This window comes from Hypomesus nipponensis, chromosome 7 (assembly GCF_054491055.1).
Source record: "Hypomesus nipponensis isolate SF chromosome 7, ASM5449105v1, whole genome shotgun sequence".
Taxonomy (NCBI): domain Eukaryota; kingdom Metazoa; phylum Chordata; class Actinopteri; order Osmeriformes; family Osmeridae; genus Hypomesus; species Hypomesus nipponensis.
This window is the reverse complement of record NC_140367.1, coordinates 15,538,398-15,656,094: the sequence shown is the minus strand read 5'-3', so window position 1 is coordinate 15,656,094 and position 117,697 is coordinate 15,538,398. Positions and strand designations below refer to the sequence as shown.

Genomic DNA, 117,697 nt, shown 5'->3' with positions numbered 1-117,697 from the left:
ACAAGTACAGAGTCGATTTAAGAGCAGGCCGGCGTAGAAAAGACTGCAGGAACTGAGGTTGCTGCGAGGTACTGCTTAGCCAGGACACTATGCTTCTTGTAGCGCCAAATGAAATGAAAGGAGACTCGCAGCAGAACGCATGCGTAGCCTACCTTTTTTGATGGTTTTCATAATTTCTAACGTCACAGCTATTAGAATTCACAACGCGACGGTTTTACATAAAAAATGTTTTTTAATTAAACTACGCTCATAAGTATTCAAAAAAAGTATTCGAATACTAACTTACTTTAGGATATCCGGGTATTCGATTAACCACGCCCATCCCTACACTGCATGGTGTAATTTTTGATTGAAGACACTGCCACAATTGTAGATCTGCTGGAGACCGGTTTATTTCCCCCTGTACATGAAGAGACAGTACAGTTAGCTCTTCCGTGTACCTCGCTCCTAGCTCTAGGCCACCTGAGTGAGCACATGGGAACCTCATCAACTGCCGTCCCCACAAGTCACAACAGGCACCCTAGTCAACGAACTCCGTAATATTTACACTGTATTACTGTACATATCCTCTTGGTTACCAAACATGAAAATGAACCCAACATTTCACCATAGCTCTCTAATGTTCAGACCCCAACACAACGTACCTCACTAGCTGGATGTCAAGTCGAAAAGAACAGCAGAACTTCCGGAACACAGTAACCCGCGATGGGTTAAACCAAAACACACATACATCTTAGAAAAACATACATTGTTTACACAGACGTAAACATAGATATGTCTGTACACCAAAAATTTGATTTGCATCTGTAATACTTTTTTTTAATACATTAAAATTTGACCTTGACATCAGATGGTCAACCTCCCCCTCCCAATTTGACCCACTTGACCTAGGGCCTCATTTATCAAGCGTGCGTAGAAATTGTTCTTACGTGGAGGTTTGGAATATTCCCACAAACAGTTGAAGGTGCGATTTATCAAACATTTGTACGAACGCCGTAGAAACACTTCTAGGAGATTGAGTGAGTCAGATGGCTGAGCGGTGAGGGAATCAGGCTAATTATCAGAAGGTTGCTGGATTGATTCCCCGCCGTGCCAATTGATGTTGTGTCCTTGGGCAAGGCACTTCACACTACTTGCCTCAGGGGGAATGTCCCTGTACTTACTGTAAGTCGCTCTGGATAAAAGCATCTACTCAATGACTAAATGTAAATGTAAATTATCCTTGATAAATCTCACCTGTTCTTAGTCTATAAACTTGTGCACAAACACAAGCATTTGCATACGAAACACCCCATATTATCTAAATTAGTTGAATCACCACCAATAAAAAGGGAGCTAACAAGTTCAACTAGAAATTGGTCATGAAAATGGAGCAAGAAAGGAAAGAAAAAGAATTTTTTGCTAAATGAAATTGAGGTTTTAGTGTCGGAGGTTGAGTGCAACCACAGTTTTATTTGGAACACTTAGCGGTGTTTTGACAAAAAATAAAATAAATATGCTCAATGAAAAGGTAGCGATTACTTATAACGCAGCATCTTCTCAGATGCACTCATTGGCAGATATAAAAAAAGTGGTTTGATTTAAAATCAAGTGCAAAATAGGCCGTGGCCGCACACAGGCGAGACATTGCTGCAACTGGAGGTGGACAAGTTGAGACGAGCGATCCTCGCATAATTACACTAAAAAGGGTTTTGGGAAACGATATCTACTAATGAGCCACTCATTACTTTCTGCAAAGAAGTCATAGCTGTCTCTGAAAATGCGCTGTCTGCGAAATGCGGCGTGTGCTAAATCTTCCAACACAGCTAGATCTGCCATCTTCTCTTAGATATTCCGTATTAATTGACTGTCTTTTATAGTGGTCCACAAGCATATTGTAACATTACACGACATTACATCAATTCGCCAATATTAACAACTCCCATTTTGGTGTTCAATTAGGCTATATCATTATCATATTTCATGATTTTTAAATTTTATTTTATGGAAATTCTTGCCAAATGGTTTCATTATTGATTTCAATCTTATAGGCCTACATAGAGTTCCCGTGATTACGACGCAATTGCCTAGTTTCACCACTTGGAATTGTTTGTACTCAGCTACGCATAGTATTGACCATTCTTGGATTTACGCACACTTCCAAGAAATCTCTTGGCATGATAAATCGCAACTTTTGCGTGGATTCATTTGTACGCACGGTTTAGGCACATTTTAGTGCGTACGAATGGTTGATAAATGAGGCCCCTGGTCCTTGTGTACAATCCAGTGTGTAATCTAGGGCAGTGGTTCTCAATCCTGGTCCTCGGGACCCCCTGCCCTGCATGTTTTAGACATTTCCCTGCTCCAACACACCTGATTAAAATAAATGGGCCATTCATTTGAATCAGGTGTGTTGGAGCAGGGAAATGTCTAAAACATGCAGGGCAGGGGGGTCCCGAGGACCAGGATTGAGAACCACTGATGTAGGGGAACAACATAACATTGCTACACACACAGTGCTGGCAGTGGCTTTGACAGGTGATGACTATAATAAAGACAGTGGGCCATAGTGGTGTCAAAGTGATGTTTGTTTCAATAGTGAAACATTACTCAAACCATGTTCATCCCTCTTTCTACTAGGATCATGGCTATGTATTGCCTGCTTCTCCTACCGCTCTTAAGACCAGACTCTATGAAGCCTTGGCAAGAGTGGAAAGTCTGGAACGAGAGAAGAAGAATTCCATGGCCAGAGAAAAGAGGGCGAAGACCACATTGAAGAGTCTTTTGGGGGATTTGAGGGAAAATAACCTCATTAATGAAGAGCTCAAAGAGAAGCTTGAATACTACTCCAGTAAGACAAAATTAGCACTTTGAAATTAATGTACATGTTATTCTTATTCTCTTTATCTGAAGAGGACTTATTCATTTTAAATCATAACATTTCGGATCTTCAGATAGACCTCATGGCAAAGCAGGGCCATGAGTACACAAAGGACTACAGAGAGTTTGCGCTCACGCTCCATCTCCATGGTCCAAAGGCATACAAATACCTCAGAGAGACTCAACAGTTTCTCCTCCCACATCCACAAACATTACAAAGGTAGGCTTAATGTTGTCCAATTTAATTTTTGGAAATTACTGATGCAAACACGTTATATAGCTTCCTCTAAAAAATTGTACAGGTGGCTGCTTTCGGTGGATGCCAAGCCTGGCCAGAACAAGATGATGCTGGATATGCTGGAGAGAAGATGCCAGGCAGACCAGGATAAATATAACATGTTTCCCTGATGTTGGATGCCATGTCCATCAGAAAACATGTCCAGTACATTCCACATACCCAGTAAATGTCTGGTTTTGTAGACTTGGGGGATGGAAACAATGAGACCGATGTTGCTACAGAGGCTCTTGTTTTCATGGTTGTCGGTCTACAAGGACATTGGAAAGCTCCAATAGCTTATTTCCTGACCAAGTCTCTCTCTCCAGAGACACAAAGGGTCCCTCTGACTCATGCTTTGGAGGAGTTGCATGCACGGGGCATTCGGGTGGTTAGTGTTACTATGGATGGGCATGCCTCCAACATAAGTATGTGCAATCAACTTGGGTGTGAGCTGAAAGGGGACCCAAGAGAGCCACTCCAAACCAGTTTCTCACATCCGGTGACTGGCGAGAAAGTATTTGTGATAATGGACGCTTGCCACATGCTCAAGTTGACACGTAATATGTTGCAGGTAAATGATGATTGTTGTAGACCTATTTGTAGAAGTTATGCCTCTGCTTCTAAACGTTATATCGAAATATTGTTGTCTGTCCATTTGAACAGTTATGGCTGGACGTCATGATCAACATTTTGCTGTTTGTACTTGTTTAAGCAGTGACTAATTCTTACTCTGTAGGCATACAGTCCAATTGCAACGAGCACCGGACAGATCAATTGGAGGTGCATCAATCATCTCAATGATGTGCAAAAAAAAGATGGATTGCATGCTGCCAATAAAGTTACAGACAAACATGTCTACTTTGAGAACCACAAGATGAGGGTGTCCCTGGCTGCACAGACACGGAGTCGCTCCGTGTCAGTGGCTCTCCGCACAATGAGGGATCTTGGGTACTCTCAGTTTAAGGACTGTGAGGCAACGGCAGAATTCATTGAGATAATAAAAATTGTGATTTAGAACCAAGTACATGTTTTTATTTTTTATAATTTATTGGAATGGTAAAGCTCTGAAATTTGCTGTAGTACAAAGTATACCTATGGAAAGAAGGAAGTCAAGCAAATACTTGCATGTTTACTCGTTGACCATACGGTTTAGAAATAATCAATATGTATTGTGTTCATATTGATTATTTTGATTAGATGATTTTTTGATTTCAACTATGTGATACCTAATGAAACCCTGTTATGATAGTGATTTTAGATGCCGATATTTCTTTATAGATTATTGACAGGCTGTTTGATACAATGAATGGACGCAATCCTCGTGCCAAAGGATTCAAAGCTTCCTTGGGTGCTTTGAATTGGCTGGAGAGGAAAGCATTTTTGTCAAGAGCCAGGCAGTACTTGCCACTTTGGTGACAAAAGATGGAACACCCCTTCACCGATCTAAAAGGTCTATTAAAATAGTGCTTGTTAAGTTGATGAAATTAGTTCAAGGACAGTCTGTTCCCTTATGCATCGAGTTCCCTAAGATGTTCCGTTGTTCCCTTATGCATCGAGTTCCTCAGGTGCTCTGTTGTTTTGTTGTTTTGCCATGATCAGAGTAATAAAACGTTTTTCTTTTGCAGGTACTTGTCGGTCATCGGATTTGTCATCAATATCGACACGTTGATGCTGATGATTCCTGAACTGCTCCAAGTTCAGCGGTATGTGCTCACCTACAGGTTCAGCCAGGATCACTTGGAGCTCCTATTTAACTCAGAGCGTCAGGTAGGGTTGGTGTTCTTTTGATTACAATAAATTCTGAAAATATACCTAATGAATTTCTTTATTATGTCTTGTGATTAATGTATATATTGTGTGTCTGTTTTCCATAAGGCGGCTGGAATAACAATCCATCGGCACGCCAGTTCCAGGCCATCTTCCGCCGTCTGATGGTTCGGTGTTGTGTCTCACCTAGTGAGACAGGCAATGTGGCAGCCCAAGATAACACTGTGTCCCTGTCTGCTGTGGAGATGTCCTCTGCTGAAACTGCTGAAGAGCACCCATCTCCATTCGCCAACATGTCAGACCTTGTATGTGACCACAGTTATCTCCCCACTCGGTTTGGTGGTCTGGTGGAAAATGCTCTGGTATACATAGCAGGGTTTGTAGTCAAGCAGATTCTACGAAAGCTGTCCTGTGACGTGTGCCGTGCAAGCTTGGTCAGAGATGCAGTACCATCTTCATTTGACAAAAGCTATCACCTCCTAGCCCTGAAAAATAACGGCGGTCTAGTGATTCCATCACAAGGCACAGTGAAGGTTTGATATTTTATTATCTTGTTAAAAAAAAAATCTTTGTATATTAAGGGTGCTTTGTTCTTATTTTCTCTGTTCTATAAAGTGTCTTTGACCTCTGTGTAAAGCTCTATATAAATATAATGTATTTTATTATTAAAAGGTGCTGAGAGCTGCAGAAAGGGTGATCCGCCGAGCTTCAACAGTGCAAGCTCCTAAGGTGTCGACAGTCACACACATCGTCCGTGAGGAGATTGGAATGGAGGATGTTTTTCCGCTTGGGGAACACACTGTGGAGACACAGTTTGGCATCGACAACCATCATTCTGACTTGTCATTGGTTGTGTCTGTGTTTCTCAAAATAAGGCTGCACCACATTGCCAAACTCACCTCTCTTGAACTGTAGAAAGGGAGCACAAGAAACAAGTTCTGCAAAACAGTCCTCTTTCAGGGGTTTTAGCACATGCAAAGCATGTGTGTGTGTGTGTTGGGAGGGGGGCTGCTAAATGTCAAGGGCTGGGAGGAGATGGATGCAGAAGAAAGTGGTAGTACAGTGTGTGTGTGTAAAAAGTTAAAAATGCACTTAAGAATTTGTCATTCCATTTTGTATATGTGAATTATATTTCATGGAATTATTGTACATAGTATTATTTTTCATAATTTATTTAACGCGCAAGTGTTCCAAACTGCACTGTACTTTGTATGTATTGTAAGAATGTGTATGGAACTAGTAAATTTTGTAATGCCGAGGGAAGCTGTGGTGCAAGAGAAAAAGGACATTTGTTGTTCCATTGTCTTTTACAGGAGCGAAGTAAATGACAAAACCCACTGAGTTGTGCCTGTCCATGCCTGTAACTCATCTGTTACATGTGTGACAGACAAAGATGAATATAAAAAGCTTCAAGTAGACTTTTATATAATATTATAATGATAATATTATTTCTAACTGGTATAGGTGATTTCAGGCAGCCATTTTTATACAAAAACTTCTCCATCCACCATACCTCATCAGACAACTTAATTTTTAACCACTTTAATGACAAGATGGAGAAATACCTTGAGTAGGTGGAATATCCACAAATCGGTGGGCAATGTAGAACAGAAGACAGATTAGAAATATCATATTTTGATTGAAAGGTATGACCATTCTAGTGACTAGTTGAAACATGGGGGAAAGCGTAATTTCCCTCCCCCTAAAGTAGCATGTTTGTTGAAAACATGCGCTATGGCTGGATACTCCTCGATAACTACAAAACGTTGGACTGTCTTCCACAATCGACCGAATTGGCCAAACAAGGCACATACGTTTAGCTTATAGTTTATAAAATCTAGCTAGTTCATGTTTTTCCAAATTTCACAGAAATTTTCAGCTATGACTGTTTTCAATTTCTGTGAAATTTGGAAAAACAACATGAACTAGCTAGATTTTATAAACTATAAGGTAAACGTATGTGCCTTGTTTGGCCAATTCGGCTATCAAAATTCGGCTGCCTATCTAAATCGGCCAAGCCAGACACATAATTATTTGCTCAAATAACTCACGTCACTCCCACAAACAAATTATTCGTAAGTAATAAGTTTAGACTTTTAATCGACAATATTGACAACACATATTAAGAAACGTGTCTTTACTCATAATATCGTCTCTGATTTCAATTCGAAGCTGTAAATCTAACACAGTACGCAATCTCCCATGGTCTCCGCTCCGGCCCCGCCTCGGAAAACAATAGGTGCATTCGACATGGACTGCGGCTGCATGAAACGACCGGCAAGAGTAGCCGCTTGCAGTCGGGGAGGAGTTGAAAACGGCTCTGTGAAGTCGGACATTCCAGATTCTCGTGGTGCTGCGTTGATGTCAGTCATGGCCGATCAAGCGCTGTTTGCTTACTTTACTCTATAATTAAACTTAGTCTTTCCGTTAGTGAAGAGGCTGACTAAAACCCTTTCTTCAACACATTTTTAATTCAATTAAACTTTTTAGAGCGTTGGCGAAACTGAGGGTGTCCTAATATTACCAAACACGCGTCAACGTTGCCTTGAGAAAATGCACTCGGCTACACAGCCGGCAGTTCTCGTATCGATCCAAGCCCCCACCCTTCGCCCCTCGGCTTGAAGCAACGGCCCCGGTGGATGTAGGTGGTATTGCATTACGGTTAGGTTTCCGACTCTTCCGGTCGTTTTTATTCTATTAACTCCAGTCAACATTTACAAAACTATCTCCCCCAATAATTTTTGTTGGATTCTCGAACCTGGCTCATACTACTAGCTTTTTCATAGAAAATGTTTTCCCGATTTTTGCTAAGTTTGAGACCAATCCGAAATGGGTAAACTAGCACCCCATTTATTTGTTTACATCAATAAAAGTTGCCTGCAAATGTGCTTGCGGTTACTAACAGGGCACGAGCACAAAAGTTCACATTGGTCGATAGCCGATTTACATGGCGCTGAATGAGCCATAGACTTACATTGAATGAGCACAGGGAGAAATGGCTTGAGTAGCCTGCCTTGTTGTAGCAAGTTTAGCAAATCGTTGTCACACATGCATGAAATGTTGTTAATAGGCTATAGTTTATTCCCGTTATTTTAAAACGGATTTGATTTTTCGTAAACGTTCATGACATAATGGCAAATATAGGATGACATATATTATGTTAAGCGCGAGCATAGATTGTTGACATATATCTGGAGCAAAGACGAAGATTAATACTTTAACTGTTAACCACAATAGGAAATGATATATATTTAAATAATATTAGTCTTGCCTTCAGAAGCTTTTGTTAAACACACCCATTATTCTTTTTTTGATCGTGCCAGACTGCTTTTGTGGGACAAGGTCCTCAGTGATATATGTTTCACCCCCACTTACATCTGATGGTAACGTATTGTAGCCTATGGTTCTATGAGTATGCCCCTTTCAAAGGCAAATGTTCAAACAAGTATATTTTAGACACACTTCTCAAGCTTTTATTTATTACATTATTAACACGTCTTGTTAGATCACGTTATATCCATTAACAGACGTTCGGTTTTCTAGGTTGAACATATAAAACACAGGTCGCATTTCGACACTGATGTGAAATTGAAGGCAGTGTGAATTTCGTGGCATTTCGTTTGAATATAAAGTTGACAGTAAGCTATGGTAAATCTGCATTATGGAAGATTTCGGTTACCAAAATAACTCATTTCTTTGCCTGGCGAGAACAACGACGGAGCTGTTCATGTTAACAGTTTATTTCATCCGATACAATGCGTTGGAAATCATACTCGTATCACGAAGAAAAAAAGCAACATATGTGATGAGTTCCATCTAGAATAGCCCTATATTTAGCCCTAGAGCCCATTTCTAAAAAACAAGTAGAAGGAATACTATACAGTGACAGAATACATTTCCGTTAAGTTTGCATCATGTCTCTGATTCTTATCGGACTTTCTGCCCATAGATTCTGCCTTAGCTCACACGCTCGTAACCATATAAATCTATGATCGCGACTGGTTGTCGCAAAGTATGACGTGTACAGCTAGTTGCAAGCGTGCACGAGGTCTCGGAGCTAGGGAAAAAAAGAGCCACTGTTTAAAGCTAGACCGGAAGACACGGAAGTGGAAATATGGCCGCGCCCGGTCTCGCGCTCTCGCTTGCCTCACTGCGCCACTGAGCACTTTTCATAGAAATGAATGGGGACGCCATCTTGGAAGACAAAAGTAGCTTACTCTAGTTATATTAACTCTATGTATCGATCTCACAGTACTTTGATGGCGACGTCACAGTGACGTACCCTTGGCACCGTCTCAAGTCAAAAAGTCAAGACAAAAAGTCCATACAGACAATAGATTTATTTCCCCCTCCCAGTAAGCCCTAACCAATGACATGGACTTGAGATTAAATTATCATGAGTATCTGGCAGTTTTCAGAAATAAAATCAGTGATTGGACGGCAAAGATATTAACGCGGGAACCATGGGCATTTTAATGCCCATATTTGAATGGTCCGGCAGGAAAGGGTTTAAAGGAAAGGCCCACTATGAATATTAAATACGCCGAACATGTGGCCTGTATCATAGCTACATGTATGACCTTTGCAGCAAAAAAAAACGTGTGAAAATCCGTTCGGTATTCAGTGTGGTATGATTAATTAAATGCGCTGACAGCTCATTGCTCCAACCAAAAAGATTACTCTGAGTTGAGCGATTGGACCTTTCCAAGACGGCGGCCCCACGTCTAGTCAGCGCCAATAAGAAGTAGCGTTCGATGCGGCGTCTACTCTTTATTATGTCTATGGTTTAAACGATGATGGACAGATGATCACAGTAACGTAATCAACAACGTCATAAAGAGCACTTGGGTTGAATTAGTTTTCAACAAACAACATATTACGTTGCTGATTGGTTGTTGGTCTATCCAATTGAGCGAAGAGGCATTTGTTTTACGAGTTCGGTTGAAACACGCCCCATAGTCACAGCCCAACGGAGAGTTTTCAGACTCATATTCTGACTAGAATTATGAGTATGACAACGTCAGGCTATTGCCACTCCCTTTTAAGCCCCATAGTACCGCATTTGTCTGCAGTTCCACCAAAGTTCACTGGGGGTGATCACAAGCGAGTGCATGTTGAATTGGAGTCTATCGAGCTAAACGGCTAAATTTGTCTCTCGCCTGATTGTCGTTGAGAAATCTCCAATTTGATTGTAGTTTATGCATGTTCAACATGGATTATAGCAGATACTGTCTAATATAGAGAGAGCTGCCACTCTCGGGAAACTTCCGGGTTCTGAACTGGTTGAAGTTCCATGTGAGGGCGCTAACGAGCGAGTGCAGAATAAATGGAGGTCTATGGAGCGGTACCTCTTAAAATCCACTTTTCTCAGAATATAATTTTTTGGCTAGTAATTTGAATTCTGAATTTGAAAGGGGAGGCACAAAAATACACACTGCTGGCTGTTAGATTGTTTTAAAGTCGCCTTTCTGTTCTAAAAAGCTTTTGAAAATGTAATTGACGTTATACACATCGTACAATCAGAGCTACTGCTTTACGGCAAGCTCTGGTCACTTACTTTTTTCTCTCAGGGCATCGACAACACAGCTGACAGGTTAGGCTCTCCCTGTCAATACACATGCTAAAAAGAGTTTTGGCTTGCTAATGTTGTTGCTAATGTTGCTAATGCTCTGACATTCTGATTCCGCTTTGGATGCCATCAAGCAGGAGCTCTGGTCGTATCAGTCCTTCAAAAACCAATCAGCATTCATTAGCAGAATTTTGCGTGTTATGGGCACCAACGACTCACCCTGTAAGAAATCAAAAGGACATGAGTACTCGTTCATTCAACTTTTGACCTATAATCCATGTTGAACATGCAAAAACTACAATCAAATCGGAGATTTCTCAACGACAATAAGGCGAGGGTCAAATTTAGCCTTTAGCTCCATAGACTCCCATTCAACATGCACTTGCTCGCGATCACCCCCAGTGGAACTCTGGTGGAACTGCAGCCAAATTCGGTACAACAGGGCTTAATAGGGAGTGGTAAGGCTCTCCTTAAACAGACTCTGATTATATGTCAAAAGTTGAATGAACAAGTACTTATGTCTTTTTGATTTCTTACAGGGTGAGTCGTTGTTGCCCATAACACGCTAGCATTCTGCTAATGAATGCTGATTGGTTAGTGAAGGACTGATACAACCAGAGCTCCTGCTTGATGGCATCCAAAGCGGAATCAGAATGTCAGAGCATTAGCAACATTAGCTCAACATTAGCAAGCTTGCCGTGAAGCAGTAGCTCTGGTCGTACGATGTGTATGATGTCAATGACATTTTCATAGGCTTTTTAGAACAGAAAGGCGACTTTAAAACAATCTAACAGCCAGCAGTGTGTATTTTTTGGCCTCCCCTTTCGAATTCAACATTCAAATTACTTGACAAAAAAAAATATCTTGAGAAAAGTGGATTTTGAGGGGTATAGCTCCATAGACCTCCATTCATTCTGCACTGGACCGTTAGCGCCCTCATATGGAACTTGGGTAGTTTCCCGAGAGTGGCAGTTCTTCCCCTCTGGTATGTACGGTGGCCCTGAAACTCCCCCCAAATCGGATGACTTGTTCACCTCCCCCCAATACATAAACACGCTCCCCCAAATGGAAAACGACATATCAATACAGTACAAAATGCAATAGCTTGACACATGAGTTGTGTGCACCAGGACATTTATTTGGGTATCGAAGCATGTAGCATAGGCTAGTATGCAAAAGCATAAATTGCGTGTTAAATGTAAACATCGATAACCAAACAACTAGTCCACGTAACTCTGTCATTATCATGAACTTGATAGTTTTGGTTGGAAGGAAAGAGGAAACATTAATGTTTACAATTCAGTCATGACACTACTCTTTATTTTAATTAGGGTAATTCCTATGAAATAATCTCAGATATGCAGTTAACGTTTCACAATATAAGTAGCCTATGCGCACGCTAAAAACGCAGTTGAAGGAAGCAGGACTTTTTAGAAGAAAAAACTAATAGTCCACTACAGAAGAACGAAATGCCACAATGACAGAGTAATGTGGACCAGGATAGTTGTTTGGCTATCAATTTTTACATTTAACACAAAATACTTTTGCCTAAGTAGCCTATAATTGCTATTCTTCGATAGCCAATCAAATGTTCCGGTGCACGCAACTCTGCCACTTCTGTCGATCAATTTCATATTTCTTGTTAGTTAGCCAACTGCATCCAATCAGCGTGTAGTACCTACCCTTTCCGTTCAGAGTTAATGTAATGTGTTTTTGAGTTAATGTGTAATAATTCCAAAGAACACTTCTGAGATGCAATAATTATCAGGGACGGTCTAGAACACGGGTGATTTATTGACTGCTCATTCCAGTTTCCATGTGTCGTTTTTCTAACCAAAAACCCACCTGCCCAATCAAGCTCGATAACCTAACATAATTCCAATTAGCGCCACCTAGTGGCTCCTGTAGATAATAATTTGCCTAAACCACATTATCACATTCCTCCCCCCTTAAGACATCACTATGGACTTCCCATTTTAACATGTGGTGAAACCATAACCAATAGGCCTATATAAAACTCTAAACTAATATAACACATGTCTACGTAATATTGTAGTACCATGGTATCTTGAGTTAACACTAGTAACAACCTCCCAAGGATTTCCTGTCTCAGGGTCTACAATTCAAAGTCTCTTAACCGGCTAGGAAGGTTGCTCTTTCTCTGTGACCGGCGAACCTCAGCCGTGTGCATTTCCAAAGGTGTAGCCAGCCCTTGCTGTTCACGAGCTTGGCTAAAGGGGTTTGACTGTGTTGCTACTTCCTGAAAAAGAGTTTCTGCTGGAACAGTCTCTGTTTCTGGGCGTTGAACCCCAGACACTGTTGGCTCACTGGAGCTTAGTCTGTCCTCTTCAGCCTCCATTTGCCTCTCCTCTGTACATTCCTGACTCCGGTTAAGTATTTGATCCACATGTCTCCTGACCACTGCACCATTGCCTACCCTGACCTTAAAGGAGACAGGACCAGTCACTGAGTCTATAAATCCTGGGATCCACTTAGGTCCCTGACTAAAGTTTCGGGTAAGGACCAGGTCCCCCTCTGCAAAGCCTCTGTCCTTGGCATGTTTGTCATGGTCCTCTTTTTGCTTGTTTCGTTTACCTTCCACCTTCCTTTTTAGATCTGGATGAACCAAGTCCAGAGTGGAGCGTAGCCTACGACCCACTAACATTTCAGCTGGTGAAAGTCCTGTTGTCGATTGAGGTGTTATTCTGTAGGCTGTAAGATTCTGTAAGATGAGTCGGCATCGAGTAATAGTATCTGGCCCACTACCTGTTAGGGGGACTGACGAGATCTACAGCAGGCTTGTCTCTCTCAACCGCTGGTTGGCTCGCTTTTGCTCAGAACAGGGTTTAGGATTTGTAGATAATTGGTCTCGTTTCTGGGCCAAACCTGGCTTGTTGAAAAGTGACGGGCTCCATCCTAGCTGGAGAGGTGCTTTTCTTTTGTCTAGGAATATTGAAGCTATTTTAGAGCAGGCCTGACACTCACTAGAACAAGCCGGGCCACAGTCTCTTAGAGAGTCTGATAGATATGTTGATAGGCATGTTGTGAGCTGTTGGGGGCCCGATAGCTCAGCTTGTAGTGTAGCCAGCGTGGATGCTGATGTTGTTTCTCCCATTGAGACGGTGTCTGTCCCCCGCCATTTTTCCAAATTCCGGCCCTCAATTATTAGGAATTATACCAATTTGATATGTATTCAGCCTTGCTCCCCCGTTGCTCTTCCTACTAAGTTCTCTGATAGCAGTGCCACCTTTTCAGAAGGATTACCTACTTCTAAAGCTGCCAAAAACCCATACTGGAATGTTGGGCTCCTAAACATCAGATCTCTATCCCCAAAGGCCGTTTTGATTAATGATCTGATGTCTGAATGCAACCTGGACCTGATTGGACTCACCGAAACCTGGTTAAAACCTGAAGAATATTCCTCCCTGAATGAAGCATCGCCTCCAGATTTTGCGTACTCGCACATCCCTCGTGTCTCAAAGAAAGGTGGCGGTGTTGCTATGATATATAAAGCTAGCTTTAACCTTAGCCTTAAATCCGTAAATACCTTTAAATCATTTGAGATAATTTGCATGAAACCACCAACTACTCTAAAAAGGACTAATTCTTCTACTATTGCCCCCCCTCCCTCATTTAGTTTAGTTACTCTATACCGGCCCCCCGGCCCGTATTCCCTCTTCCTAGAGGAATTTGCAGATTTTAGTGCTGATCTTGTGACATATACTGATAATGTCTTAATTATGGGTGATTTTAACATCCATGTGGATGACCCAAAAGATCCTCTAAGTAAGGCCTTTACTGCTCTATTGGATTCCACAGGTCTCACTCAGGTGGTTTCTAAACCTACCCATCTTCACTCGCATACATTGGATTTAGTTCTCACACGGGGAATCAAGATTAGTGACATAATTGTCCACCCCCACAATCCTATATTATCAGACCACTGCCTGGTTACCTTTAAAATGGATCTCTGCCAGAGCCTTGGAGGCACCCAGAATATTTCTACTAGCCGCTGCATAACCCCAAACACAGCTATGGAACTGGCTAATATTCTACCTGCTGCACTAGAAGCACTGGACGTCCCAAATAAATCATTAAATGCTAAAACAAGGGATCTGAATTTGGTTCTTCAGTTATCCCTAGATTCTGTTGCCCCACTCAAACCAAGGAAAAGAAAAGACAAGAAAATGGCTCCATGGTATTCAGAGGAAAGCCGCACTCTCAAGAGGTCCACTCGAAAATTAGAGCATAAGTGGCGTACCACTAAATTGGAGGTTTTCCGCCTTGCCTGGAAGGACAGCCAAATTGAGTACAAGCAAGTCCTCATCAGGTCCAGATCAGAATATTTCTCGAAATTGATTAGTAAGAACAAACACAACACAAAGTTCCTATTTGATACTGTTGCAAAACTCACTAAGAAAAGTACACTCTGCGTTATTTCAGATCTCTCTCCCAATGATTTCTTAGATTTCTTTGACCAAAAAATCTATGCAATAAGGGACAAACTACAGACTAGGCCTGGAGGAGTGGCCATCAACACAGAATTTGACTCTATACCCAGCATGCTGCATGTTGAGGCTCTTACCCACTTTAACCCTATTTCTATGGAAGCGTTCATCGAGCTGGTAGATTCCTCGAAACCCATCAGCTGCCTTCTTGATCCCCTCCCTGCCAAACTTTGTAGGGAACTTCTCCCTATTATTGGACCTTCCATGCTTAGTATTATTAATTAATCTATTGTAACTGGACAAATCCCTGACAATTTCAAACAAGCTATTATTAAGCCCCTTCTTAAAAAACCAAACCTGGATCCAGGTTGTATTAGCAACTATAGGCCAATTTCAAATTTGCCATTTCTCTCCAAAATTTTAGAAAAAGCTGTGGCACAACAGCTAACTGAGCACCTCTCCTCAAATCAGCTTTATGAACCTCTCCAGTCTGGATTTCGTCTTCACCACAGCACTGAAACTGCATTAGCTAAGGTAGTCAATGATCTATTATTAGCCTCTGACGCGGGCTCTATCTCTGTTCTGGTTCTTCTAGACCTTAGTGCAGCATTTGACACTGTGGATCATGAGATTCTCCTGGAGCGTATGGAGAACTATGCTGGGATCTCTGGTACTTCACTTCAGTGGTTTAGATCGTATCTATCTGATAGATCACAATATGTCCACTATGATGGTTGCTCATCCAGGAGCACTACTGTAAAATACGGAGTACCACAGGGTTCAGTTCTAGGCCCTCTGTTATTTTCACTCTATATGTTGCCTTTAGGAAACATAATTAGAAGCTCTGGGGTAAATTTTCACTGTTATGCAGATGATACTCAGCTATACATGTCCATAAAGCCTGGAGAATATCCACATGCTATGGAAAAATGTGTTTCCGCGTTGAGAACTTGGATGACAGCAAATTTCCTTCTTCTTAATTCGGATAAAACCGAGGTTCAAATTTTCGGCCCTAAAAAATACAGAAATAATGTATCCAATCTGACCTTAAACATAGATGGTGTCAAAGTATCTCAAAGCCAGTTGGTAAAAAATTTAGGAGTCACATTGGACCCAGACCTTTCGTTTGAGTACCATATTAAACAAATCACCAGAACTGCATTTTTCCATCTACGTAATATTGCCAAAATACGAAAATTCCTCTCAAAGGATGATGCTGAAAAACTAATACATGCTTTTGTTACGTCCCGATTGGACTACTGCAATGTGTTGTTCTCTGGCCTCCCAATTACCTACTTGAAAAATTTACAGCGGGTACAAAATGCTGCTGCTAGACTATTGACAAAAACAAGAAAGTTTGATCATATAACATCTACTCTTATCTCTTTACACTGGCTCCCTATCCAAGCCAGAGCTGATTTCAAAGTTTTACTACTAACTTACAAATCTCTACATGGATTGGCACCACTGTACCTCTCCGGTCTCCTTGCACCCTATTGCCCCGCAAGGACTCTAAGATCTCAAGATGCCGGCTATCTGGTAATACCCAAAATTAAGAAAAAAACTGCTGGAGGTAGGGCGTTCTCATATAGAGCACCTCTTCTCTGGAACAAATTACCTGTCTCAATTAGGGAGGCTGATACTGTTTCGACATTTAAAACTAGATTAAAAACGTTCCTGTTTAGTCAATCCTATGATTGTTAAATGTGTGTACTTTCTATGTAAACCTGGGGTGTGCGTTTGCCTATGTGTGTATCACATGTAACTTTTAAATTGTAATTTTAGCTTATGTTCACACTGCCCATTTAAATGTTACAAATAAAGTAAACCTGTTATTGTATATTGTTACTGTAATAGTTCCGTTGCTGTATATTTTAATTGTTATAGTTTACTAGTTGGAGACAACGGGGGGCTGGTTGTTTTCATCCTTATTCGTATAAATATAACCTATTTTAGAGTTGTTTCCCCTGGAACAGATTTCATGTTCCAACCAAGGGGGGCTGTCGCTGTCTTGGTGTGTGGGGCTGCATCACATACCCTCTTAGCTTTGTTAAATTGCTGCACTAGTCCACACTTGACCGGTGGGGATCTCATTCTATTACGACTGAAACTGTTAGCTGCTCCTGGCATTCTCTAATCCCTGTTCTCCTCTCTGTCCCCCCCACACATCCCTTGTGGTGTGGGGGGTCTGAGCTGTCAGGACCTGCCTGGTCGTCGGTCTACCAACGCTGGACCAGGTCGTCAACCGGAAACCAGCCTCCATGACGGCCAACAGCGAGTTTCCAGGTCCCATCCAACGTCTATAAAGCCGAACAATGGATTTTTGGTGTTTCAAAACCCATTGACACTGTATGACTATGTTTAGCTTGTGTTCTGCTCCTCTCTCTTGCCAACCGTCTCTGGAGGAGGGGATCCCTCTCTGAATTGCTCCTCCCAAGGTTTCTTCCATTTTTTCTCCCGTTGGGAGTTTTTCTGGGAGTTTTTCCTTGTCTTCCTTGAGGGTTTAGGTTGGTTGAGGGGCAGTTCTATGGGCGTATGTGAAGCCCTCTGTGACATGCTTGCGTGTAAAAAGGGCTATACAAATAAATTTGATTTGATTTGATTTGATTTAAAGTTTCGGGTAAGGACCAGGTCCCCCTCTGCAAAGCCTCTGTCCTTGGCATGTTTGTCATGGTCCTCTTTTTGCTTGTTTCGTTTACCTTCCACCTTCCTTTTTAGATCTGGATGAACCAAGTCCAGAGTGGAGCGTAGCCTACGACCCACTAACATTTCAGCTGGTGAAAGTCCTGTTGTCGATTGAGGTGTTATTCTGTAGACAAACAATGCCCTGGACACCCTTGCCGATATACTCCCCCCTGCACTTTTTTCATCATCTTCTTGAATGTCTGTACGGCTCGTTCCGCCAATCCATTTGATGAAGGATGATATGGGGCTGAGGTAACATGCACTATCCCGTTATTTCTAAAGAAGTCTTGTGTTTCAGTGCTTACAAAACAAGTTGCATTGTCGCTCACTACCATCTCTGGTATCCCTTGGTTACAAAAACTCTGTCTTAGGCAATCCATAGTAGTGATAGACGAAGCAGAATTCACTGGGTACACATCCATCCATTTTGAATGTGCATCGATGATGATCAAGAACATCTTCCCAAGAAATGGGCCTGCATAATCCATGTGCAATCTCCTCCAGGGCTTCTCGGGAAACTCCCATGGGAGCAGTGGAGCCGCTGCTGGAGCTTTCCTGTGTTCCTGACAGACGGTACAGGTCCTAACCAGACTCTCAATCTCTTCATCCATTTTTGGCCACCACACATAACTCCTTGCCAATGCTTTCATTCTTGAGACCCCCGGGTGACTCTGTTGTAGTTGCTGTAATGTAACTTTACATGCTGGCTGTGGCAAAACCACGCATGCTCCCCACAACACACAACCATCTTGCGCGCTCAACTCTGTTTTCCTGACTGCGTATGGTGCAAATTCAGCTCCCTCTGTCTGTGCTGGCCAACCGCTGACCACATGTTCTCTGACCCTAGACATACTGGATCTTTACCTGTCCAAGTGCTTACTTGTTCTGATGTCACTAATCCCAGGTCTGTGTCATCAAACATCAGAACTCGGTCCTCTTGAGCTTTGATGCTGGGTGTAAACGGCAACGGAAGACGGCTCAAAGCATCCGCGTTCCCATGGTACTTTCCTGCCTTGTATATGATCTCGTACTCATACCCCCTCAGAGTCACGGCCCATCTCTGGATTCTTGGAGAACCCATCTGTGGCACTGCCTTCATTTCATTAAAAAGAGCCAGTAACGGTTTGTGATCTGTGCATATGGTAAACTTCCTGCCATATATGTATTTGTGGAACCTTTGTACTCCAAACATTACAGCTAACCCCTCTTTGTCCAGCTGAGAGTAGTTCTTTTCTGCTGCATTCAGTGTCCTGGACATAAACCCTATCGGTCTTTCTGTCCCGTCCAACATACGGTGTGACAGCACTGCCCCCACACCGTAGGGCAATGCGTCACAAGAGAGAATGAGGTCTTTCCCTGCATCATAGTGAACCAACACCTCTGATGACTGCATTAGTTCCTTTGAGTGGGTAAATGATGCCTGCTGCTTCTCCCCCCACTGCCATTTTGTCTCCTTTCTCAGTAGTGTGTGAAGAGGAGCTAACACTGTAGACAGGTTTGGCAAAAACCTGTTATAATAGTTGAGTAGTCCCAAATAAGCCTTTAGCTCAGTCACATTAGTAGGAGCTGGTGCATCTCGAATGGCTTGTACCTTGTCGTTCAGGGGATGGATGCCTGTTGCATCCACTCTATGTCCTAAGAACACGGCCTCGTTCCCCATGAAGGTACACTTACTCCGCTTCAGACGCAAGCCTGCAGTCTCCAACTTCTGCAGCACCTCAGTTAGTGCTCTCAGGTGCTCTTGATCAGTCCTCCCTGTCACCAGGATGTCATCCAGGTAAATGGCCACATGTGGAATTCCTTGGAGAACCCCCTCAATTGTTCTCTGAAAAATAGCAGGGCTGCTAGAGACACCAAAAGATAAACGTTTATACATAAACAAACCCTTGTGTGTGTTTACTGAACAGTATGTCTTTGAGTCCTCGTCCAATGTGATAATTCCAAAGAACACTTCTGAGATGCAATAATTATTAGGGACGGTCTAGAACACGGGTGATTTATTGACTGCTCATTCCAGTTTCCATGTGTCGTTTTTCTAACCAAAAACCCACCTACCCAAGCAAGCTCAATAACCTTACATAATTCCTATTAGCGCCACTTAGTGGCTCCTGTAGATAATGATTTGCCTAAACCACATTATCACATAATGTAATGTCGTTTTCCATTTGGGGGAGCGTGTTTTTTATTGGGGGGAGGTGAACAAGTCATCCGATTAGGGGGGAGTTGACTCGTATTCGGGGGGAGTGTTTTCATTTGGGGCATGTACTCATATTAGGGGGGGGGGGGGTGATTTGCACTTCAGGGCCACCGTACGTAGGTATGTCCAAATTGTAGTGTTGCGACTGATGTTTTCCCAGCCCGCCATGAATGCGGTGACGTGAAAAAAGTTGATCCCGAAAATCTATCCTGCATACATTTTTCTTTCTTTTGTCGGAATACAGAATGGAAAACCCAACATGTTCACACAAATAATAATGATCTCCATATAAAATGTATTAAGCCTGCGATAAACTCATAGGCACTGATTGATTGCATTTATCCAATAAACAATTCTGGCATCAAATGTCTGCATCCTTACTTGTCGTGTTCCACTAACTGTGAAATGTTTATGTCATGAAGGTTTATTTTGATGTTTTTGACAACACGGAGGTAGATGATGCCTTAAATTTCATTTACATGATGAAATACCCCAGTCACAAAGCCTAACGCCTAAATACAAATAGTATTTGCCTCCGATTAACGTATAATTATTATAATATATTATAATAATTACTATTATTATCACTTCAAAAAATCTTCACCAATAAAAAGCTTTGATAACATCCCGTGTTCTATTTTTTTTTCTAGGCCTATAAATTGTAAATATTTGTATTTCGTTTTCTTTCTGTATCCCCACACTTGTTCTTGGTATTTCTTCAATGTTTGTACTTTTTCTATTGCAAAATAAATCTGCTTATAAAAAGACGTTGAACCATAAAAAAAGAAAAGAAAAAAAGAAAAATGTTGCATTTATCCGCCCTCGACTGCAACGTCGTGGCTTCCGCCTGCTTGTGAGTCATGCGCGTCTAAAATGAGCTATGCGAATGTTATGCACATTGTTCGCCCGAAGAAGCTGTGCATTCTAATCATCTTTGGGACGCGTGCAGTTCATGCAAATGAATAGCCTGCATTCACAACAAATATTCTGTAGGTTAGCAAGCGATATAGCTTATATAGTGATCACCTCCGGCTGTTTGTAGCGGGGTCACAATCTCCAATATCTTTTGTCAGATATAAACATTTGAAGGTGGGCTGGGCAGCTAGCCATCATTGACTCTGGAGCAGGACCCGGAGGTAAGCTATAATAATTCATACATACACTGCACGTTTTTAAGACTCCGAAATCGGTCAAACTAATGTATCTGTTTGTAATGCACAATGAAATGCGAAATAACCTCTCTGAAACGACAATCTGCTAGTACTGATCTGTCATCACGATGCACTGACAGCTTGCAGATAACAGGGATAAGTGGAAATATTGTAGGCCAGCCTACAATTCCAATGCCTTAAAACTATAGCACAGGACACAATATAAATATGAATTTAAATCTATGCAATATATAGCCTAACAGGTTAAGTTCAGAAAGATCTACAGTCAATTCTGCACTGAGCTAAAAATGATATATTTCCAGTGGCGTCTTTGGCACTGAATTCCAGGTGGGGCACAATAAACTCTGTATTGGCATCATCCAAATCCTCAATGAAACTAGAAACTACCTACTTGCTCAATGATTCCGAACACAAACGCACCACAATAAATCACAAATGCACTAACCTAACGCAGAGAGAGGGATATAACTAGGGATGGGTACCAAAACCAGGTATCGAACTGGCCCCGGTGCTAAATTGAGAAATAACGTTATCAATAAGCTGTGACGCTATCAGTTCTGTTTTTGGTACTGGAGAAATAAAGAAATATATTTCCTATTATTATTGTTAAATAAATGTTGTCTTCCACATGTTATCTCACCAACCATTTCTAATTTGCAGACATTCTCTGTATTTTTGTTATTCACAACAGGCCCGGTTCTATCCCACTTTTGTAGACATTTTGGGGGGGCACATCGTTTTTTTAAAGCTTCAATTTGGTGCAATCTGGTTGTAACAAAACATGGAGTGTTTGAACTGGGGCGGTTGTCGGAGCTTTCTCTGAGATAACTGGGCTGCGGAAAGGCGCGTGCTTATGTGACGGGTATGTAACAGCTGTAGCCACGCTCCGTCACGACAAGGCTTGTTCACTACTCACTGGGCTCGAATGCACAACCTCCGACTTGCCAAGCTAGCTATTTGTTGACGCGGGTGGCCTGTTACATACTTGAGGAGTGAGTTTTACAGATTCACACCCGTTACATTCACCCCTCTGAAATTCACTCCGGCGGTTAGCTGACGCTAACCTCATGAATCCGGGTCACGGCACCAATGTGACTGGTATGTAACAACTGCAGCCACGCTCCGTCACAACAAGGCTCGTTCGCCACTCACTGGGCTCAAACACAAGACCTCCGACTTGCCAGGCGTGACCACTACCAACTACGCCAAAGAAAAGCTAGCTATTCGTTGACATGGCTGGCCTGTTACATACCTGAGGAGTGAGTTTAACAGGTTCACACTTGTTACACTTAGTCGCCTGCGAGTGCGACATCAGTGAAAAGTCAAATGCAAAAACTAAAATCTCCTTGTTTTGCTCAAAGACTAAACACAATGTAGCCAGCTAACCACTAGATGTGACAAAAGGCTGTCAACTATCCAGAAACGCAGTGCACCTCTGTCGCTGCTGTCCTCAAATTTTATACCACCCAACTAACCTAACAGCATTTTGTAACAAAAATATTTTTTGTAATAAAAAATTATTATTTTTAACAAGACATTTGGATTGTCTGAGCCAAAATAGACAAAATACAGTGGGAAACAAAGGAAACCATATTCGATTTTTTCCCCTTCATTTTCGTAGGGGGGGCACAAGAAATTTGTTTGCGCAGTGTACAGCCCTCCCTCAAAACACACAGCTCAACACAGCCGGCCCAGCCTCCAATTGCTTATAAGCTTTAACCCTTCCGATAAAAAAACAGCAGAAAATTGTATTGTTCTAGGTTTTATTGGCAGCTTTCCGGCCAATTATGCGTATTAATTACAGGATCCGTACAGATTCTGTATATTGAATTTCCAGGACTTTTCAAGCACTGTTTTGGGGGTTTTCAAGGCCTACAATCAGAGATCTAATGTATCAAATATATACTTTATTTAATTTAAATTAATCCTACAAATGTTATTAATCAAGAGCAGCGAGTGATTACATCTTTTTCTTTTGTTCTTTGATCAACATTAATGAGACGGACAGCAGTGGGTTTATTAGACGGCTGTCTTTTTAAGTAAGTAAGACTTTATTTATATAGCACATTTCATACAGGAATTGCAGCTCAAGGTGCTTTACATAAAATCAACAAAAACAATAATACAAGTGATAGAAGTAATAGATCTAAAACATATAACAAACCAGACTAGCTCTATCTGCGGTCTCTCGAAACTGTCTTAGACCCGAGCTGCCACTTGCAGCTTCCACACACATAACAGCCCAGACGAGCCGCACTCTATCTGCGGTCTCTCGAATCCGTCTTGGATCCGAGCTGCCTCGTGCAGTTTCCAAATATATAACAAACCAGACAAGCCGCACTCTATCTGCGGTCTCTCAAATCCGTCTTGGATCCGAGCTGCCACTTGCAGTTTCCACGCATAAAACACCCAGACGAGCCGCACACTATCTGCGGTCTCTCGAACCCGTCTTAAGTCATCAACTTATGGTGATAAACTTGACTGCTTACTGTTCAAGTAATCTAGCCTGACAGTGAGCATAGGGGGTTTAGCTAACCAGGTGAAACAATAATCTTACCGATTTGGGTAATTGTTTTGTTGGTCTTATTTTTTGTTATTAATTATTGTCAAGTATTGAAAGTTAGTTGTTGAAAGCATTGTATGTCTCTAGTTTTGTTACTTTGTTTACAGAAAGTTTTATCTTCTCATGATTCTATTGGAAATGCCATTCCTTGCAGAATAGGTGTGTGTGTGTTTGTATGTTGGGCATTTGTTTGCTAGCTGAAACTAGATTAGGTTAAAGGTTAACACGGGATGCTGCCACTGAACTATCCAGCACACAAGACATTTCTCACAGGGACAAAAACGTTTATGTCCCACAGTCTGTAGTTGTTGGCTCGGTTTCTTCTGAAATATGTGGAAAATCTAGACACAACACTTTTATTTACATTTAAAGATGTATACTTTATCCTGTCTAACTTTATTTCACTGTCGAAATGTCCCTAACAACACCCCTTGCTTGTAGATATAGTTTAAACTGGAACCTGGAACTGCAAAACTAGTAGGCTATAAATTACCATAGTGATAACAATCTGGTGTGATCTTGGTAGACACCCAACAAACAAGATATCATTAAAGTTATGAGTGTCATATTTGTCATTATATGTGGACAGCCCTTAACCCATATTTATTTTTTAACAACAGGATAGTATGGCCATGACGGGAGGGACGGCAGCTACCCTTCCCATGAGCAACCACACCCGAGAGAGGGTAACTGTGGCCAAGCTGACACTTGAGAACTTCTACAGCACTCTGTTAACCCAACATGAGGAACGTGAGATGAGGTAAGTGGCAATATGTGATATCGTTATTTGCTTTTGTCATGTTGATATTATGTGTGTAAGCAATTAATATGATTACAAAAGCAGCTTTAATAATATAGCTGCAAGCAGCAATGAGGTGGCAAAGCAGTCAAATGACCCATAAAACACATTAGAAATCCTCAGAACAGGGTTCTGAGTGTATTCAGCAAGTTTGGTGTGAATCTGTTTGCTGGCTTAATGGCACATTTTGATTGGCTGTACCAGGCAAACTATTCTGAAAATCACAAAATCATGTGATGGCCTTTGTGAGGCTTGGTCTGAAGATAATCTCTGGCAAATTTGGTTCAGATTGGACACACTTTGTTGGAGAAGTAGAGAAAAAACGTTTTTCAATGCATTCAAAATGGCGGCCGTATCAATTCGGCTATTATCACAGATTATCATGAGTCACACACAAAATGTCCCAAGATATCATGAAACAAAGGAATCACTTAATAAAAGCAAACAAATCAATAGTTATTGGCCAAAACACATTTTTGCTTCCTGCGGCCACGCCCAATGATCAAATGACACCAAATTCTGTGGACATCCTCAGACGAGGGTTTCGAGTCATCACACCAAGTTTGGTGTTGATATCTCAAAGATTTGCTGAGATATGACCCAACTTCCTGTTTGGTTGCTTTGTTGACGAATTTGATTGGCTGGTTTTGAAAATCAAAAATAGTTTGATCACTTCTGTGAGGGTTGCTCTGACGAGGATGTCTGCCAATTTGGGGGAAGATTTGACAAAAATTGTGTTGTTGAAGCAGTTGAAGCGATTTTTCTTAAAATAAAAAATGGCGGAAAATCTATATAAATTGACGTCATAGGGTGTGTTGAACTCATCTTGACCCAGGGAATCCAATGTTACCTCCTTTTTGAAAATTGGTCATACGGTTCAAAAGTTACGTGTGTAAACACAAGTTCAAATTTGACCCATTGGTGGCGCTAGAGTGCCAAAGTATGGGACATGAAACTTTGTGAATTGGACCAGGGGATCCCTAATGAGTGTGCCAAATTTCAAAACTTTCGACCAAGCACTAATAGACACCCATGGCGGAAGAATAATACTAATAAATATAGCTGCAAGCAGCGATGCGGGTTCCTCCGCAAAATGGCAAAATATTATAAAAATTTACATTGTAGAAGAGTTGGACAACAAGAGAGCAAAACTACTTCATTTTGGGCCAACTACAATAGGCTGAATGGGGATTTAAACTTGTGACGATATGGTTACAAGGCAGCCTCTCTATCCTCTCTGTTACACGCCAACTGTTGAAATGTAAGAGTAGAAAGGGCAAAGTTTTAGCTTTGGTCAGCTTTGGGACAAAGGTTAAGAAGCGGTTGACATTTCAAAGTGGAATTAAGTGAAATTGCTCATGGTATTTCATAATGATGTCATCCTGTTTAACTAAACACATATTCAAATTTAAGACAGGCTAAAAGACTGTGGCTGGATTCAAACCTACAACCTTATACTGTGCAGGTCGCTGTCCCTGTCTATTGAGTTATTCTCAGTGTTGAATATTGTCATGTTCAGTTACTGTATAAAAAAGTAAGCTGTTTCTTCTGTGGTAAGAGTTGTTAGATTCAGCCAAAGTTTAAACTACTCAAATTCAATCATATTTTGACATACCAAGGTGAAATTGTTGATGGTACTTCAGAGTGATGTCATCTTGAACCCAATAAGGTTTGAAAACTCTCAGTCAAAATTATATTTGATTTATTGACACAAAGATATTGAGGCAATGTGGACATTTACATAAATACACCCATTTCAGACATTTTGTATTACATTTCTCATTCCATTTCACCCTATATAAAAACCCACCTGCCCGCACACTATCCCAATCCATGCCGTTTACCTTCCTCACAGCGCAAGTCACGCCAAAGCAGAAATTCTGTAGCGGACGCATGAGGTTTAGATGACGACCAAAAATTGCCTCTCACAGTCAAAACACTTTGCTCTCAACACCGTTTCCAAAATTTCTCAAAGATGGCTTGAAGACCGTTTTCCAGAACCATAGTCAACTTACGATCAAGAATAGCCTCATTGGCAAAAGGTTTATGGCACAGCCCATAATCAAGTCCTTGCGGACATTGATGTACAATGGCCGACTCTCACTTCCCATTAAACCACACAACATGCACTCTCAGAGTGACCAACAAGATTATTTTAACTAACAAACAACAATATTAAAAAAACATCTAACTGAACGAACGCAACAACTGAAAACCCTTGCATAGCTGTTGTAACCAAACTATTTTCCACAAGTTTTGGCATTTTTTGACATGCCACACTGCATGCTGGGTACCCAAGAGTGCTGACGCTGATGATCTAGCTGTGCTCCGACTGCGTGATATGACGAGATGCTAGTGACGCGCTAAGCTCTCTGAGTCTCTTGAAATGGAACGCGTCTTTCTGCCTTGAAGCTGCGTGCGCATCATCATCAAGACCCCATGTATATGTCAAGATAACATCCAAGCTAACAATTTTGCCAAATCTGACTGCAGCTTTGTATACCATATGTACTGTGTTATGGTTGTTTGAGTTAAACAACTTGCATAATGAATTCAATGGCTGTTAAATGTCAAATCCAACTATAAATGTATAAAAGAGCGAGTTCCAAATCTGAATTCAAACTAGAGGTTTAAAAGACAACCTTTGCCTAAACTGACATGCACCAACTCAGAGAACTGAGTTTCAACTTTCATTTCCACATTTAGTCTCTATTTTTTACTCTACTCTTAAGGCATAACTATGTTTAACTTAATGTTTGCGCCTCTCTGTCACCAACTGTCTCTGGAGTGGGGGCTTCACAGGGTTTCTACAGGTGTAAACAAGTTAAATTTAAGACTTTTTAAGACCTTTTAATACCCCTTACAATTGAAATTAAAGACCAAATTTACGATGGAAATACAGATCAAAAGTAGAAATATACAGTAATCTTCACAAACACTGATGTCTGTTCAATATGAACAGTATGGTAAAATGACAACAATCGGTTGAGTTTAAGAACATTGACTAAATGTGTGTAATGCGAAAGGATAACACAAAAATGTAATTGCTGTCCTAAATTATATTTTTTATTACACAATGGTGGAGCAGAAACTAGCAATTCCATGAATCCCATGGAAACAAAGGCAAATGTGTGAGAAGTACTGATGTGGAGCACAAATCATCCAAGAAGCAGTACTTCTCTTGAGTGGTTTTTATTCAGATGACTTATCCTTGGATTCAGGTCAAAAGTCTACAACTTGAACTGGTTTCATTACTTAAGACACTAAAAGTCAGCAGCTTGGCATGTTGGGTTCTGGAAAGGATTAAACATTTAGACTTTCATCAAAGTAAAAAATGCTGGTTTGTCCTTTTTCATCAATGTCCTCAAAAAAGCAGTCTGCAGAGCTACTGTGTCTGTGGGGTGTCTGTCTCTGGAGGGGCAAGCAGGGCCTGCAGGCAGGCAGTCGGGGCAGGCCAGCTGGATGAAGCTGTCCTGGGGTCAGGGCTGAAGAGAAGCTGTCCTGATTCAGTGAAACAAGCCTGGCTAATGTAGGTAGCTTTCTCAGGAAAATGACAAATGAAATAGGCTTGTTTTGAAAGATCCTATATACTGTCTATCTTCAGTAGACTCTTGTCTACAAAAAGCAGCCCTCCCTGGCGTTTTAGGACTAGAATTTAGTGAATTACGATATAGTTTACACACTGCCAGTGAGTGAGCGAGCCGAGTCTGTCATTGAGGCTAAGTCAAAACAATGTACCCTCGGGACACAGTCTCACTCCACTTGCAAGTTTTCCACAAATCACAAGAATCATCGGAGCATCTGGTTACAAGCACAATTCCTACATCTCCAAAAGGCTTCCCTCCTTGAGCTTTGGTAACAAACACATTTTTGGTGTCGACCGAACTGTAAAATGGTGAACTTATGAACATGACGCGACCAAAACATGGCTGCTGCCTAAGCCTATGCGGTCTCCCTGGCGCATAGGCTTATTACAAAGACTTTCTCGACCCGAATCAAAATTCTGAGCTGACAGGTCTGTGGGGAATTGCTTGTTCTCCTAATATCTGCCCTCCTCTACCGTTTTGATGAATTCACCAAGATGCTACATGATTCAGTAATTACACAGAGGGAAAAAGCTAGCTACTTTGAGTTCGGTTTTCCGTCACTTCAAACTCACGATCTAAAGGTCTCAAAGTTCTCAAACCTTCCCCATTATTCAAGAGTAGTGTACTTTCACGAACCCAATCATTGATCCTAGCTTAAAATGTGTAAAAATAGGACTTACCGAACGTGGCTGCCTCCAACAAGGCTTTCAGGTGATTCCAGTTGAAAACAACAATGGCCGCCAAAAAATAATTCATATTCGTAACGGCGAGCTGCGATTGGAAGCTAAATGAAACAGGAGCTAAAGACCAAGGGTGGGGGCTTGGTCAGCACACCATTTCCAGAGAGAATGTGTGTGCGTCTCGCCAAGCTCGTGCGTGTGTCAAGTAGTGTGATCACCTGTCCCTCTTTGCACTGTATTGCACATCATTTTCAATATGCAACGTGCGGAACAAGGGGTGAAAATGCTGTGCAACACAAAGCAAAGCGAGACAGGTGGTCACCCTAGTGTCAAGGGGTAGGATGAGTCTGTGAGAATTTGGAGCGCACGCTGTGGAGCAATTCAATTGAATTCAATCATATATAGACATACCAAGGTGAAATTGTTCATGGTACTTCAGAGTGATGTCATCTTGAACCCTATTAGCTTTGAAAAACCATGATTCCAAATTATATTAGATTTATTGACACAAAGATATTGAGGCAATGTGGACATTTACATAAATACACCCCTTTCAGCCATTTTGTATTGCATTTCTTACTCAATTTGACCCTTTATAAAACATGTATTCTACACATCTGGAACAAATTTCAAGTCGATTGGGTCTATGGTTTATGAGTAGAAGGGTTTTGAAGGTTGTACCAAATTTGGAAAGTACAAGAAAATTAATAAGTCTGACAATATGGGTCCTTGAGGCTTTTTTGTTCCCCATTCTGTTTACCCATTTTCAGGCATTTGAGTATTGGGGCGCTGGGGAAATCACGTAGACTTTGGGCATGTTTTATAGCGCCACCTATGGGCGCACATGGGCCACTAGCCGTCTGGGAGTAATGAGTGACCTGTTGTATCATTGGGCCAAATTGGAAAAAATCGGGTCCAGGACTTTTTGAGCTATTGGGCCATTTGCGGAGAAATATAATAATAATAATAATAATAAGAAGAAGAAGAATACTAACAAAAACAATAGGTTTCCTCCTACCGGAGGAACCCTAATAAGAATACTAACAAAAACAATAGGTTTCCTCCTACCGGAGGAACCCTAATTACAGCTTCGCTGCTTGGCCCCTAATAAGAACTAGAGAGGGTACAATTTCTGGGGAAATTGTAGGGTGTGCTTGCTTGCTTCAGATGCAGGTTGGTCTGTTTTCCCTTCTAGTGATATTTTCAAGCATTTACCCTACTCATATTGCATAATTCATTAAGAACACCCTTTGAAACAAGGAACCCCCTTTGAAACAAGCTATTGTAACAATTGTCACTGGCAGTATTTCAGATGGAATTGCGATTTAAATAGTACCGTCTGCTAACTGAAAATAAGCCCCCCAAAACGTAAATAAGTTCGATATTAATTTAGGGGGACATGGCTAATTCAAAAGCAGTTTGCTAGAGGCAAGCTGGCTGCTGTTGCTATCCACACTCCACTGATTGTTTGAAAGCGCAGGAAATTAGAATGTTTCTTTTGTAAGGGATAATTAAGCAATAAGCCCCAAGAGGCCGTGGTTTGCGCTGATTTTAGATCAGGTAAGAGGAGTTGTTAGGCATGACGCAAAGCAGAGTTTTACGCCAGTTTTGTTTCGCCATGAAGGGGCTTATTTCCCCGATAATGACCGGCGTTCTATACATTATCCCGCTTATTACACGGCTACTTGCCAACTAAAATAACTTAACACAGTGTGTCGCTTTCTCTTCAAAGCCAAATGGTTGTGATTTTTTGGGGGTGGTATTTTTCACTCGTAATCCAAGCTCCAATTTGCGTGCTAGAAAGTCTATCACGTTGTATCCATGCGTCATTGCTAACGTGTGTTGACGTGGTGACGTAGCTAGCACAGGTTACCCTTCGTCGACAAAAGGCACTTTGTCCCCACAAAAACGTTGTAACCTCCTAAACTGTGCAACGGAACGTAAATCCAAATAGAAGCAACGCAATCGAGACCAAGACAAACCTTTTGACATCGACGCTGTCTATGTAGTCCAAATATTGACTGAGCCTTAGGGGCGCGAAAATAAACAATAATAATCAATTTGCCGCTTTGCGGCTTGGCCACCAATAAGAAAAGGTAGAAACCCTCTAGGTGGCTTCGCAGCTTGGCCACCAATCATCTTCTTCCGCCATTGGAGTCTATGGCAGCCCCTAGAACCGTACGGTAAAGAGTTGTAAAATTTGGCACACTCATTAAGCACAGTCCCTTCTTTATATTCACCAAGTTTCATGTCTCCCATTGGAGGACTCTAGCGCCACCAACGGGTCAAAGTTGGACTTGTGTTTACACACGCAACTTTTGAACCGAATTACGTTGAAAATTTGTCCTACAAAGTGCAAGGTCACAGGTTCAAATCCAGGCACAGTCTTTTGGCCTGTCAAAGTTTGTATTACTTGTTTAGTTAAACAGGTAGACATCCTTCTGAATACCATGCGCAATTTCATGCAATTTCACCTTGAAATGTCAACCGTTTGTGGTCTGAAGATAATCTGTGCCAAATTAGGTGAATATTTGATATTTACCAGTAACGATTCATTCATTCAAAATGGCGGCCACATCAATTCAGCTGGTGTAACAATTTAACTTGTATCAGACACAGGATCGCCCCCTAGCGGTTAGATGACACAAACTTTTGTGGACCTCTTTGGAACAAGGTCCCGAACACCTGTACCAAGTTTGATGTTGATTCAGCAAAATTTCCTGAGATATGATCTCACTTCCTGTTTTGGCGGCTTCATCGCCGAATTTGATCAGCTTTACCAAAAGGTGAAAAGGTTTGTGAGGCTTGATCTGAAGATAAATGGTGCCAAATTTTTGGTTATTGCAGCGCCACCTAGAGGTGAAATGGCATGACCTATTTTGGACCTCTTTAGAACAGTGTCCCTATACCAAATTTGGTGTCAATACAGTAAAGAGGTGCTGACATATGACCTCACTTCTTTTATGGTGGCTTGGTTGACGACTTTGATTGGCTGCCACTTTGATTGGCTGTTCCAGTCAATAGGTTTAGATAATCAAAAGGGGCTTGGTCTGAAGATGATCTGTGCCAAATTTGGTGAAGATTGGACAAACCTCATAGGAGAGGTAGCGAAAAAATTGTATATTCAAAATGGCGGCCACATCATTTCAGCCACATCAATTTGATGTGGCTGTAACTAACAAACGGTTGCGAAAATCAAAGCTCCAGGGGATAACTTTTGTGAGGCTTGGTCTGAAGATCATCTGTGGCAATTTTGAAGAGGATTCGACAAGAAATGTAGGAGGAGTAGCAAAAAAACGCTTTTCCTTTACATTCAAAATGGCGGAGAATCAATAGGATTGGGTATGATGTCATAGAGTGCGTTGAACTCGTCTTGATCCAGGGAATCCAACAATACCTCATTTTGGACAATGGGGCATATGGTTCAAAAGTAACATGTGTAAACACACCTTCAACTTTGACCCATTGGTGGCGCTAGATGGTTGGAATGGGAGACGTGAAACTTGGTGACATTGATGAGGGGACTGGTCCCAAAGAGTGTGCCAAATTTCAAAACTTTCGACCATGCGCTTATGGGGGCTGCCATAGACACCCAGTCCTAAGAAGAATAATAATAAATATAACTGCAAGCAGTAATGGCGGATTCCTCCAAACATTGTGAACCATTGAATTTTTTTTATTCTTGACAAATTGTAACTGTATAGAAAAATCAATGCTGCTGACTTACCAAGGGGATACCAAATCTGACCAATTCCAAATATAGCTGCAAGCAGCAATGAGGTGGCCAAGCAGTCAAATAACCCAGAAAACATTTTACACATCCTCAGAAGAGGGTAACAAGTACACGCAGCAAGTTTGGTGTGAATCCATCAAAGATTTGCTGAGATACAACCCAACTTCCTGTTTGCTGGCTTAACGGCACATTTTGATTGCCTGTACCGGAAAAACGGTTTCGAAAATCAGAAAACCATGTGTTAGCTTTTGTGGGGCTTGGTCTGAAGATAATCTCTGCTAAATTTGGTGAAGATTTGACAACATGTGTAGGAGGAGTACAGAAAAAACGTTTTTCATTGAATTCAAAATGGCGGCCGCATAAATTCGGCTATTATCACAAATTATTAGTCACACACAGGATGTCCCAAGATATCATCAGACAAAGGAATCACTCAATAAAGGCAAACAAATCAATAGTTATTGGCCAAAACACATTTTTGCTTCCTGCGGCCACGCCCAGTGATCACATGACACCAAATTGTGTAGATATCCTCAGAAGAGGGTTCCGAGTCATCATACCAAGTTTGGTGTTGATATCTTGAAGATTTGCTGAGATATGACTTCACTTCCTGTTTGGCTGCTTTTCTGCTGAATTTGATTGGCTGTACCGGACAAACGGTTGTGAGGATCACAATTCTAATCGATAACTTTTGTGAGGCTTGGTCTGAAGATCATCATTTTGAAGAAGTTTTGACAAAAATTGTAGGAGGAGTAGGCTTTCGAAGGTTTTTGATAAAACCGGAAATAGCGGAAAATCTATATAACTGGAAATTGACGACATGGTGTGCATTGAACTCGGCTTGATCCAGGGAATCCAACGGTATCTCATTTTTGAAAATGGGTCATACGGTTCAAAAGTTGCGTGTGTAAACACAAGTCCAACTTTGACCCGTTGGTGGCGCTAGAGTGACCGAGTATGGGACATGAAACTTTGTGAATTTGACCAGGGGACTGTCCACAATGAGTGTGCCAAATTTCAAAACTTTCGACCATGCGCTTATGGGGGCTGCCATAGACACCCAGTCCTAAGAATAATAATAATAATAATAATACTAACAATAAGCTTCGCTGCTTGGCCCCTAATAATAATAATAATAATACTAACAATAACAATAGCAGCTCCGCTGCAGCTTCGCTGCTCGGCCCCTAATAATAATAATAATACTAACATTAACAATAAGCAGCTTCGCTGCTTGGCCCCTAATAATAATAATACTAACAATAACAATAGCAGCTTCGCTGCAGCTTCGCTGCTCGGCCCCTAATAATAATAATAATACTAACATTAACAATAAGCAGCTTTGCTGCTTGGCCCCTAATAATAATAATACTAACAATAACAATAGCAGCTTCGCTGCAGCTTCGCTGCTCGGCCCCTAATAATAATAATAATACTAACATTAACAATAAGCAGCTTCGCTGCTCGGCCCCTAATAATAATAATAATAATAAATAATAATATTAACAATAACAATAGGTGCCTCGCAGCTTCGCTGCTTGGCCCCTAATAAGTACAAACCCTCAGGTGGCTTCGCCGCTCCGCGGCTTGGCCACCAAATAGCATCCTTCGTAACCATAATGTTGAGTCAAATGCAAGTACAAGTTTGTAGTGCTCCTGTGCTCACTCTCTCTAGGGTCAGTTGGACTCTCTCCAAGCCCAACCTAATCACACCTGTAGGTAATCAAGTCTGCACAAGTGGTTGCCTCCCACAAGTGGGACCGTCCAACAGATTAGGGCTTTGCCTCCATATCCTGGCCACATAGCACCCCTCCACTGCGGCTCAAAATGATTATTTGTTCAAATATCAATGTTGATGAAGCCAGAAAGCTAACTTCTCAAGGATTAAAACTTTTCTTTTTTTAACGTTGGAGGTGTTAACCTCCACTCTATGAACCTTCTTTTTTCAGGCAGAAAAAGCTTGAAAAGGTAATGGATGAAGAGGGATTGCCAGCCGAAGAGGTAGGTGTACCATTGACTGTTCAGTTCCTTCTATGAGTTAATACAGTTGAACTTATCAGATGTCCCAAGGTACAAGTTGTTAGAATAATTCCTCAAGAAATGCACAGTTGCTTGAGTTAAAGTAGATCAACGGTATATTCTTGCAGCAAGGAGACACGTCTATGGCAGCACAGAGTTGTCTAAAATCTAGTCTTCATGCATGATTATTTATACAACATTGGTGAGAATTATCCTCCCCTGCATAGCAGCTGTCTAGCTGATGATAGTATTTTTCCTACAAGATGATATTTAGTTTAAGGAACTAACATTGTTTATCACAGGTTGTGGATGAAACTGGGGGAAAGCCTTGAGTGTTTCATATCTATTTTGCACGCCAGAGCTGTTTTCATAGCACATTATTAGGTAGGAAATATTTCCACACAGTGTTCTTTTCATGCAGTATAAAGCTTACATCCTTAATTTATCAAACACAGTCATTATGAATGATATTATGTCTGGTATACCAGTATGGTCAAAAATTCTGGGACCAATAGTCAGATACTTCTGTTTCTAACTTTTGTCAATACAAATTATATCAGATTAACAATTTCATTGATAAATTAAATATATATATACATATATATTTAATTTAACATAAATATCACAATAACTTTTTTGCTAGGTTTAAGGTTTTTCTTTCATTTTATTTGACAGCGTTCATTCATTAAATAGACTCGATGTTGTCCCTGCATGATTTGACAATTTTCCAAAGAGCTTCTTGTGATGTCACAGGCTTTATCAGTCTTCAGTTCCCCCATTCAATATTTCATGTGATCTCAGACTTTTTGGACCCTACTGTATGATACACAAATGTGATTATCTCACTAGCTCCAGTCAAGTAGGCTCAAATTGAAAAGGTTGTTGCTTAAAACTGTATTTCCAAACCTAATTAACTGAAATGTCTACCTTTGCTTTGATTCCATCTGCTACATAGACACCATATGTAGATTGTGTTTTTGGTTAGGGGTTACAATGAGTAAATAGTAGGAGGTTGTTTAGAACCGGTTCCCAGTGAACCGATTCATTGGAATCGTCAGCCAAATTCTTAACGATTCTGCTAACGGTTCTTTGTGCCGTTGGGCATGCGCAAACTTTTATAGTTTATTCAGACTGCAGCAAACATGGCAACTAGGCCGAAGCGTTCTATAGTTTGGTTGTATTTCACACGACAAAATGACATCAACGCCACTTGTAACGTTTGTAAAAAGTATATTTCGTGAAGTTACTGGAATGTCATGTGTTCGATGCATGCAGCAGCGCAGCTAATGTTCGCGCTTCATCTCTAACTATCTAAGGTAGAGCCAAACTCCTCAAAAGTGATCACAACCACTTGTCTCACTGCTCAATGGTCTCTGGGGAGCAGTAGACTTCCTCCAGCCGCGCCCAGACCATCTGCAGGGCCGCATTGGGGTTCCCTATGTGGACTGATCTGAGCCGTTTGATGTAATTGGAGGATTCTTTGCCCAGCCATTTTGCCAGCAAATCTAATTCTTCACTTGCGGACAGGTTCAAGTCAGTAATAGAATTTAAGAATGATGACCTCCAAGCTCCCCTTCTCTTAACATACCATCGTCAGGTTCAGAAAGTGGCCCTATCGTAACTTCTGCCTTCTGGAAGACGCTACAGATCTATGCGAGCTGGAACGACGCTCCTCAATAACAGCTTCTTCCCCTCTGCTATCAGACTCCTGAACTCCCAAAGCTGACCAGGGGCCCCATGTATAAAGGATTGCGCAGCTTTCATACCAGAAGATGGTGTACGTTCAAAACTCAAAGTACCTACACACAGAAATATTCACATGTATAAAACCGTCCGTACGCCAGATCCTGTGCACCTTTCCTTTATAAATCACAATCAACATGAGATTGAACGAGCCACTGACGCCGCCTTGCCTCCTCCCTTAAATGAATATGCAGATGGACTATCAATGACCTCCTGAGGTCATTTCTTTGTCTGAATTACTGTGTTTCTTTGAATAAATGCCGCCCTCTAATGAACGCCGCACCTAAAATGAAAGTTATTTAATAAACGCTGCGGCGTTTATTCGAATAAATGCGGTAAAATAGCTAAACATGCAAAAAAGAAAAAAATCGAAAGACTGAGGTTCTGACAACAGAGGTGGAGGCGAGAAAATTTGTCATGTTTGGCGACTCATCAGATATTAGCAAACTAACCTGTAGCACTTTGAGATTTAGCTCAATGTAAAGTGCATTACAAATAAAATCATTATTATTATTATAGGGCCATAAATGCTGTGGGTTCAGAAAACCGGACCATGGCAGAAACTAAGAATAAATGGTCCGATGTAAAACTTTAAATTAAGAAACAAGTGGTGGCGCATTGTAACAGAGTGGCAGCTATAGGGTTAGAGTGACATGCATTTCCTGAGTGATTCTGTTGTTCGTTTGACACCCTCAAGTTTAACAGAAATTGTGGCAACTACCACCCTAAAAATAGCCTTGTCACCCCAGTTGGCAGCTTTGAAAACAAAGAAAAGTTGTGGCTCTTCAGACATTTGCAAGAGGTAATTTCTAATATCCAACTGCAAGTGAATGCAGTACGACTCCATCCACCCTCCCCACACCGCCTACCAAAGTTGCTTTCATTTGAACACAAGGAAGCAATCATCGGCATGGACAGCAGACCACACTGGAGGAATAAGGTGTCAAGCAAATGATCTATTTATGACTAAGAATAATTAGAAAATGCAGGGGTAACGGAGTTGCAACGTTAGTTTTCCTGTTGAATTGAGGTTAATAACGTTAACTTACATTTATTCATTTAGCAGACGCTTTTATCCAAAGCAACTTCCAAGAGAGAGCTTTACAAAGTGCATAGCTCGTCATCCATGGTAACCCCAAGGTTCCTGGCAGAGGATGAAGGGGTCATGAACTTGTGAATGCTTTGGGAAAACAACAACAGTATTTTGTTATTTTAACCAGGTGTTTAGCACCGCTATGACCGGCCGCTTAGCCAATGCTTTTGGCTGCTTAAACAATGAGTATGTTTAGGGACCATCAAGAAATTAAAAATTTCAAAAGTCAATAGCTTTTCAACAACATGAACTAGGAGAGTCAAAATAATGTGAAACTGTTGAAGATGAATGCATTCATGCTGCACAGCCTCTATTTTGTTCATTTTCATCTCAGGTTATTAAAAATGTATTTTTTATTCAAAATAGTGGAACAAGCAAAAATACTCAACAAGCAATCGGGTTTGGAATGAATAAAAAGGTAAGCTCATCTGTACTTTGAAATCATGGATGCAAATATCAGAGGAAGAGGCAGACTTGTCAGAATGAAAGGAGGTGGACAAGGGAGAAGAGGCAGAGGAAGAACAACAATCTCAAATGAGATTTGGCCACACTATGACAGAAATCCCTAGTGAAAATGCTTTGTTTATTTCCTTGTTTTTTTAGCCTAAAGTTCCCCAAATTACAATTTACAGTAATGAATTTGTGTTGTTGACTAACACTACTACTATTTGCATACTGTGACCACTAAATTAACAATAGCTCAAAATGCAATTGCTGTATAATGGAAATAGAAAATAAACATCTTGTAATATTTGCAATTTTTATGATTTACATGTCAAACTAATGAGGTGGAACATATCTAAAATTCAGGGACACGTTAGAGTCAATGGTTCATGAAAACCTTTTTTATACAATACTGTTTTCAGTTCCTCCCAGCAGTGTATAAAGGGTATTCAGAAGGTTGATTTAATTTCAGGGTCATTGTATTTTGAATGCAAAGTTAGGTTATACGACAGATAATTTGACTACAGTGTTTGATTTTGGAACATGATAAGCTGAGGAAGTTTGGGTACTTAATTCCTTTTTCAGTTCTTGCAAAAATAGTCGAAAAAGAGGAGTGGCTACTCTGATTTCCGACTCTGTTAACTTTGAACTACTTAAGGAAAAGGGAGACAAAGAGGGCAGATACATAATGACCAAAGAAAGGATAGATAGTGTTCTGGTTACATTTGTTAACATATACGCCCCTCCGGAGAGTTATAGAAAATTATTTAAATTCCTATTTGATACAATAATTTCTGAAAGTGAAGGAATTTTAGTCTGTGCTGGAGACAATTGTAAACTACTCTGTCGATGCGACAAGTACAAAAATACAAAAATCCCATAGGTTAAAGGACTTTAATATGTAAAGATGGGTATGTACGATGTTTGCAGGAACCTCCATGCGGTAGAAAAATACTTTACTCACTATTCGGCTACTCATCAGATGCACTCCAGAATAGTAAGTAAGACTTTATTTATATAGCACATTTCATACAAGAATTGTAGCTCAAAGTGCTTTACATAAAATCAATAAAAACAATAATACAAGTGATAAAAGTCTTAATTAAAATAGCAACAATAATATAACTAATAAAAGTTGTAAAACCCTTAAAATTACTTAAATGCTTTGGTAAAAAGGTAGGTTTTAACCTGTCTTTTAAAAATGTCTAGCGTGTTTGCTTCCCTAATATTTGTTCCATAGTTTGGGGGCGTAATTAGCAAAGGCCGAATGACCAATCTTCTTATGACTGCTTCTAGTAACCTCTACTAGGCCTGCATTTGATGATCGCAGTGTTCGAGCTGGTGTGTAGTTTATAAGGGAGTTAGCAATGTAGCTAGGTCCTTGTCCGTGTAGAGCTTTGTATGTGAGGAAAAGGACCTTAAAGTCAATTCTGAAAGTGACAGGGAGCCGGTGTAATGTAGCTAGGACAGGACTAATGTGTTCTCTCCTTTTGGTTTTGGTTAATAATCTAGCTGCAGAATGTAGTCTTTCAGTGGTTTTCTTGGGAAGACCAGTGAAAAGTGGGTTACAGTAGTCCAGCCGGCTGGATATAAAAGCATGAATTAACTTCTCTGCATCATTTTGGTTTATGAATGGTCGTACCTTTGCTATATTCCTCAGGTGAAAGAAAGCTGTTTTGGTGCTATGGAAGAATTCGAGTGGCACTGTGTAGATCTGAATAGTCAAAGGATATGGTTTTAATACAATTTATTTAGATTATACAATTACATATGATTAAACAAAGCTTTGCTGATCAGTCTCAATGAAGGAGGTGCCATCCACACAGGTCGTTTGTAAGAGTGATAAAGGACAAAAAGGAAAGGCTCCCTTATATGAACAGATACCAGATGTTAATAATCAATCAATACAGCAGTCACCATGATTGGTCAGCACTGGTCAGTAACAGGTTAGGATAATAAAACCCCCCAGGCCAGTGTCCCATGTTGATGCAGTTTCTAGTTTCTACAAACAGGATGCCTGGCTTGGCCATCTCCTTGGCCAAAAGATCAGGTCAGGTCAGCTCTGCCCAACCCCCAAACCTAACTAATATCCTCTGGATCTTAGTTAGACATCTTAAAACAACACCATTAATACCTTAAGACAATATGAGTGTCCCTTCTACAGAGTAAACCACATCACAGAACCTCAGTTTCTGTCTATAACAAAGGAACTTACTTTTTACCGCTTAAAGAAACATACATATTGTAATTGTCGAAAATTGCCATTACATTGGTCACTTTATTTATGTGAGAGTTTAAATTCAAATCTGAGTCCAGGATTACACCGAGACTCGTCACCTCTGGTTTAAGACAGGGGTTAAGCCTCCTAGATTCTTAGTAAGCATCTCTCTTTTGGATTTGGGGCCACATAATAGGACTTCGGTTTTGTCTTCATTTAATTTAAGAAAGTTATCATTCATCCATTTGTTTATTGCCAACAGGCAGTTGGTAATGGAATTGTTGGCCGTTGCATCGTTGGGTTCAGTGGATATATATAGTTGTGTGTCATCCGCATAGCTAATGAAATCTATGTTATGTTCTATGATAATGTCGCAGAGTGGTAACATATAAAGAGAAAAAAGTAATGGACCCAAGCAGCTTCCTTGAGCAACCCCATAGCAGTTCTCATGTTTCTTGGACCTATGGTCTCCTAAACTAACGTAAAACTTCCTTCCTGTGATATAGGATTTTATCCAGTTCAATACACTATCCGTGAACCCAATAAGCTTTTCCAGTCTATTGATTAGGATGTTGTGATCAATGGTATCAAATGCTGCACTGAGATCTAGCAGGATAAGGATAGAGACTTTATTTGCATTGGAGTTTAGTCTGAGGTCGCTAATTATTTTGGTGAGAGCAGTTTCAGTACTGTGATATTTCCTGAAACCTGACTGCGAGACTTCCAGGATGTTATTTTCTTCAAGAAAATAATTTAATTGGACTAAAAATATATTTTCCAGTACTTTACTAATAAATGGAAGATTGGATTTTGGTCTGTAATTTGCAAGTAGACTGTTATCCAATTTGGGTTTCTTTAATAGGCGCTTTACAACAGCTGTTTTGAAGGCTCCTGGGTAGACGCCAGTTCTAAGGGATGTGTTTATAATCTCTAGCACCGGACCTGAGACACTATCAAACACTCGCTCAAAGAATGTTGTGGGTATAGGATCAATATCTGAGGTTGTGGAGTTAGATTCGCTGACAATTTTGGAAAGTTCATGAAGTGTGATACAGGTAAAAGTGCTCATGGGTATGTTGCAGAATCTACTGATGTCAGTTTCGACCCCACTTTTAATAATACTAGTTCTGATCAAAGTTATTTTGTTCTTGAAGAAAAAAGCAAGCTCTTCACATTTAACTGCTGAGGATGGGGGTGGGACAGGGACAGTGTTTAGCAGCTGGTCAATGGTGGAGAAAAGAACTCTGGAATTTCTGGCATTTTCTGTAATTATGTTGGAGAAATATTGTCTCCTTGCCAGATGGATGGTTTTGTTATAGTTGGTTAGTGTATCTTTGTAGATATTGTAGTGGATAGTGATCTTTGTTTTCCTCCATTTTCTCTCTGCTGCACAGCATTTTCTTTTCGTTTCACTAACATTTGTATTTCTCAGCCATGGGGAGGTTCTGCTTGTGCACTTCTTTTTGGTTTTCAGTGGTGCAACAGAGTCTAACACAGATAATAGTGCATCATTGAGGTTCTCTACCATTTCATTCAGAGAGCAATCATGACTAGTTGGCTCATATAGAGCAAATTGTTCAGAAAATGTCATTATAGCTGTATGGTCTAAATTTCTTCTTTGGACTAAGAATTGTTGGAATTGTTTTGTGTTTTTAGTTAGGATAATTTCCACATTAAAAAGTATATAACGGTGGTCTGAGAGGGATAGATCAGTTATTGAAATATTATTGATATTAAGTCCAGTTGATATCACTAGATCTAGTGTGTTTCCTTGCCGGTGTGTTGGGTCTGTTATGTGTTGAATTAGATTGAAACTGTCAAGGAGATTTAAGAGCTTAATAGTTCTTGGGTCTGCTTTTTTATTTACTTGGATATTTAAGTCTCCGTTTAAAACGACTTTGTTATATCTAGTGACACAGTGATAATAGTTCAGAGAATTCTTGTATGACTATTGCCGAGTGCTCGGGTGGCCGATATATAATTTAAAAAAAAGTATTGATTTGGTTTTGAGCTCTATAGCAAGATATTTATATGATGTGAATTCACCTAGCTCAGTGATTTTGAACAACAGTTTAGAGGAGAAAATAGCTGCGACTCCTCCACCCTTTTTTTGATTTCCTTTCACAATTCCTAGTGATGGGACCCAAATGTAGACCGGGACTGGTAGGTGGTGAAAGAAAAGGTATTTATTGGTGACAGGTGGGTACAGGTGATGGTGGTAACAAACATGCAGGTCGGTGGTGAGGGTGGTTTGGCGGGAGTGAACGGGTTCCAGGTGCAAAGGCTGAAACAGAGGAGCAGGAGTCCGGTCAGAAAAATATAGAAACAATTTGCAAAGCGAACAGGATGACTAGAGATATACTTCAAATCCAGACACTAAAGCGCAACGTACTGGTACGTCTAACGATCCGGCAGGGACTGGATGTCAGGCCACAGGTGAAGTAGAGTCATAAAGATGATCAGGAGCAGATGTGTAAGGGAAACAAGCTCAGGGGGGTGGGACCGTGACATTTCCTAGAAACTTGGTGAAAGCTGTAATCGGGTGGACACGCTTATATCAGAGTTTCTGTTGCCGTGTCATTGTTTAGCCAGGTTTCTGTTAGACAGATGCAGTCTAAGTTGTTTTCTTTGATCAGATCATTAACTAGAAATGTTTTGTTATTTAGTGATCTAACATTTAGAAGGGCCAGTTTCATCTGTGGGGTATTAACAGATAAAGCAGGTTGATACATTTGTTGGAAGAATATGGATAGTTCTGTGACTTCTAACACTAGTTTCAGGTTTGTAACCATGCATTTTACCATTCCATTTTCTGTTTGTGATGATGACCGGTATGTCTAATAAAATAGCATGGTGGCTGTCCTAGAGTACCGTTTCTTTGAGAAAGTCTATGACACTGAGCTGGTTCATCACAAGGGAATTCATCCGGAAGGTACAGATCTGTGCAGGGCCCATGACCTTGCAGGAGGCTGTTTGAATGTTCTGTTCCATGGGAGGTTGATTGGGATGCGTCAGTCAGCTTAGACACAACAGGGATAGGGAGAGAAACTTGATTGGTGGTCAGGAGCACGTGACTGATGTTTGCTGTTAGTAGTCGAGATCCTCTACGGTTTGGGTGGAGTCCGTCAGCTTGAATAGACACTTCTTAATGAATACTATAGATAGACACAGGGTGAAGGAGTGCTCAATAGGAACAACAGATGTATCGGATAACAATGCCATTTACTTCACTATACATGTTGCAAGTGTTGTAAAGGAGATTTAAAAAGAAATTAGTGATTGTATGAAAGATAATAAGCATGGCCAAGTAGACCCTACCATCTTATGGGACACGGTTAAAGCACAATGAGAGGGAGACTGATCTCAAGAACGGCATACTTAAATAAGATGAAGAGGACGAAGTAAGATGAATTGGAGAAAACATTGAGAAAACTGGAGAGACAACAAAAAGATGGGGACAAGGGATTGACAAACCAGATTAAAGAACCAAAAAAAACTATAGAGATCATATTGAAATGACAAAGTGGAAAATAAATTGAGATTCACAAAACAAACCTTTTATGAAACAATTGGAATAATTGATTTAATTGGGTGTGCTCAGGATCTGTCAATATTTGGACTACATAGACAACGTCTGTGTCAAAAGTTTAGTCTTGGTAGCAATTGAGTTGCTTGTATTTTTATTTACGTTCCGTTGCACGATTTAGGCTGAACTTTTTTCAGCCTAAATCTACATTTAGAAAACCTAAATTTAGGCTGAAGTTTTTCTGGTAAAAAGTTCCATGTGTCAACAAAAGGAGCTCAATGCAAACGTCACAACGTCAGCACACGTTAGCAACGACGCATGGATATAACGTGCATAGATGTCCTGTTGCACAGCGAGTATCGTGCCGTGGTGTACTAGCAGCATCATACATGTCCTTTTTATCAAATCAAGACTTGCATGTACAGTAAGTAATGTCACATTAAAGAATGTATTTAAACTCACGCTTGTGTGGTGGGTCACTGGCCTAAAATGTATGTCAAAAGAAACGTTCTCATTTCCGGCTCTTTCAAACAATCCCCTCACTCAGTGAAGTTTGGCTAACCACAGAAACTAGCTTTCTCGTAGCAATCTTCTTTTGAATGAGCCATTTCCCTCTAAGCTTCCCCCAAGCATATATATGTTTTTGGGGACATGGTTTCAGTTAGCAGATGGTACTGTTTGAATCACGATTCCATCTGAAATACTGCTAGTGACAATGTTGTTACAGTAGCTTGTTTCAAAGGGGGTTCTTAATGAATTATGCAATATGAGTAGGCTAAATGCTTGAAAAATATCACCAGAAGAGAAAAACTTAAGGGGACGGACCCACCTGCAACCGACGCAAGCAAGCAGACCCTACAATTTCCAAATTGTAAAAAAATAAAATAAAAATAACCTCTCTAGTTGGAATTTAATTGGAATATTCACCATGATTGTTAAATTCTGTTAAAGCACTTTATGTATATATATATATATATATATATATATATATATATATATTAGTGCTGTCAAACGATTAAAATATTTAATCGCATTAATGTCATAGTTAACTCGCGATTAATCACAATTAATCGCACATTTGTATCTATTCTAAATGTCCCTGATTTCTTTTTGTCCCAATCTTTTTTCAAATTTTAATGCTCTTATCAACATAGAAAAGTGGTTTGGATTGCTTTGTGCAAATATTTTTTTTATTGAAAACAACATTGCAATCGCCTGGCTTTGACGAGGGGGCAGAGAACGGGCTCTGCTACTACTCTTTAGCCAGCTCGCAAGCCAAACGAGTGTTTGGCGTGCCTGTTGTTTTGTTTCCGGTCTAGCTAGATCCGGTGTGGTGTTGTAGTTTTTCTAACGTCGGTAGTTGTTGCAACAGCATGTGAAAAAAACTACAAAGTTTGCTAGGCCAAAAAGAGCGTTAATCGCGCGATAAAATAATTGACGCCGTTAATTTGGGTTTGCGTTAACGCCGTTAATAACGCGTTAAACTCACAGCACTAATATATATATATATATATATATATATATATATATATATATATACATACATACAGGGACGTGCACAGGTACAGGCTATTGTTGCCAGGGCAACAGCCAGTTTGCCCTAATTGGCTGATCTGCCCCTGTGGAGAAAGGTAAGCAAATCATTAATTTGGTTAAATACAATTAAATTGCGATATTATCCAGTTCTGTGTTCATTTAAGAGAACTGTTCCGAACTGTGTTCAGTTCTGTGGCCCAAACGTGATATGGGTATTTTTTTCAAATGTTTCCAAATTTTCAAATCTGCAGAATTCCGCTAGCATTCCTGTTATGTCGGAGCGACCAAAGATCTTCCAAAAAAGTATTGATCCATCCTCATAAAGATTGCCTGAAAACTTCCTGGCCCTGTCTCTTGCTGTAATTTTGGTCAATAAGTGTTTCCTTTTCAATTCTCAGCATTTTTGGCTAACGTTTCAATAATAAAGATGTAATATGAGTTAAGAAGTTTATTTACATTTTGCTTCAGACTCATGCGTTGTAAATGCGTCTACTTGAAAATCTGCAGGTTTTCATCGGAATTCTGCGCTCGCGTATTATGTTTGGGCTTGGTAATAGCCTACGTAGCAGCAGCAGGCTAACGTAGCTACGTTATGTCCAGTCTGTTACATTATTGTGCGCACTGTAGAGAAGAGACAGCTCAGGGATGGTTTTGCTTTTTTGAGCTTTTATGAGAAAAGGGGGGAAGGGGGCTTTTTTCATGTTAGAGAAATAGCCCCCCCAAATGTCTGTGCACATCCCTGTATATGTATTTATCTACATCAACACTCTTTGCCTGATGTGGCTTTTTCCACCTCTGTAGGATGACATTAAAAATACAATCAGTGTCCATCTGTCTTTGTAGAAAGTGATGCGTCGCTCTCAACATGCCCGTAAGGAGACTGAGTTTCTTCGGCTGAAGAGGACCCGACTGGGCCTTGATGACTTTGAGTCTCTTAAAGTCATCGGGAGAGGCGCCTTTGGAGAAGTGCGTGTTTCCACCATTTTATTATTGTAGTTTCCTGTTTGTCATCTGTACTTATTCACAGTTGGGGTGGGACTCATTTACAGATATATGTATTAAATTGTTATTGATTGACACTAAATGTTTACTGCAGTAAATGCGTTTTTTTTATAGGAAGATTGGAATAGGTAGAATATTTTATAATAATTCCAATATCTGGTTTTTAAATATTGGATTTGTTGTGTTGAAATTAGTTGTAAGTAGGTTGGTATTGTTACTTAGGGCAATGAGTGTAGAGACCTAATAGTAGGTTTGCATATGTTCCTAGGTCCGCTTGGTACAGAAAAAAGACACAGGACATATCTACGCTATGAAAATTTTGAGAAAAGCAGATATGTTGGAGAAGGAGCAGGTATGTGCATATGTCTGGATAGGTGTTCCGTTATTTTAGCTCTGAGTGAGCCTCTTCAATTGCCTCTCAAAACAGAAATATCTTCATAGTGAATTCTCGTCAACAGTTGTGTGTTAAGAGCGGTTCCCAATCACTGCTGACCTGTGTTTCCTTTGTGTTCATAGGTTGTATGAAAGGGGTTGAATTGCATGCATTATTTATTCTTGAAAACAAAATACAAAAGTTGCAGTTCCGGATATACAATCACAGCATGTTTTGCATGTTTTTCATTTCAGTTCAAACAAATGTTAATGTTGTAAACCTTTCAAAATCTTTTCATGCAACAAGCGCAATTGTTTTCACTTTGTTTTTCTGCTTGCTTGTTATGTATAACAACTCATACAGCGCTATATGCTCACTCTAGGTGGCTCACATTCGTGCAGAGAGGGACATCTTGGTAGAGGCAGATGGAGCATGGGTAGTGAAGATGTTTTACAGCTTTCAGGACAAGAGGAACCTCTACCTAATAATGGAATTTCTACCTGGAGGTGGGCAGTTTAAAATACCTTTTTGTCATTTTATAGTGATGATAGGAGTGGTCCGTAGAGAGCCACTGAAAGGAGAAATATTCTGTCTTTTGATTATTATCCTGGCAAGTTAGTCAGCCAGCTACACAGTAAAATTTGCGTATCAAAGTAACACAAAAATAGTTCAATTTCAAACTTAAATTTACAGCACTGCAACCGATGCAAGCACACCTCACAATTTCCCCAGAAATTGTACCCTCTCTAGTTGTAGTAGGCATACTGACCACCTTGAATTAACACTACTTTAGCCTGCAACACCTCCAAAAATCTAGCAATTTACCTTTCACAAAAGCCACGCCCCAAAAGGCTTTGACCAATCCTACTGTAGTTATCGGTCAAACCTCGAAACCACCACTAATATCACAAATAAACTGCAAACCTTCATAAACCACTGTCTAAGACGCCTTCTCAACCTGTGGGAATGCACAAAACAAGAAACAGTAGATATACAGCTGTTAAGGAGAAAATGGAGCTGGATTGGACACACACTACGAAGAAACACAACAGCAAAAACAAAACAGGCACTGACATGGAACCCACAAGGCAAATGGGGTAGAGGACGACCCAAAAACACCTGGAGAAGGAGCACACGGCAGGAATTCAAGAAGAAGGGGCTGACGTGGAAACAGCTGGAGAGGATGGCCCAGGACAGACGAGGGTGGAAACAATTCATCAATGGCCTATGTTCTGAGAGAAATACAAAGGCCTAACTAACTTAAAGAAGGTCCATCAAGCTTTTGGTTGTTATAGCGCAAAATGGTGTATGGAATTGACAAATCCGAAAGCAAGTACCCAAGTTTAGAGGGGAGAGGAAGAGAAGGAGTAGGAGAGCTGAGGAGAAGCCTTCAGGGGCCAGTTGTTCAAAAGTTTAATCTGAATTATCTGAATTTTGAAATCCCATGTTTTGCTATCCAGGACCAGGTAACCATTTCAAATTTTACTGGTTTTTCAAAGCAACATTGGATTGGATCACCCTGATCCAGATACACAATTTTCAAAGTTACCACATTCAGATTCCCAGTGTTGTAAATTGGACTACGGCCAATGTAGTAGGATAGCCAAGTAAAGAACAGGTTCAATAGCCAGTATTGGGTCATTGAACAGTGAGCCGTTATCTGACCCATAAACAATGGAAAACAAACTAAATAGACATTCTTCACAAATACAATGTGAATATTTTCAAGATGTGTTTCAAAATTTGAAAAAAGTTAAATGTCCTATAAATAACTAAATTAAAGAACTTTCAAAGTTAGTCTTCGGTTCTGGAGAGACCAACTTTTTGAAACTACTTTTAGGAGGCGGATCTCAAGTTGGGCTTTGGTTTGCTGAAGTCGGGAAAGAGTGATTTGTTCTTCTGGGGAGGGGGCATGATGACCACAGGCCCGATGACGTGCCGGGGGTGGTAAATAACAACTTAAAACATGTTTTCATAAAAATATTAACATTGATACATGGACATTATAAAAAGATATCTGCCATTGAAGTCAGTGTGAACAGATGCACTCAGTCTCTCTCTATCACAACTGAAGTGGTCATATCGTCATAGCTGAATATACAGCTATGACGATAATAAACATAGGCCAACAAAGTTTGACAGTGAGACCACAAAAAATAGGCTTTTGGAGGAATTTGTGAGACGTGAACAATAATTATTAACTCATTAAATTAACAGATCCATAACTTATTAACTTCAAATTAAACAAATGCTTTGATACTCAAAAAGGTATATTGGGAAAAAATATATATAGTGCAGGAGACTTCATGAACATGATAACATCAGTGGACCAGAAGTAGTAGTGTGCAGTATTGGAGCATGTCAAGCCGACTTCCTTTTATAAGTGTGCTTCTTATTACGCGGGGGGGGGGGGGTTGTATCTGGAGCTGCCTGGCAAGCAGCTCTCTGCCTCTGCCTCTGATTGGCCGTGATCCTGAAACAAACCAATCAAACAAACAATGGCAACGGGTATTACCCAATCAAGGGTAGAATAGGACGTGTCTTCACAGAATGCGGGTGGGATGATTTGCATGGGATGCTGCGTTGAAGACAACTCTGAAAATACGGGACAAAACCCGTTCCGTATTGATTCAAAACGGGACGCACTATTTTATTCTCAAATACGGGACGATTCCGTATTTTAAGGGACGGGTGGCAACCCTACCCGGGACCTCAAGTGGGAACTAAACATCAGCTCCCTCACCAAGAAAAAACAACAGAGGATGTACTTCCTCTGGCAGCTGAAGAAATTCAACCTTTCAAGGACAATGATGGAGCAAGGAAGATTGTGGCCGATTCCGCCCACCCTGGACACACTGTTACAACCACTCCCCTCCGGCAGAAGGCTGTGGTCTATCAGGACCAAAACCTCTCGCCACAAGAACGTTTATTTCCTTACGTTACTAGCCTTATTAACAAGGCCCCAAACTGACACTGATTAACAGAATTTCTGAGTCATCCACTAGGTGTGCTAGGTGTGATTATCAGTTAACATTACATTCCTTTTGGTGAAAATGAAGGGAGCAGCGCAGAACACAAAGGTAATTGATTTCAAATGTATTCACACATGACAAATGGTTTTACATTGGCGGAATGGATGTACATGGGGAAGCGCTCCCTGCCTTCACTGCAGCATGCGTGACATGAGGCAGGGAGCAACAAGTTAAATCCCTAAAAGCAGCACGATGCTGGAAACGGGGATATATTATCTAGTGGGAAGAAAACAAAATGTGTGACAGCACACAGGCAGCCGCGCCCTCGCCATGCTGTTCCCGGCCGGTATCCGGGTATCTCCTGAGGTACTCCCTGATTGCCATAGAGCGTGCAGCATGTATTCGCATTGGCAACGGAGTTTCCACAAGACATTCTAGCAATAATGATCCAGTAGCCTTCTCATCCATACAGAGCAGATTTATGCTACCTCTAGAGACCTCTAGCGCCCGTCGGGGACCCCAAGGATGTACGCAAAGGCGCCTGTGTACGTGCACCAGATATGGGATGTTACATGAGAATGTGAGACAAATGTCAGCGGAGCATCCGCTGTTCCCTGGGAGTCCAGGGCATTTCAATGGATATCCCCATGTAGACACCGTGGATTCTGATGGCTAGCTTATCTGGCCATGATGGTTAGCGCATCAGAGCACGTCTGCGGATCACCACGGCTACATGGAGATCCAAAGACACATACTAGCATTAGCGATGTACAAAGCCACCCAGCCACAGGATAAATGCGGACCACATTGGTCACTGGAGGTCTCAGGCCCGCCCAGCTTGAGCGCCCGCCCAGCTTGAGCTGTTCTTGATCTGGTCGTGGCATTGCCTGCTGCGTCACTGGTAAACAGGGGCTCATCAGGTGTCGCCCGGGGGCAGTACAGCAGGTACCGGCGCATGAAGGAGAGGGGGCAAGAGGTTGTTAGTTTGGACCATCACAGTGGGGGTGCCTTCACACATCACATCAGTTTGAAGTAGGCCCTACTCCGTATGAAATCGGACATGCATGGTGAGATCGCCAGACGGATAGAAAGTAGTGCATCTTGAAGGGCATGTAGACATATTTCACAGTGCCGCAGAACCTGTGAGAAACGCTGTATCGAACAGGGTGTAAACTTAGCACAAAGCACCCCCGTCTCGAAGCGGACACTACAGTAGTTTGTGCAGTAAAGGGAGAGCACAGGGCACAGCACATCAATTAGCGTTCAGTAATCGTGAACGCCGGCATTCATGCCGTCCGTCTTGCAAGCTTCTCGGTTCATCATTATCGTTACTCGGTTTATCTGACGCATTAACTATAACTGAAACATATGGTCAGCATTGTTAGTACATATTGGTACTCTTAAAAGTGTAAACCGAACCCTGGGTATTCTTCTCCGCCTTTGAGAGAAAATGAATGAACATATAGGCCAGATCGGACATTCATGCCAGGTAATCGTCAAGCTCAATACATGGAAACATCTCACAGCGTATCACGGTATAGGTTCCACGCCGGCAACGTTCAATTCGGCCAAAGTTCTTAGATATGCTAAGAACCTCAGAATGAATCCGGTTAAGTTTAAGCAATCACCGATAACGTTTGCCGTCTCTATTGTCACTACAACGAAATGTCACTAGGCGATGTGCTCCAGTGTTTCCGCTATATTTATCATTGTTGCTGCTTCAGAAATCTCATCAAAGGGGAGTAAACAGGTTACGGAGCTGACGCTCCATGATTCTAACAACGGTCTTCGTTCTCTCCGCTGGAGAGGATGAGCAACTGGAACCGTGAGAAGACTTCAATCACTAGCGACAACCAATTACACAACAGCGCGAATCAGCAAGCACTTCTGTTCGGCTCAAGCAGTGACAATCTGGGTGGACAGTATAAACAGTAACACTACTAGCTAAAGTAGCTATATCTAGCGAACTCTGGCTGCTCCTTAAATGTGTGTTTGTGAAGCAATGTATCTCGTAATGTTCCTATTATTGTTTACCACTATTTACCTGAGAAGGCGTGCACATTTGTACTTGTCCTTGCGCGACACGTCCAACCGTACTCCTCGCAATTGATCAGACGCCTGTCCAACAGGTCAGTGCACCGAGAAAATATGAACGTGGTTCACGTCTGTAGGCTGCCTGCATATTTCGCTCCTCATGCCAGATGTGCCGCATTGCTTGTGGTCGGATCCTGGACGCAGGCCCCCTTTTAGCAGCACATCGCAGCACGGGAAATCGAGCCGCGTTTCCCCTTCGCCGGAGCCTTCCCGGGGAGCACGCAGGAGTGCAGATGGAACAGCCAGGCTGGACTCGAGAAACAAACAGGAACAGCTCCTCATGGTCAAACCCCATCTTCTACAACGGTCAGTCCTTAATGTTGGCCAATCAAGGCCAAACGGGAACTACGCCTGACTCGGCGTCCAAAGTTTTCACAGACCACATAGGTGCAGGGCTTCTCGGACAGAGAACCATCATGAAGCAGCTCGAAACCTTCTTCCAGATCCCCAAAACACACGCACGCCATCCGGGTCCGAAGAGACGGACAGTGAAACGCGAACGACAGATAGGCCAACAAAAGACACAGAACGGGAAGCGACCAGCAATGGTAGCAGAGCAGAACACAAAGGTAATCGATGATGCGTGTGCGTGCCTGTGACAACTTTATAGCGCCGCCTATCAAGCTAAACCTATGGGCTAGGAACACGGCAATGGGTGATATGACGTGCGCTGCTTGAGTGCCATGCCTGAACCTGCTTCGCTCATGTATCTGCCAATACAGCCCTACAAAGTGGTGCATCAATCTGTCAACCAGTTAACACTAACAACACACTTTTCATACTGTATTAGAAATACATTTATCAAATATCTCTCCTTTCAGTCTATTGCAATGTTCTAAAAAAGTGTGCTACTTACAAAAATCTTTTCAAAACTGTGTCTCTGTGTTCTCTGGGTCTAACACGTTTTAGGTTAAATCATTTGTAAGTTAAATCAAACACAGACAAATTAAACCACAACATGCCGATGTCACAAGTAAGAAATGTAGCTAGTCGTCAACGTAACTACCTAAAGGGAAGTTATGATCAAATCAATTAAAACAACATTCTGAATATTGAGAAAACCACAGATTATAACACATCATTTACTGTCATTGAAATAGTGTCTATGAGTCATGTCGTCCTTGGGGAATGTTTATAAATCCATGAAAAGTTAGTTTTCCTCCACCGACCATTTTGGTTTACCTTCTGACCCCATGCTGGGTCAGAAGCTTTGAAACTTCTCCTGGGAGATAAGAAAAGGGTGGAAACCGCTTTCTCTTGTCGAGTGTAGGAGAAGAATGTGTAGAACTGTGTTTTGTCTGTTGACTCAGCATTACAGTTACATTAACTACCTTGTATTTACATAGCAATACCTATATTTAAAAACATTGTGGTTGCATAGGACTTGCTATGTAAATACATTATAAGTGTTCATTTCAAAAGTGTATGAAGGAATAGAATGTTCAAGTTCAGGTTCAAGTTTTTTTTTGTCAGATGAACAGAACAACACAGGGTCAGACTAGGCATTGAAATTCTACACAGAACATAGATTACATCTATAATAAGCACAAAAAAAAAAAAAAACTCTGAATATACAAATAATATACAATATTCAATACGGTATACTAAACCTCTAAATACGCATATAATACACATAATAACCTATACTAACCTTTTAAACCTATATTGACCTAAGACAAGTGAAGTACAATAGTGCAGTATTGCTGATTGCAACCAGTTGCTGAAATAACCTATACCAGTGGTTTTCACACTCTTTTTGGCGACCCACATTTTCAAAATGACAAACCATCACGACCCAAATGATATGTAAAAGAGTGTTTTGCAAATATAAAATTTCCTCTTATTATTTATTTGTACAAGTTTTAACAGAATAATTTGTTTTAATTGTCTTCCGTAATAATATACGCCACCACAGCTGCCCTGTTAATGCATGCACAGTCTGTGTTTGATGTGATGCTAGTTCGGGAGTTCGATACTTAATGCCGCGTAGCGCGCAAGCCAACTTGTTGGGCTTTTATTTAAGTGCAAAATCGTTTTTTTTAGCTTTATGTAAAATAAACCCAGCCGTTTTTTTTATTGGCAAAACCTTGTCTTGTGAAGGTGTCTTTTTGTCTCCCTTTTTCAGCCCCCGCCTTATGTTTCTTTGCCTGTTTTTCCATCGTTATTCTTCTCCCGGTGCTCCCGATGGCCAGTCCGCTACTGCGGGGCTGTGCCGCGGTGGTGGATTTTCAAGTCATATAATTTAAAATTCTCATGCTTTCAGGGGTTGCTGCAGCACCCTCAGCACCCCTAGTTCCCGCGGCCATGCATGTATCTAGGCCTATTTATTTAAACAAAAGGGAGTAAATAAAAAGGGAGTCAGGTGGCTGAGCGGTTAGGGAATCGGGCTAGTAATCTGAAGGTTGCCGGTTAGATTCCCGGTCATGACAAATTACATTGTGTCCTTGGGCAAGGCACTTCACCCTACTTGCCTCGGGGAGAATGTCCCTGTACTTATTGTAAGTCACTCTGGATAAGAGCATCTGCTAAATGACTAAATGTAAATGTAAGAGTCATTGTGAACCTGGAGGAAACTAACATCAGGTCCAGCCAAGCATTCCCAAGTGCCGTTGTATTCCTGGAACAAGTGCGTCTTGAGCCTTTTCTTGAAGGTGGGGAGACAGTCAGTGACCCTGATGGAGGTGGGGAGCTGATTCCACCATTGGGTCCAGACAGGAGAAGAGCTTGTGTTGGGAACGGGCGCTCATGAGTGGTTGGACCACCAGACGGTTGTCAGAAGAAAACCGTAGGTGGCGGGTGGGGGTGTAAGGCTGGAGGAGAGACACCCAATGTAGTCGGGTGCAGTTCCATTCACCGCTTGGAAGGTCAGTACTAGAGTCTTGAATCTGATACGGGCCGTGATGGGGAGCCAGTGGAGGGAGATGAGGAGCGGGGTAACATGGGAGCGTCTGGGTAGATTGAAGACCAGACGGGCCGCTGCATTCTGAATCCTCTGGAGAGGGCAGTGACGTTTACAAAAGTACATAGGTCACTGATCATACCACTGATCATAACACCGAGATATCCACAAACATTGCGGGTAGCCAAACATGAAGCATACATTGTGAAAAACCAAAAATAAGTGCCAAAGAGAAGAACCATAAGAGCATGTAGTTAAACAATTTATAATTAAACAACATGAACCTCAAAAAAGTGTAGTCTAGTATGATTATGGTCAACCTAGGTCAGTGTGTTTTACGTAAGCCTAGTGTCATCTATGGTTCATGTGTGGGGGGGGGGGGTTCTCTACTGACAAGGAATGCTAAACACCAGTATTTTCAGAATAGAACGTTACATTCTAAATTTCTTTGACACAACCGGTCTGACCTGTTTTAGCTTTTGTCTATATGCAGGGAGGAGAAGAATGGAGGTGTGATCAGCCTTCCCAAAAGCAGGGCGGGGTTTTATAACAAAGATCGAGGGTCTGGTCTCCTCGTGTGTAGAAGTCAGTGTGTTGGTAGTATTTGGGCAGGACCTTCTTCATGTTGGCTCTGTTGAAATCACCAACAACAATGAAGGCTGCCTCCGGGTGCACATTTTCCAGACCATTGATAATCCCAGACAGTTCATCCAAAGCAGCGGCCTTATCTGCCTGGGGGGATGTAGACTGCACTCATGACGACCGCAGTGCACTCCTGAGGCAGGTAGAAGGGTCTGATTTTTACACTTAGCAGCTCAAGGACCGGAGAGCAGTGAAATGATAGTACCGCTACATCCGTGGCCCATAGAAAGTTAACCATAACACAGACCCCTCCGCCCCTGCACTTGCCTGAATCAGCTGTCCTTTCCTGGCAGTATATGTGGAATCCCGACGGTGTAACCGCTGTGTCGGAGATCTCCGGAGACAGCCAAGTCTCGACCAACGCCAGTACACAGCAGTTACTAATGTCCCGTTGGAATTTGACACAAGCATTAAGTTCATCCATTTTGTTGTCAATGGACTGAACGTTAGCAAGTAGGATGGTTGGAATAGCACCATTTTGAGTTCGGACAAGAACTCCAGCACGTTGGCCTCGTTTCTTCTTTCTCCGCCTTGCAGGTAAGCACAGTGGCAGAACAACAAAGGGCCCGCTGCAGTTGGTGCTTTAAGTTTGTAAAATAATCCTTGCCAAGTGACAACCTAATATCCAGAAGTGTCTGCCGGTCGTACTGAATGAGCGATAATGTAACATGGACAAAACAAATTACGAACACTAACATAACTAACAAAATGCTAGGTACTTGCGGAGCTCTCGTCAGTGCGGCCATCCTGCAGGCACACTGGAAACAAGGAAATGGTCCAGGGGTTTGAAGGTGAAGTGGATGATATAAATGGGCAATTGAATGTGTTAGCAAATCGAAATCTATTTTAACATACATTTTCCCGGAAAACCCAATGTACCCCATATCACTTGTTATTACTTTACCACTAAACCAGTAATGAAGTGTAACTACATGGCAGTTTGTATGTAACTACAATGTTGTTGCTACAGATGTTGCTTTGCATGATAATTAATGTAAAGTGTTGCCAGAATGTATTTGATAAATCACAACTACTTGCTAAATCGCTCACATAGACAATTATATCATTGTTTTGTAATTAAAATTAGGCCTGTTATCCTAGGTGATATGATGACATTGCTGATGAAAAAAGACACCCTGTCTGAGGAGGCTACCCAGTTCTACATTGCAGAGACTGTTTTGGCCATCGATTCAATCCACCAGCTGGGCTTCATACATCGAGATATCAAACCTGACAACCTGCTCCTGGACTCTCGGGTAAGGGTATAATGTAAACATGAGATGGAAAAGTAATATAAAGTCTGACAAAGGCCTCATTGTACAGGTGAGATTGGCAACAAACAAGACTGACAGAACAAAATCAATATACGTATCATATTCAGAAACAGATGTAAACATTAACACAAGTCCCCTTAGTATTAGCTAGACCCCCCTTAGTATTAGCTAGACTTTGCTCCTTTTGTATAGTTAGTCCACATATTTAAGTTTCAATATTCCTATATGTTTAATGTATGCACCTCCCTGCCAAAGTAAATTCCTTGTTTGTGCAAACATTCATGGCGAATAAAATCCCTTCTGATTCTGAAGTCATCCATGTTTGAGATTATTGGGGTGTGCTTGCCTTCGGCCATTGTTATCTCACATATATATTTATTATTTATTATTGTCTATTTTCGCGCCCCTAAGGCTCAGTCAATATTTGTACAACATAGACAGCGTTGATGTCAAAAGGTTTGTCTTGGTCACGATTGCGTTGGTTCTATTGGGATTTATGTTCCGTTGCACAGTTTAGGACGCCACTAACGTCACAAAAACTCTTGTGACTATCTCAGCTCGTTAACTTTTGGGAGATGGCTAGTCTAACTGCTTTACTGCAAGGCAGCTGCAGAAACACCACAAGCAAAGGGGCCTGGGTGATAACTATTTGCTCATTTAACTTCGTGATATTACACACAATTGTGATGCGTAATGTACAATATAAGCTAATATTATTAAGGAAGTACATCTACTTTTGGAAACAGTAGTCTACTATTTCACTGAAGCATTAGCATCATGACATTAGCCTCTGTTGCCCGGGCAACACATACTACAGCGGTCTATGATGCATCTGTTTTCAATCGTTAAAATAAACATTCCTCACAAATACATTTTCGTTGTAGGATTTATTATGACATTAGATTACAAGTAAACAATTTGTGGGTGAAATTATCATTACCTGTGGTTTCAAACCAGTGTAGCTCACTGCAACGCTGTAGCCTAGTAGTCGAGTAGCTAACAAAAACATCTCCACAGCCGTTTACAGTACTAGTAGGAAGTCAAACGGCGGCACATGTTCGGCACTACCCTTACTTAAATCAAAAGTATTTCAATAGGTGAAACTATCTGACTAGTGACTACTAACCTGAACTCCATTGCCACAGCCTAAAGTTTGTCAATCTGTTTATGAAAATAATTCATTTCAGCCTAGACCGTAGTACAGAAGTAACATTAAATCGAATTCAACTAACGCAATCGCTACCAAGACAAACACAGTCTGGTAGTAGTAGTACAATTTACCGGGGCAGCTTCTCCACACAGGGCTATATCGTATTTTGCCTTGTTACTGACAATGATCGCTACCACTGACATTTTTATGAATGAGAGATTTTCCCGTAAATAAATGTCATGCTTATTTACGTTTTTGGGGGCATATTTTCAGTTAGCAGATGGTATTCTACTATTTGAATCGCGATTCCATCTGAGATAGCTACTGCTGGTAACGTTGTTGTTAAAATAATCTTCAAAGGGGGTTCTTTATTAATGAATAAATGCAATATGAGTAGGCTAAATGCCTGAAAATATAACGAGAAGGGAAAAACTTACAATGATGTTTAAATCATAGAGATTAGGTCAATTTTTACACCGATCTGCCACATGTATTCGTTTTGATCCAACTATGAGGTTGCTGATCACCATTCCCTCTTGCATGGGAAATGAGAAGACAACTATTTCATTCTACTCTTCACACTTAGTATTTTGAGTTGTAAATGAGCAGAAAAAAATATGCTTTTAAATCTATGTAATCTTTATAAATAATAAGTAGGCTAGGCATTTTTATTTAAATATACACAAATATCAGTTGTAAAATGTAATGTGCAACCAACATAAGCAAGCACACCCTGCAATTTCAGAATCAGAGTTTTCCCCAGAAATTGTACCCTCTCTAGTTATATAATAATAATAGCATAATAATAATAATGCTGACTAGCTAACTAACAGCAAGACAATAGAAAGTGGACTCTTTGTTTTTAGAATAGATCAGTGCATTTTGTTATGTTAATGAATTTACGTGTTTACTGTTAATTTATGTGGATGTGCAGTATTTAAGATATGTTATAATATATAATATTATATATATATATATTATATTATATATTATAATATATCTTATCAAACTTGGAAGTGGTTTGACACATGTGCACAACATCTATAAACATCTATAACATCTATAAAAACTCTTAAATTGTCGTAATTTTGACACATAATTTTTAACAACTACTACGTGATAAACTTTTGTCTATAGGGACATGTAAAGCTGTCAGATTTTGGCCTGTGCACAGGACTGAAGAAGGCACACCGCACAGAGTTCTACAGGAACCTCACACATAACCCACCAAGTGACTTCTGTAAGTTATCATTTACAAATGTCTTACAAAAGACTTAAGAGAATTCATCCAATTTTCACGTACTTAAAGCAGTGCATGATGGTTCAGGGGGATGATGGACACATACTGAACATGATTACCATTGTACTATAATGCCAGGAATCTCTGTCTGCCGGGTGCTATATAAAGTTGAAATATTGTACAGAAGGTGTGGCTCAGGACCCAAGGAGGTGCAGTGAAGAGTGATGTTATTTGGATGTGACAAATAAATAAACATATGTTTGAGGCTAAATCAAAGATGCAGCTTTTGAACAGGCCAGGCAGGGTGTCCCTGAGGTTCGGCCAATACCGAAATACACGTTGTCTCTGCCATTCCAAGAGTGGGCCTTTTTGAATTGAGTGAATAATTGACTAGGTTATTCAGCAAATTGTGACGCTATTTGATTAGAAAAAGGGAAATGTGCAAGATAACATAAGTTCTGTCTGTTTAACTAGAGAAATGTACTAGAAAACTCACATTATATCCAACCAGAAAAAATAGCAACCAGTCATAGGGTAGTGGCCAATTATGCTATTGGTGTGGGGTTTTGAGGTACTGTTAAGACGATGGTTACTGGCAATTGTAATTGTGTTGAAGCGATTGAGAAAAACTGTAATTCAGTGTAAACACTGTCACTGTACACCTATCCCTGTACACCCAAAGCCAAAGCTGTGTCCGGGTCCTTGGCACAAAGTCGAGTTTGGCCGTGTGGGGGTTGGCCTCTGCCAGGGCTGCTCTTTTTCACCAATCCTGTTTATGATATTCATGGCCAGGATATCGAGGCGTGGTTCGGGAAGGGTTGCGGTTCAGAGGGCTGGGGATTTAATCGCTGCTTTTTGCGCATGATGTGGTCTTCCTGTCATCATCGGTCCGTGACCTGCTGCACTCGTTTCGCAGTTGAGTGTGAAGCAGCTGGGATGAGGATCAGCACCTCTAAATCTGAGGCCATGGTTCTCAGCAGGAAAGCGAGAGAGTGCTTACTCCGGTTAGGGAATGAGTTTTTAAATCAAGTGAAGGAGTTTAAGTAACTCGGGGTCTTGTTCGCGAGTAAGGGGAGAACGGAACGGGAGGTTGGCCGGAGAATCGGGGCAGTGGGGGTGGTATTGCATTCGCTCGATCACACCGAAAAGAGAAGTGAGCCGGACGGCAAAGCTCTCGATCTACGGTCAGTTTTCGTCCCAACTCTCACCTATGAAAGAAGTAGGTTGCAAGTACAAGAAGCCAACATGGTTTTCCTCAGGAGGGTGGCTGGCGTCTCCCTTAGAAATAGGGTGAGGAGCTTAGTCATCCTTGATGAGCTCGGAGTAGAGCAAGGTCAGCTGCTTCGCCTCGGGTTCCCCCAGTCAGAGCTGGTTAATACGGTTCGGGATAGGAAACTCTGGGGCCCCATGCTAGAGCTGCTCCCCCTATGACCCGCCTCCGGATAAGCCGTTGACGATGACGATGGACACTATTGTTAATAATATGCCAGTAGAAACTGCAAAAGAATGCAACTTTTCTAATGAACGTATCGCAAGTTCACTAACGGGGGTGTGTTTGTGAACATGAGGCTCCTCGTAAGAGCCGAGTTGAAATCAGAGTATGTATGATTTCAGAAATCTGTGTGTGTGTGTGTGCCTGTATGTCTCTGAATCAATGTGACATCCGACACCTACATCCTAATCACTGGCTGCATCACGGGCACTGCATAAATAACTAACCAGGTTATTCCTTGAATGATTATTTGATTAGAAATAGGGAAATGTAGACAAAATAACGCACATTCTGACCGTGAACTAGAGAAATAGTGAAATGTACAAGAGTTTGCATATGCTGCATATGTAACTAGAAGAGCTAGTAACCATCCATAATGAAAATCCTTTGAAAAAGCTGATTTCAAACTGTATTATGCCAGCTTTGTCAGTCAGCACTGCTCATCCTTAGGATGATATGCTGGCTAGCTAACTAACAGCAAGTTTTCAAGTTGTTTTCAGAATAGATCAGTTAATTATGTTAATGAATTTACAGATTTTTGCAGAAAATGTAATCGTTTTTTGGTCAGGCCCCCTTTAAAACTAGAAAATTGATGATGTGAATAATCCATGGGTCAACATTTTTCAGAATGCAGAAATGTCATAAGATTAGGTGAGGCAATGGGACACTTAATTCTATAAGATTAACTGTTGGCTCAGATCTTCTTTTTGGTTCACTGAAGTGTGATAGTTATATGGCAGTTTCCCATTGCTTTAAACAGTCCTTTTGATTGAATACTACAAGGTCTTTTGAGCTGCAAGGGTTGGGTAGTAGAGGGCAGACAAGGCAGTGCTCCATAGTGTAGTCTGCTTCTCCACATTTACAGGTGGTTGGGCCAGTCTTGAAGCGCCATCTGACCAGAGCATCTTTGGATTGTCCTGTTCTCGTTATGAGGCGGTTGAATGTTTTCCATTAAGCCCATGATGTTTCTGTGCCAGGAGGTAGGTTTTCAGTAGGGGGTATTCCCATGCTAGTTGAAGGAGGGTCATTCTCAAGTTTTTCCATCCAGAGTTGGATTCTAGTTTCATCCCAAGACTTTGTTAGGGTTTGGACATGGCTGAAAAAGCTTTTTCTTGACTTTAGCCGTTGGGCCGGAGGGTGACATCCATGTTGGGGATGGTGTTTACCACAAGTAGCTTTTGTTTTCTCGACTCGGCTGGCAACTTCCGATCTAATATCAGCAGGGGAAATTGTGGTGGAGTTTTAGGGCATGTGCATAGATGTATGTGTATGAAATCTATAAGCTTTTATGTTCATTGGTAAGAGACAGGAAGGGAAGATAAATAAGTTGAGTTCAAAGGAATGTGAGGTGCTGATGGCTCTGTGGGCAGTTTGCCCTGAAGGATGGGTGAAGCATCTTATATGGCCTTCTGTCCTTTAGTCAGAGTAAGGGGCTATTGAGGAAGTTGCTCTGAACTTTGGCTAGAGAAGGACTGTGTCTTGTTCCATTGTTTGTGTTAATTAAAAGTATTGTTTGAAGATGACCACACAAAGGACAGTTGACCATTTGGCTGGCCAACCCCTGTGGCTTTATTATCTACTGCTCTGGAGAGAGTAAGTAAGTAAGACTATTTATATAGCACATTTCGTACAAGAATTGTAGCTCAAGGTGCTTTACATAAAATTAATAAAAACAATAACACAAGTGATAAAAGTCATAATTAAAATAGCAACAATAACATAACTAATAAAAGTAGTAAAACCCTTCTGAGATAAAATTACTTAAATGCTTCGGTAAAAAGGTAGGTTTTAAGCTGTCTTTTAAAAATGTTTGCTTCCCTAATATTTATGGGTAATTTGTTCCATAGTTTTGGGGCGTAATTAGCAAAGGCCGAATGACTAATCTTCTTATGACTGCTTCTGGCGACCTCTAATAAGCTTGCATTTGATGATCGCAGTGTTCTAGCTGGTGTGTAGTTTATAAGGGAGTTAGCAATGTAGCAAGGTCCTTGTCCGTGTAAAGCTTTGTGTGTGAGGAAAAGGACCTTAAAGTCAATTCTGAAAGTGACAGGGAGCCAGTGTAAAGTAGCTAGGACATGACTAATGTGTTCTCTCCTTTTAGTTTTGGTTAATAATCTAGCTGCAGAATTTTGAATGAGCTGTAGTCTTTCAGTGGTTTCTTGGGAAGACCAGTGAAAAGTGCGTTACAGTAGTCCAGCCGGCTGGATATAAAAGCATGAATTAACTTCTCTGCATCATTTTGGTTTATGAATGGTCTTACCTTTGCTATATTCCTCAGGTGAAAGAAAGCTGTTTTGGTCACTTTATTTATGTGAGAGTTTAAATTCAAATCTGAGTCCAGGATTACACCGAGACTCGTCACCTCTGGTTTAAGACAGGGGGTTAAGCCTCCTAGATTCTTAGTAAGCATCTCTCTTTTGGATTTGGGGCCACATAATAGGTCTTCTGTTTTCTCTTCATTTAATTTAAGAAAGTTCATCATTCATCCATTTGTTTATTGCCAACAGGCAGTTGGTAATGGAATTGATGGCCGTTGCATCGTTGGGTTCAGTGGATTTATATAGTTGTGTGTCATCCGCATAGCTATGGAAATCTATGTTATGTTCTCTGATTATGTCGCCGAGTGGTAACATATAAAGAGAAAAAAGTAATGGACCCAAGCAACTTCCTTGAGCAACCCCATAGCAGTTCTCATGTTTTTTGGACCTATGGTCTCCTAAACTAACGTAAAACTTTCTTCCTGTGATATATGATTTTATCCAGTTCAATACACTATCCGTGAACCCAATAAGCTTTTCCAGTCTATTGATTAGGATGTCGTGATCAATGGTATCAAATGCTGCACTGAGATCTAGCAGGATAAGGATAGAGACTTTATTTGCATACGAGTTTAGTCTGAGGTCGCTAATTATTTTGGTGAGAGCAGTTTCAGTACTGTGATATTTCCTGAAACCTGACTGTTTTTTTCAAGAAAATAATTTAATTGGACTAAAACCATCTTTTCCAGTACTTTACTAATAAATGGAAGGTTTGATATTGGTCTGTAATTTGCAAGTAGACTGTTATCCAATTTGGGTTTCTTTAATAGGGGCTTTACAACAGCTGTTTTGAAGGCATCTGGGAAGACGCCAGTTCTAAGGGATGTGTTTATGATCTCTAGCACCGGACCCGAGACACTATCAAACACTCGCTTAAAGAATGTTGTGGGTATAGGATCAATATCTGAGGTTGTGGAGTTAGATTCCCTGACAATTTTGGAAATCTCATTAAGTATGATACAGGTAAATGTGCTCATGGTTATGTTGCAGAATCTACTGATGTCAGTTTCGACCCCACTTTTAATAATACTAGCTCTGATCAAAGTTATTTTGTTCTTGAAGAACAAAGCAAGCTCTTCACATTTAACTGCTGAGGATGGGGGTGGGACAGGGACAGTGTTTAGCAGCTGGTCAAGGGTGGAGAAAACTCTGGAATTTCTGGCATTTTCTGTAATAATGTTGGAGGAATATTCTCTCCTTGCTAGACGGATGGTTTTGTTATAGGTGGTTCGTGTATCTTTATAGATATTGTAGTGGAAAGTGATCTTTGCTTTCCTCCATTTTCTCTCTGCTGCACGGCATTTTCTTTTCGTTTCACTAAAATGTGTATTTCTTAGCCATGGGGAGGTTCTGCTTGTGCACTTCTTTTTGGTTTTCAGTGGTGCAACAGAGTCTAACACAGATAATAGTGCATCATTGAGGTTCTCTACCATTTCATTCAGAGAGCAATCATGACTAGTTGGCTCATATAGAGCAAATTGTTCAGAAAATGTCATCATAGCTGTATCGTCTAAATTTCTTCTTTGGACTAAGAATTGTTGGAATTGTTTTGTGTTTTTAGTTAGGATAATTTCTACATTAAAAAGTATATAATGGTGGTCTGAGAGGGGTAGATCAGTTATTGAAATATTATTGATATTTAGTCCAGTTGATATCACTAGATCTAGTGTGTTTCTGTGCCAGTGTGTTGGGTCTGTTATGTGTTGAATTAGATTGAAACTGTCAAGGAGATATAAGAGCTCAGTAGTTCTTGGGTCTGCTTTTTCATTTACTTGGATATTTAAGTCTCCATTTAAAACTACTTTGTCATATCCAGTGATACATAGTGATAATAGTTCAGAGAATTATTGTATGAATATTGGCGAGTGCATGGGTGGCCGATATATAATTACATTTTACATTTAGTCATTTAGCAGACGCTCTTATCCAGAGCGACTTACAGTAAGTACAGGGACATTCCCCCCGAGGCAAGTAGGGTGAAGTGTCTTGCCCAAGGACACAACGTAATTTGGCACAGCGGGGAATTGATCCGGCAACCTTCTGATTACCAGCCCGACTCCCTCCCCGCTCAGCCATCTGACTCCCTATAATAACAAAAAGTATTGATTCGGTTTTGAGCTCTATAGCAAGATATTCATATGATGTGAATTCACCAAGCTCAGTGATTTTGAACAACAGTTTAAAGGAGAAAATAGCTGCGACTCCTCCACCTTTTTTTGATTTCCAAGAAACTTGATGAAAGCTGTAATCGGGTGGACACGCTTCTATCAGAGTTGCTGTTGCCGTGTCATTGTTTAGCCAGGTTTCTGTTAGACAGATGCAGTCTAAGTTGTTTTCTTTGATCAGATCATTAACTAGAAATGTTTTGTTATTTTGTAAACTAACATTTAGAAGGGCCAGTTTCATCTGCGGGGTATTAACAGATAAAACAGGTGTTGATAAATCTGTTGGAAGAATATGGATAGTTCTGTGATTTCTAACACTAGTTTCAAGTTTGTAACCATGCATTTTACCATGCCATTTTCTGTTTGTGATGATGACCGGTATGTCTAATAAAATAGCATGGTGGCGGTCCTAGAGTACCGTTTCTTTGAGAAAGTCCATGACACTGAGCTGTTCCATCACAAGGGAATTCATCCGGGGGGTACAGATCTGTGCAGGGCCCATGACCTTGCAGGAGGCTGTTTGAATGTTCTGTTCTGTTCCATGGGAGGTTGATTGGGATGCGTCAGTCAGCTTAGACACAACAGGGATAGGGAGAGAAACTTGATTTGTGGTCAGGAGCACGTGACTGATGTTTGCTGTTAGTAGTTGAAATCCTCTACGATTTGGGTGGAGTCCGTCAGCTTGAAAACAGTCTGCACAGTTCCAGAACACATTGAAATTATCGATAAATCTCAGTTTGTGTCCAAGACAGACAGATGCCAACCATGTGTTGAAAGATAGTAGTCGACTGAAGGCTTCTTTTCCTCTGCGAAAGCATGCAATCGGTCCACTGATGAATACATCTTGATATCTGTTGAGTGTGTTCAGTAGCTGGGTGAAATGTTTATCTAGTATCTCAGTGCCAGTTTTCTTGTGTAGGATATCAAACGAGGCAGTGTGGATGATAATCTTAGAGTTGTTTGGTTTATTGAGAGATGCAACTTCAAAGAACTGTGGGACAGTTGGTATGAATTGCTGCTGTTACGAGGGTTCTCTACGATGAAAATAACGATCCATCGTTATTTTTTTCGTGCGTTTCCCGAACATGCTCATAAGGAGAACCATTGTACGTGTCTCTTAAGTTGCACTAACCAAGACGCTGTCCATTGTACTGAAATGTTAATATTCTGACGCAACTTTAAGACTTAACCAAAGACTTAACCAATTAAAACGTTAACCAAAATATTAAACGAATTACGGTACACAAAAAATATTTTCTGTCGCTATAGAAAACTTTTATTGTCGGCTCCTTATTTGAGTACTTATCAATGTACATTGTATGATGCTACATGAAAGCAAAGACAATAAGGTGAACGTGCAAACTATGCTGCATCTGAGTTTTACACCGGTGTTAAGACCCTGCAATCAGCGACACAGGATGCTAAATACCAATAGGAGGTCTTGGAAATTAAGTGGGCTTGTCTCCAAATTGAGGTGAGGGAGCTCTTGTTTGAAGAAATTAAGTTCACAAGGCCCTCCATTTCTGTGCCTAGTCTTCTGCCCAATCAAAAAAGTAGTGTCAAATTTAGGTTACCTTATAGCCTAAACATACAATGTTTATTTAAATTAAGTAAAGGCTGAATTGTGTATCGTATTATATATTCAGTGTTGTCTATCCAATTCTTACATGTTCACCTTATAGATCCATGTGAGGGGCAGTAGCAGGGAGAACAAACTCCCATAAAACAACTATTTCTCAAATTACTTGTGCCTTGGTTTTTAACTCTTCTTGGTACTACACTTTCCATAGGCAAATATATATATAAGAGTCCTATATTTACTACTTGATTGAATCACAAGGTTAAAAACCATGCATGTAAATGGTATCACACATGGCATATCCCAGCTAGCAGCCTAAATCATTCAATGTACAAATACAAGCATCTCAATCCAACGTATTTACTGTCTTATTTTCTAGTGCTGACTATATCTACAATCTTGCATAGGCCAACAGCTTTCCAAGACCATGTTTGCAATCTCATAATTCTCACATATTGACCACAAATGACATTGTGACAAATGACTAACACATAAGTAATGAATACCCCATGTCTTCAACATGGAATCATTGTTTCTGACATGAATAATCAACTCTACTTTAATTGATGGTTGATCAATTATACTCATTATGAGTGTAAGATATGTCAGAGGACATCATGATATCATGATGCTCTTGAACCACATAAAAGCAGACCTGCAGAGGCTAACAAGGAGGTCCTTTGCACTGACCCCTGCAACCCAACTACTGGAAGTGTTAAGGTTCTATGCCACTGGCAGTTTTCTGGAGGTTATTGGTGATGGACATGGGCTCTCAAGGCCTCAGTTTCAAGATCTGTGCAGGCTGTCACAACTGCATTACTTTGCCACATCCCAGACCACATCCAATCCCCCACTACCAGAGGGGACAAGTCTGCGGCGCAGGACTTATACTACCTTCAATGGCTTTTAAGATTTTTGTATTTGTAGTAGTTTTCACTCCCTCCTGGCCCCTTCACCCTGTGTGACTTCACAGTCAACCCTGTGGAGTCTTTCCATTTCCTGGGCGCCACCATCTCCCAACATCAGGCTCGGCTCTGCCACCAGCCTCTTCATCCACCGGGCTTGGCGTGCTTCCAGCCCTATAATTCTAATAAACATCTTCAATGTTCAATTGTTGTTGTATTATTGTACTGGTAAAAGCGTTACGTTAATGCATTTCTAGTTACTATTCCACATTACAACAGCCATATTTCAATTTTAAAGTATTTTGAATAAGACTGGCAGTTTTTTAAATACCTTCATTGCATGCGCCAACCCCAACAAATCAAATTAATTTGTGTAACCTAAATTTACTTGACAATAAACCGGATTCAGATATGTTTTTGGCACTTAAACTTGTATGGCTTAACAAATATCCCAGTTCTATCATAACTGTTGTAAAAAGAGAACCAAAATAATCGTATTTTCCATCGGAAGTAACTTTCAGCATGAGTTTAATGTAGTTTTCATGGTCGGCCTACATGTGTCTCCACTGAGTCTCTGTGCTACGATGCACTTAGCGATCTACAACTGGTCTGGAGCTCTCGTTAATCGACGACGATTTTCAAGTGCCTCTTTAGCTACGATGGTTCAGGCAGGAGGACTCAGTATGTATTTACTTGATACTTTATTCACACGGTACAATACATCATTGTAACATTTGATTTGGCATTATGGTTCTGCTTGCATCGGCTCCCTGCCGCACCCAACGGAGACACCGTCTCGACCTCCGAGCAGAGAGCAGCGACGCATTCCCCCAACACAAAACCACATGCCAGACGAGACAATGCATTAGACTGCTGTGTGTATGTGGTGCCCCTGTTGTGCTAGAGTCGACTAGCTGAGCGTCGTGTTAGCCATACTTACCCTCAGCATCGCATTTCAGAGCAGACTGTGCCCCTGCTGCATCTATAGTGAATGTATTGAAATTGAACAAGCGTGATTACTGACTGAGGCATGGCCTCGACTACCCAAATGAGGCACGGCCTCAACTTCCCAACTGAGGCACGGCCTCGACATCCCAACTGAGGCATGGCCTCAACTACCCAACTGAGGCACGGCCTCGACTACCCAACTGAGGCACGGCCTCGACATCCCAACTGAGGCATGGCCTCAACTACCCAACTGAGGCACGGCCTCGACATCCCAACTTCCGATGGTGACTGTCACCTGTCGCTCCACATGCTGCATACCCGCGCCCGGCCAGCCACCAGACGAAACATTTCGTATTAAGCATTTGAACACCTAAACATGGAGTGAGTGAATACATAGCGTGAAATACAAGAACGAGAAGAGTGAACGTTATTAGAGGTTGGAAGAGTGAAAGCCATCCTCCTGGCTGTCCAGAACATCCCTGCATTCAGGCTGATGTAACAATGAACCGTTGCACATGACCACTACCCATACTTTCTGCGTAGATGACGAAACCACTTGAGACGCCGACGTAGCCGCTCCGATTCCAAACGAGTGCGCCGTGTAGCTACAGTTTAGGATCCAGACCACAGCGCCGGCACAGGATTCCAAGCCGCCGGTGAACCAGTAGCCGTCATGGCTTCCCGGCATTGGTAACGAACGGGGCTCGCTCATTACCGTTGATGAACGCCAACGGAGGTATTTCACGATGGAAGAGAGGGAACAGAAAGAGGAGTTAATCTGTGATATCACGACAGGAATAGGCTACCCGCACTTGCCCCTTTTAAGACCCACGGTGGACATGTGCGAGTCTATGCCTCGACATCCCACTGGAGGTGTTGCCTCCACGTCCCACTGGAGGCACTGCCTCGACGTCCCACTGGAGGCACTGCCTCGACATACCAACTGAGGCACTGCCTCGACATACCAACTGAGGCACTGCCTCGACATACCAACTGAGGCACTGCCTCCGACATACCAACTGAGGCACTGCCTCGACATACCAACTGAGGCACTGCCTCGACATACCAACTGAGCACTACCCGACATACCACTGAGGCACTGCCACGACATACCAACTGAGGCACTGCCTCGACATACCAACTGAGGCACTGCCTCGACATACCAACTGAGGCACTGCCTCGACATACCAACTGAGGCACTGCCTCAACATACCACCTGATGCATTGCATCAAACCACCTGAGGCACTGCTTCGACATCCCAACGTTGACGGTGACTGCGTCGCCTGATGCGCACGTACTCCTGGCCAGCCACCTGACGAAACTTTCATTTGTAAATATTAGCAGGCAATGCATGACATGAAGTGAACATTACGTAGTTTGAAGGTAGGGAGGGTAGATGCCATCCTCGTCTGCCTTCCATCACATGACTGCATTCGCTCTAATGTAACATTGAACTGTTGCAGATCAACGACCCAACACTGAGCAGTGAGCCGAGACCACTTGAGATTCCAACGTTGTTTAGGGTCCGGACCACAGGGCCGGCACAGGATTCCAAGCCTCCCGGTGACAGTTATGTAGTCATGCTTCCCCGGCATATGTGACGAACAGGGGTTCGCTCATTGCGGTTGATGAACGCATACAGCGGAGGTGGTGCACCATGTAAAAGAGGGGACAGAAAGCGGAGTTAATATACCATGTAACAAGAGTACCCGCACCAGCTTCACACTAGTACTACGTTAAGAATGCGTGTGTCTATGGTTAAGTCGCTTCCAGGGTGAGAATGTGCAAAGGTCAAGGTTGGAATGTGACATCACTTACGTTGTTAACCAACCCGGGAAGAAATGCAGCCCGTGATGCACGTCCAGCTTGTAAGACGTCTCACTACTGTTAATCTAATGCCCTTGATCGTTACTGTGTCTTTATTGTCACAAGACACAACGATGTCTCTTCCTGCACCATATTACATTTGTTACATTTTGCATTTAGTCATTTAGCAGACAAGCTTGTCACAGCTGCAGGAACCCTTGTATCTTATCTAGTGCTGTCAGTTTAACGCGTTATTAACGGCGTTAACGCAAACCCAAATTAACGGCGTCAATTATTTTATCGCGCGATTAACGCTCTTTTTGGCCTAGCAAACTTTGTAGTTTATTTCACATGCTGTTGCAACAACTACCGACGTTAGAAAAACTACAACACCACACCGGATCTAGCTAGACCGGAAACAAAACAACAGGCACGCCAAACACTCGTTTGGCTTGCGAGCTGGCTAAAGAGTAGTAGCAGAGCCCGTTTACGGATATTAAACATTCTCTGGTAGTAGGCTAACGTTTTGAGTGGATGATGAGCGCGAGATGCCGAAATGGATGCCAATAAGATTCTGAATGGAAAGTTTGCTTTTAAAAAGTTGCCAAATGGTTCTATTGACAAGACCAGTGATCTGTGTGTTTTGTCGTTGTAAACTGAGCTATCATCGCAGCACGTCCAGTCTGAAATACCACTTGATGGCCAAGCACACAGCTGATGCGAATTCTCTGCCCCCTCGTCAAAGCCAGGCGATTGCAATGTTGTTTTCAATAAAAAAAATATTTGCACAAAGCAATCCGAACCACTTTTCTATGTTGATAAGAGCATTAAAATTTGAAAAAAGATTGGGACAAAAAGAAATCAGGGACATTTAGAATAGATAAAAATGTGCGATGAATTGTGATTAATCGCGAGTTAACTATGACATTAATGCGATTAATCGCGATTAAATATTTTAATCGTTTGACAGCACTAATCTTATCACATCATATTAGTTTAGCCCACGTCAGAGAGCTACAGAGATAGGATACAAATTCATATTCAGTCTTTATGACGGATGCGCAAACACCAGGTCAGACTGGGCCCTGAATTCTCAGGACAAGACAACGCAAGCAACCTGGCATAACGTGAGAACACACAGAACATAGATTACATCTTAACAAAGCTAAATAGTTCAACCTCCTGAATAGATAATATCCAATACAGTATACTGGACCTCTAATACGCCTTGTACAACCTATACCAACCTTATAGACCTAAGAGTAATATAATGCACACACTACCCCTACTACCCTATGGGTACAAGTGGGGTACAATTAGTAGGATACAGTCGAACAGTGCTGTGACATGCAATCGCCCGCCGAACTCCATTCCACGAGCCCTTCATTTGCATCGAATCCCCAACACAATGTACCGACAGGGAGCTAAAGTTGCACCCCGGCCGTACAGAACGACACCCGTTCATAGCCCCCGCAGAGCACGGCCTAGATTGCAATCGGATTGCAACCCTCATACGACAAGATTGTGCAGCAGCCCGCACCCGATTTAGCCACGGCCACAGACTGGAACGACGACCTAACGTGAGACGATGCGCATGCGAAATTAGGACGCCCGAGCAACAACAATGAAACGCACCGAGCCGGGGCAAGGACGAAAAACCCAACACAAAATCGCTCGCAGCACGAGCACTCTGCACCCGTCCAGCTGACCTACGCAAGACTCGGACGGAATGTCGAAATGCGCACCCGCTACGACGCTGACGCCATAAGAGCATGAAGACATCCGCGATCGCCGTTTAATCCCGACAGGTGCCACTGCGACTGTTTAGGGCATACCTGACGCGTCGCGAGATGCCTGCCAGAGCCATGCAGCGCCCATGCCTGCCCGGCAATTGACTGATGTCGACTGTTTGCCGAAACACAGGATCAGGCAGATCAAGCAAAATGCCAGCCCTGTAACCCTGTCAGTCACCCCAGATCAGCCGATTCCTGTAAGACTCAGCTTCCCCTAAATGCAAAATTACGGGTAAATATGTACTATTGTGTTAACATTTGAATGAGTTAGACACGTTCATCTCGAAGACGAGTTCGTTCGGAATCAGCTACGTACGGTAGCAGGTCGACTGACTGATTCCATCCCATACATTCCTGTAGCGTCACAGTGCATTCCCCTGTTGAAGCCCAGCTTCAATGGACTTCGATGGGGCTGCTTCCAATAGTTCTTCGAAACTCTACAGTCAATGGATAATGCTGCGATCATAGAATTACACCACATCCCTCGTTTCAGTTCACCTAATTCCCACATTCCCTTTGAGTTTATGTTTCTTCCTTAGTTAGTTCGTTCATGTATCCATTCATTCAGTAGCCCAGGCTATTGTCGTAGGGCTGACTAGCCAAATAAATGAATACGTAGGATAAGACTGAAAATGAGCTTCCCCTATTCGAAAACCAGCAGCCGCCACTGCTTCAGATATGTAATGGTAGCTGTGCCACCGACTAAAGAAACACAGACCAATCGCGGCCCACAGATACCCCTGCCGGATCCTTGCTAGCCCTAGCGACACATCGGGCTCCTGAGAAAACATTTGCAGTAGCACACACTAGTGACACACTAGAGCGGACATTTACCCAACCATAAGTTTGATCTGGTTTTATGATTAAAACCCTCGCATTGCATTAACATTCAGTCATGTAGCAGACACTTATCCAAGGCGACTTCCAAGAGAGCTTTGGTGCTAGTTCAAGACCATAACAACGAGACATCCCCAAAACAAACGACGTCCAGGCCGAGGCACAGCCCAGTAGACCAGGGGAAACGCCCGCACCAGAACACGCCACCCACCGAGCCCAGCAAGCGCGGCTAACCACTCCGGATCCAACACGGACCAGTCCAGAGTCGATAACCACATAGACATGCAGGTTAGGTCCCGCGAAGAACGCTGTGCTACACGCAGACAGAGATAACCCGTCGTCCCGCCGAACCACGGCCAGGCGGCCACAGACCCACATTAGACCAAGTGTTCCCAAAGATTCAGCCCCACACAGCGGAAAACCGCCAAATAACGACCTTACCCGAAGACACAAACAGCAGATTAAACAGAAGCACCTTGTGTCGCACTAGCAAGCAGAGTGCAGCGATATCCTGATTAAATACCCGCCCAGCTAAGGTGTGCCCCTATTGCGTGATGACGCACTGCCAGTGACACGCTATGTCTCGCGTCCCCCTGCATGAACCAGCTCCGCTTGTTTCAGGCAGGAGGACTCAGTATGTATTTACTTGATACTTTATTCACACGGTACAATACATCATTGTAACATTTGATTTGGCATTATGGTTCTGCTTGCATCGGCTCCCTGCCGCACCCAACGGAGACAGCGTCCCCCTGCATGAACCAGCTCCGCTTGTTTTCGGGAAACGGCCCGTACAACAAAGATCCATCGTACGATGGACTCTACAATCAACTTAGGCTTACGATGCTTTTGGGAAACGCAGCCCTGTAGGTTACATCTGCATGTCTTTCGCTATGACGGGTCTGGAGTTCTCTGTTCATTCTTAAATTTGTGCAAACTAAATAAATTATATTGAAACCGCCATTTTGACTATGTTCAAATCTACACTGTGCCAATTTTCTATGACACAATGCCAGTGAGGAGTTGCAGGTTGCTTATGTTGGTGGGTTTCAAGCAGCCAGTGTTCAGGCAGCAGATATTGTTCAGTGCTGGGTCAAGTTTTTTGGCATGGGTTGACCTCTCTCAAACAGGACATTCATATTCCACAGAGGAACAGCACAGGGCCAGAGCAGTAGATTTTAATGTGTGTGCTGTGGCTCTCCATTTGGAATTGGTCAGTTTCCGTAGGATGTTGTTTCGGGAACCGATTTTGACATATGATACTGGTTCACAGTATCATATTTGGCAGACAGCTCCTGTTACCCGTCATTGGCTCAGATGAAAAAGGAAGCTTTTGTCCTCTTCTGATGGTATCTAGTCTAAGATCCACTCTGGTCTAATGGACAATCCTTGCACAGCAACCAGTCAGCATTAGTATGGGGGGGGGGGGTTCTGTTGAAAGTTTTTTTTGTTAAATGTATCTTACTGATAATCCTAATACAAACCAGATTGTCCTACCATGGTTTACTGTGCATCCGCACATCAATATTGCAAATTTTTTAACAACCAAAAAAACTAGGTTACGAGTACAAGACGCCAAAATGGGTTTCCTCAGGAAAAAGGGTGAGGAGTTCATCCTTGAGGAGCTCGGAGTAGAGCCACTTCTCCATTGCGTCAAAAGGAACCAGTTGAGGTGGTTTTGGCATTTGGTTAGGATGCCCCCTGGGTGCCTCCCTAGGGAGGTGTTCCAGGCATGTCCAGCTGGGAGGCCTCGGGGAAGACCCAGGACTAGGTGGCCACACATCAACATCAATATTGCGTCATTATTGACAAGCTGTAAAATCATCCTACTCATTTATTTACACTGGTAGGGCAATCTGATTAGGTATTTTGTACTGTAAAATCATTCTACCTGATTATTTTAGACTGGTAGCACAATCTGATGGATCTGTAGTTTGTGAACTACCAGGATTTTTCGATGTGGTAGGATCAAATCAAATCAAAATGTATTTGTATAGCCATTTTTACAAGCAATGTCACAGAGGGCTTCACATATGCCCATAGAACTGCCCCTCAACCAAACTAAACCGTCAAAGATCGATGTAGTAGATCGGTATACGGTTCGAACCCCGGTTGCTCCAGGTCCTTTCTGTGTGGAGTTTACATGTTCTCCCCGTGCCTGCGTGGGTTTCCTCCGGGTACTCCGGTTTCCCCCACCATCATAAAGACATGTATCATATGAATGTTGGTGGTGGTCAGAGGGGCCGTAGGCGCTGATTGCCAGCCACGCTTCTGTCAGTCTGCCCCAGGGCAGTTGTGGCTACAGTTGTAGCTTACCACCACCGGCATGACTGAATGAATACTGGACTCTGTAAGGTGACTTGGGTGCCTCCAAATAAAATGTATTATTTTTATACAAAGATAAATCAACAGAATACTGGCAGTATTACATTTCCAGGAAGTTATGAAATTGTTGGGAGCTGCAAGAACTAATCAGCTTTCCTACTTTACAGCCTTCCAAAACATGAACTCCAAGAGGAAGGCAGAGACATGGAAGAAAAACCGGAGACAACTGGTAAGAATACGTAGCAATGGAGATTTTTTGAGCGGGGTGGTAGATACATTATGTAAGCCAAAGATGATTTATTTGATGTAGAATGAAATACACAATTTAAAGCATTTGTACATTTTTGTTATTTAAAACATCAAAACAGTCAGTTGAGTTATATAAAACATAATGAATACATTATTGAAACATTACCAAGCCTAATATAAGCACTTATGCAGTGATTAACAGTTACAAATATTTTATTCTGGATCAATATGTTCATAAATAAGTGTCTGATAACTGGTTTTTCGTTAAAATTGCTGGTAAAGTAGTTACAGGCACCTTTGCCTATTCCAATAAGTGTGAGTCTTTCCTCTGCCCCAAGTCCAGAAGGCCTGAGAATCTGTATATCCGTCTTAATTCTCATGGGGAACAAAATAACCATGGGACCCATAGCTGTCGCCGTCTTGGATTTTTATGTACAATGAAAATGTGTCAACATTTTTACAAATCTTCGCTTCGTACACTGTAGGTCCGATTGACTTGAAATTTGGCTTCACGTGTTTGCGATACGTCTGATAAAGGCATCTTCATGAATAAGAAATAAAATCCAATATGGAGTATTTATTAGCATATTGGGAAATTTACCTGGAGATACTACCAGACAGACCACTCTTCTTTAGTTTGGGTCTTCAAGACAAGCAAACTCAGCTCATCCAACGTGCTCTCCGGCTTCAGGATTTTACCTTTGCTGTGGAGTGTCGTAATGAAAAAAAACACAGCGGCCGATGCATTTTCCAGAGCTCCGGCAAAGGATCCATGTACCATCCATCCTACATAAACCTCCATGCTGTCCACAATAAAAGACTCACGAGAGGTGACTTGCCTTTTACGGATGACGTCTTATGGAAAACACAACAAGAAGGTACCGAAGTTAAGGAGATGTATCAGTCCCTTCTGGAAATGGGAGTCAAACTCCTCAATCCAAGCACTAAACAGGTCATTGTCGAAGACAAAGTATACAGCTACCAGACAAAACCATCCATCAGGTATACAGTCCCGGTCTGCTTTGTTCCGAGATGCTGCGCATGTTTCACGAAGACCCCATCACTGGATATCTGGGAAGGTTCAAGACTTACAAGAGGTTGCAGGGATTTTGTCAAGAACTGCCCTGTGTGCCAAGTATACAAGCCTGAGGGAAGGAAGAACGCCAGAAAACTGCAGCAGACCATTGTCACCAGGCCTTGGTAGATGCTGGCTGTAGACCTGATGGGTCCATTTCCACCCAGTTCCAACCTCAACGTCTACCTGCTGGTCTTTGCGGTTACAACTCCAAATGGGAGGAACTCTTTGCCCTTTGGAAGGCCACAGCTGAATCTGTGTCTCAGGTACTTGTCAAAGAGATCCTGACACGATGGGGTGTTCCAGACTACATCTTGTCCGATCAGGGATCCACCGTCTTTGAAGCGACCTCTAAAACATAGAACCTTGCACAGAAGTTCACAACTGCTTACCATCCACAAACAAACTCACTGAAAGACTGACACCAGAAACCCCGGTAATAACCAGCCATACCAAGGAGACATCACAACTGATGCCAGGTAGAGAGAACAGGAAATGTAGACACTGCTGTGACCTTAGCCTCTAATGGACATACCTGACCACCCTCGACCCGCTTACCCAGGTAAGAAACTGTAACCTTGCCAAACTCGCACTTCACCAGATTCAGCGTCAGAACTGCTGATGGTAACCGCTGAAACACAGTACGGAGAGACAACTCATGCATCCCCCAGTCTGATGAACGACCAGGTCATCCAGAGAAGCGGTACAATTTGGCACGTCACTGACAACTGTGTTCACCAGGCGCTGGAAGGTAGCTGGAGTGTTCAACAACCCAAACGCTATCAACGTGTCCTATAAGAAGCTGTCAGGCCGCTTTACATGGTTTACGCGGTATAGATGCTGCTTGATAGGAGACGCTGTACCCACTGCGATACATAATTCAAAACAGCCCGCTGAGGGTTCAGATCCTCAGACAAAAACGCATCCCTCAAAACCTTGAGAGGGCCGCGCACAACGTGGCCAGACACCAACTCGGCAGGGCTAAAACCCAGAGACTCCTGAACTGTCTTTCTCTGACAGCAAACAGAACATGAGGAACACCTTCATCCCAGGCCTTTCCTGTGTCAAGACTATACTTGCATAGCATAGACTTCAGGGTCTGATGCTACTGCTGTAGCACGCCATTGGACTCCATAGGTGGTACGCGCTTGAGACCCTGTGACTCACAGAGAGAGTAGTCAACACCTGGTTGAACACACGAGACAAGAAATTGGAACCCTGCTCTCTCTGAATGACTTTCGGGTGACCAAACGTGGAGAAACACTTTACCAGATCCCTGACCACCGAGGTGGCCATTATAGTGCGGAGGGAAACTGCCTCTGGATAACGGTCGCCACACACATCATGGTTATCAAAAACTGGTTATCCGTACCTGTTTTAGGCAAAGGCACTACCTGACAAGTATGGCACAACCTGCAGAATCGAGCCCCATTCCTCTTCAGGCCCGGCCTAAAGAAATGTTGCAGTACCCAATCATGAGTAAGGGATAATGTATAGAACGCAGGTCATGATCGGGAAAATAAGCCCCGACAGGTTGAACAGCACCCAGAAGCTCTATCTATACATTATCCCGCTTATTATTTTTACAATTTATTTGTTACCATTTGTAGTGTTGATCAGCAGAGAAATAGTTTGCCAATGACGTTGAACTTCAAAGACGTTGGCTTCAGATCAGCTGACGTCACTAAGCAACGCTGCTGTCCTCTCGTCTGTTCTTCACTGGCGATGGCATCAACTCAGCCTTTAACCAAGTATGAAAATCCCAGTTTTTCCCCTAAATATTAAAGTTAATCGGAAACTCATCCATAGTTGCTTGGTATGTAGCCTACGTTTTTTTTCCCAGTAGGCTTCAGATCAGCTGACGACACTAAGCAACTAAATACGCTGGGGTTGATAAGTTACCGGACTACTTGTGAAGTGCTACAGAAGACACAAATCCCCAGCAAAAAGGCCACTCCCCTTGACAGCGTTCAATTATGCATAGCAACGGTCAAATATGGAAAAATAGTTGACCACAGAACGTTGGGAAGCCCCATTCAAGTAAATGGAGCATTCTACAGCATTAAGAAGAGCTGTGTAATAAGTCTTGGTTATACCAGTGTCCAGACCAAGGACTTTTGTGGGCTGTGACCAGCACACAAGAACGGTAGGCGCTGGGGAAAACTACCTGGAACACAGGCCGCCACTCACCGCTGGCCTCAGGGTTGGCAAACCATTTCTGCATCAACACCCCATTCTCAAGGAAGTAGGCGACAATCCCCAGCGCCGTCCCCCCCTTTTAGCAATAACAGTAGAAATACATTTGGCTCGCCTAGCCTGCGCCTCCAACAGCTGTGCACGCGTAACAGGCAATTCTACCCCCACTGCAACAGTCTCAGCACCCTTCCCTCGGAGTACCCCTGGGCAGGGACTCAGAGCGGAGAGACACAATGACAGGAACCTCACACGCAAACTCGGGGGAAAACAATGTGTCACCCAGAATACCATCTTCCATGGCCCTCCTAGACTGAGCCTGTTAGAAAATTAAGCATTCCTCTAGAGCAGGGCTCTCCGATTCCGGTCCTCGAGGGCCGCTGTCCTGCATGTTTTAGATGTTTCCCTGCTCTACCACACCAGTTTCAAATGAATGGGTCGTTATCAAGCTCTCTGGAAGCCGGGTAATAACCATTCATTTAAATCAGGTGTGCTGGAGCAGGGGAACATCAAAAACATGCAGGACAGCGGCCCTCGAGGACCGGAATTGGAGAGCCCTGCTCTAGAGGTTCAACTGACACGTTCCATAAAATATGGGATCCATTGCTGTTGTTCCCCCAGATAATACAAGGCCCTAACAGGCCCAGGAAGGCCCAGTTCGCACAGCTGCGTTGTCTGATGCCCGATGTGATCTTTAAACAGAGTGGGAATTGCTCCCTCTCTCAACCTCATCCCCCCCTCCCCTTTTTTGTATTTTTATTTTAAATTTGTAGTTCGGGTTCCTCCGGTAGGAGGACTTTCTGGTTCTGTCCAAATGTGATTCAACCTTCAGAACCCTTCTCCTTATGAACCATAGATCCAATTGACTTGAAATGTGTTACAGATGTGTAGAATACATGTCTTTACATAGGGTGACATGGAATAAGAAATACAATACAAAATGGCTGAAAGGGGTGTATTTTTTTTTTGTGTCAATAAATCTCATATAATTTTGACTCATGGTTTTTCAAACCTAATAGGGTTCAAGACGACATCACTCTGAAGTACCATAAACAATTTCACCTTGGTATGTCTATATATGATTTAATTCAAATGAATTGCTCCACAGCGCGCTCCAAATTCTCACAGGCTCATCCTGCTCGTTGACACAAGGGTGACCAACTGTCCCGCTTTGCGTTGTGTCACACAGCATTTTCACCCCTTGTCCCGCACGTCGCATATTGAATATGCTGTGGGATACAGCGCAAAGAGGGACAGGTGCTCAACCTACTTGACACACGCGCGAGCTTGGTGAGACGCACACACATCCTTTCTGGAAATGGTGTGCTGACCAAGCCCCCAATCGCTTCCAATCGCAGCTCGCCGTTACGAAAATAAATTCTTTTTCGGCAGCCGTTGTTGTTTTCAACTGGAATTGCCTGATAGCCGTGTTGGAGGCAGCCACGTTCGGTAAGTCCTATTTTTACACATTTTAAGCTAGAATTAATTATTGGGTTCGTGAAAGTACACCTTCTTGAATTATGGTGAAGGTTTGAGCACTTTGAGACCTTTAGATCGTGAGTTTGAAGTAACGGAAAACCGAGTTCAAAAAGTAGCTAGCTTTTTCCCTCTGTGTAATTACTGAATCATGTAGCATCTCGGCGAATTCATCAAAAAGGTAGACGAGGGCAGCTTTTAGGAAAACAAGCACTTCCCCACAGACCTGTCGGCTCCGAATTTTGAATCGGGTCGTGAACATTTTTGTAATAAGCGTATGCGCCAGGGAGACCGCAGAGGCTTAGGCGGCAGCCATGTTTTGGTTGCGTCATGTTTATAAGTTCACCATTTCACAGTTCGGTTGACACCAAAAATGTGTTTGTTTCCAAACCTCGAGGAGGGCAGCCTTTAGGAGATTTGGGAATTGTGCTTTTAGCCAGATGCTCCGATTGTTTTTGTGATCTGTGGAAAACTTGCAAGTGGACTGAGACTGCGTCCCTGGGGTACATTGTTTTGACTTAGCCTCAGAGACAGACTCGGCTCGCTCACTGGCAGTGTGTAAACAATATCGTAATTCACTAAATTCTACGCCTAAAACGTCAGGGAGGGCTGCTTTTTGTAGACAAGAGTCTGCTGAAGATAGCCAGTACATAGGATCCTTCAAAACAAGTCTATTTCATTTGTCGATTTCCTGAGAAAGCGACCTACGTTAGCCAGGCTAGTTTCACTCGGTCAGCCTACTTAAAGGTCTCTTACAGTCAGAATCACTGTTTACAGGCAAACGTCGAGCTGGTCTTCGGTCAGATGTGTATAATGACCAGTTTAGAGCTAAATACTCTTGCCAGAGCCTGGAACCGAGCCAAATGTTTTGAGTGACTTTGCATGGTTGGGTCTCCATCAGGTCAACACATTTAGATTCAAGTTCAAGTAATGCCACTGCATTTCACAGTCAACTGTAGTTTATGTCAAGTGTAGATGTAAAAGCTTCCTTTTTCACAACTGACATGGATCCTTTCTTCACTTTTACATGTCTGGAGGGTCATGCAGAGGCCTGCTCAACAGAGTTCAACAGAGGATGCTGAGAGAAAAACAGATCCCTTGCTAGACAACCCCCCTCTAGCTGGACAGCTACTCTTCAGCCCTGACCCCAGGACAGCTTCATCCAGCTGGCCTGCCCTGACTGCCTGCCTGCAGGCCCTGCCCCTGCCTGCCTGCCCTCCAGAGACAGACAGTCACCCCACAGACACAGTAGCTCTGCAGACTGCTTTTTTGAGGACATTGATGAAAAAGGACAAACCAGCATTTTTTACTTTGATGAAAGTCTAAATGTGTAATCATTTCCATGTCCCAGCATACCAAGCTGCTGACTTTTATTGTCTTAAGTAATGAAACCAGTTCAAGTTATAGACTTTTGACCTGAATCCAATGATTAGTCATCTGAACTGAGACACCAGTTCATCTCACACATTTGCCTTTGTTTCCATGGGATTCATGGAATTGCTAGTTTTTGCTCCACCATTGTGTAATACAAAATATAAGTTAGGACAGCAATTACATTTTTGTGTTATCCTTTCGCATTACACACATTTACTCAATGTTCTTAATATTTTGCATTTTGAATATTTAGTTTACAACATTTAGTTTAATTAAGAATTTATTCTGAGTGAACATCTGACAGTTAATGTAATTCATGGTAAATGTTGATGGTGAATTGCTATTGGAAAATGTATATCCTGTGCTGCACATGTGACTTAAGTGATTAGACAATAGGTGCGTTCGACATGGACGGCGGCTGCATGAAACGACCGGCGAGAGTAGCCGCTTGCAGTCGGAGAGCAGTTGAAAACGGCTCTGTGCAGTCGGACATTTCAGGTTCTCGTGGTTTGCTGCATTGACGTCAGTCACGGCCGATTAAGCGCTGTTTGCTGACTTTACTTTATTTATAATTAGGGTTCCTCCGGTAGGAGGGAACTTATTGTTATTGTTGGTATTCTTATTAGGGTTCCTTCGGTAGAAGGGAACCTATTGTTATTGTTGGTATTCTTACTATTATTATTTTTCTTCTCCTTTGCACCCCAATATCTCAAAAAGTCCCCGGTCATAAATGTTCTAATTTGGCACATTGGGCCACATCGGACCGTAGGGGGCTCCACAGGCCACGCCCATTTTCAAAGTGATGGCATTTCCACCATATTAATCCAATTCTTCTGAAACTTGATGTGCATGCCTCATTTTTCATGATGAACAACAAAGCCTCAAGGACCCATAACGTCCGCCATGATAGATTTTCCTGTATAGTGATCATTTTGGAAAACATTCAAAATTCCTCTTCTCTTGAGCCAAAGGTCTAATTGACTTGAAATTTTGTACAGACATGTATCATTGACGTATTTAAAAATGTTACTTAAGGCAATTGAATCAAGTACAAAACGGCTGAAAGGGGTGTATTTATGTAAATGTCCACATTGCCTCAATATGTTTGTGTCACTAAATCAAATGTATTTATGAAGCATGGTTCAAATGTAATAGGCTTTAAGGTGACATGCCTCTGAATTACCATGCAAAGTTTCACCTTGATATGTCAAAATATGACTGAATTACAGCTGTTTGAATTTGGACCAAATCTGACAATGCTCGCCATTGGAGAAACAGCTTTTTTTATTATCCAGTTATTGAACTTTGTGTGTTCCATGCCTGGGAATGGCTATGGCAATTGGCTGAGAAGTTGTGCTGGTAAGCAAAGGGTTGTAGGTTCAAAACCAGTCAGAGGCATAGTTTTTTTTTTTTTATTCTGACATAGCGGTTTCTTGTCTTCCAATAAATCCTCCGGTTGTAAAACATAGCAATTCGTGTTTATTTGAGCCCATCACAACACTCCAATCATCTGTTTAGCGAGACTGTGTAAACCACTGCAAAACAAGCCAGGTTCGCCACAGTAGCTAGCTACTTGTAGTCTACGCATGGTAGATATAACGCTAATGGTTATCTCTAATGAAGATTGTTCAGGTGGATCCCTTGTCTGTTTCACAAATTCCTTTCAGTAACCTAAGCCAGGATACATCCCCACTGATGCTAGGCATGATTTTAAATTCCCTTCCATGACAAGTTATGGCACTCAAACAACTTTTTAAAACCCTTTAAGTAAGTTATTCTTAACAGCAGCAACCCAGTGATCCCGTTGTCCCATTTTAATAGGAAATGTACAAGCAGTTTCAACTTTGGCTGAATCTAACAACGCTTACCACAGGAGAAACAGCTTACTTTTTAATACTGTTACTGAACATGACACTATTCAACACTGAGAATAGCTCAATGGGCTGGGATGGTGACCTGTAAAGTATAAGGTAGTAGGTTGGAATCCAGCCATTATCTTTTGGCCTGTCATCATTTTGATTATCTGTTTAGTTAAACAGGATGACATCATTCTGAAATACCATGCACAATTTCATGCAATTTCACCTTGAAATGTCAACCGTTTCTCAACCTTTGTCCCAAAGCTGACCAAAGCTAATACAATCTCAACAGTTGGTGTGGAGCAGAGAGAATAGAGAGACTGACTTGTAACCTTATGCTCATGAATTCAAATCCCCATTCAGCCTGTTGTTGGCCAAACATTAAGTAGTTTTGCTCTTTTGTTGTCCAACTCTAGATCTTCTACAGTCTACATGTTTATAATATTTTGTCAAGGAACCCGCATCGCTGCTTGCAGCTATATTTAAACTTAGTCTTTCCGTTAGTGAAGAGGCGGAGTAAAACCCTTTCTTCAACACATTTTTTATTCAATTAAACAGTTTGGTCCGGATTTGAACCAAAGTGAAGAAGTTTGGTTAAGTCGAAAGACTGCAAAGAATTAGGAAAACTTTTGCCCATTGAAGCCATTGGAAACTAACAAATAAGCTAAGTGGATGACTCGGCAAGCATTGGAGTTAGTTTAGCATCGCAGTTATCAAGAATGCATTGATTTCGTTAAGAAGACCTAAGTGAAAGTGCTTATCAAAACGGGATTTTATGCTGATTCAATTTGGACGTGACTGAGCTGGGTTTGGGATGGAATTGTAAGGATTTGTGTTGTGTTATAACGGCAGACGGCTGTGTCCAACTGAAACAAGGCTTTGTGAGTGAAGTAGCTGCAACGTTGTGGAATATCAACAACACTGATGAGTGAAAAGGACGACATGGGTGTCAATACTCGTGAGAGGACGCCAACAGCTAAAGGAGCAGAGAATAAACTGCATATTCTCACAAACAGAAGAGTTAAATTATCACAATTGACTGCAAAATCTAACGAAATTGAGCTACTTTTGAACAGTGAAGAATTGCCTACTGTACATGACATTCAAAAGGAATGTAAAGTGTTCAAGAAACAATGTGAAGAGTTTATTGAGTGCAATTGTGCAGTAGTATCATGTCTCAATGTTGAAGAAAAGGAGGTTGACCAGCAGTTTATGGCTAAAGTTAAAAGGTGCATTGAAGCAAAAACAAGAGGTAACACCTTGGGACAGTGTCTAGGGTGTCAAAAGTGTCAAATGCCTCTGCAGCCCGCATAAAAAAAGAAGACAATAGAGCTGCTCTGATGGCACAGGCAGCAGCTTTGCAAGAAAAACAAGCATTAGAATTGAAGGAGGCTGAAATTAAAGCTGCAAAGGAAAGATTAGAAATTGAAACAGCTCTTGCAGTTTCCACTGCTAAAATGAAAGTATCTGAGGAGTGTGAAGAACTTCTATCCCAGACAGGTACAAAAGAACCTTTATCGCTGTTGGACAGTGTTAAACATGAGCCAGGACATGGTGACTTACAAGGTTTGCTATCCACCAGACTGAAGAAGCCAATATATGGTCTGAATACTAACCTGGTTGAGGCTTTTGGAGCATGTTGAGGACAGACGGATATTCCACCACCTATCCCAACCAACGTAGACTTCCGCCTCAATCTGATGACGGAGCAAGACAGATGTACCACATGACGCAACGTCAGACAGACGTTATAGAGCTGTTGGCAAGGAACCAACAGCTGTTTCGCTTATCAAAAAGAGATGTGCCAGTGTTCCAGGGAGACCCACTGGAGTTCAGATCCTTTATAAGAGCTTTCATACATGCCATTGTTTCCCGTGCTGAGAGCAATGCTGATAAACTACACGTCTTGGAGCAGTACACAAGAGGCGAAGCTCGTCATGTGAGGAGCTGTCATTATATGCCTGACCATCATATGCAAAGGCTTTGAGACTACTGCAAGAGAAGTATGAAAATGAGTCGAAGGTGGCTACTGCATTGATTGAAAAGACTTACAAGTGACCACAAATAAAATCTGAAGACACAAAGGCCCTAAATGCTTTCTCAGTGTTCCTTGTGAGTTGTCGTAATGTTATGGAAGACATTGATTATATGGAAGAAATGGGGCCGTTCTCCGTACGTTGCTAACTCAGTTAGCTGGATTTGATTGTTGACGATTTGTCATTATCTTGGATTGTTCGGTTCTTCAAAGCTCATCCTGGACTTGCTGTCATAGCAACAGGTCTGTAAGCTTAAACCTGCTCTGGAGCAGGTTTATTTTATGCAAACACGATTAGATTGAGGCTTTACAAGTAGAGGGTATACAGGAAGTCTGTCACAGACATGTCTTGTCCGTTTTTACTACAGGAACCTGTTGCAGAAGGTGCAAGAATAATTAGCAGAATTTAACATGAAACCTAATTAATTGCTCATTGCTTGATAGATAGGCTCCTTAAGCACAGCGCGATATGCCAGCCTATACTTTTTGAGAGGATAGCCTATCATGTGAGGGTGTCATTTACATCATCAATTTGTTGAAACCACAAAATATGACATTAAAGATCATAAATGAAAATATGAAAGTATGAAGAAAAAAACAAACATATGCCTAGCTTACTGTAATAAGCAATAAAACGCGTGGTCATTACTCTACATTTAATTTGGTCTGCTACTTTTTGCCAGCCCTCTTTCTTGGATTTTGCAGACTTTGAGGTGTTCCCTGGCGTTCTGATTAAATCTTCAAATTCGGAGTAACCTTCAAGCAAGCTCTGTTTGCAAAAAAATGGGCGCTCATTTTGGCCATGGTGAGCAGCCATAGACTTACGTGAGCAGCCACTAACAGCGTTGCTGATCAAGGTTTCAACTTTCGATACATACCCCCTTTTAGACCAATGCATAACTCAATCCAGCTATACTAATTATAAACAACATGGGTGTACGAAGAGCCGAATTAGCCAGATCATGATTATGTGTCTTTAATTCTTGGATGTAATAAGCGACGTACGGAGAACGGGCCACTGGACAACCCCACAAACCCCATTTGATGCTAACATCCGGTGCGCCTAGAGATGGCTGCGCTGACGGGGGCTCAGCAAAAACCTAATTTTTTGTCATGTAAGTGTTTGTTACTTGTTTTGTTATAATGTTGTTTATTCAGTACGACCGGCAGACACTTCTGGACATTAAGTTGTCTCTTGGCAAGGATTATTTTACGAACTTCAATTCCACTTTTCGGAGTGCGAGCTCGGACTGCAGCTGGCCCTTTGTTGTTCCGCCGCTCTGTTTACCGGTGTTACGTCCCAACTGGTTCCCAATTTAACTGGTTCCCCAGCTGTGCGTGCACCTATCAGTCTGCCTCTGTCACCAGATTCGTCACAAATTCACAAACATATTACTGGCGATTTTCAAGTCGGATCTCATATTTGCTGCGGCAAATATGAAAGTAGGCCTATAGGCTACGTGCGCACTACATTAGGCTACCATTCGCGACAAAATAAATGGAGACAAAATAAAACATTTGCAGACTCGCATGAAGTGGGATTCGATCGCACTAGAGTAAAAACATAAACGCACCAAAGTCCGTTGACTAACACCATGAGCTATATCAGCTCACAAAATGTGAGAGAATCGTTAGGTATTTCTTAACTACATTGGCCTTCAGGTAACATTTTGAATTGGCGTCTTCTGATTCAACTGGTTCCCATAGACACTACCCGAATGTAGGCTTACTATGCACGTATTTGGGGTTGTTTCGAGGCAATAGCCGTATTTTCCACGACATCACAGCTCCCTCTGACACCACATATTACAAATTCATACTAAGAACGTCGCTGCTAACCCAGACAATACGATAAAAATACGCGTAACACAACATGGAAACATTCGTTTCCTATGCGATTTCGTGTAGCCTATTGCTGAGTGTTTCTTCGCTATATCTTTTGAAATCAATTCATTTCATAATTGTATATTCTGAACAAATGGTGGTTGTGGTTAATATGGCTATTGCCTTGAGACAACTCCAAATACGTGATGAGTAGCCTACATTCTGGTAGTGTCTACGGTAACTAGTTGATTCAGAAGAACCTAAACAACTTGTTGCCTGAAGGCCAACGTAGTTAATCAAGTGACTGAGTTCCTGAATTACTCACGTGCTCCAGTAGCTTACGGTGTAATGCACAGGATTGTCACTTTGTATGTGTTTTTGCTCGTGGGATCGAAGACCACTCGAATCTTTTATTTTCTTAGTTTCCATTTATTATGGCGTGAATGGCTGTAATGTAGTGCTCAGTACATTTGTTCAGAATATACAATTATGAAATGAATTGATTTCAAAAGATATAGCGAAGAAACACTCAGCAATAGGCTACACGAAATCGCATAGGAAACGAATGTTTCCATGTTGTGTTACGCGTATTTTTATCGTATCGTCTGGGTTAGCAGCGACGTTCTTAGTATGAATTTGTAATATGTGGTGTCAGAAGCAGCTGGGATGTCGTGGAAAATACGGCTATTGCCTCGAAACAACCCCAAATACGTGCATACTAAGCCTACATTCGGGTAGTGTCTATGGGAACCAGTTGAATCAGAAGAAGCCAATTCAAAATGTTACCTGAAGGCCAATGTATTTAAGAAATACCTAACGATTCAATCATATTTAGTGAGCTGGTATAGCTCGTGGTGTTAGTCAACAGACTGTGGTACGTTTATGGTTTTACTCTAGTGCGATCGAATCCCACTTCATGCGAGTCTGCAAATGTTTTATTTTGTCTCCATTTATTTTGTCGCGAATGGTAGCCTAATGTAGTGCGCACGTAGCCTATAGGCCTACTTTCATATTTGCCGCAGCAAATATGAGATCCGACTTGAAAATCGCCAGTAATATGTTTGTGAATTTGTGACGAATCTGGTGACAGAGGCAGACTGATAGGTGCACGCACAGCTGGGGAACCAGTTAAATTGGGAACCAGTTGGGACGTAACACCGGCGAAACGGAGGAAGAAGAAACGAGACCGGCGTTCTTGTTCGAACTCAGAAACGGTGCTTCAAACCTGCTTTTTCAACCATCTTTCTTGCTAACGTTCAGTCCATCGACAACAAAATGGATGAACTTAACGCTTGTGTCAAACTCCCACCGGGACATCAGGAACTGCTGTGTACTGGCATTCGTCGAGACCTGGCTGTCTCCGGAGATCTCCGACACGACGGTTACACCGTTGGGATTCACCATATACCTCTAGGACAGAACAGCTGATTCAGGGAAGTGCAGGAGCGGAGGTGTCTGTGTTATGGTTAACTCTCTTTGGGCTACAGATGTAGCGGTACTAGCATCCCACTGCTCTTCGGTCCTTGAGCTGCTAACTGTAAAAATCAGACCCTTCTATCTGCCTCGGGAATTCACTGCGGTCGTCATGAGTGCAGTCTACATCCCCCCAGGCAGACAAGGCCGCTGCTTTGGATGAACTGTATGGGATTATCAATGGTCTGGAAAATGTGCACCTAGAGGCAGCCTTCATTGTTGTTGGCAATTTCAACAGAGCCAACATGAAGAAAGTCCTGCCCAAGTACTATCAGCACATTGACTTCTTCACACTGGAGACCAGATCTTTGACCATTGTAATACAACATTTGTTGTGGATAATTTTATAAATTCCTGTGTATAGAGAAATAAATCAGTCTTGAAGTGAAGAAAATCCTACGTCCAAACAAGTAAGTGTTGACAAGTCAAAAATAAACTAATTCCAAAACAGACGCACTGGAACTCAGAGTCTGATGCAAAGTCCTACTTTTGGGAAGGCTGATCACACCACCATTCTTCTCCTCTCCACATATGAACAAAAGCTAAAACAGGTCAGACCGGTTGAGAGGTCAGTTCACCTTTGAAGTGACGCGTGTGTGGCGACCTTCCAGGACTGCTTTGACACCACTGACTTGCAGATGGGGACATTAACTAATACACGGACACTGTTTCCAGCTACACCCAACACTGCGTTGATGACGTAGTTCCCAAGAAGTTTGTCCGGTCTTTCCCAAATCAGAAGCCCTGGGTTGATGCCAGGGTCTGGGCCAAGCTGTGAGCCCGCACTGTCGCCTTTAACTCTGGGGACCCTGATGAGTACAGAAAGGCCAGATATGACCTTCTGAAGGCCAAGGTGGAGTCCAGCTACCATGGCTCTGACCCCGGGCGCATTTGGAGTGGACTTAAAGCCATTACAGACTACAAAGGGAGAGGCTCCAGTAAAACCCAGTCCTCTGTCCTACTGCCAGACAAGCTGAATTCCTTCTACGCTCACTTTGAGAGGGACAGTGAGCCCCCTGCAGTGGAGCTACCTGAAGGCCTAGCCAGTGGTGTGCCTACACTAACCATAGCCGAGGTGAGGCAGTGCTTCAAAAAGATCAACCCTCGCAAGGCACCTGGCCCAGACGGCATATCAGGTAGGACCCTCAGGGGCTGTGCTGACCAGCCAGCAGGGGTCTTCAGTGACATCTTCAACCTCTCCCTCAACCTGTCTGTACGCCCCAACTGCTTCAAGAGGACCACCATTATCCCTGTGCCCAAGAACACCAAGGTTACATGTTTGAACAACTATCGCCCGATAGCACTGACCTCTGTCATCATGAAGTGCTTCGAGCGGCTAGTCAAATCATTCATCTGCTCCTCGCTGCCCCCCACTCTGGACCCTATGCAGTTTGCATACCGGTCCAACAGGTCTACAGATGATGCCATCGCTCTGACTATGCACACCGTTCTCTCCCACCTGGACAAAGGGAATACGTATGTGAGGATGCTGTTCATTGACTACAGCTCAGCATTCAACACCATCATCCCCTCCAGGCTGGTCTCCAAGCTTGTGGACCTGGGACTAAGCACCTCCCTCTGCAAGTGGATCTTCCACTTCCTGACGGGGAAGCCACAAGTGGTGAGAATCGGTGACCGCACCTCATCCGTACTGATCACCAACATAGGCACCCCCAGGGCTGTGTGCTCAGCCCTCTCCTGTTCTCCTTGTTCACTCACGACTGTGTGGCTCCAACCTCCTTGTTAAGTTTGGTGACGACACAACCATCGTGGGCCTCATCTCTGAACGTGACGAGTCAGCCTACAGAGAGGAGGTTGACATGCTGACATCATGGTGCCAGGACAATAACCTCTCCCTCAACATCAGCAAGACCAAGGAGATGATTGTGGACTATAGGAGGCGGCAGAAGGAGGAGCATGCACCCCTACTCATCAACGGATCTGAAGGGGAGAAGGTCAGCTGCTTCAAGTTCCTCGGGGTGAACATCAGCAACGACCTCACCTGTACTGTTCACACGGACAAGGTGGTCAAAGCAGCCCGTAAACGCCTCTTCTTCTTGAGGAGCCTGAAGAAGTTTGGTATGGACTCAGTCATCCTCACTAACTTTTACAGATGCCCTATAGAGAGCATTCTGACTGGGTGCATTACAGTGTGGTATGGGAGCTGCACAGACAGAGACCGCAAGGCCCTACGAAGTGTGGTCCGTTCTGCTGAGTTCATCATCGGCAGGAAGCTCCCAGCCCTACAGGACACCTACCAAACACGCTGCCTCAGGAAAGCTGGCAGGATTCTAAGAGACTGTTACCACCCTTCCTTCAGTCTCTTTACCCCGTTGCCTTCTGGCAGGTGTTACTGCAGCATCCGGTCGCGCACACGCAGACTGGACAACAGTTTCTACCCAAGGGCCATCAGGCTTCTGAATGGACATTGATATGGACACTGATACACTTCACACTAGTCCCTTTAAACATTGTCACTTTCAGCTACTGGTGGCACTATCAGTTACATTGCACTACTGTACCTCACTGTACTTCACCATCAGGCTCCTGTATGGTAATTGACTTAGTCACTGATTGTCCTCTTCGTTACTTACACACTGTCACTTTCAGCTGCTGGTTGCACTATCTGTAATGTTGCACTATTCTACTTTACTCTACCCAGGTTAGAATAGGTTATAGAATAGAATAGTTGAATAGATTCAATGTGCATTTAGGGTTAGTATAGTGTATTATTTATTCCTATCTGTATATTTAGGAAGTTTCACTTATTTAAGCTCAGCATCGATGTTAATTATGTTCTGTGTACATTATGTTATGCCAGGTGCTTGCGTTGTTTTGTCTTAAAGGGGCAATTGACTGGGTTTTGGGGGTATTTCACACTGTTCCTTAAGGTCGAATAGGGTATGTAACATTGGTTGGGTTGAAAATGGCCCGGGTGCTCTTCTATGCCTTTGATAGATCATCTGAAATGTTCCCGGGGAAAAACACTAGCTTTTCTCCTTTTATGGTATGCTCATTAATATTTAGATAAGCTGCGCGCTGATTGGTTGGTTTTCAACGAGTGAAGCTGGGGAGCAAAAACGCAACACGGCCAACAGCAGCACTCACTGAAACACCGAAGGTGGAGACTTGAAATAAAAACGCGCAAATAAATCTATTATGTCTACACAACACTGTTTTCAACAGATTGACTACATATCATTTGAAATGATAACATTACTTGTTTCCACTTCTGTTGTTGAAGCAAACTGGATTGACTTGGGTGGGTAGAACGTTAGGCTTAGCAACCAAACCATATCGTGATTCAACTCGGCTTCAATTAGCTAGCTCTAGATATCTTGCTGAAAAATAACCTGACAAAGATCTGGACAAACATGCATCTTTAATTGTAGATTTACATGACACAGGTTATTTATTTGAATGAAACACTGTCAGGAACATGAAACAACGTTAGCCCCATTGCCAATAAACTAGGCTAAATTAGCACACATTCAACCTATGCTCTTGCGTTAATAGCAAGCTAAACTAGTTTACATGCCTACTACAGTCTAGGTGTTACTAGTAACAGTTAACTACTAGCAATGCCAACGTATCCTGTATCTAACACCTGCCTTTCTCCAGTTCTTTCAAATAGATTATCTTGACAGGCGTTAGCAATAAGCCAGACTGCTGTTTGTTTTCTGGCTATTTTTTTGGAAGCTTCCCTTCTAATGCCGACTACAGCTAGTCTAGCTAGAGTCATTTGATATGTGTAGAAACGTATTTAGCATTCTACCTATGCTATATACAGGACATGTTAGCATTGCTAATAACTGTTAGAACAACATCATACTGTCCTCACAGCTTGCGGTTGCAATGAGCATACGGTCGGAACAGCACCTCTTTCCAGGTTCAGCTTCCTAGCAAATCCTGCTTGCAATTGTCCAAGGTTGTCAAAACTGTCTTGGGTGAAATGTTCAGAGCAAATTAATGATTGAGTGTTGAACTTCGCCGGGATCTTCTCATAAACAACCAGTGTTGGGCAAGTTACTGAAAATTAGTAATTAGTTACAGTTACTAGTTACTTCTTTTAAAGGTAATTTAATTACTTTACCAGTTACTGTATATCAAAAGTAATTAGTTACTAGGGAAAGTACCTTTTAAGTTACTTTTATGTCTGCTTTTTTAATGTAATGAACAGTACTGAACAGTCAAACACAATAAACATATTTTTTAGACCTATTTATTGTAATCAACAGGGCAACAGGCTTTCAAATCAAGCAGTAGTACAAAAGTCCCTTTTAATACTTAACTTAATACAAAATAACTGTCTCAGTCATTTAACAGTGTTTTTTTAACCGCATTAGGCCCAATGAAATAAAAGTGATTGGCCTACAGTATTAACACTAATTAAAAGAGAAAACAAAGGTGCCTTGAGGTGCTGCATATAATTGAGTATGTGATTTAACAAAAGGTTAACAAAATGTTTTAACAAACATGCCTCATAAGGCAAAGCTAAATATAGATAAGAGATGAGATTCTCAACAAACGTAAAAATGGGCTAACAAGTCTCTTCTCTCACCTCTGACCAGTAGCCACAACATTGCTAGCTTTCAAACCAGTTATTGTACCTCAAGAGGAGAAGCTTCTCAAACTTTTGATCTGAGAGCCTATTCCTCTTTGGAGAGAGAATCAGGTTCCCAAGGCTAAAGAGTCTTTCCACTGGGGCACTGGATGGAGTGGCTGCATTATATTTAAGTGAAACTTTCTTTATTATGGGAAACTGATTCAGAGCGTCCATCCCTGTGGCTCCTGATTTAAAGTAATCAGCTACTTCATTTTCAACAGAGACATAGGCATCCTCCTCACTCTCATCAAAGCTAAAGAATTCATCCTCTTTGGTAGATGGCCGGCGCTGTGTTGTTGGGGTTTCCCCTGGGTGCTCATCCTGCTCTGGGACATATTTTCTGCATTCTGCTACTAGACTTGCTTTTACAAGGTCCTTCCTCTCCTGGCCACGCAGCCAACGTAACTTGAACTTGGGTAGGGTTGCAGCAGCTAGTAGAGCATCATTATCCTCAAGAACACGTGCAAATCTGGTTTTGATTGCCTGAAATACATGACACAAAAGACATAACAAGAGTATTAAAACAAGTCTTAAAAACAAGTGTATTATACATATTTGGCATATAGCATAAATCTTATTACAGAGCAGTCACTACTAAATTGACCTGCACTTATAAATACTTCACATTATGTAGACACAAATAAATGCAACTGAGCTATTGATTGGATACATATAAATGCAAAATAAAATAGCAGCTCTTACCTGAACAATTGCCTCTGGTAGGCCATCAAGGATTGCAAGGTGTTTTTTTAAATCCAGAGTCTTAGACATCAACGTCTCCAGAGTGGGCAAGAGTGTTCCGTAAAAACAATTGTCCTCGCCTTGCAGAATGTCAAGAGCCACAGTAAGTGGCTTCATCACAACACAATACTCTTTAAGGACCTGATGTTCCCTTTCATTGATGCATTTCATCTGAAGTTGGGAGGATATTGTATTCAATTCGGCCACAGGTATCTCAGAAATTCGAGCTACCGCATCATAGAACGAATTCCACCTGGTGGTGCAAGGTACAAGCAGCTTCTTAGCAATAACGTCGTTGACAATCTCCGAAGCCACCGTTGACCGACTTGCCTTGTTCCACAGCCCTGCGCATTTTGTGGTAGCATTTCTGTAGATAGATTTCGTTTCTGGCTTTGACATTAGCCACTTATCGACATCAGTGCATGAGATGAGGTTCAATGTGTGCGATGCGCATCTGTGATGCGGGGGTAAAACCACGTCATTGACATCGACAGCATTATCTAGCACATCCCCAAGGTTTGTAAAAGTCGCCTCATCCTCCTCCAAATTATCTTCAGTGTCTGGCTCAGGTGGCTGGTACATTTGAAACGCCTTGACAAAATTAGAGCCATTGTCAGTAACAGTTGCTGTCACTTTGAAAGATAGGCCATAGGATGAGTGGATGTTGTCTATTTCGGTTGCAATAATGTCATACGTATGTCGGCCCTTGAATCTCTGGCATGCCAGGGCTGATTTCCCACGTAGCATGTTGTTTGGATTAATCCAGTGTGCAGTTACACCTAGAAAGCTTTTATTGTAAGCAGTCCAGATGTCTGCTGTGGTAGAGACATCTTGTAAACCCTCAAATGTTTTTTTTAGCTCGACCTGCATTTTCGCATATTCTCTGTCTAAATAGCTGGAAAACGTCTTCCTGCACATTTGCCCCGAGCCTCCATTTATCACCGGAATTTTGCTTATTAGTTGCCTGAAGGCAACTGACTCGACAGTTGACAGAGGATGCATGTCATCGACAACATACCTAGCAATCAATTTATTCAGCTCTGCCTGGCTTATCGGCTGCACTGCAGTCCGTGTAAAGTCTAGCCTTGGTTGTTTGCATGGAGTGGCGCCTTCAGCATCCGTAGGGCTGGGGTCTTTCGCTACTAGCTTTGTCGAAGCGTGTTGTTTCAACAGGTGCTTCATAAGATTGGAATTGCTACTCTTAGATGTGGATAGGGTCTTTGCACCTGCACATAATTTACAACTCACCACTACATTTTTGTCTTTACTTTCGACGAGCGAAAAGTAATGTCCATACTTCCAGGAGAGAAAGCTCATTCTATCCGCACTGTCGGCCATGATGTGGTTTAATGCTCATTGATTGATTCGATTGGTGTATCATTGCGCCACCAAGGTCCTGCGATGTCAGATCAGAAGCAGCTAAAGTAGGCCTATCTTGTCTTCTTGTCTGCAAGTGTTCATTTTTCACAAAAGAGAGTAACGCGAGTAACAAACTCATTTAAATTTCAGTAATTGTAACTGCGTTAATTGATTCAAAAAAATACTTCGTTACATGCTCGTTACCGCTAAACGTAGTGGAATTACAGTAATGCGTTACTTTGTAACTCCCAACACTGTAAACAACAGCAGCCATGCCTGTCGAATGTTAGGCTCCTTTGGAAGACTGTAAGTGTTAGCCTTCCCTGTACAGCCTGGAACACAGCATTTACGACCGTGGTCCATTTTCAATATCCTTGTTATAATTCAAAACGTTCTTCTTTGTAATTGCTTAGAAGTAGCCTGCACAGAGCAGCGCGCAGCTAAATTAGCATCGGAGATCTATGCAACCTTGGGATGAAAGTGTTCACTGTGCTTTCATTATGGGAAGATCACGTGTGGCACCACTGAAGCAGACCACTATTCCACGAATGGAACTGACTGCAGCAGTGGTTGCTGTGAACACAGACAAGATATTGAGGAAAGAGCTTCAAATGGATCTCATTAAAGGGGTGATTGATTGGAAAACCGATTTTACCTTGTCATAGTTGAATAACGACAGTTCGGTGGGTAAATTGAACATACAGTGAACCTCAAAGTCCATTGACAGCTCTTTCCTATGCAAATCTCAAAATGAAAAAATGTGGCTGTAAAACGCAAGCTTTTCAACAAAGCCACCGGTCTGACGTCAGTCCGGGGACCGCCTTTTTTGGCTCTGGTCTGTATCTTTGTCACGCCCCAAAATGTACATCTAGACCAGCCCACTCACTGGTGTTCTTGCCCAGTCCGAGGTAGCATAGATCTCCGATGCTAATTTAGCTGCGCGCTGCTCTGTGCAGGCTACTTCTAAGCAATTACAAAGAATAACGTTTTGAAGTATAACAAGGCTATTGAAAATGGACCACGGTTGTAAATGCTGTGTTCCAGGCTGTACAGGGAAGGCTAACACTCATAGTCTTCCCAAGGAGCCAAACATTCGACAGGCATGGCTGCTGTTTGTCTATGAGAACATCCCGGCGAAGTTTGACACTCAATTATTCATTTGCTCTGAACATTTCACCCAAGACAGTTTTGACAACCTTGGACAGTTTCAAGCAGGATTTGCTAGGAAGCTGAACCTGAAAAGATGTGCTGTTCCGACGGAAGGACCAAGGAATGCAAGAACAGCTAGATAGCGAAAACACCTAGACTGTATGCATGTCAACTAGTTTAGCTTGCTAACGCAAGAGCATAGGTAGAATGTGTGATGATTTAGCCTAGTTTATTGGCAATGATGCTAACGTTGTTTCATGTTCCTGACTGTTTCATTCAAATAAATAACCTGTGTTGTCATGTATATCTACAATTCACGGTGCATGTTTGTCCAGATCTTTGTCAGGTTATTTTTCAGCAAGATATGTAGAGCTAGCTAACTGATGCTGAGTTGAATCACGATATAGTTTGGTTGCTAAGCCTAACGTTCTACCCACCCAAGTCAATCCAGTTTGCTTCGACAACAGAAGTGGAAACAACTAACGTTCTAGTCAATCTGTTGAAAACAGTGTTGTGTAGACACAATAGATTTATTTGCGGGTTTTTATTTCAATTCTCCACCTTTGGTGTTTCAGTGAGTGCTGTTGGCCGTGTTGCGTTTTTGCTCCCCAGCTTCACTCGTTGAAAACCAACCAATCAGCGCGCAGCTCATCTAAATATTAATGAGCATACCTTAAAAGGAGAAAAGCTTGTGTTTTTTCCCGGGAACATTTTAGATGATCTATCAGTGGACATAGAACAGCACCAACCAATGTTACATACTCTATTCGAAGACCTTAAGGAACAGTGTGAAATTGCCAAAAAAACAGTCAATCACCCCTTTAACTCGACATTCTAACAACTGTGTTGAAATACCTAGAGAATGAAAAGCTTTGTTTTAAAATCTTTGTTGCTAATCGTATGTAAATGTAATCGCATTGCTGTCATCAGAGAGTCGACTAAACTTGAGCAATGGAAATATGTCAATACTTCAATTAATCCCACTGATTGTTCTTCCAGAGGGGTTATGCCGACCAAGTTCATGAAGAATTTGAGCTGATTTCATGGTCTAGCGTTTTTCAAAGAACCAGAATTTCAATGGCCAGGCAGAGTTGATGATACAAGGGTTAATGAAGACAATGACAATTAGATGAGACACACAGCCACAGTTAATCTCACAGACACATCTGAAGATGTATATGCTGTGAACAAACTGTTGAACCACTACTCCAGCTGGTACTGGGTGAAAAAGCTATGGCGTGGGTTCTCAAACTTAAAGATCTCAAACCAATTGCAGCCGTATGGCTCATTTATTAAGAGGGAAGAGTGAAATCTTTTAAAGGACAGCGCCCAGTCTGGTCGCGCGGCGTCTTGGGCTTTAGTCACTGGTGATGTGAGGGCTTGGGAGGCTCAGGATCTCCGGCGCTGCCACACTACCAAAGATGTTTATCTTTCAGGAAGGGGAAATAGTAACTGAAATCAACATTAAAGGGGTCTCCCACCCTGTTCCTGGAGAGCTACCAGGAACAGTGTATCTGTGTATTTTTTAGAATGGGATTTTAGGGCAGCGAGTTTTCCACGATTATCTCGAGAACCGGGAACTCTGCAAAGTTCATATTTTGCAGATGTCCATTTTATAATCCAATGGAGTCCGGTGCTGCGTTTGACGTTGTTTGGATAAGCATTTTGACATTTCCCAAAAATATTTTTTCAGTCAGTTTTGCAATGGATCTTTTTCAGCTAAGTTGAGCTTGCACTATACACTTCACTAACCGCTTGGACTAATGTGCACTAGAGGTAGAAGGCTGTATGATCACTTCAGTGAATTTAGATTTGTTAATGAACTAATTCCATTAACAAAGGCATTTGCAATTAAATTAACTTAATGCTTAGCGCACCGGAGTTCATAGTAAGGAAAATAGGGCCATTTTGTTCAGCCTAGAAAGACAACAGGGATTCGATTTTCATGCTAGCATTATACTTGTAGCAATGCTACTACCATGCTAATGTTACTTGTTAACCTTCTCATTTGTAAATTTTGAAGCCATACTAAAGCGTTTGTGGCATAGTTTTTGGCCATCTGAAAATATTCAGTTGGAATGTTCGAAATCGCATATATGCAACGTTACGCTGTGAGACCTGCATTTGAACGATCACATATGTGCAACGCTACTCCTTAATGGGTTAAATAGCATTCACAAAAAAGTGTTTCTACTGTTGTTTTGTTATTTATTTTTTATTGTCCCATGTCCCATGAAAAGAATTCTCGGAAAGTAATAAAGACAAAAATGATTTGCGGTAATGAAAAACAAGATACTTAGGTAATCAGAATATTAAATAATTCAATTAATTGATTTCAAAAGATATAACAAAGAAACCCTCAGCCAGACATGAAATATCACAGGAAATTAATGCGGGTCATTTTAGACCCATGTTGTGCATTAGAAGGTGTTTGCATAGCTTGTGTATCAAAGGGTTAAGATTTATGAATTAAGTTCCAAGAATACACTACAAATAAGTCGCATGCAAAAGTAATGTTTACATTTCGCAAGTTTTTGTTTTAACCTCATATTAACTTCTTTCATCCAGGCTTACTCCACTGTAGGAACTCCAGACTACATCGCCCCAGAGGTCTTCATACAGACTGGATACAATAAACTGTGTGACTGGTGGTCCCTGGGAGTCATTATGTATGAAATGCTTATAGGTACATATATGTGAGCTTTGTATAATTTAATAGAAAAACACATTTGCTTACATTTGGCTGCATATTGGAGTGCAAGCTTGCTGCTTCGTGTCTGCAGTTATACCAATGGACAATGTCAACTTGAATAGGCATATTCCTAAACCACATTCTCTGCCTACTGTAAACTGGGAAGCTCCAAGTGGACGATCAAAAAACAGTAGGGCCCAGTTCCATCACTCAGACAACTTTTTTTGTGATAAAATCTCAATGTGAGATTAGCCTTTCAGTTTTATACAAAATGTGAGGATCTTGCCACTCTATAGACCTCCTACCTCCCTTATCCTATCCTCCCCCCTACCAGCTTCTTGTTTTAAAATACCAAGTATATTTTTCATGATATGTAAATGTGAGATGTTGAAATTTGACATAATCACTTTGTTTTGTTGTTGCATGAATCTACTCAGGAGATTTGTTCACCTAACCTCCTGAATAAGTATTTTTTTAACCCAAACATTATTTTATCTGTATCTCTATAGGGTATCCCCCGTTCTGCTCTGAGACACCACAAGAGACTTATAGGAAGGTAATGAACTGGAAGGAGACTCTTGTCTTCCCACCTGAGGTGCCCATATCAGAGAGGGCCAAGGATTTGATTCTCAGGTTTGTAAAATAGTTAATGGACTGTATTTATGAAGCACATTTTAACGGTAATTGTAAATGATCATGCCTTTGTAAGTGTTCCTAAAGTATATCAGTGATAGGGGTTCTTCTAGGTTATTGTGTATAAAAACCTATCCATAATGATTAGCGATTTATAGTTTAGGGTTATTTGACAAGCTGTATTTCAGTGTACTCAATTGCATTTTAAGGTTGTCTTCATGTGGCACATGAGGTGTTTTTACATAGTGTATCTCTATTTTATGTTTACTTTTTATTATTAACTTTTTTATATGCCTCTGTAAAGCATCACTGAGTGTGAGAAAGATGCTTCATAAATACAATATATTATTATTAATTCCCTTACCATTACAGGTATTGTAACGATGCTGAAAACCGAATTGGTGCAATGAGTGTTGAGGAGATAAAAAGCCATGCATTCTTTGAGCCGGTAGACTGGGAGCACATCAGGTTTGTGTATTAAGTGCTTTATTTGTTGTGTGTGCTCAAATTGTATCCCCAGGAGTTATGATATGAGTTATGGCAAAAAGCTTGAAAAGCTTTGAAAATGTTCAAAAGACCACTACAACCCTAATACTACAGTGCACAAACAAGGTTTTGTTGTAGCAAACATCACTTACACCAGTTAAAACATTGTAGCAATGTTGTTCTACTGTAAATCAAACATCATGCACATGTAGAAATGTCCTCTGTATGTAAAAATGTATGTGGTTTAAATGTGATTTGATTTTTAGGCTTCTATGTTTGTTGTTAAAGAGACACATGCTGGGACAACTTTTGTTGCTTTCAGGAGGAGGAATGGTTCAATTGAGTCTGAATTGTTGCTTATGACTAGAGAAGTTGGGGGTTTGTTTGTGGTAGATTACTTTTGAGTTTGCTGATTCCTTTAAAAGGACAGCTGGCCATTTGGGGTAGAGGTCACCTGGAGTTTTGACTCCCCACTCACCTGGAGTTTTGACTTTGAGAGACTTGCGGCATGAGTATATTACCTGGGGAAGGTGATTAGAGACAGCAGGTCTGTGGGTAACTATTGTTACAGCTGAAATTATCCTATTTTAAGGAGTGAGCCAATAACAGAAGGGACCGCTGCATATCTGTATAATGATTGTGGATGGATCAATGACATTTTAGAACTGTGTGCTATAAAATGGTGTGTTGAAGGATGTTCTTGAGAGTTCTGGTTGTATCAGCTGAGTAGTGCTGGCGTCTACTGGATTATCCAGTTCCAATCTAGAATGATAGATGGAGCTGTATAAATTGTATTTGTATGAAGAAGTCACTCAATCTATTGAACAGCATGTTTAGGATCACAAAATACTCCTAATTTGTTCTTGTTTACCTAAGCTTCCTGTTGATTGTGGGCACGTCATGCGTGATGTGATTTCATTCGCATCACGGTTCAACTAGCTACGTTTAGCGCGGATTTATAGGATGTCACACACGTTGAGGGTTAGATTGCAGTTGGTCTATAAATGCGTAGCCCGACATGATCAACATTCTATTGTTGGCTGACAATTATCACCTTGTTGTCTCGAGTCAAAAGTATAAACACACAGGGACATCATAAACATTTAATGGTCTGATAGATCCAGTTAACCTGGCAAAACATTTATTGTTCTTCATTTACTGTCAGGGCACGGTCCAAGTAAGCCCATTGCAAATATGAGGCAGGTGTAACTTGTATTGGAAATTTATTTATTACTGTAACATTGGGACCCCAGCCCCCAGTGTGGTTGCGCAAGAGCAGTATCGCATTGTGTGCAAAATGTTTCATTCAATAAATCAAGTTGGCGGTCTACAACAACTAGGAAGACAGTTACTACAGTGAACATTATGACATAACAGAGGCAAACTGTACCCCTATTACCCAACTCCATTCAGTAGGCTATCTTTGTAGCGCAGTTCCCATAGGAATCGATCACCCAATAATTGTTGTTATGTTTCATAGGTAGTGAAGGACTTAAAATCGATGTGTCTAATCCAATATGTAATGATGGTATTCAATGACACAAGTCTGTGTTCTAGAAAGAGTGGTCTGGAGTCGCAGAGGTCCAATCATATCAGCTTTAATGCAGCAGTTGGAAATCAACAAGTACAGAGCTCTGGGGTTGTCTGCGTTTCCCTACCCACAGAGTTTCCCTACCCAACAGAGTTTGGGCTGGTTCAAAGTCCAACTAACTATCTGTCCCTGCCCCAGCATATATTATACAGTGCAATTAAAACAGAAAGATAAAAAAGGGTTGAGCTTGTTCTCTCGTGCATCAGGGAGTTGTTCTTGCCCCCGCCTCCCACCTGCTCGGGTGCCATCTCAGCCCAGTTTCAAGGTTGCTTCTGAAATGGAAAGATTAAGACACAAAGTACAGCTTGTTTCCCACACCCTGTGTGAGGCACAATGTTTAAGCCAAAGCACACTTCTAAGTTCATAAGACATAAATGTAATAAGCACAATACACTCACTTTTGACATGCATCCTTTATAAAGTTGTACGAGCATTGTTCCTGTTGCTATATTTACTAGTGCACAGTGCCCGTGATGCATTCAGTGATTAAGATGCCACAAATATTAATAACTGTAATTATAGATAGTGCCATGCCCGTGATGCAGCTGGTGATGACAGTTCATGAATTGTACTGTAATGTATTATACATTCTTTAGTAGGCTATATTTGTCTGTACAAAGTGCGATATCCAATCCCCCCTCCTATCACCAAGTAGTAAATCGGAAGATTTGGTTTTGAGTCAAGTACCCTTAAAGGTCCCATGACATGCTGTTTTTGGATGCTTTTATATAGGCCTTAGTGGTCCCCTAATACTATATCTGAAGCCTCTCAGAATTACAGCCACTACGAGCAGTCCCTGTAGCTCTTTAAATGCCATGAGGAGGAGAGAGGAGGGGCTAACTGAAATACTTCGGTCGTTTGCAAGCCATGTGTCTCTTGAGGAAAAATCAATATTGCACTTTGAGCTTTCATTTTCTCCAAGGCGGAGAAGAATATCCAGGGCTTGGTTTACACCTATCAAAATGTTTAGCCACTGGGGGACCAAAAGCAGGCTAGAGGAACTCATTAATGTTAAATAACCTCCTATATGTCTCACCTCATGTCTTGATGATCTTTCATCTGAATATTGCTGCCACTGCCAGGAAACTAAAACGGAGTCAGGGCTGGATCTTTTTCTTTCCGAACCGATACAAAATGTGACAAGCTCTGGTGAAAGGGGGCGTTTGCCGTAAAATAGTTGAAGAAGATACACAAATGTTGATAAACCATGAAAGCTCTATTCCAAATATTCGGCTTCAAAGATTATAGACTTTTTCACGCCTAAAGACAAATGTGATTGTTTTGTGTTAATCATTAGCAGTGTCTAGCGCCGGTTTTTCACCGCAGTGAAGAAGAGAAAGAAAATAATATTTACATTCAATCAAATTCCAAGATCCTGTTTTTCTTGACTTATCCTAGATGTGTGTTTTAACACCCAGTATTTTTGTACTGACTACATTGCACTGTACACCTTGCCCAATTATGGTTCAAGTCATGTGTTAACTTGTTGGTGCAAATCCCATCTACTGAAAACAGTCTGAAAGATGTAATCACGGTTTACCAGGTCAAACTAAGAAAAATTTACCCTGTGCACAATGCAATGTCCGAGATGATTCTATGTTGTCAGTGGATGTAGGCTAAAACGACATAAGTGTTTTACTACTTACTAGACAAAGTAGTCTATGAAAAAAATGTATGCTGAACACTCAGAAGGCATGCTTGAAAGCTCACACAACTACTTGTGAAACATTATATTTAAGGTTACTTGACTCAAGACCAAATCTGCCGATTCACCACTTGATTAGGAGGGGGGATAGGATTGTATTTTGTACAGACAAACTAATACAAAACATTAAAGCTAGTACCATCGCGCCAGCATAAGTAGTCTAGGGAAAAACCGGCTGCACCGTGATGCAAATCACATCACGCATGACGTGCCCACAACTCAACTGGAAGCTTAGGTAAACAAGAACAAATTATTTGTAGTGTATTTAGTGATCCTAAGCATGTTGTTTATTATATTGGCTTCTTTTTTCGTCATTTTCGGCCTCCAGCGGACAATACGGATTGCTGACAACAGCCCCTTTTCATCATTATAAAATCATCTTCTGCATGGCCATTTTAGTCCCCTGACCTAAATACCATTGAACCCTTGTGGGCTGAACTGAAGAGGAGAGTGCACAAGAGAGGACCTAGGAACTTGGATAATCTGGAGAGATATTGTAAAGAGGAATGGTTTCAGTTTCTTTACTCTGTATTTTCCAACCTTACTATATGTTACAGGAGAATCATCTTGTTTGTGAAGGTTGTTTTATTGGCAAAGGTGGATTAAATGCAATGCTGCAAATAATTGTGGTACTTATACCACAATATATATACATATATGTAAAATTATTTCTTTGACTGACTTCTTTTCCTCAGAACAAAACTATTTTCCAGTGTGACAGTAAGCTCTATTATAACCCTTTTTGCTCATCTTTACCAGGGGTGCCAATAATTAGAGTTAACTAGATATGGTAAATTAAGTGAGATTATGTTTCGTATCTCCAACAGGGAAAGACCAGCGGCCATCTCCATTGAAATAAAAAGCATTGACGACACATCAAACTTTGATGACTTCCCAGAGTCAGACATCCTTCAACCAGGTAATATATTTTCAACAAATTGCTCAAATACAAGAACATATAACCATTCTGAACCTTTTTGTCATTGAGGCACACTTTTTGTCCGTCCAGGAAGTATGACTTATCTGTGAATCAACACATACATACCATTCTTCTTAGTTCACTGTGGCCCACTTACTATACTTGTGTATTTTCAGTTGCCAATGTTACGGAGCCAGACTTCAAGTCCAAGGATTGGGTGTTTCTGAACTATACCTACAAGCGATTTGAAGGGCTGACTCAACGAGGCACCATTCCCACCTATATGAATGCAGGAAAGGCTTGAAATGGACAATGGTAGACAGTTAGACACTTGAGACATCTTTGGGAAGAAGGCTGCGACAATGCCCTTTTGATTATTACGAAGGATAGTTGACAAATTTCACTCTTATGTAGCCACAATGCCAGAACAACAACAATATGAATGACACAAAAACAAACAGCAGTCACAAGAGTGGCATACTCATATTGGCCGGGTTTCCCAGATTTGCTAAGAAGCTCTTAACGCTAAGAGCTTCTTAAGAACGTTCTAAGAGAGTTCTAGAGTGCTTTTCGAATGTTCTTAAGAAGCTCTTAGCGTTAAGAGCTTCTTAACGAATCTGGGAAACCCTGCCATTATCTGAATTGCATAGACTGACTTATTCCTGGCTGTTTATCTAGTGTTACTGACTTCATTTTAGGGTTCTCACTGTGAGAGAGGATGTGATGAGATGCGTGATGGATGTAGCAACAAGTGTAAGCCTATAGGGAGAGGTAGAATGCTTAGACAGTGAACTGCAGAGGCTTTAACGCTGATATAGCTTAGGTGTTAATTTCTTACTTGTGACAATTACATACAGAGGTTTTACTCTGCAAACTGAATTCTCAACTTTTAAGACATTTTAAGACAGTCCCTCTTTACTTGTCTTTGTCTGCTGAAACAATACTGACTAGGTGGTCTGGGGTATTCCACATCGGCCTAGTAATCTGAAGGTTGCCAGTTCGATTTCCGGCCATGCCAAATGACGTTGTGTCCTTGCAAGGCACTTCACCCTCCTTGCCTCAGGGAATGTCCCTGTACTTACTGTAAGTCGCTCTGGATAAGAGCGTCTGCTAAATGACTAAATGTAAATGTAGCCCAATTAGACCACAGAGCAAGCAATCCCAGGTTTAAAATCCCCCCTTAGAAGTCTTGCTCTTTTTCTATTTATAGTAATTTTGTCTGTGAGTAAAATACAGACTGAGCCATTTGATGTTTGATAGTTTGTTGAAACGTGATAGCTGCAAATTTAGACTATTTTGGCATTATCGTGTTTGCTACATTTCTTTCTTGACAGTGTTATGAATCCTAACATTAAATGGACTAACAATTTACAATGCCTATAAAAAGTATTCATCCTTGTGGACTCTCATGTTTTATTGCTTTACAACACTGAATCACAATGGATTTAATTAGGATGTTTTTATACTGATAAGCAGATAAGGACTCTTAATGTTAAGGTGAAAATAAATCTCAACAAGTTGATGCAGTTTAATGACATATTTACACTTAACACTATTAACACTAAATAATATTTTGCATAAGTATTTACCCCCTTCAAGTCAGTAATTTACTAGAGGAACCTGTGACAGCAATTACAGACTTGAGTTTATTTGGTTAAGTCTGTATCAGCTTTGCAGATCTACAAACAGCATTTTCCCCAATTTTTCTTTGTAAACTGGTGCAACCTTCAAGTTTCGTAGGGACTGTGAGTGAACAGCAATTTTCAAGTATTTCCACAAATTCTTAATTGGATTGAGGTCTGGACTCTGACCAGAGGCCTGTTCCATAAAGCGAGTTTACCGAATAAGCCAGACTTATGTCAGTTAGTTGGACTCATTTCTAGTTCATTCGGTTCCATAAAGCTAGCTCAACGTAGGTCGAACGCAGTTACTATGGCAACTTAGTCTGCAAAACTAGTCTGGTTAGGGTCAGACTAACTGTCAGGTTTAGCGTGACTTGGTGTTTAACCAGACGTTCCTGTAACACTGACCCTAATGGAAAAACTGATTTACGATGTATATTCTCAATTTCTTAATCTCATCAGTTCAATATGTTCATTGATAGACATTGATAGAAAATCAACTTAAATAGCATATAGCTACATTTAGCCTAATGCATTAAACAATGATGAACAATGCTTTGATAGGCTACACACAGGGGTGTAAGTAAGTCGGTACTAGCCGGTACGCCGTACCGGAAACAAATTAAGGCCGTTATATGGTACTCCGTACTTCACGATTACGGACACATGGGAAGGGCCTACACAAGGGCCTATAGATGGAACGCCCTCTCTGTCGTCTCCGGGGCCCTCGGAGAGCTCTCCCGTGCACCGTTGAAATTCCTGTCGATCCGTCATGCCGTGCTGTACAGCGACGGATACCCCTTGGCCGTGATTGGTCCGCTGTTAGCTGCCATAGTTCACTGTGTGTGAGGAAAGCCGGGAGGAGGTACATATAAACACTCAACGACGACACTGACGACTTCGACAGAAAGGCGTTTTCTCTAAGGTCGTTTTCTTGAAAGACATCTGTGATGAGAACTTCTTGGAGAGAAAGTTTATTGTGAGCTAGTTTATGCTCTTCTCTAGCGAATTCATTGAGACTTGCCATTGCACAACAACATACATAATACCCAGCAATCATCATTGCTAATCACAAAAACACAAAAAAAAAATAAGAACGTATTCATTTCATGGAATCGTTTTTTAATAGTTAATAGAGTGTATATAAGATAAGCATATCATTTTGTTATAGAGTGCTACTATTTTCCCCTATTTTTTCGTCTGAATAGTGACAGCTGGTAGGAGGGTCACACGTGTGATGAGAGGTGGGAGATAAACAACAACGATTTCTAACTTACAAAGACGCAACAAAGCAACGTGTTTTCGACAAAAAAAAACGCTTCTCCACATACTGTTCTGGCGGTAAATTGTTTTCAGCATTCTTCAGAGAACCATAAAGGCAACAGAAATGCTAATTAATCCGTCCTATCCGGCGGCCCGCCCATCCGTAACGGAGTCTGAGTACCATACTGGCACCTTTAGGCTACGACACACGCACAGGCCCGTTGCGACAAGGCAAGCAAAACAAGCAATTGCTTGGGGCGCCGAGCTGGCTTGGGGCCCCAAGACAACGACTGATTAAGAGTAAAATGCAACGACAAACGTGTGAGCGCCCCTTTGATAGTCAATGCAGTAAAGTGCAATGACACTGTTATCGGGATCCCCCTCAAGGGGCCCCTCTCATGATCTGTGCTGCTGGCAAAATACAAAAACCTTGTCGGTCGGCAGCATAGAGTTAATATAACTAGGGACAGCTACTTCTGTCTTCCAAGATGGCGTCCCCATTCATTTCTATGAAAAGTGCTCAGTGGCGCAGTGAGGCAAGCGAGAGCTCCTAACGGACCGCGCCATCTTTCCAGACCGACTCGTCCGGTCTTGCGCAGAAGCTTGTTCCTAGCTCCGAAACTCATGCATGCTTGCAACTAGCTGTATACGTCATACTTTGCGACAACCAGTCGCGAGCTTCTGAGCTGGAGCTAAGGCATTGCAGAAAACTGTCAGAATGTGGTACAAGTCCGATCAAGACGCAGATAGCCTACATGTGAACTTTACGAAAATCAATACTATTAGTACTGTAGTATTATACGTGCAGGGCCTATACGTTGTTCTTTTTGCTTTGTGTTTATGGTTTAACTGCTTATGTATTGTGTCGGATAAATAAACTTTAAACCTGAATATCTGGCTCCGTTGTTGTTCTAGCTTTGCAAAGCAAATTAAGCCTATACCTTCACTATTATAATGATGATGAGTGTTGTTTACAATTACTAGCTTATTGTTAATGCCATCGTTGTGGTGTTAACTAACTTAAAGTTCTAACAATATAAAGACCATAACAATATTGACGTTATCAGACATGATTTATTCATCTTTGTCTTTGCCTCAGAATAACATGTCAACAATATATAATGAAGCCGTAACATGCCACGATATTATAACTAATTAGATTAGGCTATAATTACGTTTGTCATGCCATGTGCATAATAGCGTTCATTACAAAATGGTTAAATCTGCTTTAAAATAACTTAAATTAACTCAACAAACAACCGTCATGTATGTGCAACCATTTGTAAAACTACAATAAAGGCAGGCAGCTGTAGATTATCAAATCCTTTCTCTTTGTTCTCATTCAGCTCAGGTAAATCAGCGATTTGCTGATGCCCCCTTTTGTGCTCGTTCATTGTTCGTATCCGCGAGCACGTTTCCAGGCAACTTTTCTTGACGTAAGCAAATAAATGGGCTGCTAGTTTACCCATTTCGGATTGGTTTCGATCTTTGCAAAAATCAGGAAAAATTCCTCTATGAAAAAGATAGTAGTATGAGCCAGGTTTGAGAATCTAACAAAAATTATTGGGGGAGATAGTTTTCGATATGTTGACTGGAGTTAATAGATTAAAAACGACCGGACGAGTCGGGTAGAAAATCGGAAATGCAATACCAACTACATCCACCGGGGCTGTTGCCTCAAGCCGAGAGTTGAGGGGTGGGGGCTTGGTCGGCAGTCATCATGAAGCGGAATTATGCTTCAGGAAGCCAAAAAAGGAAGAAGAGAAAGGAAGAGGAGGATAATAAAAAATCAAGATAGTGGTAAGTGATAAATTACACTGGATAAAATAGCTCAACTTGTCTTGGTGTAATTTTGCAGCAGGTAGGCTAGCAAAAATAGATTTATGTTAGTCCGTTAGACTGAGACTTCGTTTTAACATGGCGCAGTGCTGTGTCCCGCGTTGTTTAAATAGATCGGAGTTTTAAAAAACAAGTGACATTCAACTGCCATTCTAGCGGGACACATTTTGGACACATTTTTTTCTCCCTAAATTAACAAAGCTGCCATATGATGGCACTTGTCTCGGCCGATTGGGCACTCGCATGTGCTGTACCTGACTGCATGACCCTCATCAAAAACAGATACAGGTGGGTTAAAGAGTGATACTAGAGTGATAAGAAGTCCTAGTGAATGCTTGATAAGTACACTATAATACAGTAAATAAACAAACAAATAAATAATTAATAATTAGGCCAAGTGAAATTTTCGGCACGCGCTGTGCGCGCGCATTACACATGTATCATAGTACCACCAAGAAATAAAAACTACTTTTACCCCTGGCTACACACCATAGCCGTTAAATGTATGGATGTTAGTTTGTGATTTCAAATGTTTAAGCATGATGCATAGGCCTATATCTCAATCTAAATTATCAGAGTATAATTATCATAGCAATATAATTGTTAACAGTAGCCTACAATTGCAAAACGAACAATCTACCGTCCGTTTCCCCGACACAAAAACCATGTACTGGATAATGTATTGATTAATAGTAGGCTATTTATTTTAAACAATGTCAAAAAAAGTCGATTTAGATGAGTTTAGAGGGTGTTTTTTAATCAATGAAGTAACGGTCTAAAAAGGTCCTCCTACGTAGCCTATCGTTCACAATGTCAATCATGGCATGTCATTTTATTTTGATTGAAGCGGTGGATGAGGGATGCATTATAAGCAGGTGTACAGGATAAACCCTATTTATTCAAAATGGATAAGATGCATGTACTTTTTATTAATACCTTAAGAATTTTAAATCCCATAAAATGTACGGTATAAAACTAGCAGCTGTGAATTCTACTGTAAAAAATATGGTCTAAATGTTCTTCTGTTCACAGTATACTTAAAATTGAACTGCAACATTTACAGTAAAAAAAATGCAGTTTTGGTTGCTACAAAAACATTCAAAACTGGTATGAAAAGCAAATACACTTTTTACTTACATTTATTCATTATTTAAATACCACAAAGTCAATACATACTTTGGACGTTGGCTTCAGCTTGCAGAACAAACATTTTGACATTCAATAACAAACATTAAATAACCTTAAGACAACACCATTTTACAGAATGGATTAATAAACCAAATTTTGGGTTAGGGTTAGAACTTTGTTTTGGGCGGGGGGTGGTAACAATTGCTAAAGCCATCCTTTTCTAAACCAAACACTGCAATATAAAGGAAAAACCAGGCCCATTCCAACCTATTGAGTTTACAGGCTACGATAAACAGCCTGCTGTAAAAGCATTTAGGACACACAATATGCTGTATCTTATAACAGTGATATATATTCTCGGGCTAAACATATTTGTATGCATTTTCACCCCAACTGCCGAACTTAGCCCCGCCCACCCAAAAAATTGGTCGGGTTTGGGGTCGCTCGGTTGGGGAGCGAGCTGTTCGGACCAATCACATTGTCAGGGCTGGCTTTATATGATGATGGATAGATGATCAACAGTAACCTAATCAACCACGTCACCAAAGAGCGCTTGGGTTGAATTTGTTTTCAACAAACAACATACCACGTTGCTCTGATTGGTTGTAGTTCTATCCAATTGAGCAAAGAGGCATTTTTTTCCAGGTTCGGTTGAAACAAGCCCCATACTCACAGTCCAACGGAGCGGTGTCAGACTCATATTCTGACTAGAACTAGAGAGGGTTCAATTTCTGGGGAAATTTTAGGGTGTGCTTGCTTGCGTCGGTTGCAAATGGGTCAGTTTATGAACTCATTTTTACAACTGATATTTCTGTATATTTTATATTTCTGTATATTATATAACAATGGCTATTTAATATTTATGAAGATTTTATAGATGTTAAAGCATACATTTTTTGCTGCTCATTTACAAAAAGTGAATTGTAGAATAAAACGGTTGTCTCCTCATTTCTTCTGCAAGAGGGAATAGAGGGAATATACACTAGCAGCCTCAGTTGAAAAACTATCAAATAGTGCTGTCAGTTTAACGCGTTATTAACGGCGTTAACGCAAACCCAAATTAACGGTGTCAATTATTTTATCGCGCGATTAATGCTCTTTTTGGCCTAGCAAACTTTGTAGTTTTTTTCACATGCTGTTGCAACAACTACCGACGTTAGAAAAACTACACCACCACACCGGATCTAGCTAGACCGGAAACAAAACAACAGGCATGCCAAACACTCGTTTGGCTTGCGAGCTGGCTAAAGAGTAGTAGCAGAGCCCGTTTACAGATATTACACATTCTCTGGTAGTAGGCTAACGTTACGTTTTGAGTGGATGACGAGCGCGAGATGCCGAAATGGATGCCAATAAGATTCTGAATGGAAAGTTTGCTTTTAAAAAGTTGCCAAATGGTTCTATTGACAAGACCAGTGATCTGTGTGTTTTGTCGTTGTAAACTGAGCTATCATCGCAGCACGTCCAGTCTGAAATACCACTTGATGGCCAAGCACACAGCTGATGCAAATTCTCTGCCCCCTCGTCAAAGCCAGGCGATTGCAATGTTGTTTTCAATAAAAAAAATATTTGCACAAAGCAATCCGAACCACTTTTCTATGTTGATAAGAGCATACAAATTTGAAAAAAGATTGGGACAAAAAGAAATCAGGGACATTTAGAATAGATAGAAATGTGCGATTAATTGTGATTAATCGCGAGTTAACTATGACATTAATGCGATTAAATATTTTAATCGTTTGACAGCACTACTATCAAATGAAGATATTAGGCTATCCGGTGTAAAAATGTTCCTAACCTCTATGACTTACACGTCAACTTAAGTTTTTCCCTTCTAGTGATATTTTCAAGCATTTAGCCCACTCATATTGCATTCATTCATTAAGAACCCCCTTTGAAACAAGCTGAACCCCCTTGAAACAAGCTATTCTAAGTAAAAACATCGCAATTGATACAGTACCATCTGCTAACTGCAAATATGCCCCAAAAAACCTAAATAAGCTTGACATTTATTTAGGGGAAAATGGTTAATTCAACAGAAGTTTGCTGGAAGCGATCATTGTCAGTAACAATGACAAATGCGAGCATTTGATCTCAGACTAGAGACCTGCACGGTGGAGAAACTGACCTCGATAAATTGTGCTATGAGAAAGCTAGCCTAGCTGCTGTTGCTAGCCAAACTTCACTGAGGGGACTGTTTGAATGCGCTGGAAATGAAAAACGTTTATTTTGAGGATGTTTAGGATGTGGCATTGAATACACCACACATGCTTAGGTTTAAATACATTATTTAATGTGACATTACTGACTGTACAATTTAGGGATGGGCGATATGGCCAAAGATCCATATTGCGATATACATTGCAGCCTCTTGCGATAACGATATATATCACAATATATAAATTATAATAGAACCATTTGAGAACAGGTTACATAGACCCCAATGTTTCCCACACATAGACTAATTTGTGGCGGTGCGCCACTGAATCAACACCGGCTGCCACATATTGCTTTTTGTTATAATTTTTTTAACAAGCAGCGTATTCATTCAGCTGCATTTCCTTTCCCTGCTCTCCCTCCGTCTCTGTGTCACTCAACCGTCTCTCAAATACACACGCACACACAGTCATAACGTCAGCATACGCTAGCAACGACGGTATGCAATGTCAGCGAGCCTTCAGCATTAGTAGGCTACCGTAGCTACAAGTCTAGGAAAGTTGAGGTGACTTTTCGCTAGGTACCTACGAACATTTCTTCCTCTGCTAAACAAATGGGTTCCCCATTGTTCTTTTGGTGAGCTGTCTCACAAGCCCTACTTACCCGGCGTCATGGAGCCGACCAAGTAGTTATTTAGAACTAGCGTTGCTACCTGCATATATGCAGAAATTGTTTACAATATTTTGAGGTTTCAACCAGTGCTGCTCAAGCAGAAAGACAGGGTCAGGGAGAGAAAGAGATAGATTTGTTAGGCTTTTAAGAAAGAGTAGGAGAGGATATAATACATATATATTTAATTTAAATAAAAAAGTTATGTGTAACGTTCTGTGTATTGACCCCCCCCCAGTAGTTTGCTGCTGCTCGTCGGACGGCTTAAATCTGAATCAAGTCCAAATAATAGATATTGCACCAGTCTTTTTCACCAGCTTTCAAGATGATTAATACAATGTTGCGTTGTAGCTTGTGGCTCTAAATTTCGCGAGTAGATTGCGTCCTACATGCATTATTGCGATTGACCTCACTTCCCTTTTTCCGGATTAGTTTCTGAATTTTATTGGCTGTAACTAACAAACGAATGCGAAAATCAAAGCTACAGGGGATAACTTTTGTGAGGCTGGTCTGAAGATTATCTGTGGCAATTATCAAGAAGATTCTAAAAGAATTGTAGGAGGAGTAGCGAAAAAACATTTCTCCTTAACATAACGCCGCACCGATCCGCCTGTCGACCTCGCGCTCCATTCTTCCCTCACTCGTGAACAAGACCCCGAGATACTGGAACTCCTCCACTTGGTTCAGGATCTCGTCCCCGACCTGGAGATGGCACTCCACCCTTTTCCGGTCGATAACCATGGCCTCAGATTTGGAGGTGCTGATTCGCATCCCAGCCGCTTCACATTCGGTTGCGAACCGCTCCAGTGAGAGCTGAAGGTCACGGCCCGATAAACCCAACAGGACCGCTTCATCTGCAAAAAGCAGCGACCCGATCCTGAGGTCACCAAACCGGACCCCCTCAACACCCTGGCTGCGCCTAGAAATCATGTCCATATAGGTAATGAACAGAATCGGTGACATAGGGCAGCCCTGGCGGAGTCCAACCCTCACCGGAAACAAGTTCGACTTACTACCGGCAATGCGGACCAAACTCTGGCACCGGTCGTACAGGGACCGGACAGCCCCGATCAGGGAATCCGGTACCCCGTACTCTCGGAGCACCCCCCACATGAGCCCCCGAGGGACACGGTCGAACGCCTTTTCCAAATCCACAAAACATGTGTAGACTGGTTGGGCGAACTCCCATGTACCCTCCAGGACTCCGCGGAGGGTATAGAGCTGGTCCACTGTTCCACGGCCAGGACGAAAACCACATTGCTCCTCCTGAATCCGAGGTTCGACAATCCGGCGGACCCTCCTCTCCAGGGCCCCTGAATAGACTTTCCCAGGGAGGCTGAGGAGTGTGATCCCCCTAAAGTTGGAGCACACCCTCCGGCCCCCCTTTTTAAAGAGGGGAACCACCACCCCGGTCTGCCAGTCCAGAGGCACTGTCCCCGAATGTCCGCGCGATGTTGCAGAGTCGTGTCAACCAAGACAGCCCTACAACATCCAGAGCCTTAAGGAACTCCGGGCGGACCTCGTCCACCCCAGGGGCCCTGCCACCGCGGAGCTTTTCAACCACCTCGGCGACCTCGGCCCCAGAGATAGAAGGGCCCCCCCCGATGTCCCCAGACTCTGCCTCCACGTCGGAAAGCGTGTTGGTGGAATTAAGGAGGTCTTCAAAGTATTCCTTCCACCGATCCAGGACGTCCCCCGTCAAAGTCAGCAGCGCACCGTCCCCACCGTATACAGTGTTGACAGAGCACTGCTTCCCCCTCCTGAGTCGCCGGATGGTGGTCCAGAACCTTTTTGAAGCCGTTCGGAAGTCATTCTCCATGGCCTCGCCGAACTCCTCCCATGCCCGGGTTTTTGCCTCCGTGACCGCCAAAGCCGCGTTCCGCTTGGCTTGCCGGTACACATCAGCTGCCTCAGGAGTCCTACCAGCCAATAAAGCCCAATAGGCCTCCTTCTTCAGCTTGACGGCATCCCTCACCTCCGGAGTCCACCACCGGGTCCAAGGGTTACCGCCGCGACATGCACCGACCGCCTTGCGGCCGCAGCTCCGGTCAGCCGCTTCAACAATGGAGGCCCGGAACATGGCCCATTCAGACTCAATGTCCCCGCCCCCCCCCCGAGACATGATCGAAGCTCTCCCGGAGGTGGGACCGGCGTCCTCCCCCACCAACGGAGCCAACTCACCACCAGGTGGTGATCAGTTGACAGCTCCGCCCCTGTCCTCACCCGAGTGTCCAAGACATGCGGCCTCAAGTCCGACGACACGACTACGAAGTCGATCATCGAACTGAGACCTCGGGTGTCCTGGTGCCAGGTGCACACATGGACACCCTTATGCTTGAACATGGTGTTCGTTATGGACAAGCCGTGTTTAGCACAGAAGTCCAACAACAGAACACCACTCGGGTTCAGATCGGGGGGGCCGTTCCTCCCAATCACGCCCCTCCAGGTCTCACTGTCATTGCCCACATGAGCATTGAAGTCCCCCAAGAGGACGAGGGAATCCCAGCGCTTTCCAGCACCCCCTCCAGAGACTCCAAAAAGGGTGGGTACTCTGAGCTGCCGTTTGGTGCATAAGCACAAACGACAGTGAGGACCCGTCCCCCCACCCGAAGGCGGAGGGAGGCTACCCTCTCATCCACCGGGGTGAACCCCAATGTACAGATTGGACAAACCTTATAGGAGAGGTAGTGAAAATATGTTAAATTCAAAATTGTGGCCACATCAATTCAGCCACATAAATTTGATGTGGCTGTAACTAACAAACGGTTGCGAAAATCAAAGCTCCAGGGTATAACTTTTGTGAGGCTTGGTCTGATGATCATATGTGGCAATTTTGAAGAAGATTCGACAAGAATTGTAGGAGGAGTTGCGAAAAAACACAGACAGAAGAAGTGTAATAACAATAAATATAGCTGCAAGCAGCAATTTGGTGGCCAAGCAGTCAAATGACCCATAAAACACTTAAGAAATCCTCAGAACAGGGTTCCGAGGGCATGCAGCAAGTTTGGTGTGAATCCATCAAAGATTTGTTTAGATACGACCCAACTTCCTGTTTGCTGGCTTAATTGCACATTTTGATTCCCTGTACCGGGCAAACGGTTCTGAAAATCAAAAGTTCATGTGAAACCCTTTGTGAGGCTTGGTCTGAAGATACTCTCTGCCAAATTTGGTGAAGATTGGACAACATGTGTAGGAGGAGTAAGGAAAAAACGTTTTTCAATTAATTCAAAATGGCGGCCGGATCAATTCGGCTATTATCACAAGTTATCATGTATCACATAGGGGATGTCCCAACATATCATGAGACAAAGGAATCACTTAATAAAAGCAAACAAATCAACAGTTATTGGCCAAAACACATTTTTGCTTCCTGCGGCCACGCCCAGTGATCACATGACACCAAATTAATTGGACAGCCTCAGAAGAGGGTTCCGAGTCATCATATTAAGTTTGGTGTTGATTTCTCAAAGATAAGCTGAGATATGACCCAACTTCCTGTTTGGTTGCTTTGTTGCCGATTTTGATTGGCTGTACCGGACAAACGGTTTTGAAAATCGAATATCCTTTGATAACTTCTGTGAGGGTTGGTCTGATGATAATGTTTGCCAATTCTGGGGAAGATTTGAGAAAAATAGAAGTAGTTGAAGCGAAAAAACGTGTTTCCTTAAAATTCAAAATGGTGGAAAATCTATATAACCGGAAATTGACGTCATAGGGTGTTTTGAACTCGTCTTGATCCAGGGAATCCAATGGTACCTCATTTTTGAAAATCGGTCATACGGTTCAAAAGTTACGTGTGTAAACACAAGTCCAACTTTGACCAGTTGGTGGCGCTAGAGTGCCGAAGCATGGGACATGAAACTTTGTGAGCTTCGCTGCTTGGCCCCTAATAAAACTAACAATAACAATAGGTGCCTCGCAGCTTCGCTGCTTGGCCCCTAATAAGAAAAGGTAGAATCACTTATGTGGCTTCGCCGCTTCGCGGCTTGGCCACCAATAAAAAGAAGAAAAGGTAGAATCACTTATGTGGCTTCGCCGCTTCGCGGCTTGGCCACCAATAAGAAAAGGTAGAATCACTTATGTGGCTTCGCCGCTTCGCGGCTTGGCCACCAATAATAATAAGAAAAGGTAGAATCACTTATGTGGCTTCGCCGCTTCGCGGCTTGGCCACCAATAAGAAAAAGGTAGAATCACTTATGTGGCTTCGCCGCTTCGCGGCTTGGCCACCAATAATAATAAGAAAAGGTAGAATCACTTATGTGGCTTCGCCGCTTCGCGGCTTGGCCACCAATAAAACTAACAATAACAATAGGTTTCCTCCTGACGGAGGAATCCTAAATATAACTGCAAGCAGTAATGGCGGATTCCTCCAAACACTGCGAACCATTGAAAAATGTTTATTCTTGACAAATTGTAACTGTATAGAAAAATGTATGCTGCAGAATTACCAATGGCATACCAAATCTGAAATGCAATACCATCAAGATCCACAAGGGCCTTTATTTCAAGCCAGTAAGTGTAGGAAGGGGCTTGGTGAGCTTATCCATTCCAGAAAGCCTTGTATCTTTATGCATTAGGGCGTGGCCTGTAGCGCCACCTATGGGTAATGGTGGGCCATTTGTGGTGTGGTAGTTACTCTTGACCTATACTATTAATGTTTCAGGATTTTAAAAACGTTTTACCATTGCATATAAAATCGGAAATGCAATACCAACAGGATCCACATGGGCTTTGGGTAAAGTGTGGTAGTTACTCTTGGCCTGTACTGTCAATGTGTCAGGATTTGGAGACCTTTTTACTATTGCATACAAAGTAGGAAATGCAATGACACCAAGGTCCTCAAGGGCCTA

General features: G+C 41.9%; 2 protein-coding genes and 1 long non-coding RNA gene across 6 annotated transcripts; 2 read left to right on the top strand and 1 right to left on the bottom strand.

Annotated features, from left to right (window-relative positions):
• The first annotated feature begins 2,413 nt into the window (after positions 1-2,413).
• Positions 2,414-6,244, top strand: LOC146277293 (uncharacterized). 2 transcript variants are annotated; one of them, XR_014762521.1, is made up of 8 exons: positions 2,414-2,830; positions 2,934-3,079; positions 3,162-3,319; positions 3,463-3,707; positions 3,873-4,586; positions 4,762-4,903; positions 5,012-5,436; positions 5,576-6,244. It is a non-coding gene; the product is annotated as an uncharacterized LOC146277293 (long non-coding RNA). The 2 variants fall into 2 exon arrangements; XR_014762520.1 differs by having other exon boundaries at positions 3,162-3,707.
• Positions 6,245-20,691: 14,447 nt separating this feature from the next.
• Positions 20,692-105,721, top strand: LOC146277291 (serine/threonine-protein kinase 38-like). Of its 3 annotated transcripts, XR_014762466.1 has the most exons (15): positions 20,692-20,938; positions 24,158-24,297; positions 34,286-34,337; positions 45,759-45,881; positions 46,186-46,269; positions 46,673-46,796; positions 55,999-56,153; positions 58,459-58,561; positions 74,898-74,959; positions 98,712-98,829; positions 99,345-99,468; positions 99,841-99,936; positions 103,946-103,970; positions 104,078-104,169; positions 104,346-104,480. XR_014762466.1 is itself a non-coding variant. In XM_084701628.1 (14 exons), exons 2-14 carry the CDS (start codon positions 24,164-24,166, stop codon positions 104,471-104,473), a joined length of 1,395 nt encoding a protein of 464 aa, XP_084557754.1. In that variant the 5' UTR covers positions 20,692-20,938; positions 24,158-24,163; the 3' UTR covers positions 104,474-105,718. The 3 variants fall into 3 exon arrangements, 2 of the variants coding, with proteins under 2 accessions (XP_084557754.1, XP_084557755.1); XM_084701628.1 differs by lacking the exon at positions 103,946-103,970 and having other exon boundaries at positions 104,346-105,718; XM_084701629.1 differs by lacking the exons at positions 20,692-20,938; positions 24,158-24,297; positions 34,286-34,337; ... (2 more) ...; positions 46,673-46,796; positions 103,946-103,970 and adding exons at positions 51,445-51,662; positions 51,800-51,925 and having other exon boundaries at positions 104,346-105,721.
• On the bottom strand, positions 92,477-94,989 carry LOC146277292 (zinc finger BED domain-containing protein 4-like). Its single transcript, XM_084701995.1, has 2 exons — positions 93,597-94,989; positions 92,477-93,377 (listed from the first exon to the last, which is right to left on the bottom strand). Exons 1-2 carry the CDS (start codon positions 94,971-94,973, stop codon positions 92,874-92,876), a joined length of 1,881 nt encoding a protein of 626 aa, XP_084558121.1. The 5' UTR covers positions 94,974-94,989; the 3' UTR covers positions 92,477-92,873.
• Positions 105,722-117,697: the final 11,976 nt, after the last annotated feature.

What these genes read in the sequence shown, in the direction of transcription:
- LOC146277291 (XM_084701628.1), top strand. Translation starts at nt 24,164, where the DNA reads ATGGCCATGACGGGAGGGACGGCAGCTACCCTTCCCATGAGCAACCAC. An exon ending in AGGGATTGCCAGCCGAAGAG is followed by an intron (nt 34,338 to 45,758) that starts GTAGGTGTACCA and finishes CTGTCTTTGTAG; the next exon opens with AAAGTGATGCGTCGCTCTCA. An exon ending in AGAAAAACCGGAGACAACTG is followed by an intron (nt 74,960 to 98,711) that starts GTAAGAATACGT and finishes TCTTTCATCCAG; the next exon opens with GCTTACTCCACTGTAGGAAC.
- LOC146277292 (XM_084701995.1), bottom strand. Translation starts at nt 94,973, where the DNA reads ATGGCCGACAGTGCGGATAGAATGAGCTTTCTCTCCTGGAAGTATGGA. An exon ending in TACCAGAGGCAATTGTTCAG is followed by an intron (nt 93,378 to 93,596) that starts GTAAGAGCTGCT and finishes CATGTATTTCAG; the next exon opens with GCAATCAAAACCAGATTTGC.